Below are 144,179 nucleotides of genomic sequence, written 5' to 3'. Positions count from 1 at the left end.
CATCGGTGGGACAGTCTCCAGATGATATCCTGAAAGTTTAGTGCTGCTAGCTTTTACACTGTGCACCCCTGGGTAAGGGCCAAACGTGTAAAAAACAATCTCAAAAAAAATTCAAAAAAAAAAAATAATAAATGGGACCCGAATTTCTTTTCGGATTTCAATTCGAATTTTTTTGGCATATCCGAATCGGCTATGATTCGGATTCGGGCATACAAATCATTTTATGCCCCAAAATACCCAAATCCGAATTTTACCGAATTTTTTTAGTATTGACCAACCCTATTAATGTTCACAAAAATTTAATTTGTAATAATTTTATATGAACAATAACAGGGCATTGGAGAAAACCCATGCAATAAAAGGAAATTGGGGCTTGCTTACTTCTTTTAAAAGTTTGAAATGAATTTAAATAGAGAAATTATGGGGAAAAACATGAAATACAGGGGGGGAAAGTAAAGGACAAAAGAAGAAAAGATAAATACAGAAAAGGGGAAACATTTCATGAAGAAGAAGAAAGTTATTTTGATAACAATGGAAGGGAAATTAAACTGAATCAGAGTGACCACACTGGCTTGGAGTATTGCTACATATTTCTATTTCCTGAACAACCTCACTGGAGAGAAATGGAAGTGCCACGTGAGCTGCAGCCTTCCTTGAAATAAATGGATGGCTTTGCATTTCCCTGACACAAAGCTTAACTGGCGCGTCGCTTCCGCGATAGTTGTAGAAAACGGCGTGACCTTGGGAATTGGTAAAACCCTCTTGTCGCCCGTTAATACAGCGGCTGCTCTAAGCGAAACGCAGCAGCGCCCGAATTCGGTTGCCCTTCCCACTCAGGGCTGGGCGCAAGCCAGGGTTGCCTCCTAAAAAAAAAAAAACGTAAACCCCTTCTTTTAAAAGGAGTTGTTTTTATGGAAACAGCTGGCCTCTTCAGTAGGCGGCGCTGCAAAACAGCACCGCTGGGAACACGCTGTGCTCTTCCCTTTCCTCACCTTTTTGTCCCTATCGTCCGCCTGCTGGCCTCCGAAGCTTCCTCCTCATCAACTGTCCTCACCCCATGCGGAGCATCGCAATATTAGCCGCCCACGCCTCTCCTGAGTGCCACAATTTCGGCATGCTTGCGAGCGGTCGGGTTCCACGCCAGCAGAATTCTTGCCAGCGTGGGGGCACTTGGGGGGCCGTGCGGAAACGCCCTAAGTTTATTATAACATGCATGTTCACAAGCATATAAGCAAGCCAGTATGATGTGGTGGTTGGAGAGTCAAACTGGGGATCTCAGTCGCTTCCAAGACGCCCATGACCCATGGCCTGGGGAAGCGGTAAAACACCGCCCCCAGGTCGCCGAACTAGACAGGCGCCGCTGCTGCAACGCAGCAGCGGCGCGAGCTATCCGACTGGCTTCCCTCTCCCCAGAGGCTGCGTCAGGTCGCCTAAACAGCTAAACTAAAGGTTGTTGCCAGCCGTGCCGCCGTTGGCGCAATCGCGAACAGCCCCGCTCGGAAGGCGCTATCTCCGTCCACCCTCGCGGTGTCACCGTGCATTAAGCCTGCTGGAAACATTAGCCCATACACTGTCCTCCGACCTCAGGGTCGGAGGGCAGCGATGGGCGGGATGCGACGCTCCAGCAGGCTTACCTAATGGTGACAATGCGAGTGGGCGGATCGGGGAAGACGGCGTTCCATGCGCAGAGCCGCCTGCCGCCTGTCGGCCTCCGCCTTAACCGTTCATGCCGATACAACGGAAGCGAAAATTGTCCCCATGCGCGCCAGAACTCTTGGCGGCCTGGGGGCGCATCCTGGCCGTGTGGAAACGGCCTAGGAGACATAGGCTCTAATCACTACTCTACCACAAAGCTTATTGGGTGACTTTTAACCTGTCACTTTCTCTCATCCTAACCTACCTGACAGGTTTGTTATTGTAAGGATAAAATGGAGGAGGGGAAAATCATGCTGTAAGCCACTATGGGTCCCCACTGCAGAGGAAAGTGGGGTACAAATGTCTAAATAAATAGAGGCTCATTCCACACATGCAGAATAATGCACTTTCAAACTGCTTTCAATGCTCTTTGAAGCTGTGCGGAATGGCAAAATCCACTCGCAAACAGTTGTGAAAGTGGTTTGAAAACGCATTATTTTGCGTGTGTGGAAGGGGCCAGAGTTAAATGCTGACCATCCTAAGGAGATCTACTTAGAATCTTTCTCAGGCTTATTCAGTTGTGTGGGATGGTGGCAGAATGGGCCATCATGTCAACGCTGATAATCCTGTAGGGTTTTCTAAGCAAGAGAAGTTCAGATGTCGTTTTTGCCATTGGTTGCATCTGTGTGGCAACCGTGGACTTCCTTGGTAATCTCCTATTGAAGTACTAAGCAGGGATAACCCTACTTAGCTTCTCAGCTCTGAGGTGCGTACTCCCAGGAAAATGTTCTTAGGATTGCACTGCAAATCTTTAAGAATTAATTTATTGTATCATGTTCTCTGGACAGAATGGCTGTCAGTCCCACCAACCAGCATGTCTGAAAAGGGGTATGCTTTTAGAAAGGAACACTCTATCTTCTACTAACTGCATTTATCTCACTGGACGTATTATTTAAAAATGAAGGAATTTTAAAGTTTTTAAGATTAATAATAGGAAAAATGAAAAGTGACATCTGGGTCATGAATTTGTGGAATATGTAATTGCAATTTGAGGGAAAAGATAATTTTCCTTTTTAAATGTAAGTTTTTTCTTCTAATTAGCTAAACCCTAAAACTTCCCTTTTTTCTTTTTAATTTTCCTCTCTCATCCTACTATCGTTCGATAGTCCTGACACAATGTCTTACTATTAGGAATAACATTTGTACAACCCATTTATTGGATGAATTTAGCCTGTTGCCTGTTCAGAAATTATGTGAACAGCTTTAGACCTTTGGAAAAACTGTTTGGTATTTGAATTGTTTACTGAATGTTTTATGCAAACATATGCAGCTCCTAAATTGTTTGCAGACTATTCATGGAATTATTGTACAGAACATTCGCCAGGGCAATTTTTCAGCAATGTGCTTAACATTCCTATCATCAAGTTCACACGGCTGCAAAAGATCAAGCTTTTGGATTACAAAGTGTATTTCTTTAGAGCTGTGTAGAAAATAAAGCCGGAAAACCATAATGGAATGGACAGCAAGTAGTAATGTGTGCTGGAAACTAGAGAGGTGAGCATTCATATTTAACTAACTATTTAAGTAGGAATCCAGCCTTCAGAGTACATCTCTAGTCTACTCAACAGAGAAGTTCTACCAGACAATTGTTGAATGAGCTTCCAAAGCTCAGCATGATTAGTTGGAGAAAATTTTAGAGTGACATTGAAGAATTAAAAGGGGCAAGTTGAACATGAAAGGGCAAATCTAATATGGAAGGAAGTCAGCTCGGCTTGGCACCCTTCCTCAACAGAATTTAGTGAAGGAGGAGGGAGCTGCTTGTAACACCAAATCAGGCTACATAGCTCTTTTAAGGCAATTTTAAAAACCCAAGGATATGGCAGGACACTACTTGTCATACAGTAGACTGTTCCAAAGGTGCCCTAACTGCTATACAGTCCCACCTTTCACCGGACTTACTGCAGATGAATGGAAAGCATGATGTGGAATATTGGCATTTTGACCAATTGCCAGGCAACTAATAATGGCAATTAATTGTTGTCAAGTCACAACTGTGTTGTGGCGACCCCTCAAAAGGTAAGCTTAGGTATTTTGGTGTTTTGCCACTGTTTTCCTTTTCATAGCAGTTCAGGTATTCCCTAGTGGTGTCTCATCCAAGTACTAGCTATGGCCAACCCTGCTTAACTTCCAAACTGTCACAAGCTCCAGCTAGTCTGCGCTGTTGAGGCTGATGGGCAAGCTGCTACCTTCTAACACATTAGTTTGTTCTGATAGTCTAAAGGAGGCGCCCAGCCATTTTTCCCCACAAGGATGTAATGTGCCAGGAGGTTATGTGGGCTATGCTGTAATTAATAAGCTGTGACCTTAACATAAGTCATGTGTTATTAATCTCTTATTTGGTGCAGATGGAAAAAGGGGAAAACATGTTTCTCATTTTTAGCTGGTTTTCTTGCAGATTGTAGGAAAAGCTACAGCTTTTCACACAGGAAGCTACAGCTTTTCACACTTTTTCATGATAAAGAGGCAACACCAGCCAGTGTTCATGCTTTGTAGGAAACATAGAACAAATGTTGTATTTGTATTTGTTGGTAGGCAGTGAAGATGAAGAATCAAACCCAGAGTTGCTTTTAAGTGATATAGGACTCTACATTGAATTCAACTGGAAACATTTTTGCACACCCTCAGTGTCTGATCGTGTTTTCAGATGATTAGTGCAACTCCTCAAGTCAATTTCCAATAGTCACTTCATATCCGATAGCAGGTGATTTGCTTACAGTTTTCCTTGTAAAAGGAAAATATCAACAAGCTCTAACTAAACAGACTTCATTTCAGTTGAGATTTCAGGAAGGAATTTTTCCCCCCCCCCCCCCCCCATGTATTGGTTGCATCTGCTTTTCTTTTGAAATCAGTCTGTGTTTAGTAAGTAATTTATTGTGCTCAAAATGCTGGCTCACTGTTACTGGGCAGAGGGACAGATGAAATCCCCAGTTTGTTCTTCTGCTGAAATAAGAATCAGCTAGCCAGCTGATCTGGAGGCTGATAAACAATTTCACTGTCCTTTGGAGGGGTAGTCTCCGTGAGAATGCTTCCTACAGTCATAAATATTAGAAAGTGAGAAAATGCAACCTCGCTAAGCTGCAAATTCCCAGCTCATGCAGTGTCCAAAAGGAAAAACTGGAAGTGTTAAAGGTGACTGCCTGCCTTCTGTCTGGAAAGTCACATCATTCGCTGCTGATGAACTAGGCTTGCTAGACAAGCAGCACTAGCAAGAGCTATGAGAGGGAAAGGAAATGAGGCACAAGTCTTTGATTTGTTTTCCCATTCAATCAGACCAAAGTGGTGATTTTACCCAGTACACTAACAGCAGTCTACTACATGACATTTTAACAGGTAGCTGAATAAATTCAAGGAGAGTAGAAGAGATGGGTTTGGAAAGCCTTAATAATCTATAGACTAGGAATGTTGATGAGTGCGTACAAAGTATGTTAAACTCTTTTAAGAAACATGGATAGATCACTTTAGCAACAGCTGTGTAGATAAGGTAATGCTTCTGGTGATTCTGCAAGTTTTGCTTGAGGGGGAGGGAAGCCTTGTAAAACATATTTTATTTGATGCTGGAAAGCTCAGTGAATAATTCATCATGCATCACATATCAGAAGAATTTCCTCTTCTGATTACTGACTGTGTGAAATATCTCATACTTTTTTCCTATTTATTTGTTTAATAGATGTATTCATGTGCCTTTATCAAGAGCTTCTGGGAAATAGCATTTCCCTTCTTAATTTACAGTTGGTGAGATCTCATGTCTTCTTTGTGATAATGTATAAATAATAAGTAAAAAAACTGCTTCTATGAGGTGCTTGAAAAGTCCATAATCATAACAGTGGCTAGATGAGAAGGGGTCAACAACAAAATGTTGACAAATATTGTAGGTGTTGCGAATGAAGTAAAAAGTAGGCTTGGAGATTCAGATGAAACAAATACCAGGTTCGGCTTCAATCTGGGTGCATTCAGGCATACCGTATTTGGGCAACAATTGACCGGATATGTCCTGCCTGAATTTAAACAAATCCAAATGCAAGGTATTCGGGCTTTTAAAAAATATTTTGGTGTTTTTTCACGTTTCTGCCTGCAGGGGGTGCTTTTTTAAAGCTAGTGTCACCATAATTTCAGAGTATTATCTGGAAACTGTCCTGATGATACAACCCAAGTTTGGTGAAATTTGGTTTGGGCGGGGCAAAGGTATGGTGCCCCATCCCCCATTGTTTCCAATGGGAGCTAACAGGAGATGGGGATACCCCTTTGAGGGTCCATAACTTTGTCCCCCTGAAACTAACTTCACCCCACTCAGGTGGAATCATCAGAACAGTCTCTGGGTGATACTCAGAAATCTTGGTGTCACTAGCTTTAACAATGCACCCCTGACTTGCACCCCAAGAAATTTGCCCAAGATTCTCTGTCCTTCAGTGCCTTGACTCCATTGTAGCCAATGGGGAATTTCTGAGTGTGTAAGCAGGGTGCACATTTTTGAAGATAGAGGCACCAGACTTTCAGGGTGGCTCCAAGAGACCCTCCTGGTAATAGCCTCCAGGCTTGGTGAACTTTGCTTCTGGGGGGTTCAATTTTATGGGCCCCAAAAAGGCTTATTTTGTTTTCCTGCTCCTGCACACGAAGCCTGCTGGCTGAGTTCTCTCAGAACTCTCTCCACCCCCAGAAACAAAGTTTCTCAGGGCCTGCAAAACAGAGTTGTTCCACCGGGTCTTTGGAGGAGACAGCCACTGATGTGAGTGCCAATCCCTATGCTAATTATTATTATTATTTATTTATATATTTGATTTTATATACCACCCTATCCCTGGAGGGCTCAGGGTGGTGTACAGCATAAAAGGATCTTATATAAAATCATCATAATACTATTATCATAAATACAGTTAAAAACAGCAATTACTTCCTAACACAGCGTCCCAGGGTAATGTTTTCTGCCTACTCCTGGTTCATAGAGTTGTTTCACTGTCTGGAAATTGTTTTCAGGTTTATGTAATTTGTTCATGGTTTTAATGTCTTTTTACGATGTATTTTATCTGATGTATTAGGCTGTACACTTCCCAGAGCCCTTTGAGGGTGGGAGATATAGCAAGTAAGTAAGTAAGTAAGTAAATAAATAAATAAATAAATAAATGAGCTGATCAGTTGCAGTTGTTTAAATGAGCTGATCAGTTGCAGGGATGAAAAAATGAAAGCAACAAGTTGATCTCTCCAGTGAATGATTTAGAATATAAGCTTGCAATTATATTGCTCTGGTTTCTTATCTACAGCTTCACTAGGGAAAGCAAACAATAGACTCAAGGAGGAGGGGCACTGTTTCTTGGGAGCTGATGTGATTCCTATGGAGGAGCCTAGGAAAGGACAACTGTAGCTGGCACCCACTGCTAGTATAAATCACTGACCAGAATTGACCCTTGACAGTCAAAGACAGTCAGAGTTGCAGTCTAGCAAGTTTCACTGCACAATAGTGGTGTTAGGTAAGGTAAGGGACAGGTTAGTGAGACATGGAAGGAGCTCGTAACTGAAAGGAAATGTTTGTGAGTGGTGCGTTTAATTGCTATTCATTCAATTTAATGTCTCACATTAGTTTTCATGTGCCTCTTACCCTGAAAGTATGTGAAAATTTTGTGGCATATGTTTAGGACTGTTCACGAAAACTGTGGGGGGATATGTATGTATATTCCTTTTAAAACATTCCTCATTCAGGATCAACTGTACTACAGTTTAGTTCAGTGCCTTACTGCTCCAACCTCCTTCTGTATTCAAAATTTCACACAGATTAACTGTTCATCCCCTTGCCTGCACGTGTGCCCTATTTTCTAATGCTTTCTTGTTGCCTTATAATTTGATTGTGTACAGATTTTATACTTGTCATTTCCTCATTACCTTCAAACTCTATTTCAATTTGTGTTCTCCCTGACTAGATCTGCAGCAGAGTCAGTAGAGACTCCGGTTTTACAACCCATAACAAATAAAAGCCATCCTCTTCTTTTAAAGCCTAGCTGAGACTCTCTGTCAGTCTACAAGTTTAGCAGCATTCTGTTGATGGAAGGCTATAATATCAATGAGTAGATGAGACAATTAGATTGTAACAATTTCTTTAAAGAATTTAGTGTCTCTTTATGGTTCTGGAAGCCATTATTAGTACTTTATTGCTTTTCCAGACAGGAAATGACAGATAAGATAATATTTCATTTGGTGGCTTATCTTGCAAATGAGATCAGTAGTAACTAAGGTATGGTTGTGAATCCTGAGCTGGGAATTTCCTGGAGATTTGGGGACTAAGTCTGGCAACAACAAGATATGGGGAAGTGATGCTCAGCCTGGTGAGGTGGGGACAGGGGGGAGTGGTTGTCAGTGATAGTGTGGCATCACTTCTGGGACCTCCTCCCTGGAAAGTGATGTCTCACAGTTACTGACAATGATATTTTTCCTAAACAGTCTTTCTTCTGTCAGCCACTGGAGTGCTGTCAAGCAAAGCCCACCAGGCATGGACTTCTTCTGCCTCCATCAGCAACATGGGAACCCTAGAGTAGAGAGACCTCAGCAGGATATAATGACATAGAGGCTCATTCCGCACATGCAGAATAATGCACTTTCAAACTGCTTTCAGTGCTCTTTGAAGCTGTACGGAATGGCAAAATCCACTTGCAAACAGTTGTGAAAGTGGTTTGAAAACACATTATTTTGCCTGTGCGTAAGGGGCCAGAGTCAACCCTCCAAAGCACCTATTTTATCCACAGGAACTATTCTTTGTAGTCTGAGGATCAGTTGCAATTCTTGGAAATTCCCAGGTTCTATCTGGAGGTTATCAACCCTAAAATAATGTAACCAACTTCAAGGAGGGACCTGGAGATCTTCCAGTATTACAACTGATCTTCAGACTCCACAGAGCAGTTCCATGTGAGGAAATGACTTCTTCAGACAATTGTCCAAGGCATTACATACTTGCTGAGCTCCCTCCTCCCTTGCCTGACTTCACTCTTCCTTTGCTCTACTTCACAAGTCTCTAGGAATTTCCCAAGTCAAGGGTTGACAACCCTAGTAGGAACCTATCAACTGCTACATATATTGGATCTATCATCAATTTATTCAGACATCTTGTGAAGTGCAATCAGTCAGAAATATATAGAAGATCTTTATTGTTGTTAAATTTACTAGTGCTTAAATAAGCTTACATCTCAAGCAGAAATCACCCCCTTTTCCATAAGCGCTCCCAATTTTGTTTGCACCAAGCATTAGCACTAAAAAATTTTTTTACCATTTGCTCCTTAACAACATATATAAAATTGGATCTTTAAAGTTGCTACTGGTAAACATCACACTTTTCTCTTAGATCTTATTTTGACAATCCCCTTTCCTTCAAAGCCTCTAAAATCAATTTATTTATTGTTCTATTTAATGCAAAAATCCAGTTGTTCAAAAATTTAACTGAATTCTTTTCTTCAAGTATCAAAGTGAGTTTGGCCATCTTCACCAACTGTAAATATTTCACCCACCATTCTTCAACTGTAGATGTAGTTGGAGTTTTTCATCTCACAGAGTATTCTTGCTGCTGCTGTCAGATATAAAAAACAAAGTTCCATATTCTCTTTCCAGAGATCTATCTGTAAGTCCCAACAAATAAGCCTTAAGTTTATATTAGTCTTCAAAATGTTTTGAATTATGTAATGTATTAAGCTCCAAAATTGCTTCGCTTTTCCACAAGTCCACCTTAAATGATAAAACATCCCTTCTTGATCACAATTCCAGCATTTATTCACAACATTTTTATACATCTTTGCCAGTTTATCTGGTGTCATATACAAATGGAAAAGTTCTCTTTCAAATTAAATCTTAATGTACATTTAAGTCCCTTTGATCACGTATCCTTCCGTTGTTCAAACTGGATATTATATCCAAAATCAGTAGTCTATTTTATCATACATTCTTGCCCTTCTGTTTCCAATCTCAACCAAAGTTTACACATTTTAGCAATAACATGTTAATCATTTGTACATAATTTCATTTCAAATTCCATCTTGGTATTATTAAAACCACACAAACTTTCATCTAACTTAAATCTCTCATGTAGTTGTGCATAATTAAATCAATCACAAGCAATACTCTTTAGATTTTATTTTACATTCCCCTCTATTCATTTATCTTTATTTGGTGCATATACATGCAACACCACAGTTTTAACCCCTTAACAAATTGATTTCCATCCCCATACATCTACCTTGTTCATCAGATAATATCAGTTTAGGTTCAAAATATGATTTAATATATAACACCACCTACTTTTTTGTTTTTAACACTTGATCAAATAAATTATTTACCTAAAAATTTATGATTCAAATATTTTATATCTTTTTTTTGTGATGTATGCTTGTTTTAAAAAAATTATATCCTGTTTAGTTTTCTCAAGTAATGAAAAAATTCCCCCGCTTCTGTGGGACATTGACCCCACTTATATTCCAGGTCATACATTTATTGGCCCATTATACATGGAACACTTACCTCAGGACACTTCACTGAACAGTGGGATTGTAGTGGGATCTCCTTGTGTTTTTCTGTTTGCACAAGAGTAGGCAGCCCACATAGCAGTTTGCCTGATGGGCCTCTGCTTCTCCTTGTTGTTTTAACTCCACCCATCAACAGCCTTGAAGGCACAGATCTCACCACACTTAGTAGTCCCAAGAGCAGATATTCTCCCTTCCCTTCCCCTACACTCACACGCACGCACACACACACACACACTTGCTGTTGCTATTGCAAGAGAAGAGAAGAGCAGAAGAGAAGAGAAGAGAAGAGAAGAGAAGAGAAGAGAAGAGAAGAGAAGAGAGAGGCTTGTTGGGAATAAAGTTTTAAAAAGCTCTCCCAATCATCAAGGGAGGGTGAAGTAGAATGGGGCCAAAAAGAGCCCCTGCTTATACTGTTCTTTGCAAAAGTCAATTCTCGGTTATTAACATAATGATATACTGATATCAGATGCGTACCAGGTCCAAATGGCACTTGGAGACAAAAGTATCCTCCAGGAGCCCCCTCCCTGTTGGAGGGAGCTGGGAACACTTCAGCCTCAGTGCACAGAGCCCCCACCCCCAGGCCTGCCTGGAGATCCAGGCCATGGCCCAGCTCTTTTAACAGGCCTAGTCCTGCCTTGAACTATCGTTTCAAGTTATGGCGAACATTTCAAAAACAACTTGAAAAGATATTCCAAGGCAGAACTGGGCCTGCTAAAGGCAGGGAGACAGGGCCACATTCCCTCTCTCCAAGGTCAGTACCTGGGACTATGTTTTCAAGTTATAGGTATCATTTTAACAACATACCCATGAGCCTTTGCTAAATATGCAAATATTTTGCATATTTAGCAAAGGCTCATGGGTATGTTGTTAAAATGATACCTATAACTTGAAAACATAGTCCAAGCTGTGCTCAATGGCAAATCTGCCCACTCTGGAAATGAAACAAATCAAAAGTCACTTTAGAAGTGGTCTTGCTTGCCACAGAAAGAATAGAAATTGGAAGTGAGGCTCCAGAAAATAGGTCCATACAAGAAATCTTGCGACAACGGACATTAACCCCCATTATGCACCAGACATCTTGTGCATAATTGGCCACTGTAATTCAGATATTTACTATTCATCTGACCAATTGCAATTTATGATGCACAAATAAAAGTTTTTCTCATCACAAGCTTTATCTTTTTAGATGCAGAAACCCATTCCTCTTAGTTTCTTAGGTTGATTATCTTGTCTTAGTCAAGGAATGGGAGAGTAGATTTGCGTAAAAATCCAGTTGTTTGCATGTGATTACAACCAAGATATCCATCTAGCCGTCAACTGTCAACCCCCAGGAGAGCCATAAAAACTTTCATTTCTATATGCTATCCAAGAGAAGAACTATTTCAGGGTCCACGATTTATCTCTGGACCTACCACTCTCTAGGGTGGGAGTTTGGTGATTTATAGCCAACAGTCATAAATTCAGATCACACAGTTCCACTGAGAACCTCAGAGGCCACTGCACTCCATCTCCAGTCCACCAAAAGTCCCAGGAATATGTAAAGGATATTCTTAGGTCAGCACTTTATTAAGAATCAAAGTGTGAAACCAAGAAAAGAGATAGACGAGTCCTTCATTACTGCTTGCTTATATCCAGCCAATAAAGAGCCATAAGTGAAACATGGCCTGGAACTAAGGCCTAAATTTGGGTGGGGGGTTCCTGCCACAAATTTCCATTTGCTGATACCACATGAAATGTGGCAGGGAGGCATTAAAACTACAAAGTTTCTGGAAATTCCTAGAGTAATCACCATTACTTCCTGTCATTCCCTGACATCATCAGAGAAACCCTACACAATATATTTGCCCATAACCTTTTACCAGATGCCAGGTTGGTTGCCCTAAATTACTGCACATTTGGTCCCCTAATTTTAATAAGAGAGAATCAGTGTGGCATAGTTGTTAAGAGTGGCAGACTTTAATATGGAGAACCGGGTTTGATTCCTCACTCTTTCACATGAAACCTGTTGAATGATCTTGGGCCAGTCATAGTTCTCTTGGAGCTCTCTCAGCTCACACAGAGGTAGGCAATGGAAAACCACCTTAGAATGTTTCTTGTCTTGAAAACCCTATGTGATCACCATAATCCAGCTGCAATTTGATAGCACATCCACACACACACAATTCTAATTAAAAACACTTGACTATTACACTCAGTACACTTTCTTTCAACTTTGGTGTGTGCAACACGTAAACAAAAACTCTGGCAAAGTACTGCTAAAGGAAGGTATGGCTTCCTTAGAACAATGTATATTTCACAGTAATTGAAAGGCTGTGTTTCAGTAGTAAAAACATCCACCTCTTATCTCTATGAAACTCTGCTCAACATCTCCACTTAAAGGCTCTTTGCATATATATCTGGAAAAGTGCCTGCTTGAGAGCTACTGCTGCTTCTTCCTTTTTGTTTTCTCATGACATACAGGCACAAAATATATGTAGAGTGCACTAGCAACAAAGAAGGCATGTGCAAAGACATCACTACTATACTTACAAACTATGGCTCATTCCACACATGCAGAATAATGCACTTTCAAACTGCTTTCAGTGCTCTTTGAAGCTGTGCGGAATGGCAAAATCCACTTGCAAACAGTTGTGAAAGTGGTTAACGCATTATTTTGCATGTGCGAAGGGGCCTATATGTGAGCAGCATTGAGCATAAAGTAGCTAGGTCAAGTATGTATGTGTATGGCAAGATAAGGCAACTTCATGTGGTCATGTACAGGAGGACAAACACAGGAGATCCACATTTTTGAACTCTAGAGAGTTGTTGTCAGCTAGGACTAAACAAATGGGCTACCAATGCACCACTGGTTTGATTCAGTGTAAGCCAACTCCTTTTATCATAAATACCTTGAGATATATTTACAAAACTCATGCATATCTTCCATTCCAGTGAAAATGAGTTTTGCAGATAACCAAGACATTAATTTTTAATGACAATATTTTATCCATATTGTAGAAGCCTCCAATGTTATTAAATATTCAATAAAGAGTTCTCCAGCACTGAGGAGGGAAAAGAAAAAGGCACAGAACAGGATATCAAAAAAAGTAATATGCTTTTTCTAAAGATATAAAAGAAATAAGTAGTAAAAGTGGATAAATCTTGGCTCTAACTTTCAGCAGCTATCAGTGCTTAAAGACTCCAAGTGATAGCAACAGCCATGCAGGTCAAGAATAAAGGTTTTGGAATCAGCAATGGACTCTCTCCTCCTGCTGAACTATTTCAATTACTGCAGACAGAAAAATGCTCATGTAGACAGCTGTCTACCAATACATTGCAAGGAATTCAGTTATAGTTCTCCTCCTCAAACTAGGATATTTTGAAAGGAACAAACAAAACAGATGATACATGAATTGAGATGTTTTCAAAAATATTCCCCATTTTAATTTATCCTGATAGTTGATGGTATTTTATTACCTGCTCTTCTTTGCTGAGTGTGAAGAGTGGCATTGATACATTCCAAATCTGCTCACTTTTTATATATGATTTCCAGACTTTTTTCAGGCTGCTGTAAAATTGCAGTTTATTGCAACATTCAGCTGACATCTATCACTCCCCTTGCTGGTTAGTATGGTTCAGTGTTTATGTGGATTAAAACACCAGGAATGTTGATTTGATCATGTGTTCCATCAATGTGGTTTAATCAATGTGCAAGATAAACATAAGCAAGTAGGGGGAAAACCATGAAAATTTTATATGTTCCAATTACCAGATTAATTTAGAAATTCTGCAGGTTAAAAACTGGAAGCCAGTGAAGGTGAATTGTGTGGCACTGCCCACCTATCTTACAATATAATTGAGCAGAGTGATCCTGATGAGTAACCAGAAAAGGTGAGGGTTGCTGGGAAGTGTAGTCCTCAGTCATTGGGGAGGGCCCAGATTCTAGTTCTTCCTGGAGGGGCAAGGACTACACTTCTCAGCAGCCCTTGCTGTAGGAAGCAGAAGTCCTTTCCGCATGGCAGCGGTAGCGAACCTCCACCGGCATAATTTATGCTGGTGGAGGCTCGGGGACTGCTCGCACAGTAGTGTGCGAGCAGTCCCGGCTCCCTCTCCAGCTAGAGAGGCGGCTCTTCACGAAGCCGCCTCTCCTTCGGTCCCCTCCACTCACCTCTTTGGTGTTACAGAGCCCAGCAACCTTGCTGCGTACAGTGGAAATGATCCTGCTCCTCCCAGTACTAATGGCTTAATTGAGCTCTTAGCAAAACAGGCCTTTTTAACATCCAAAACCTTTGAGCTCCTGCTGACTAACTTTGCCTCCCTAAACACCAAAATTGAGGCTCTTCTGTCTTCCTTCACCTCAGAAGAAGCTAAGACCACATTCTACAAAAATTCCGATCTTCAGACTGCATCCTATCAAGCTCCTGCTTATTCATCTTCAGACTGCATGAACTCCTCTATGTCTCTGGTTCTCCAGAAACATCAGGTGGCAGTAGCAATAGGAGGACACTAAGCTTCAACCTATGGCAAAATGGTCTGAATCTCTCCATAGAATTAGGACTTCTTTTGAGTAAATCTGTTGAACTGTGACCCGAGGAAGGTTCAAATCCAGATCATTTGAACACCTACCGTATCACAAACAGTCATCACAGGATGATCCTAAGTTTTGCAACACCTTCCTCCCCAAACCAGCTGCTCAATTGGAAACAGTACTTTTGCCAATGCGTTATGATCTGCATATTCAACGCGGCGAGTCTTTAAGAATATTAAGTGCCCCAGTCTAGTGAAATATCTCATGAAGCAGCTTGCAAAACATGAGGGTTGGGTAAGGCCATGCCCCCCATGAGGCACGCAGATCTCCTATGCAGTGGTCCCTCAGTGTTAGAGCACCCAACATACTGCCACACCAGCTGAGTATGAGAATCCAGAACTCTACTCCTCGAACCATGCACGGGCCAAAGAAATTCTCTCCTAGTCTATCTCTACGGACCCTCCACTCCAGTGTTATATGGACACTAGCTCCCCGCCACATGAAGATCTACTAGTTCCGCTTGTCTCCTAATCCCTATTACTACTCATCCAGCTACTAAGTCTCCACCAACACTCCTCACGCTTCGGGAGAGTGCTCCCCACATGTGTATATGCGTTGACTCTCATCTGGAAATGGACATAGATTTCCGCTCAACAAGGGTGCTTAGTAGGAAGAACTGCACTCCACTACCCTCCAGAGCCAAAATCCTGGGCTAAGGAGAGCTTTGAGGGAAATAGAATCTTCCCAGCTCTCTTCTGCCATAGTCCTCCCATTCGACATATTATTTCACCCTAGATCCCTTGGGGTTCCGCTTTGTCCCTGTGGAGGAGAATCAGGATAAGCTTCCCCAAATACATGTCCATGTCCTTGGAAGAGGAGGTCCTTACAGGGTTTCCTAGGACCTCCCAAGCTCAGAACAAAAAGCTGTCAAGTTGCTAATCTGAGGGTTTCTACCACCTCCAAACTCATTCAGCTAATGCAGTCTTCGTCTCAGGCTCTAGAGGGTCAGGCCTCAGCATCCTGCTCTGTGCCTGAGTGTCCTGCTGCACCAACAAATCCTTCTAATTCGTGCCCTCCAGAGATCCTCTCAGTCGAGAACTCTATTCTGAAGTCGAGACCCTTGGCACTGCCCCCTATCACAAGAACAACCTTACCTCCCAGAAATGGCTGCATCCTTTCTGATATTCCTGGAATCACAGACCTAGAGCACACCGAATGACGCCAACCTCCAGCTGGCCTCTCCATCCTATCATGGAATATTTCAGGTTGGGGGGGGGGAACAAGCTCAGAAACCCCTCTCTCTTCTGTGACTACCTCAAGAGAAGGCTAGATGTGGGATTCTCCTTCAGGAAACGTGGAATAATAATCATATTTCTGCTTTTATGAGCTATAAGTCCTTCTGCCTTCCAGCAAACCAAATTCGTCTAGGGTCTTGGTCGCTTTATTCCGGTGGCCTTTTGCATCCTAATAGTTCCACAGTCAATCCAGGCGCCAGGGTCCCCTACTCCTCTCTTCAGCTCAGACAGCCTCAGGCTGTTCAAATTCTTTGGGAGGATCTCTCTCTCTAGTCCCTTGTTAATATTTATGTCCCTCCTGGTCTTCTGCAGAAAGTTACCTTGGGTGAAATTCTGGGATAACCTATCCATCTGGATATTGAGGAGCTTGAGATGTAGCCACCCCCTCCTCTGGAGAGGATTTGTTCTAATGGTGGGGACTTCTAATGCAAGAGTAAGGTGCAAACTTAGCTTCCCTTCTTGAGCAGGAAGGTTTTTGATGATGAACCACTACCACTCACTCTTACGTCCTGATCTTCGCAACTCCAAGGATACTCACTCCAACGCTGCTGGTAGGAAAACTGAATTCACTTTGGCCATCAAGCACAACAAACTTTGGCTTAATGGCTTAAAGTGCTACCACCCAATGCTCTCAAGATTATACCTTTTGTTTCTCCCTCATGGCTGCAGTGTCATTGGACTATCTCCCTCATTTCCCCAGAGTTGGAGATCATTTTGTTTTATCCTTCCAGATTGGAGATCTTCTGGCTGGGTGATCACTCTTCCCTCAGACTTGTTTTTTATCACATCAAGAGTGCCAGACATGCAGATTCCCTCACCACCAAATGAACCTTAGGCCCTCCCAGACTAGTTTGGACACCCAAACTGGCCTTAGCCACCTGAAAACTTACTCATCTCCCCTATAGCTTAACCAGCCTTAAATCCCTCTTGTTCTCACCTCTCGCAGATTCCCCCCCTTAGGAAGACTATTACCAGCTTCAAGAGCTTCTTAAACAAATTGTGGTTGGTCTTTCCACGCCCATCGTGGGGAATCCCAGCAAAACAGAAAGAGAACACCTTGGTTTGATAGAGAGTGCATGGAGCACAATAGTCAAATTCGGCCTCCTTATATCGAAACTTTAGGGCTTCAGGAGATCACGGGACCTCCTCTCAGTCCTCTACTAATAAAATTGCAGAAACAACTTTGCGTAGCCAGCTAATTAGGGAAGAACCATATGGAACATGTCAACACCCAATGGGAACGTCTCCACTCTGCAGTAACTTCCAAAAATTCTCTTGAAGCTACTCTTGGCTGTCCTTGAATAATTCTTCTTAAACTCGATGCAAAGCCTCCTAACCCCACCTGTATTAATACCCCTGATATTTTGAGGCATGACTATTTTAGCAAACTTTTTTAATGACGAGTATTTTTAAGCTTAAGCGGATCTCCTTCACCCATCCCTTTAGATTCCTCCACCAAAGTTGGCCTCTCCCCTGTCTCATCTCAAGAAGTAGTTGAGCTTGTTAAGGAGGACCTTTAAAGGAAGGAAAGCCCTGGCCCTGATTCTCTATAATTCCAGAGATTCTGGAAAATTTCACACACTCGATTGAGTGGAGGCCCCTCAATCCTGGGCCATAACTCTTTTTACCCAAGTAAACAGTTCAGGTATCCTACCCAAGACTTTGGCATGCAATGCTCTTAGGCGACCAGGTGCTTCCCATCCATAAAAAAGGAAGTCACTCAGAGCCTCGTGAAGCCACAGCTTCCGCCCCCATCAGCCTCCTCCTCAGTGATAGGGAAGATTTATGCCAAATTGCTACTGAAGAAACTGTCTCGAAGCTGTGGCTTTCCCCACTCTGGTGCAGTGGGGGCTGAACAAATAGGCTTTCTCAAGAAGGGGAAATCTCCTCTGGACCCACGCATGCTTGGTGCTATTACACCTAGCCAGTAAATATTCAATCAATGCAGATAATAACAAACTCTACGCTGCCTTTGTTGGATTTAGGAAGGCATGCCTTTTGACTCTGTGCCTAGAGAGAACTTCTCTGGACAAAACTGGCTGCCCTCAATATTGATGCCAGACTCTTGTTTCTTAATTAGGCAACTGCACACAAATACCAGTTGCCGGATCAAGTGTTCCCACGAAGGCTAGCTTTTGACAGTACAGTATTTCAATTTCCAAAGGGGTCAACAGGGCTGGCGCCGTCCTGGCCCCAACTCTTTTCAATCTTTCTTAAAGTGACCTCCCCTCTGCCCTCTCAGCAGATGAACAGCCATGCCCCCCAAAACTGGAGTATACATCCCATGTATCAATTACCCTGCTGCTTATGCAGATGATGCTGTCCTTCTCTCTCGAACCTAGAGTTGGCCTCAGTCGCTTAATGTGAAGCACTTTCAATGTGGATAACTGTATCAGAATCCAACAGACTGACAATTAATTGTAATGAAAAAACCAAGGTATTGGTCTTCTCTAGGCGCTTTTAAGAAGCTCACATGGAGCAATGAAAGCAACCCCAAATTGGAACAGGTTAAGTGCTTATAAATGCCTTTGGCCTCTCATTTTCCTTTTTAACCTTTCATGGGCAACCCAGAGGAAGGCCGCTCTCCTAGCTGCTACATCTAATAGTATGTCATCACTACTACGCATTCTTTTTACAGCAGTGGCCACTCCTTTAATCCCTCCTGCTCCCTCAAATTTTTCAATGCCAAAGTCAGCTTCGAGATTGTTTTTTTTACAGAGTCCCAATTTGGATTCAAGCTATCAACCACTCCTTTGAATTCTCTTCAATCCAAATTTTTCTCACAAGATACACTGGACTCCCCAAATTGTGTGTCCCTATGCAGCCCTTTGTCAACGGAAAGTTAGGTCAAAACTCCTTTGAACTCAACAGTCCACTATGGCTGAGGACTTTAGATTCTGGTCATGTATCGAATACACTTTCTCTCTCTCGGACTGTAAGGCCCTGGGCCACGGTCTGCTCTATGACACCCATTCCAACCCCCTCGGTTTTCACATAATTCGAAGAAAAAATTGCCTCCCATTGAGACTCCAGAGAAACAGTGGATTCACTTTGCCCCTTTGTCCTAATTCAAGAAGCTTATAGGAAATTAAAGGTCAACTATTGGATAGAGAGAGTTCTCTACTCCTACTCACCGCAGCCACGAGAACGTGCTCCCCCGTGGACTCTTCTATCCCAATTGAACGGGGCACCTTGGGACACTACCTGTATTGCTTAATAAACCCTGTTCAAAGGAGAGCCATAATGCTCACCAGGTTTAATGTACTACCTTCTGCCTTGTTGCACGCCAGATTTAATAATAAACAAGAAGAAAGGCAAAAAGGTTGTGCCCGGTGGTGTAACGATGAAGCTCAGCTTGGAGATCTCTGTACACCAATTACTTTCACTGTCTCAGATTCAAGGAAATCACCAGATCCAAAGTATGTGAATCTCCCCACTCCCTTACATTTACCCTTTTCTCCCCGATTTAATTAGGATTTGCCACTACTTGTTGAACAACCCTGATCCTTCTCTCTGTATGATAGTGGCAGATTTTCTTCTGGAAATTACTAAATGCCAGTAGATTTCCTTCGTCCTATCATGTATATCCTGTATTGTATATGCTTTTTAATTTGTTTTTATTATTGTTGTACTGCTTTATGCCAATAAAGGCTTGCAAAAGAATTCACTTCACTCACCTCTTTGTTCAGCGTCACTGTGGAGGTCTGGAGGGACACCCCCCCCCCCCACGTTGCCCTCTGACACCTGGAGGTTGGAGGGCAGTGTGAGCAGGTCTCTGCCACCCTCCACAGTGATGCTGAACAAAGAGGTGAGTGGAGGGGAGGGGGAAAGCAACACCTTCCTGCTGGTGATGTTCGCACAGCGCCGGCGGGAAGACATTGCTTTGGAAAAACCTCGCTCGGGGAGCGTGGTTTGAAAGCGGCGCCTTCGTGCCGCTCGGGGGTGGCAATTCAGCAGTGCTGGCCGTGCGAACCCCTCCCCAGGGATGCAGTTTTTAGCGTCCCTGGGGCGCTGTATTCCAACCATGCGGAAACAGCCAGAGAGTCTTGAAAAGGGCGGAAAGCTCCGGAGGAAGCCATACTCTCCCACAGTGTGCTTCTCCCCACCAGGACAACATCCCTGTGGTGAACTTTGAAGAATTTCCTGCCTGGGAACATGGGACAAATTCTGTGAAACTGCAGCTGAGCTAGAAGAGCCTATTTGCAAGTTAGGGGAGACTGACTGACTCATGTCTGTATTTGTGGAGGGGAATCTGTAAGGGGCGAATCTGTAAGTAAGCTTTTAAAAAATTGAATAATTAGGTTAGCTTTTCATTATCTGTGGTAAATGGCAGGGCCAAGAGGGGAGGAAAGGCAGGTAAGATTGGCTCCTTCAGTGGGTGCTGTTAACTCACTAACAGTTTTCTAGAGCCTGTTGTATTTGTTTGTACAATAGACTTTACTGCTAGTGGTACAATAATGCAATGGAATGGAGGTGATTTGCTCATGTGCACACAGATTCTTTGACTTACCAGTGTCTTCAGCGTAAACTATATTTTACAGGCCTCCAAAGTCTCAGGAAAGGTATTCTTACATGTCAACTGTATCATTTAATGTTATTTTTACTTAATTTTTAGATGTCACAAACTCCTCAGTTCAAAGCTTATTAAAGCCTTTCAGCTTGAAACATTAAGAGCTTTACAAAACAAACATATTTTCATCCTCAAAGAATGATGTTTGAAAGAACTGTCTTAAAGGCTAATGGCACATTTAGATGTTTGCTTATAATTTTTTCAACCAAACAGAATAACATTTTTCTTGTATTACAATGACATAGTACAACTTTCTATGGGTACAGTCCACTAGGGGGTTCTCCTGCAGAAAACCCATTGAAATAAATAGGAACTACAAAGGTGAATGATTGTTCAACCTAGCTTTTAAAAATATATATAATTATACATGCTGGGTACCAGCAAAAGTGAAGACTATATCCAAGGTTGTAAGTAATCTGACTCCTCTTCTCACTAAGGGTTACTATGCAGGCACAGGGGCAGAAGACTGGCATCAGAGCCAGGCACTGCTGTCCCCAAAATGGATCCCCCTCAGAAAGTTTTGGGATCCATCTTGTGTGTCAAACCTGGGCAGGAAGGTAATTGGCCACTCTAAGGTGTGCCTGGCTGGACAATGGGGCTAGCTAACCTTCACTGTGTCTCTCTGAGGTGATCTGACCAGTGCTCTGAGCAAGCAATTACTTGCCCTATCTGTACCCATCCCAGCAATCAATCAGTATTCAAGAGAATAGCCCAGGCATTCTCTTGAGTTGTGACAACTCATCAAGCTTCTATCTTTTTTGTTGGAATCCAGAAAAGCTATCAGTTCTTTGTCTCTGGCTTTCTTGCTAGTTCACCTCATATCACATAAAGACCCATTCTGGGATATAAATATTGGCCATTTGGCCATTCATTTTGTGTGTGTGTGTGTGTGTGTGTGTGTGTGTGTGTGTGTGTGTGTGTGTGTGTGTGTCATGTACATAGTTCTTTGCTTAAAATATATTTCTTGTTTTACTATTTTTATTTTTTAATAAAACCAATTTTAATTATACAACTGCCTGCTCACTTGAGAGTTTTCACTCAGGACTATCCTGGTATACATAAATTAGTAATTCCAGTTATCCCCTCTCACTCTTTGTCTTCCCCCCACTAAAGTGGAGACTGCCTGTTCAGGCTAACAAGGTGTCCACTGGCAAGCTTTCCAACAGGATCTTACAAATGCTGTATGCAACCTAGGCTAAACTAGCATGGACATTTTTACGATCAAGAAATTACTGTACTTCAATTCATTCAGAACAGTTTTGAAGGAGCATGGAAAACAATTGAAGGAGCCATGTCCTCTAGTTTAAATTGTCCATGCAGGAGAAACAAAGGAACCAAAGATAGAATCTAAGCCCTTCTGCATGTAAAGCACTACCAAGCAATAACCACTTCTTGGGAGAAACATCTTATTTTCTCATTTTTCAAGAACTCCTCTAGTTTTTTAAAAAACTGTTTTTGTCACGAATAAATCCAAAAAATGAAAACTAATCTTATACAAGAAATACTAAGCTACTAAAACCAATGGCAATTAAACACCAATGGCAATTAAAAACTAATGGCAATTTAAACAGATATAATGCCCAAATAGGGCTGATTCCAGGTTTTGGAAAGCCCTGGGCAAACAGTATATAGAGGCTCCCTCCCCTCCCCATCACCAGAAACCCCCACTCATATCTCTCTTCCTCCCTTCCCCCCACATGTACTGGCACTTGCCTGTGTCTGCTGCACCTTCCTTCTCATGACCCCTCCTACCATGCACAATCTAAGTCTCCTGTACACTCTTTCCTCAACAACTCTGGACGTTGTGTGTGGTGTGCTGAGTGTGCTGTTGCTGTGTTGATCTTTCCCATTGGTGCTTGCAGCCCAGGCAGCTCAAAAGGGGGAGTGTTTGCAAGCAAGCAGACAAGGAAGGGTACACAGATAGATGATGGGAAAGATCTGCAGGCAGGGGATGACAGTAGTGCCCTTGTAAGACGCTCTGGGTCCTGGCAGGTGTCCCACCTCAGATTATGCTGGCAATGGCTCTATACACAATGATGGAGAAACTAGAGGGGGTGAGCACAAATATGAAAAGGGAGGGAGAGGCAGTGCATTGTTATTATCCTATTTAAAGAACAAAAACATATTATAAAGAAAAAACTGTGGTTGCATACATGGGTGTAAGCCATTGACTACATGGAACTTACTTCTGAGTAAACATGCATAGACTTGGACTGTAAGTTAATCTGTAAAATAAAATCTGTTCACATGGGCATTTTTTCAGACTTCGTTGACTTTCTGTCTTGTAAAAACAGTGTTGAATGAACTTCAAAATGTCTGTGAGGGCAGCTCTGTGCACAGAAGTAGATCAAAATCTGCTTTCCTAAGAAAAGCTTATCTCAATGTTCCCAGGTTATTTCAGCATCCTATCTCTTGCAGGGGTTGTATCGGTGATGCCACACATGTCTGGTTGTCAGAAAGGCCAGAGTAAGATAACAAAAGCTTCTCTTTGGCATCAGCTCTAAAAAAAAATCCTGACCATGAGTCTGAAAACCAAGGCAAAGATGTGTAAAGCTTAGTTGTTTCTATCACAGGGTTCAAGAAAACATTTGCCTTTACTTCTATGCACACAGATTTGATCATTCTGAATTTCTTGTCAATAAACACCCCATATCCTGGCACTGCATTCTTGCAAAGGGCAATGGGTAGGAAGATTGTGTTTTCCTATTATTATCCACTTTTACTCCACAATCATGGAAAAAGATAAAATCTGAGGATACTCAGAAAAGCTGTACAAACCTGTGTCAGCCATCCATCCATTCATATCAAATGTGTGTGATTTTTCTAGGCACTGCAGAACGGTAAAAAACTAAATGCAAGCACATGGACATGAAGCTTACTTGTTATGGTATCTGCTGAAAACTACCCTGTAATGTTTTGAATTTACGACACTAGAATTTATTTAGATTCAGTCTTCAGATTAACACAGGTTGAGGCTTCTATAATGCTCTGTCATTCATACTTGTGCAATAAGAACACAGATTTTTTAAAGTATTTTAATGATGTTTTCAGATAGTTTTATTATTTTTATGATTGTACCCTGGCCAGGGACTTCAATGATGGGTGGGTGGGTGGGTGGGTGGGAGGGAAGGAAGGAAGGAAGGAAGGAAGGAAGGTTTGAATTTATATCCTGCCTTTCTCTCTTGTAAAGAGACTCCAGGCAGCTTACAAGCTTCTTTCCATTCCTCTCCCCACAACAGACACCTTGTGAGGTAGGTGAGGCTGAGAAAGTTCTGAATGAACTTTGAATAGCTCCAGGTCACCCACCAGGAATGTAGGAGTGAGGAATAAATCTGGTTCACCTGACTAGAATCACCGCTCATGTGAAGGAGTAGGGCTCAAACCCAGGTATCCAGATTAGAGTCTACTGGCTTTTAACCACCATACAATGCTGGCAAATAAAATAGTGCTCTGGTGGAAGCCAGATATGCCTTCCAAACATGCTTTGTAAGGGTTCCTATCTGATCAAGACCTGCTGCTACCATCATTCAGGCCTTCACACCTTCAGAATTGGAGTACCAAAATATATTTCACATGGACTGAATTTGATAACCATCTGAAAACCTCAACTGGTGCAAAATGAGTAAGCCAGAAAACATCATGTGTTCCAACATTTGCATGAGCTTTATATGACTTCCAAGATTTTATTCAAGATACTGTTTTTGACCTATATAGCTCTTGTTTTTACATCTCACTTCCTTTTATTTTAATGTTCATTGTGTAATACACAGATCTTCATCTCAAGAAGCTCACCAACCCCCAAATCTGCTTAGCTTCAACATGGTTGGTTCATATCCATTGTGACTAAAGAGAACTTGTATGTTCAGAAGCAGTAAACCTCTGAATAACAGTGCTGTTAGTATAAGGCAACATCAGGGGAAGGCTTGGCCTCTATGCCCTGTTGTTAGTCTTCAATAATAATTGGATGGCCACTTTATGAGGCAGGATTCTGGAATAGATGGACCACTGTACTAATTCAGCAGCAACTAATTCTTATGTTCTAATGGTTGCCATACTGGCTCTTAACCAGTCTAGGGTACATACCTTGGGAACCATAGTGTCATTATAGACCTTCAGAACAACTTGTTCTTCAGTCAACTGGCACACCAAGTACAAACATCAACAACACACAGTGAAGCTTTTCAGTGGCTGTCTTTGAATTATGGAATTCCCTACCTCTTAAAGACCATGAAAGTCATGAAAGTCTTCCATCCAGGAACATCATAAATCTCCTTGCTTTTATTACCTTTGTCTTAAACTGCCGGATAAAAAAAAAAATCAAAGCACGTAACAAGTCAGCCTTGAAATTACAAATTTCCTTCAGTTTTATCAAGGAACAGTCAGACACCTCAGCAGCAACAGCAGGAAGCCAAACAAAAATTGCTAGTGCAGGGGACTGCAGCACCCTGCAAACAATGCTAGGTGATGGCGTCACTGTAGTTTTTCCCCTTGACTTGGATTTTGCTGAGGTTTATACAACACTGGAAGCATTTGGAGCCTGCAGATCAGTGACACAAACCCAGCAGGGATGGGATTGTTTAAAAAGTAAAAGAAATGTGCTCCTCTGTCTAAACCTGAAGTGTCTGAAGTTTAGAAATTAGTGTACAATAGATTTTTCCCTCCGTTTGAAAGGAAAAACAAAATCACAAAATTTCTCCCTCAGAAATAACATTGAGAGATAATGAACAACAGGGAAAGGGAATAAAACATGATTTGAATATGGCTGCCTAAAGTTGCTCTGGATACAAGGGAAGGGCATTATTCATACATTGTCATTTATGGTGGATTCCTTTTATTTCTTGTTTTCCTGTAGTTGACACTTGGGCTAAAATCAGGACTAGCTGATAAAACTTCTCAGCTTTTACTGCACAGATAGACCTTCCATGGACAAGCTTGTGAGAGAGGACTGGTTCTATGACAATTTTGGAGGCTTCTTCTTAAAGTGATTTGCTCTTCTCTCTTTTAGTCTGAACTGCAACAAAAAGAAAACAAGAGAAAGGTCATGGGTTATTGCTCTGAGTCAGCAGCCTGGAAAGCAATACAAGAACAGTAATGGTAGGAAAGGCATGTAAGGGAGATTAGATCATGGCAGTGACTAAGGAAAAAAAATCAGCAAAAGAGTAGAACAAAAGGCAGGTAAGAAATATTAGGCGGGTAAAAATTACTTGGAAGGCAGGTAAGAACTACTTGGAAGTGAATTACAGTGGATAAAGTAGGACTTGCTTTAGAGTGAACAGGTATAGTACCAGGATACAAAATTCTATGCACCATTCCTAAAAAAAAATGCTGTCCATTAAAGACATTTTATTAGTCCATTTAAGTCCTTAAAAATTATACCAGTGAACAAGTTAGGATGCCAAGACAATGATGGTCATTTTAAAAAATCTAGGATATTGAATCATCTATCCATCCAAAAATGTGATCCAAACATGATAGCCGTAACCACCGATGACAGATTGATGACAGTAGTTTTAGAACTATCCCATATGTGTGTACAGGCAATGCATTTATAGTAGGAATGCTATTACATACCTTGGCTCCTCATCCTCTTGCATTTATCCCCTCATTAGCACACAGCTAATAAACTATGTAGCTAATCTTTATTCATATCATTGGGCCTAAACATTGCTAAAACAGAGATGAACCAGAACACATAGTGATAGCATATTCAGATATGAGTCCCCTTATAGAATTTTAAAACATATAAGAACCAAATGTGTTTCGTTAGTAAACTGATTGTCATAGACAATGGCAGATTCCACATGGGCCCAGGAAGTGGCAGTGCACCGGTGCACATGACACCGGTTCAGGCCTCAGGCTATTTGCACACTTGTGTGTGGGCAGTCCTGGAGCTGCCATGGCCTACGTCCATGCGTCTGCATGGTGGCATGCCACTGTTTTTTATAAAAAAACTTGCCTCACTTTCCCTGAGTAGCTCCATCAGGATGAGGGGACATGCCCCCATGGGCCTGGCAGTGCCCTGGGGGTTGGGGGCAGGAGGTGTGTCCCCTTGTCCCAAATCCAAATCCAAAACCTTTATTAGGCATAAAACCGGTGTGTGTCAAGAATTCCAAATACAATAAGGAGATCGTTATTGCGCAACTTGCAGTACACAGAGTAAAAATATAGCAATAGCTCCAGAGATTTCAACATTAGAGTTATTTAGAAGCTTAGCTATTTTTATTTTATCAGAAAGTAGCATAAATCCTATTGGTAATACAGTTCTCAAATCAGTTCTGATATTGTTGTATTTTGAACAGTGAAGCAGAATATGAGAAAGTGTATCAGTTGTATCAGGACAAAATCGACAGCAACGCTCATTTTGTGGAATACTAGAGAAGCGACCTTGAAGATGTACTGACGGAAAAGAGTTACACCTTGCTCTAGTAATGATCCATCTGCAATTGTAATTAACAAGTTGTAATCCCCTTGTCCCTATGAAGCCATGCAGGAAGAGGAGGTAATTTTTTTAAAAAAAAAAAACAGCGGTGTTCACTCGGCACTGGGTGGATGGGGCTGTTTTTCAAAACATCATTATGGCTTTTGCTCCAGTGGTGGCAGCTGTGCAAAGTCCTCCCCCACAACACTGTTTTTAGTAGCTGCACACCATTGTATTCAGCCCATGAGTAATCCACAAATGTCAAACAGATGACTTTAGGCCTGTTGGATGGGACTGTCAACCTCCAGGTGTGGCCTGGGGGTTTCTAGGAATTACAAGTGATCTCAAGGCTACAGTGATCAGTTCCCTGGAGAAACTGACACTTTCAGAGGGCAGACATTAAAGTGTATAATAGATTCTGGATGAAATCCTTTCCCAAATTTTTCCCTTCACAGCCAGTGTCCCAAATCTCCAGGCTGAAGTTGGCTGGGTCATGAAAATTGCCTTGAAGAAATGTTGTTACCAAAATCATTGTTCCTTCATTTGCCCTTTGCCTGCCATCATTTCTGACAATACAGTAAGCATTTCTTTTTCTGTAGCCACAACTGGTATCCAAAAAAAAGGGAAGAGACTTGTTGACTGCTTTTTAGACATTGTTACCTAGCTTAACAGTATGAATATATTTTTAAAGTAGCAATGGGGAAATAACTCATCTTGGCAGTGCAAGAAGCAGGCTAGGTGGGATCTTTTAGACAACTATACCAGAATTGACTTTTGAAACGTTCCACAGAGAATACAAAGAGACCAAATTATAATTAATTTTTTGGTGCAAACATTCATACAGTGAGACATGGAGAAGCATACACACAGTACCTATGAGATATAAGCAGGGAGGAAAAATAGGTTTGGATGATAGATTGGGGAAGGGAAGCAATGGGGACTATACGTTACCTAAGTTCAGCTGAGAAGTTCTGGAAGAAGGCAAGGATTCTTATGCCAGCAAGGAGAGTGGGGGCCAGCAGCAGCTGGAACCAGCCTGAAGAGCCAGTCTGGAGAGCCAGCTTGGAGAGCCTGGAGAGCTTATAGAGCCAGCCTGGCAAACTTGAGCCAGCAGCAGCTGGAGCCAGTATTGAGAATGTGGAACTTGGGGTGCGCTGTATTTTTATACCCCTTAGCACAAGTAGGGGTGGGGGTAAGTATGTTTCAGTTTCGTTTTCCTGTATTTTCTATTCCTGCAGCAAGTAAGTTTCTATTCGTGGATTTCCTGGGTTTCCATGCTGGGATTGCTGGTTTGAGCTAATCAAAGGCTCATCTACTGTTTCTAAGTGTTGGGATAGAGTCAATTGTGTCTTGATTATATCAAGGAAGCTCTGAATGGCTTTATGCAGAGTATCTTAAAAGACCCTGCCCAGGTATTCAAATTTGGCTGAGGCTTTGAGAGGATCAGGAAGGGATTAGTTGTTAAGAAGATTGTATCTAAAGGTAGAGGAAATGCAGGGAAGGAACAATTGTGGAGGAAATGGCTTCTAAAAGGCAGAGGAAATGTACAGCCTGGTATCAGGGAGTTCTCCAGGATCCATTGTGTTACAGCTTAGCGAGGTGTGGTAATCAAGATGCAAGTCCATTGTTCATGAGGCTTCCAGCTTCTATTGATTGGAGTAACTCATTCACTGATTTAATCTTGCAAACAGACCTTTTGCCTTTGGCCTGTTTTTAGTTGGACACTCTTCTACACACACACACACAAATATGAAAGTTGGCTTCTGACAATATAGTTGTACAGGAAAATAATATGAGATCCATTTTTCAATAGAGCGGGGTGTGAGGGGTAGGCTAACAACATCAAGCTTCAGTGACTGGATAAAATTAGAGCAACCAGATGAAAAGGACAGGATTCTTGCACCTTAAATAGAAGTGCAGAAGAAGGACTTTTGGCAGGTACAGTAGTCATGCAAGAGAGCATAGGCAGCACCTGATGAAATCCCCCTTTGCACCTAAGTAAATTTGCACCTAGCCCAATCCAAAGTGTATGTGTGGGAGTAGTGTGTTGGCCAGGGACAGCGCTACAGCATCGCCTCCAAATGGGAAATTGGTGGCATGGGCACCAAAGGAGAAAGAGAAAACACTTACCTCTCCTTGGGTAGCCTTTTCTTCTGAATGACTTACATCATGCTTTCTGCATGCATAAGTCTGCACTGCTGGGAGAGGATGTTTCCAGACTGAAAGTGAATTGCGAGCTAACGGAAGTCAACCTCCAGGAATGCCCCTGGAATGTCCACATCCTCCCCTCCCAGAAGGCCACCATAGGCATTTGTGATGGTGGCCAATATATGTAGAGTGCACTAACAACAAAGAAGGCATGTGCAAAGACATCACTACTAAACTTACAAACTATATGTGAGCAACATTGAGCATAAAGTAGCTAGGTCAAGAATACCAGTTCCAAAGCTTGTTTAGAAGTGGAATCATCCACATGGACATTGAAGTCTCCCAAGATCAGAAGCCTTGGAAACTCCGATGCCCAAATTGTCACAGCTTCCAACAGCCCCAACAGGGTCTCTGATGGTGTGTTAGGCAGATGGTACACTGACCAAATAGCCAAATCCTCCTCAGCATTCCACACCATACACATACTTTCAATACCTGATATTTCTGGGACAGGGAGAGCCCTGTAGGAGAAAGCCTTTCAGATCAACATAGCCACTCCCTCCCACCCTTTAGTAGGTGACTGATGAAAGACCAAGAACCCAGGGGAGGCAACTCTTTCAGTGTGACTGTTACACCCTCTCTCATCCAGGTCTCAGTCACACATGCCAGATTGACTGTGCTCTGCAGAAAAATCTTGCAAAGTTCTGGTCTTATTGTTCATCAATCTGGTATTGCACATCATCAATGTCAGAAAGGGATTAAATCCCCTAGTCTCTCCACCAACATGCTTTGGGATGGGACAGAGATTGGAAGAGCACCAAGCATATCCATATTTCCATGCTCTTCCTTTCAGCAGTCTCCTCCCACCATCATACCTCACCTGACTCCAAGTAACTGTGATCCTTGACCCCAAGTAGGCCTCTCCCATGATCTCCAACAACTCTCACTACCACACTCACCACCTTCTCCCAAATCTCAACCACCCTCATGCTTCTGTTATCACTCCAAAATAAATTAATCAAACAAATCCCAACAGCTAACTCCTACCACTGTTCTAAGAATTACAGTTCAAAAGACTAATGTTCCTACTTCTTATTTCCCTTACCCCACACCCCAATGCAACTTCAGCCCCTGCCCCTGGATTGCACAGTTAGAATTGATCCCTGTCAGTCAACTGTTCAAGGCATAGCAGCCTCTTGACTCTGCCAAGAAATTAGTTGGCAAAATTAGGCAGCAAATAAAGGAGAACAGTTAGTTGATACAATATGTAACCAGTTCATCAAGACCAAGGAATCCTGAATAATTTTTGGAGCTAGCCAACAGGAGCAGCTATAGAATTCTTCGAACGGTATTGTTCCTTTCCAAAAAGTTATAATGCCATTTTCTTATTTTTATTTTGCCAGCTGCCTCAGTGCTTCCCCATCTGGATTGCACTGTTAATTTTTTCTCTCTCTTTATCATATAGCATTATCAATGTAATGTTAGGTTTCAGACACAAGCCATGTCCATTGTATCAGCTTTGTCAATTTCATCTTGAATTATTGATGCAACCTTAAAGTGAAGATACATTGTGTCTGCAGTTAAGAGTGAGTAAAATTGCCAAAAGATTGCTGCAGCAACAAGTTTGGCTGGAAAATGTGATACTTTGTGGGGGAGGGATGGACTATGTGTTTCTGTTCCTTCAAGTAATGGTGCCTGCTCCAGGAGTTGTTTTTGCTTCCATTTTGAGTTGGTAGTTCTCAGTAGTAGAAATGCAGGCTGAGACATTTTTGAATTGCCACTTCGAAATGTAACTGCAGTAACGCTAGAGTGCCTGCACACACAAAAAAGTTTGGGGAGGGTTGTTTTTTACATCATGGAGGACCTCTCACCACCATCAGGAATAATAGGTTTTCAGCAGTAGTGTGTGGAATAAATACACCTGAAGAGACAAGGGGAAAATCCCCTGGAAACAATGGCCCTTTCCGCACTGCAGAAAGGGTGCCCCTGCACCGGCAGGAATTCTGCCGGTGGAGGGGTGGGGGCCGTTCGCCCGTCCCTCTCCCACTCACCTCGTCGCCTTCGTCGCCCTGCTGGACTCCTACGACCAACCCACGCTGCCCTCCGACCTCCAGGGGTAGGAGGACAGCGAGGGAGGGTCTCAGCAGTCCAGTAGAGTGATGAAGGCGACGAGGTGAGTAGGAGAGGGACGGGGAAAACAGCGTGTTCCCGGCGGTGCCATTCGCACCGCGCCGGAGGGAATGCGCTGTTTTCCCAAAAATCTCCCTCCAGGAGGGAGATTTTTAGAGGCGGCCTGACGCCGCCCTGAGGGTGGTGGAGGGGAGCCAGGTCGGCGCTGCTGCAGCACCGCCTGTGCAAACGGCTCCCTGGGGACGGCCAATGTGGCAACGGAGGTGCGTGGAATGATTTCACTGAAAACATTTCCGAGAGACAAAGTCTGACCACTGGGAAAATTTGTGGTTAGCTGTGAATGTGGAAAAGGTCTAATTTTAACTTTGGTGGATTTTTTTTCTCATGCCATTGAAGCCCTGTTAACTAACTTGTTGTGCACCCTTATAAACATATAATAGTTGGGATTCTTGAGTGATCGCAGGAATGTACCATAGGATTTGTAAATGTTACTAGCAAATAAGTCAATTCTTATGCAATGTTTTGAAACCTGTGAAAATTTGCGACTGTCCTAGTATATAATTTTGAATATGCAGCCCAGTGGAAACTAATTTGCATGTTATAATTACCTTACCAACTGCCTTTCAGAAGATAAAACAGAACCATTAACCAAACTTTAATGTTATCACAGTTTCTTTACTAAATAAATTTGCTTTATGGTATTGCTTAGCAATTCTTTTAAAAAATGACAAAAAGCCATGCTTCATTAAACACAATGTAGTGGACACTTTTAAAGGTTTTAAATTTTTGTTTTAAATAATACTGTATAGCAAAAGCTAACTTAATGATTCGTTGTTGTTTTAAAAATCTGAAGCACAGGTGTTAATGATGTTTTCCCACATTGCTAAATATGGATAACTAATAATTATAACATTTGGATACATATTACATTCTGTACCCCCTTCAAATGTTGGTGAGGTATTGTTATAATTCATGCAAATGAGATGGTATAAAAGAGAATTAAATGGATACAATGAATGCTGAAATTATCTGTGCAGTTCCTAATTCCAATCCACCATGAAATAAAGAAATATAGAATGCTTTTTGTCTCATGTTCCAGAATAAACACTTGATGTACTAAATATATGGGCTAAACTAAGATTTTATTATTAGCTGGTGGGCATCATTATTCAACCATTTTCTTCTTTTTAGTGCAAGTTACCATTAATGGACAGTCTCAATTGGCTGCTGCTAACATTTGGCTCTCTTATTTATCCTGAAGGTACTGGAAGGTGCCCAGCCTTATAACCTTTGCTCTTGATGATCAGCACCAAGGAAGTTTTCTCCCTAACCTTCTTGGGAACCCCCCCCCCCATTTGCAGATGCTTCAGGCTTTTGACCAGTCATCCATACCTAGGCTATAGGAATCTGTTATTGTTGCTCTAGTGAGGGCCTAACCAATTTTTGAGGATCAGGTCTAGTTACAATACCAACTTCCCTGTCAAAGGAAAGGCAAAAAAGGGTCCCCTTTCAACCAAATCTGAAGTAACCCCCCCCCTCAAATTATTGCTCCATGGTTACCAAAACAATCCTACACTGTGTGTTCTAGGATGGGAGAGAAAGGCAGCAATAGTGACAAAAAGCCAACAGCCAAATTGAAAGAATAATCTACCATCTTTGCCTCCCTTCTACTGGCTGGACTGCATGATCATATGTGCCAGCCTGTCTGTCCCACATAAATTCAAGCATCTTTTCTCATGGGGCAAAGGAAAAAATACTCTACACTTTTACAGGGTGTGCAACAGACTTCTTCCACAAAAATTGAAAGAGTGGAAACTCCATCTCATTCAGCTCAACATGCAAACTGCTTCTCTCTTCTCCTTCTGTAAAAAAAACCAACATTTTATAGTTTACCATGTGGGTCTCTCAAATACTATAGGTTTCTGTATTCTTCCCTTTCTGGTATAGAAAGTATCCCTATAACTTGGTGAATCCTTCTGCACAAGCAGGAAAGAGTGCCCCAGGGACGTTAAAAACAGCATCCCTGGGGAGGAGTTCACACAGCCAGCGCTGCTGCATCACAGCAGTGCCAGCCTTGCAACTCCCAAGCAGCGCGAAGACGCTGCTTCCAAACCTTGCTCCCTGAGCGAGGTTTTTGGGAAGCAGCGTCTTCCACTGGAAGGCGCCACCCCCTCCCCATCCCTGCATGCCTACCTTGTCTCCTGGCTTCTGGCTCATCGCAGAGGCCAGGGGACATGCCCCTCTGGCCTGCGACTCCAGAGCCATCGCTCCAGCCTGTGGCAGGGTGTCTCTGGCCTCTGCGATGCACCGGAGGCCAGGAGATGAGGTAGGTGTTCAGCGACAGTGCAGCCTGTGCGAAGGCTGCGCTGTCGCCTGCCACCCTCCCAGGACCTTCTGTGCTAATGATCCCGTGTGTGTGTGTGTGTGCGTTGGCATTGTTTATGCCGACGCACCCCCACACCGTTGCCGTGTGGAAAGGGCCCATGTGGCATATCAAGCTAATTGTTAACAGTAGGGCAGGAATAACTTATCACAGGATTCAGGTAAAGCAGGTAAAACTATGACATGTAAGCTTTCTGGCACACTAAAATGTGTTGCCATCATAATAACCCTGTGAGATAGGCTGAAGTGACTGGCCCAAGATCATCCAGTAAGCATCATACAGAGAGGGGATTTCTGCCTGGGTTTCCTAAGTCTGACTTTAAGCAGCAAACCAAACTGGCTTGTTTGAGTCAAAGCAGAATTCATCTTATCAAGAGGTCTATGCAGACATTATGTTCATACGAATTGAGAGTCTATCAGTGTTGCATATCTGGAAGGTTTCAGTTCATGTCTACAGCACATATATGAAAAACCCATGCATTGCCCAATTCACATAATATGGGGATAAGATATACCCAAGACTTTTCACTCAGATGCCTATGGTTGCCAGGCTCCCAGTGTGTTTGAATGTAGCAACTTCACAGGCCTAACTATTAGCATTGGGGCATGCATTTATTTGAACACACATCCTTCTTGTTTTAAAAAAGTCACCTCAGAAGCTGAATAGGGAAACAGCTTTTTACTTCCATGTGACAGGCAACCTTTTCATGATTTTCAGCATGGAGAGGCTACACTAATTGTGCTATTAAACACTCTTGATTTGCAGTTGGATAGGCCACAATGTGGACTTTCAGGAATGCTTGAAAGACCACTCAAAAGAATTCCTATTGCATATGCTGTGTAATCAATGTTGACTGATCTTGTGTAAATATAATTTGTGTAAAAGCTTGAAGTTCATGTCCAGATTTTTTGAAAGTTCAGAATTGTGTGTGGTGTTCTACTACCATGAAGTGGTTTGCAAAACTGAACATTAAGCTTTACTACAGAATAAATAGACTTGTCAGGAAGCACCTTCATTTTTATAGATTTTGTTTTCCAAATAAGCTTTCTAAATCCAAAGTGTTCTTGAAGGTATTAGGTCGCATCTCATTTGAATTCCGTATTTGATTTCAAGGTGTGCTGTTTTCCAGCTTTTGCCATTTTTTTATACTGAGCTGCTCCCACTTCTTTTTCTCATTTGCATCTCTTGGAATGCAGGAATTCCCCCCTCTGATGTTGGATCTTAGAGCTATAAAATGAGTCAATGGTTTGACATTGGTTGCGAAGGGCAATGCTTACAGATACACAAACACATCTGTTCTGCTAAATGGTGTTGGGGGGCTTGTTGCTATTTCCTCAACCCAGCACAGGCTGGCAAATTCCTGTTTAGTTTCTAAAGATGAGGAGGAAACAGCAATGACATTAGGAAAAATTATCCTGTCAGTTCACACTGCAAATATATAGATGATGTCTCCCAAGCAGAGGTCAGTGCTCAATTTCTTTAATTTCACACTTGTACTAATGTATTTTTAAATTTTTTTTATGTTTGCTTTTTGAAGATGGGCCTCAAAAGGTACAATGGAGACCTTATAACTGTTAAATCACTCTCTGCTATTCTTCCATAACTGGAGTTCTGCCCACTGTAGCCTCATGACCTGCAGAATTATTGCTTAATATGGACCTTTTGACACGAGGAGAAAACTTTCCTGGGATAAAAAAAAAATGCTGAGGTTGGGACAAGGTGGGGGGAATATGGAGAAAATCCACAGAATCAGGTTTCTTCTGATGGATTTCTGGATCCAGTTCTGAGACCTGATTTATAACAACACTCACATGATAGTATATCCAGAAGCCATGCTAGGATATTGTAGTATTTAGAATATTCAACTAGGTTCTGAGATAACCAGCTTTCAATCACGATTCTGTTACGGAATGTTAGTTACCTATGAGATTAAAATGGAAGAAAAGAAAATAATGTAAGCTGCTTTGAGTCCCCATTGGAGAGAAATATGAGTTTAAAGAAAAAAGTAAATAAGTAATAAATAATCATGTGCATCATATTTAACAATCATTGCATTGTAACCACACTTCTTTTTTCCTTAGGGCTTAATAGTGAGTCAGAGCTCACCACAGAAAGTAATTGCTACTCTACTGAAGGTTTTTTACGTTGTTCATGTTTCTTTATCAGTTCATTATTACTTGAGAAAAAGCACACAAATCTTCAGTATGTAACACAAAATACTTGTCATGGAACTGGAATTGGCCAGGGTTCCCTCTAGAGCAAATACTTGGTAGTAAAGCTGTTATAATTTTTAGAAATAACCTTGGTGCTGGCCATGGTCCTGAAATGAACAGTGGCCTCTAGTATCAAATGCTGTAATAACATACTGTGATTCTTGATAGAGTATCTTATGAGCTCCAATAGGTCTAGATTATGGATTGTGACCAGAGTCTCTAAGGCAGCAGACTATTCCTGTCCTTCCTTGATTATTACACATACTGTTCAAATTATTGTAGGAGGGAGTCACATTATCTTTAACTGAGCAATATAATGCATTTAAGATTTTCTCATAAGTCAAACTCTCGAGTCCTTAAATCATTTTTATTGCTCTTCTTTCAGAGCTCTGCCAGCATAGCAGTTCTTGGTGCAGTTTTTTTTAAAGCAGATTTTCATTTCTCTGATCCATGAAATTATGAAAGCTTGATTGTAATATTGTTCCTGGTCACCACATCAGACTGTCATTGTACTGTAATTTTTACACAGTCATGAAACTAAGCCATGCTTTGACATTTTGTGTTTCTATTTCATGAATTATTTGACATCATCACTGATACTTTCAGAATTTGCTTTTGCAAATTGCAAATTCATTTAATACATTTCTAAAATGTAAGGATATGATAGAAAATAATTTTACACTCTAGAATTAAATTCTGTGCAATGCCACTCCAGGTTTAACTTAATACAAGGATAACAGTTTGTCGGAAATGAGTGATTAAAGCATCTTTACTGTGGAAAGCCATACAGCATTGTGCAGATGTTTGGGAAGACAGCTGAAGAGTTATTATATATGCCGTCAATGAAATGCATAGTTGAAGTCAAGAAAGACACAGAATGCTGAGATAAATTACCAGAAGAAGAGATACTACAAATCAGCAAAGGCAGAACTGTAGCATATGGTAACTTTTGCCTCATCTCAGGGCAGAATGAGTAGAAGTAATGAGCTGAATCCAGAAGAAATGTCGAGCTGCTGTTTTTTTTATCTCTAGTTTGACTACAGGCACTGGTTTCTTTTAGACATGATGGTGAAAGGTTGTACAAGGTGACACATAGGTTTGTCACATTATAGTAGCAATGTGAAGTGCTAGATTCCCCTACCCCATATCTGACCAGACAAGATAGCTTAAGAAACTGACATCCAGAAATGGTCCCAGAACCCATTGACATTATAGTGTGTTTACACTGAAGTACTTGTCGCTGCACTATCTGCTGCTATATGTTCCACTTAGGCCAAATTATTTAACAATATTATGTGTTTTTTCTTCCCGCTGAAGATTTTTAGCAACGTCTGAGCAGTATGTACAAGTAAGGAACAGCTTAAGTAAAGGGTAGAAACATAGGTGCTAGCTTCCATGTGGAGGCTATTTGTTCTTGAGTAGCTTTAAAGGGTAGCTAGAGAGGTGGATTCCGCATGGGCCTCAGGAGCGGTGGTCTACTGGCATACTTGATGCCAGTGCATCCCCAGGACTGTTTGCATGCTTTCGTGCATGTGGCCTTTGGACGGGGTCCACCACTTCCCCCCTCTTACCTCCTGTTGCCTGCATCGCTCTGCAGAATCACGGGGCTACATGGCCATGGCGACAGCTTGGGGGTTGGAGGCCAGGAGGCATCACTCCTCAGCTCTCCAGAGTGATGCAAGCAACAGGAGGTAAGGGGGGGGGAAGCAGTGCTGGGGGAAATGGTTCCTTCTACCCGGTGCAGTTTGCTTGGCACTGGGTGGACACTGCCATTGTTTAAAATACTCGCTAAACTAGTGAGTTAGAAAAATGCCATTGTGGGGGGAATAGGCCACTACAGCTGTGCTCCAGCAGCTGTGCAAAGTCCTCACTCACAATGGCATTTTTACCAGCAGCACACTAGTCTTTATGACCTTTGCGGAATGATGACCTTCTGAAACAAACAAACTACATTAGGATGCTTATAAATGCATTTCCTCCATATAACTGCAGCTCTTCCCCTGTTCAAAGAAGTCACAAGACAAAAGTTTGGGTTTTTTTCCCCAATTTATTTTCATTTTGTTTTTGCAAGCGTAAACAGAAAATTAAGAGAAAAAGGAACCATATTGTAACCTTTACAGTTGCATTAAAAGAAAAAGAGAAGAATAAGTATATAAGTAATATTATTGACAATGATATAATGAAGAATAAACAATGCACGATGATCATGACCATTTTGAGTATTGAATAGTGATATAAGAAGCATTAAATGGTAATTATCTTAATAAATCTTAGCATTATTAGATATTATGTACAATATTTAGTAAGTAATAATGTTTATCAATATTGTAAGATATGTTGTGATAAAATAGAATAGGGAATCTCACAGTGATAACAGTTTGGGTTTAACTAGTCTGTTTAATTAAAGTAATCTGTATTATATGCTAATATATTTAAATGGGAAGGCTTGCTAAGGCAGCCTACTTGTGAGCCCAGCCCAGAGGACAGGAAGTAAATCCCACTCTGGAGCTGGCACACATCTGTGTCAGCGTGGGCGCACACCCTGCCAGTACAAAGGGCAAGGGCATCAGCATACGGTTTACTTACCTGGTCAGGTATTACATGGTTCTGCAATGTCCAATCCAGAAGCCAACTGTGCTGCCCCAGCCTGCCAGCACAAAAAACTGAGCTGACATGGACAGAGGCATTTTGGGGGCAGCCAGGGGGTGGAGTCAGCTTTAATTGGATTCAACTCACCCGGCCAGCCCTTGTGTGCCAGTTTGGAGATATGCCACATTTTCTGTGATATATCTCTGCTATCCCCTATGGAGGATTATTGGGCCCTGCTGACTTTTCCCACCCATTTTTGGGCTTCCTGCACTACAGAAAAGCTCTTTGAAAGGAGTAATGCTGGAGCAGTGCCAGCCTCACCCTCCAGCCCATTTAGGATCGGGATGTGTGTCTGCCTTTTCTGGCAAACCCACTCTTGACTACAAACACAGCTAACATCTTCTGCCAGCTTTGTTTATCATCACCTGAACACGACGTACTGAGAGGTGGCCAACAGTATCCCCCCTCACTTGATGCACCTCACAGTCACTACCAGGGTCAGAAAAATGTTACCCAGCACCAAGGAATTCTTCTTCCCAGCCACACCTTGCCACACAGCCAGTAATATGCAGTTCTGGACACACCTTCCACTACTTCAGATGTCTCAGGGCACTTGTTGATCATCCATACCTATTATGATTAGCCTGCCCAAACCCTGCCCAAACTAGTTGTGGCCTGCACAATCAATGACCAGAATGATTTTAACCAACCCTCATCTTGACATCATGAAGGAGATGAAAAAGGCACCCCCAATGCAAGTTAGGGGAGCCCCAAAAATTTCTGCTTGGTTCCATTGGCAACCTGCTAATATCATGATGAGAAAAGGGAGGCAAGGTGAGCATCAGGCAGAAGCTGAATATTCCCTTAAGGGGGCATATTAGCTGAAGAGTTGTACATCCTTACTAGCTGACAGTACTTTAGGTGGCTCAATGAGATTTTATGCCTCCTTTGAATTTCACTGGGAAGAGGTTAATTGCTCCCTGGCATTCATGCTAGAAATTCTACTTAGATTTGTGGCAGAAATGATCAACAAAAGTGATAAGTAGTGTTTTGTAAAAATCTCTGTTAGGAATTTTAAAATGACATTTTAATAATCAAAAAGTATTAATTTTTGTGATATTTTCTGGTTGGAATCATACATGTGACAAATATAGAATACACTGTGTTCAATCTGAATTAGTTCTATTTACCCATAGTGATCCCAACAAATAGGTGTTGCTATTAACTTTTACAGTCTGGGACTGTCATGCCTGCAGATCTGCTTCCCCCAATAGCACCTACAAAGGGCATTATGCCCAACTGGGAATAATGTGTTTATGGTCCCTAGCCATAGAGGCATTTGGCTATCCTCAACCAGAGTCAGAGCTTTTTTGGTTCTGGTCCCAGACTGGTAGAATGTTCTGGCAGCTGAGACCCAGGTCCTGTGGAGCCTTGTTCGATACCCCAGAGCCTATAAGAAAGAGATGTTCCATTAGGCTTTTGGGTGAGGCAGTGGTGGTAACATCTTGGCTGGTCCCCCTATGCCTATTTTAGTATGATGACATCACAAATTTACTCCTTTATAATTGATTGGTATGTTCTAAGTATTTAGTTGATTGGTTGATGTATTCCTTTTAGGTTTTCTCCTTTCACATGTAATGAATGTGATTAGGAAATCAGTGGATATTTTATTGCTATAGTTTTAAAGTGTATTTTTATTATTTTAATACTGTTGCTAGCCACAAGTCTGATCTTGTTTATGGAGGATGGGATAAAAATCTAATACATACATACATACATACATGCATACATACACATACACACATACACACCTACCTTATAGGCTGTGGTGGGATCCAAAAATTTTAATAACAGGTTCCGATGGTGGTGGGATTCCAACAGTGGCGCCGCCACACACACGCACCTCCAGTCCCTATTGGGCAGGGAGGTTGCTTTAGTAACCCCTTCTCGGCACTCAGAAAAAATTAGTAACCACTTCTAGAGAAGTGGTGAGAACTGGTTGGATCCCACCTCTGGTTATAGGCAATGTATGTCAACAGTTATTGTGATCTATCCCAAGTCTTATTAGGATAAAAAGGTCTAAAACAATGTATTTGAGGATGTGTGGATTTCCTTCATATAAACAGTAACAACAGCCAGAGAAAAGATACAGGAACCTTTTTCACTTGCATGACTTGCTCTTGATTTTCTTGGCAATGGATCCACAAATATTGGAATCAGTTTAAACACAGTTTGTCTGCCTGACTGCCTTCTCCCTATGGAGTCAGTTTATTTTCTTCCACATGTGCCTTCAATAATGAATATTTTCAAGTGATTGTGCTGTCATCATCAGTGGCATCACAGCAACTATCCCTTTATTTTTGGCATATTGATAATGGATGCATTTTTTAAAAAGAGCACTATAATAGATATATTGTTGTAGCATAGTAGTGATAGTTTAAACAGGTTCTTTGAATTCCCAGCTTTCATTTTTAAAAGTACATCTTTAGCCTCTCATAGAGCTATAAGGAAAGAAGTATATCATCTCCAGGGAAAGTGATGGAGACTTTTTAATGACAGCTGGGAAATCAGAAAACCTGCTTAAACTGTAATTACAACTATAACAATATATCAATATTGTAATGCCTTTTCAAACAGGTAATCTATTATCTTTGGGGTGGAGGAGAGGGAGTAATTTGATTATGAACAGTCCAATCATCAAAAATGGGATGGAAGTGAGTGGGAAAGGACAGAACAAAGAAAACCAGCAGTAAATTTTCAATGGAGAAAAAGCTGACTCAAAATCTGATTCCAGAAAAAAAGATTGGGGTAAAAGTGGCCTCGACAAAAATAAACCAGGCAAAAAAAAACCAGAGGAAAACCAAAAAAAGCAGAAGTGAAAACTAAAGACATAAAAACTCATGTGGGAAGCAGGGGGTAAACTGAAGCAGCATGTGGAAAAGCCTAGAATTAAGTTGCCTTTTTTTTCCTGGGGAGCACTGGCACCCTACAAATCATTATTTTGAGCTAATCATCATCATCCTGGAGAATTGACATCTCAGCTCTAATTTGAGGAGATACAGGAAAAGTATCCTAATCACCAAATGAGCTGATGTGTAAAATGGCTTGCTGCATAGAAACAACTTGAGGTAAGCTGCTCAAAGTAGAGTTCATGAATCAGCTGTTTTGACTGCACCATCCCACTTGTGCTGTTGACAATAGGTTATATTCATCGCACAAGATGCATCAAGGTGCTGCCATTAACAGTGCACAGAAACACTGTCTCAAGTTATTTCCAACAAATCTAGCAACTGGAAATGGCAAAAGCATCTGACGTGGCTACTACTTTAACATTTTGACTTGATATAGTGATCCTGTAAAGCAAGCTGTGCCCTATTTAGCCACAGTCTGCCTCTTAGCCTTATTTCATGCCATCTGTGTGACAAAATGTTGTTTTGCAGAATGTCCAGATGATGTTGGCAAACAAGGGCTATCAGTCTCACTGACACAATCCCTGGCAGTAGGGCCTGGCAATGGTTGTCCTCCAAAAACAACAATTTCTGAGATACTGGTTTCCACTGGCTTCGAAACAAACAGGGCAGGCAAACTCCAGTAAGCTGGTTTCTTATCTATACAGAGCAATCTTGAAATTAAACATGCAGCAGATGTTGATATTGTTAAGAAAATTCACCTAATTTTTTTCTGGAGATGGTTGTGATTAAATAAATATATTTTTGTAAGAGGCTGGAAGAGAAAGGAGAAGCAACAATAGCACAGTTCTTTGCTCATATAGTACAGCAATGAAACAAACACATTTTATCAAATGAAAGCCATTCCTATTGAATTCCCTGAAGGAGACTGCAGCCACACAACGCAGCCATTACTTGTACTCACAATTGCATCAATCTTTGATCTTTATTGTTATGGTGTTATTCCTCTTCTTGTGCTGTAAAAGTGTTCCTGGTGGAGTTTCATTTAATAATACATGTGACTCTCTTTAAATGGCTCACACAAAGTAAGATAGCAGCCTATCATTGCTGAAAATAAAAGCTAAGGAGACCCTTTATGCAATTTCACCTCAAGAATGACAACAATGACAGCCAAAACTTGAAAGAGCACTAAAATACACATTTGCACAATTTTCTTTAATTCACCAAGTCTTCCCAATAACACTGTAATCTTTTCTTTCTTCTTATAACATTAATCATGAAAATGAGGTATTTTATTTATCAATGTACATGAAATATCACATAATTTTTGATATTCTGGCCGTCTATTACAGTGTGTTGTATAGATTGTTATGTAATATTATGTGGCTTCTGTAAAATGAGAATAAATCAGATTTTTTAAAATTTAATTCAACCTATTCTAGCATTTGAAAGATGTTCATAAATCCAGTATATGTGGGAAGAAAAATCATAGTACTGCCACAGAAATAAAAATGTAAATGCAGGATATATGGGATACTAACAGTGCACACTTAGGAACCCTTTCCTGGGACTAAGCCCCAGTGAGTAGGCTTGAATAGGATCCAGAGTAGATCTGTGTTGGATTGCACTGCAAGTATTTTAGATTGCACTATAAATCCAGATTTACTTCTGAATGTGCCACAGTGTAATGAATAGAGGACATGAAGCAAAAATTCTTGGAATGGGTTTCTCTTCCTCTAAAACAATTCTATAAGCATCATTATCCAATTGTAGTTTTCTCAGGCCAACTACTGATGAACATTTCTGTTCTGATAATGATATTATTTAGTACTTGGTAAGTGCTTACACCAACTAGGTGTTTACATAGGAGCAACTGAGCAATATGTCTATGTCAATAAACTTGCAGATACTTTTATATGGCTTTAGTCAAGAGTAATTTACAATGAGCTCAGTGTGTCTTACTCTTAAATAAGTTTGCTTATCATCACCACTTTTTACCTAATGTAGGTACAGAATATTAGGAAATGAAGGCTGTTTTGCACAGCCAGAGCAGTGGGGCTGCATCGGCATAATTCATGCCGATGTAAGCCCTGGGGCCGTTTGCACAAATGGTCCCGCTGGCTGTGCAGCTGGTGGAGCAGGCTCTGCACGGCCACGCAGCCATCCAAACACCGTCACTCTGTGGAGGTCAGGGGACACACACCCATGGCCAGAGCGATGGCTGCAGGGATGAAGGCCAGGAGGCGTGTCCCTTGGCTTCCACAGAGGGATGAAAGCCAGGAGGAGGTAAGGAGGCATTTGGGGGCAGTGTGGGGTTCAAAAGCGGCAAACAGCACCCCAGGGCGGGTCCCTGTCCCTAGGGTGCTGTTTTCTGCCTGTGCGGAAACAGCCAAAGGGATGGAGGACAAGAAAAATAATATCTTGATTACAGTAACATATATAATTGAATTCCTAGATTTAAACCTAAAAGCAGAGCATTTTCGATAATATTACTGGCTTCATGTTAGTGTCGTGCATTTAAGAAACTACTGTATATTAGATTGATATGCTATGTAATTTAGTTGCTGTATTATTTTCCCACAGCATCATTTTCAATATCTGTTTCAATAAATAGGGTAAATGGCAGTTTCAGAACACTGAAGAACTTATTGCTGCAATAACCTGCTCACTTCTTGAAAACCAACCTTTAAGTGTTCTGGTGTTGGAATATTCATAAAATTTGTTGTAGAATATATATCAGTGTTATGAATGACTGACCTTCCCCCTCCCCCCAACAACTCAGTCCATATTAGACTATATGTTTTCTCAAAGATTTTAATGAAAGTGTTGGACTTCCTCGCATGTGTGATATCAGCCCTATCTCCAGCTTCTTTCTTCCACAAAACTTACATTTGCTCAACTACTTAGCTATCATGGACGCCTAGTCCACATTGAAGTCCAAACCATAGTCCATTTGGTTGAAATCCTAAGGACACTTTCCTGGGAATAAACCACACTGAATAACATGGGAATTACCTCTGACTGTCTTAGAACATCTCTTTTTGATTAAAGAGATGTCACTGATAACCAGGAAGGCTTACTTGTAGTAGAGTGACCAACATCTCGGGTGCGGGTGGGGGATGCCATGTCTCTTTAATAGAAACATAATGGGATAAATTTTCAGGTTATGTTGCCTGTCTCCATGCTATTAAATGCATTAAGTGCCCATTTGAACATGTTAAAGGAGCAGAACTTTGGTCCACTCCAGACTGTTGGCAACCCACAATGGTGTCCAGTTTCATTAAGATTGTGAATATAAGCATGTGATTCTATCTGCTTTAGAAAAGAGACAAAGCATTTCAATGAAAATGCCGAAGACTTGAAAGGAAACTGCTCTTCTTTCAGTGCTTTAGTTCAACAATTATTGGTGTTGTCCCTATACTAAATGGCTTAAATCCTTGTCCTCTTTCTTTCTTTCTTTCTTTCTTTCTTTCTTTCTTTCTTTCTTTCTTTCTTTCTTTCTTTCTTTCTTTCTTTCTTTCTTTCTTCTTTCTTTCTTTCTTTCTTTTTGCTTTATGAGTTTGCTTTGATCTATACAGCTCAGACTTATTATTCAGTCATGAAAGTAAATAAACCTCAGTCCCCCTTCCCATTTGAAAAGGGCAGGATGCTGTTTTATTATTAGGTATAAAGATGATGAATTATTGCTGTAATATTTTAGTAATGGGCTTCTGAACTGTTTGGAACTGTCAAGGTCAGGACAACCCACCTAAATGGAATGTTAAATGACACAGCATTAAGTGTCCTTTTAAAAAATCTGTTATATATGTAACAAGAAATATATTCATTTAAAGTGTTAAAGGCAATTATCTAAGACATTGCCAACAACCCCCTCCCCTCCCCACATACTTTTTAACATGTTTTAATAAAATGTTACCTATCCAAATAGACAACTTGTCTCAACGTTCTCTGTGGCAAAACACACTTCAGTAAAATGTCCATAGATTCTCATTTATTTTGTGGCCAGGTATATCTATTTTACATAATAGATAAAAGATGAATGTATATTGAGTTAGGTTAATACAATCAGTGTTCCTATTATCACGAACATTTTTAGTTGCAAAGCACCTAAAATGGATGGTGATGGATGTGTTTCCAGCCTGTTCTCACTTTCATCTATACACTCTTCATTCTCAGCATGAAAGTATGAATGAACGTACGTAACGTGCATTTAACACCATGAGTAAGTCCCTCCTGGCAATCACAGAGCATGGGCAGTAATCGCCATGTTTTATGTCCCAAGATGGATTTTGTAGCAGCAATCACAGCAAATGCTTTCAAGGAAGCTTGGGGGGGGGGGGGGAGTAATTAGGGCATGCCAGCAGGATGAAAGCAAATAAGTCCTGCCAAGCTAGAAAGATAACTCTTCCTGTATTTTTTTCACATTCTATTACTGACTATTAATATAATTTGGACTATAAATGCCCTGTGATGGCCTGGAACTTCAATTCAGATCTTCCCAATGTCTCCAAAGCTGCACTGAATACATGACTCAGCTTCATGTCTCCAGTTTTATAATCCTGAATTACAATTCAAAAAACCCCTTTACTGTCGCCCTTTCATAGTGCCATTAAGTCAGTTACATATTTTTCTCCCATTAATTGCTCAGCTCTCAAGTATTCCTTTACCCTGTGTTGTAATACTATGGGTCAAAAACAGTATAACTATGGGTTAAACAGTCTATTCTATGGGTCAAAAACAATCTGGCTTTAAAGCCAGTAATTCAAGTCTGACCTGGGCTATGGACAGCAGCACAGGCTCCCAACAGACTGAATTCCTCCATTCTTTCATGAGATTTCTTCACAGACTACAACAGGTATATCTTTGCTCTCTATCTTGATCTACTTTCATCTATTTTCTAACCCACACTGCACTAAACAGAGAGCTGGCACTTTGCTTCTCTCTCTCTCTGCTATCTAGGCCTCACATCTGGAAGACTGGATACCTCTGCCCCAACATTGGATAGCTAGCCTGATGCCTGAACAAACTATTTGTACTTTTTTATTTTGGGGTATTAAACTTTCTTCTACTGTATTTTGAATGCTCTAAGCCTGATCTCTGTTAACACATAATGACTATTTGGTCTTGCTATCCAAGGGCCATTAAAGGGGAGGAGCAGTGAATGAGCTCACTGTCCCTTAAGCATGATAGCTCAAAATTTTGAAGGTGAGGTGTCTTTTCCATGCTAGCTAACTAGTATGAGTGAAGTGGGTGATTTGGCAGCTAGGCTGAGCCTCTAAATGACAATGCAGATATGGAGTGCTAGTAGGGCATACTTTTTCAGATTTGTTGTTGGTACTAATGAGAGAGAAGTTCGGTACCCACCCAGGAGTAAGGACATGGGTTGTCTGTGGTGTTTTTTCAATGTCATTGGATCATGGCTTAATTCATTCCTTCACATTTGAGCAGGACTTTAGATTCATAATACTTGCTTCAAATTCAAGGAGAGCATTACTAGGTTCATAGCAGTGTCAGGCAAGTATATTTTAGATATAAGAAGTTTTAAAAAATATTTCTTACCAACCCGGAATCTTATTTTCATTGGACCTAAGAATTCTGGGTTTCCTAAACATTCAATAAAACTGGAATGTAGGCCTTTCATGTATGCACTCCATCTTAAACCACTCTTAAAAGAATGAGCAATTGTCACACAAACTGGTACTGTTCTTGGAATTCACTAACATAGTTTTGCCCGGTGACCTTTCAGATCTCTCTGGAACTCCACCTGTCTTCTGGATCATATATACCTCATTTACTTTCTGGAAAGGTGAAAATGGGCTACCAAAAGAAGTTGTATCTCTTCTTGGCAGAAAAACCATGTTGTACAAAAAATAAAACTTAACTGATAGCAGAGTTTGTATGAAAATTATGGTCAGTGGGGATGTTTTTCTCCTTGCAGATGGCAATCAGGCCAGCATGATATAGTAACTAAGGGTGGTGGACTACAATCTGAATAATTGGGTTTGATTCCCCACTCCTCTACATGAAACCTACTGGGTGACCTTGGGCCAGTCACAGTTCTCTCAGAATTCTCTCAGCCATACCTACCTGACAAGGTGCCAGTTGTGGAGACTGGGAGGGATTGTGATTGTAAACTGCTTTGAGATTCCTTAAGGTAGAGAAAAGTGGGGTACAAAAATCAACTCCTCTTTTTCTTTGCAGCTTAGTGTGGCATGACAGTGTTGCCATTTAGAATCACTTAAGGATAATTAGCAGGAGATTACTTGTTTCCACTAATGCTTCAGGTAACACATCTCTCTCCTACTGTCAGCCTTGACTCTTATCTGCTAGAAAACAGTAAAACATGCACTTATGGTAGAAGAAAACTCCTTATGAATGAAAGGCATAGGAGATAAATAGAGGAAAGAGTGGGTGAGTGGAGATCTAGAAACTTTGGTTGCCATGGTGATTCCTCCAAAGAGGAGAAATCATTGTTTTGAAACAGTCCTTTGTACTCTTACCACTGCCTAATAGCTAAAGCAGACACTACATCATAGGATCTTATATTAATAACTGATTGCAACCTCTAAGCCTGTAATGAGTATCAACTCTTTGTTCATTTTCTAAACTGGTTTCACTGTTGACTGTTTCCAGGCTTTTCTGCCTGTGCAGATATTTGGATTTGCTATTCAATAATATTAGACTTGCAGAATTAGCATACATAAGGAAGCTACTCTCTTTCATGATGGAAAAAACATCTAGGGAGAATGGCTCACACCCCAATGTTCCAGTCCCAATAGCTAACAGTATCCAATAGCTATGGTGGATGCACTAGCACAGTTTCTGGATACAATTTCCCCCTCTCCTCATTGTCTTGTTAAACCATCAGCTGGAAGATAATAATATTTCTCTGTTCTGCCTCTTTGGCCTTGGACTGCTTCAAACTATAACTGAAGTCTCTAACACAAATAACTCAGATGCCAAGTTGGTCCAGTGTTTGCCAGTTCTGCTACACTTGATCCCCAGCATTATTGTCCTTTCCAGTTACTCTGTCTATTGCACTAACTTTGAGTGCATTGGTTTGTCCCAAGGCCAAAAATTGATTTAGGTGGGGGTAACTGCCCTTGTTCCCTGTTTTGTGGATGAGTTCAACTTCTCTATGGCTGTTTCTGCACAGCTGAAAAACAGTGCCCTAGGGATGGTAAAAACACTGTTCCTGGGGGCTGTTTGCACAGCTGGTGCTGCTGCATCGCAGCAGCACCGTGCTCGCCTCCCCCCCAACGGCACGAAAATGCCACTTTTGACATTTGCACCCTGGGTGAGTTTTTTCAAAAGTGATGTTTTTGCACCAGTGGTGTGTGACGCGCACTGGCATGAGGGCGCTGCTTTTGGCCCCTCTCGTTTCCTGTTCACCTACCTCTCCTCCTTGCACAGCTCTGGGCAGCTGGAGGGACATGTCCGCGTTGCTTTCCGACCCCTGGAGGTTGGAGTGCAGCATGGGTGTGTTTCTCCAGCTGCCCAGAGCTGCGCAGGGAGGAGAGGTAGGTGAACAGGACAGCCCATGGGCAGCTCCATGCAGAGCCACCTCTGTGGGTCACAGCAGCCTCAGAGCTGCCCTCACAAGACCATGCAAATGGTCTTACGCATCCACCAGCATGAATTATGCCAGTGGAAAGTCATTTCCTGCTGATGTGCAAAAATGGCCTATGAATATTTCCTGTGCCTGTTAAAGTACCAAAATCTGGATTTGCCAGTTATAATGCCTGTGCATTTGCCACTCTTGGGCAGATTCCACATGGGCCAAAAACAGCTGTGTGAAAATGGTTTAAAATGGTTTGAAATGGTGTAATGGTTTGGGGACAGTCTCCTGTCCCCAGTCTCTTGTCCCCAGTCTCCCATGGATTCGGATCAGAAGTGATTCAAACAACTTGGATTCGGAACCAACTTGTCCGAATCTGTCTGAATCAGTGCAGATTCGGTCAAAATCAGATTCGGACCATCTGAATCTCCAACCCTAGCCATTTCTGCTGGGTAATTTAGCCTCTCCCACCACCTAGCAGTAACCTAATTGAGGGAACAGGCATGCATGCTGCAGAATAAGCCATCTGTTTCAAGGCAATTGAGCCTCCCACACCTCCTGCCTCATACCTTCTCTGACCACAGCCTCAGGCACCTTCTCCCCCCATGCTAGATCCAGCCCTGCAACTAGAAAAAAAATCTTAACTGTAAAGATGTGTTGCTGGTGACCAAGATCAGGATAACTCATATCATGATAGTCCCCATTGCTATGTATGTGTGTGAAAGCTGGATACTGAAGAAAGGTGATGGGAAGAAAGTAGATTCCTTTGAATTTTGGTATTTGAGGAGAGTGTTATGAATACCAGGGAGTGCTAAAAAAGGAAAATCAGTTAGTTCTAGATTAAACTAAGCACCAGCTATTACATTGCATTAAATTTGCCAAAATTAGATCTAAATATGTCAATTTACATCCTCTCTTCCAATCTGAGTCAACAGATCTAATTAGGTTATTCCTCCTGTTGAATAACTCTGATTCTGTTTTCTGTGAACAGGTTGCAAGCTTTGTTATGGAAATAATTCAGAGCCAGTAACAATATGTATTTATCTGAGTTATCCTTTTTGCCTTTAAAACTTTTATGTTTGCTGTCTTTTGCTGTTGTTTTTGTTGTTCTATTTATGCCAATAAAGGCTTGGCTTTGCTTTGATTAAACTAAGCCTGAACTCTGCCTAGAAGCAAAAATGACTAAACTGAGGCTACTGTGCATTGGTCACATTCATGAGAAGACAAGAGTTACTGAAAAAAACCCAATAATGCTAATAAAATTGATGGCACTTAACACACACAAAATATTAACAGATTTTCTGTTCATGATACTGGTTGACTGCATAGATTGCATATAGAAAGACAGATTGCATAGATGCATAGACAAGACAAGAATGACAGAAAAGACAAGAATGATTTATTTTTCATTGGAACTGAATTCAGTGTTTACATTGATCAAGAACAGGATGCAGTGTTTGTAGAGGGAAGATTATGAATTCTGGATCATCTTTAATTCTTAACAGTAAGATAATCTGCATTCTTACTTCCTCATAGCAATATTATTACCTCCATCCTCAGATAGCAGACAATTGCCTATTCATGATGTAGAACCCTCTGCAGTTCTTCTCATTGGTTGGGGATGGCAAGAGCATCTTTTTCAAGTCTGCTGAGTTGGCAGTATCCTATAACAGCTAGAGAGTGGCTTGGTTCCAGTACACACAGTTGTGTGTATTCTTTCACTATCTGATGGTGACTGCTCATTTCTATCAAGAAATAAAAATCTAAGCTCCATTATTCATAGAAAATGTGGCAGTAACACAGACAGTACAGTGCCTGGCAGATTTGAGTTGCCAGCCAGCTGTGCAGTTTCTGGTTCATTGTGTAAGTTTCAGACATAAATATATTCTTGATGAAAGAACTGATAGGCCCATCAAAGGCATACAACAAAGCTTTATGATTTGGAATTGGGAACCCACTATTGTTTTATTACATGGTACTATGTTTGAAAAGCCTTCAAGACATTTGCAGACTGGAAAAAATTGCTATCTGTGACATAAAAATAATACTTTAAAAAGAAACAGCCCAAAATAACACTGTGGGCCCTGAATGCTTAAACAATGTTGACTTGCAACCGAAGCACCATTGTTGTAAGCTATTGATAGATGTTGTATAAGTTGAGTTATTAATTTTGAGTTTAAATTAAGAAAAAATATGATTTAAAAAGCTCTTGTTTTAGAGGGATCTGTTATTTGATTACAGTTAATAGTATTGTGGTTGTTATAAAGGATAAGTACATTAACTGCTGAATGTACAAAATGCGTGCACAGAACTGCCCAGAGTGAGAACAAATGAACAAGAAAATGAACTAAGATCTGTTGGATCACATTACTTGTGCAATTTTTCAGGATCTGTGTAGTAAAAGAGCATCTATGCTTTCAGCATAAGGGGAAAAGAATTTGGTTGCAAATCGAGATGTGATACCAAAAATAAGATGTGGCAAGATAAACAGAATGAAATTTTGAAGATATGCATAATATGCGTGGACTGGATGAAAGAAGCTCGAGTCAATGGAGAAATATGGGAGAAGAGGCTACAGAGAATGAACTTACTGCTGTTTGTGTGACAAAACTATGAAGAAGATGAAACGGGGGGAGGGAGAAAAGGGGGAAAATGTATTGTTTGAAAATGTATGAAGAAGAAATTATTATAAACTGCAAAACTCAAATGATACAATAATTTTTAAAAAAGCAAATAGAGACGTGATACCAGTAGAGGTGAGCAAACATCCTCTATTTCATTTTCTTCTATATTTCCTTATGTTTTTATCACATTTAGATTTCAGATTTTTTTTCTTTTTACTCTTGCCTTGGCAGCTTTGTTTACATTGTGTGTACTTATTGTACAGATTTCAGATGTACACTATGGAGTAGTCATATGTAGAAGGTATACCCTTCGTACATAATTTATTGTCATATTTTTGCTTGGGCCAAAATTTCTGGGCTGCCCTTTTCTTTCTAGTGTGAAAGTTGTTGTTGTTATTGTTGTTGTTGATGATCTTCTTCTTCTTCTTCTTCTTCTTCTTCTTCTTCTTCTTCTTCTTCTTCTTCTTCTTCTTCTACTACTACTACTACTACTACTACTACTACTACTACTGCACATTTTGTGAACCATTGCTGAGCCAGTATCTTGGTATTATGTGGCAGCTGTCCATATAATGTGATTCCAGCTGTGTGGTACATGATTCTTCTCCTCTGCTTTTCAGCTATACATGATTGATGGGAAAGATCATTCATTAGTTTTGAGTGTGGTGTCATCAACATGCAACTGTATTTTACACTTTCATCAACTTTTAGTGGAAAAACAACTGAATTATTGTATGAATATAGCAATGGGTTAGGTAAACTAAAATTTAATTCAGACAAGACAGTAATGATGATAGTATGAATAGGCCACAATTTTACCAAGCATGGATGGAGGTACGTTTCTTCAAAGGACAAGGCTTGCCACCTGGATATACTACCAGACCATGCTTTGGCCCACTATGGTAAAATATTCGGCTAAGCTTCAGAAGTTTTAGGTTCAAATCCATGTTGCTTAGGAATGTTTGCCAGCTCTGTGACTGAAATCTCAAGAGATTATGAGAGACAGGATATGAGAGGAGTGTTAGAGATGCTTTGAGGTCACTTCCAGACAATAATTCAGAAGTGTTGTCATAGTTTTTACTATGCCCCAGGAATTCCCCCAGTCTTTTTAAAGACCATAGAGATTGGGGAAATTTCCTAAGGCATTGCACATCCTGTGACATCAGTACAAGGTGATCCTGGTTATGATGTCATCGTGTCCGCTATGCTGATAGAGCAGAGACAATTGAGGGCTGAGGCGGGGCTTTTTTCTCAAGGGGGGGGCAAATGAGTCATGCTCTCTCAATTTAGCCTACCTCACAAAGCTTCTGGGGAAATAAAAATGATGTTGGGGATAATCATGTATGCTGTACTGACCTCCTTAGAGACAATGTACAGTACAAACACGTTAAATAATTTTAAAAGATTGAATGCCAGGTGATCTTTTCTCAGCTTAGATTGTGTGATCACAGCCCTCAGACAAGTACTTGGTTTAAGTCATCTATATTTTAAAAATAGTTTGGATTATGGCAATGGACTTTATGTGGAACTGTCTTGGAAAACATTTCAGAAGCTGCAGCAGGTATGTCTCAGCTTTTGTTGGTAGTGTGGCATGGAGAATATATTACACATTTTCCATGTCAGCTGATGGAATTGATCTGAAATAGGACCACCTTTCACATTTAGATGACCTCTTTTCAACATGTCTACTTTGAGTCACAGAGAACTAGGACTTCTCTGTTGTAGTACCTACTTTGAGGGAAATGCTTCCACGCAGCTGACTACCCTTCACAAGCAAATGAAATGTAAAAATGAAAAAAAAATTGGGATTTTCTATGTTTGCTTTATTATTCAGTTATATTTATGCTGTATTTTTTCTGGAGAGTTTTGCTAATGGGTGTGGTTGTTTTTAATAATTATTTTATTTTGACTTCACTGCTATTTTTAGTTTTTACCAGTTGCAACAGAAAACTATGGCACAGGACTGCTAAATAAAGAAAATAAAAAATCACTTCTTTTGCCCTTGGCATTATGTGCTCATGCCTTCTGATTTTTTTTCCCACCTTACTTAGGCCGTTTCCGCACGGCCCATAAACGACGGCCTGGGGGCGGTAAAAATGCTGCCCCCAGGCCGCCGTTCGCACAGGCGCCGCTGCTGCAACGCAGCAGCTGCGACCTGAATGAGCTTCCCTCCCCCCAGGGTGGCGTCAGGCCACCCTAAACAACAACCCTTTAAAGGGTTGTTGTTGGGGAGGAAGCGTCTTCCCGGCGGCACGGTGCGAACCGCGCTGCCAGGAAGACGCCGTCGCCCTCCTCCGTTCTACTCACGATGTCCTCGTCGGAGCCTGCTGGCCGTCGGAGCCCCGCCCACACTGTCCTCCGACCTCCAGGGAGCCGCCTCCACTCTTAGCGGTGTGGGGGCGCAAGGAGGCCATGCGGAAACGGCCATAGCTAATGCTGCTATCAGTTATTGATTCTTTCTATCCTATTCCATTCCTGTGCTTAGGATGGGTTATATTCTATATAAGAAGATAGCTAAAACCATATAACACGCTGTAATTTTCAGTGGAGAGCTTATCCTGACCTCCTAAACCCAGCCCACAGAACTATGATTGCTTGATTCAACATTTTTCCTTTTTTTTGTAGGGAGGTGTCGTTGAAGATTTGATGACTCAAAATATGCACATATTGCAGATTCTCATATCATGTTGTTGTAGCTTCAAAGACACCCCAAAATTAAAAAGGGGGAAATTACAAGTTTGCCGAATCAGCTTTAGTCATATATTTTTCACATGGAAATCCATGCAGATGAGCTGCAAGCAGAGGAAACCTCCGAGGGAAACCTTCACAAAATCGTGTATGGCACAAATCGCAAGTGGGAGAAAATGGTGGGTGTGACGGCAGTGGTGGGATTCAAATAATTTAACAACTGGGTCCAATGGTGGGATTCAAATAATTTAACAACTGGTTGTTTACAAGCACCATTTTAACAACCAGTTCTGCCAAAGTGGTGCGAACCTGCTGAATCCCACCACTTTGTGAAGGGAGAGCTAGTGGGGGAGGGAAAAAATGAACCACCTTCTGGCAACCTTTTTTATCCATGCTAATGTGGACAAAAAAGTCAAAACGGTTCTTTTTGAAATGTCTGAGAGACATTTCATTTGTGCTGTGCAGAAATAGCCTCTCCCTTGCTACATCTGTAATTATAAATAACATCTGTTGTTGGGAAGAAGCATGATTGTAGCAGCAACTTCCACCTCTGACCTATACATGTTATCTGGAATGTCTATATAGTACAAATGCATGTATGAATAGCCCCCAGGGGATGGGGCGGTTTATAAATCGAAACAATAAATAAATAAAAAATAAATAAATCAGAACTTTGAAAAAACAGTGTTCCTACTTATGTGGAAGTAGCCACACGTACATTCTTGGATGTGTGCATTGGCTTGATTGACATGCCAACCAATAAGTTAATGTACAGCTCCCATTCTGCCTCCTCCCAGGGTGCTTACATGACCACCTCTTAAAATGTACAAAAGAGGCTAACAAGAGTCTGAGAAAGCACAGAAAGATAGTAGGGGGCAAGCATTTGCAAAGACAGCACAAGAAGTGCCACTTCATGTAACTGTCCCCCACCCCCACCCCAGAAAAGCTTATGAACATAAACAGGTACTTTTGTTGTTCATCCATCTCCCATATTTTTCATCTTATTTGGCTGATATAGCAATCAAGAAAGTACCCCCCAAAAAGTACTTTTTAATATTATACCTGATATTACTCCTCTATAGTAGATAGATTGTGGTATGTTTTGAGGAAATATGAAGCACTGGGATATAAAGTTGCTTTCATCAAAAGAAGAGTTGATCTCCCACAGTTGCTTTTGCAACAAACAATATAGATTCATATGATGCAATTAATTGGATTTCACAGTCTGCTGAGAATGGCAGGCAACCTGTGCTTCAGAGCATGGTAAATAAACCCACAGGGATGATTCTCCCAAACACTTTCAAAGCACAAAATAAAACACTTAAATTAGTGAGGAAACAGAAAAGATTCGCACACACAAAAAACCCTTACAGCTGACAGTTTTCTAGTAGAATTTAACTAATCATTGCTCTCACTACATCAATAAACAAATATTTATTTCTGCAAAATGTGGTAGCATACCCAAACAGTCAAATAAAACCATTATGTTTTTGTCATCCTGTCCCCAAAATGAAAAAGAAGGGAGAAATAGATAGGGGTTGGCAAAACAACATAAACTGAATGATGGCTTTTCAGCCCAAGCTCATTGATAAACTGGACATTTTTTTAATATGGACCAGCATGCTTTGATTTGTGAATCAAATGCATGGAAGATTCTGTCAAACAAATTTAGGTATTATGTGTGTTGTGTGTATCATGTGGTGATGATCAGAGAAAATTCATCATGCACTTGAAAGCTGTGATATGTTTGAGATATACAATGAGATAAAGTAATCAGATATTTAAAGATCATGGTATAGACAATCAATGCTAGAGTCAGCAGTTGGTAATGTGGGCTACCTCCTATAGTTCAAATACTATCAAGTGGGAGTTGCCAATAGCCAATTCTGGACCCAATGGACAGCTGTGGTAAACAGCAGTAGATTTTGCCACAGCTGCCACCCCAGTCTATGGGCAAGCAATAGGCTGCCATCTGTTTGTCATCTCCCATAATAACTGTTCTTCCTAATCCTCAGCCTGCTTGTTGGTGTATGCATGCCTAAAGGCATGAAAAACAAAACACAGATGCTAGGGTATCTTTTTAATGTAGTGTAAGCACAGGCCCCCAATTGGCTAAGTAAGTCTCCCAGGAATGGAAAGAGGAAAAAATATCAAATAATTAAGCAGAAAACAACTTTATTGACCTGACAGTGATACAAAATATAACACAGAAACAAAATAACTTTAGAAGTCTGTGTGACTGAACTATCCAGTGGCAACAATACAGTAGCTATTACGTCAATGAAACTATTCACTTTTGCACAGTTCTAATGTATTATTATTTTTAGCTAATACCCAATTTAAGTTACTTGTGACTTTCTTCCCATCCCACCTGGCTAGTTCAAAGAAATGAATCCAGACAGAAGATATAGGTGTGTAAGTGTGTCTTCAAAATAGACCAGAAGATGAAATGGGAAGGGATTTCGGGGTATGAAAGGAAGTTGCCCCTAGACTGGGGTGGATGCTTTGTGAGAAGGCCAGCTAGTTGCAGAATTAGGATACTTCATGCTGTTGGGCTGAAATTTAGGAACCAGTGACTCGCTGGGAAGATTGGTGTTGCATTGTGATTGGTTCTAAGATGACAACTGGTTGGAAGGTTAGATTCTGAGCAGACACAGGATAATTCAGACCTTCTATTCTAAGGCGTGCTAGACAGTGAGGGATACCCTTGGATGAGGTAATGGGGAGAGGAAATATGCAAAATGGGTTTGTTAACTTGAGTGGTAGATGGGACTTATATCTGCTGATAGTGGTGAGGAGATAGGTTGACGGCCCTTCCTTGGTAGTTGATTAGATTTCCAGAGAAGGCTTATGAGGGAGATTCTGAGATTAGATTATTGTCCTGCGAACATGGATTGTTATTTATTTATTATAAGTGTATGTGGAGTATTTGAAAATCACACAATGGGCTGTTTCAAATCCCCACTCTACCATCAAAGTTTGCTAGAGGACCTGGAGCCAGTCACACGCTCTCAGTCTAAGATGCCTCACAGGATTGTTGTAAATCTACAATGGAGGAAAGAAGAATGATGTGAGGTAGGGTGTAAATGAATAAATGAGTCTTAATTATTGTGCCCCTGAGTTTTTATGACAGCCAAATTACTTCGTCTCAATATCATCTGGGGAAATATGTGCCTTAATCAAGACCCTCTCACTTGAAATGAAGGATTCACCTACATCTCTGTCCTCACTAGGCCAGAGGATCTTGGGGTACAAAAATGCATGGCTCTCTAAAATACTGAGGGTCCCTCATTTAATCCCTGGTATCTCTTGTGAAAGGAATTTAGGAGCTGGCCAAGACTTTTGTCAGGAGATGCTGCCAGTCAGAATAAACAAGACTGAGTGAAGTGGGTCACTGTATCTACTGTTAAGAAAATCCTTATGTTCACTTTTCCTGCTTTAAAGACAAGCAAGTTAACAGAAGAGTGATAACACCAGCACTTATGGCTCTGCACAGCCTTTAGAAGATCTTCAGAGCCATCCTAAGGAGAGCTATACTTTTTTAAATTCATCGAAATCTATGGGATTAGGATAGGCTTCAGTCAAGATGACAATGTCCAGAGACTACAATTCCTGGGAGAGATTAGTCATTTGATCCCATCATTAATTTTTGGATTTGAATTTTGTCATCCTATATTATCTTCTCATGTGCTTTCAGAATATGAAACAGTTTTATGTTTGAAGGGCAAGGTCAACCATATAGGCAAAATATATTGGAAGATCTCAGTCTATCAACTGGCTGTAAACAATACCTGGGAGGCCAGGAAGGGTAGATGGACAGAAGACCTTGCTAGCCCTTCATTTTTTCTGTAGTTCAAAAAGGATATTTTAAAAACTGGTTTAATCAGGCAGCCATTGCAAGAGGAAAAAAAGTTGCATTTGCCAGTTAACCAACTGCTTTTTCAACAGACAAGAGCAGCCCTCTTGCCAACAGCTGGTTGACTCAGCAGGCAACCATTAGTTCAGTGAGGTATCAAAGGAGTTGATCATTCCTCTCTCCCGAAGCATGGGTACACCTTTCATCTGAATTTGCATTGCAAATTGGTGTCCTAGAAGGAAGGACTGTAGCTGAAAACCTATGCCACTTGTTCTAATTGAGAATAGTAGCATTTACTTTCAAATAAACATGTGTACAACTTGATTATGCTATAGAAAAACTCCATTATCACACACCTTATCAACAGTATAAAAGAAAAAAAATCCTGTAGGAAGGAAGCAAAGAAATACTTTTATGCCTCCTCTTTGCTATCTCCATAACTGAGCAATTAACTGTTCCAGCCAATCAGTGCTTTGTGCCTTATTTGCTTTTGAATAACAGTATCTCTGGCCCTAATGGCCATCTATCAACTTATTAGGACCCGTCATGGGAACCAATAAGCACAGTACTTCAGAGAAATATGATTTTGCTATCCTTGTGTATTTAAACAGAATGATCCAACACAGTTACTCTTCTTCAGTTTTGTCATATAGGAAGTGCAGAATCTCTTCTGACTGTAAGGAACACCAGTTGAGACTGAAGGGACATGAAATTAGCACTTCCTACTGCTTCTTTCTCAAAGATTTCATTTTGCTGTGTACTTCTCTCCTGAATTCCAGTAAAATGTGAAGAAGTTCTACAGATAATTCCAGAGCTGGAGATTGAGAGGGAATGTCTCTCTGTGTCCATTCTATAATTCACTTTGCCTTTCTTAGTATGCAAATGCAAGCTATTGTACTAGGGTTGTCTGTACTAGGGTTGTCTGTACAAGCTATTGTACAGGCTAGCAATCTGTGAGCAACTTGCTGGGGAGCAGGACTCGACAGCAACATGTTGATATCTCTCCCCATGCACCTGAAAGTGACATCCACATGTCATCAGGACTGATCTAGCATTTGAACAAAACTCTATTGTTTATTGAAAGAGTTTTGCCCAAATGCTAGAGCATCACTGATGCCATGTGGATGTCACTTTTGGTTTCACAGGGAGTGATGTCACCATGTTGGGGGCAATAGGCAGATTCCTTCACTATCAGTGGGAATCAGGTAAGCCTACATTACGGTAAATCTTTTTTGCAACACTACCTTTTGAGGACACAGAATGCTACTGTGCCTACCCTCCTTGGAATTTTTGTAAGGGGCTCAACTCATAAGAATTTCATTCTAATTATAACGTAAGAAACCAACCCAAATAGGTGTAACAGTGATAACAATTTGTGACTAAAAAAGGATGCATTCTGAGCACTTTCGCTTCAGTGGATAAGAAACAAGAGTTGGATCTGAAATGTTTTTCCCTATTTATTTGCTTTGAAAATGGTAGAGTTTTCTGCTATCTGTCTCAAATCCTCTAGGTCAGGAGTCTTCAACATGTAACCTACAAAGGCACACTTTTTTTGTATCCACTGACATTCACTCAGAATGTGGCAGATATGATGGTGTTTGTTTTGGCCCTTGGATTTTGACTGGGTGTTTGCTTTAGCATGTGGAAGAGAGCTTTCCTCTGTCCCACTGACCTGGCTCAAGTAACTTCTTTGATCTGCTACAGGCTTTATGGCTGTCTTTTTTGTGTGGCTTTGTCATTCTTGTAGTTATTGACATTTAACACTTTCACCTTCCTCCCAAATGCTATTTGATGTGGGATCCCTTGTTTTTCTTCTGACCTGGCTAGTTTGGGCATTCCTCCTGGTTAGCTATCTTGAAAGGTCTCCTACCCTCCCACCTTCTGAACTGAAATAAAAACTGGCCTTACAACAGTAGCTGTTTTTCAAGCCTGGTGCGCAAAGCAAAAAACAGCACCACTGCATCTTTAAAAGCTGAAAATGTTTTGTGAAAAGGAAGATATCTATTGGTGAGCGGCTTTTTGAAAGTTTTCACAATACAGGTGAAATCATGTCTGTAATCCAGAAGTTGCACCAGTATGGGAACAAAGTAACCAGAGGAACTTGAAACCAGTTCTAGTGGCCTTGAATATCAGTTGCTAACTGACTAGCAGAAATGTCCAAGGGGCTAATCCACAGTCATAGCAGACACTTCCCAGCTGGCAATCATTGTGAGAATAATGCCCAGTGATTTTTTTTGTCCAAAAAAACCTCCTCAAAGGACTACCCCTACAAGGACATACAAAAGGTGAGGATATATTTCAAATTTTCAAAAACTATGCTACAGAATTAAATTTACCTCTTCACAAATTATTATCTACCACCACTGATAAAGCATCAGTAATGGGGGAGGGGCTGCATTAGTGAATTCATTGTCTTCTGCAAAACAGGTGAATCTTTCTCAAAATTTGTTTCTTACCATTGCATCAATTCATCAGGAAGCTTTGTGTGCTGAAGTGCTTTTCTTTGAACATGCGGCATGCCATGAATGTGATTTCAAAAATAACCCACCACATGTTTTTAGCAAGGGGGAGAGGCCAGGATGGGCTTTTGCCAAGAAAGGCTTCTGAGATTTAATTGGCTTTACAGGTTTTCTAAAATGTTGGCTTGGCAGCAGTTGCCTCTGTAATCTCAACTTGTGGGTTCTGTGTAGCAGAACTTGGAATGAATCTTGCAAAAAGATTTAACAATGTTTATTTTCACTTATAGCAAATATTGACATAGAACTTAGTTCTACAACAAAATCATGATCTTATTCAAGTTTAATAATTTCCCCTTTTTACAGTTTGCTAACCCCAAGTCCGTTTCTTTTCTTCTGAAGGTGGCCCAAGAAGTCTCCAGGTGAATTCTTGGTGCACTGTCTTTGAAAGAGGAAGGTCCCAAGAGAATTTCCACCAGATAAATACAACCCTGAAACAATTACCAGTAATTCTAAAATTTACAATTCAGAACAAATGTCTTTCTGACTCGTTCCTAAGCAAATATCACAGTTATCTTAAACAAGCTTCCTGCCAGGCAGCCTTATTTCCTTCTTTTGCTTTCTATGCATTCTGCACCCTTCCTCCTCTAGAGACTCCACCTCTTTCTGGTTCATTCCATTCCTATGTTGAGGTTATCCCATCACAGCACAAAGATCTGCATAGTAAAGTTATGGCGATCATTTAGTGGCTGATGGCACCTTCTGCGGCAGCCATTTTGGGGCAGCCATTTTGTACCTCCTGTGGCAGCCATTATTATTATTGTTGTTATTGTTGTTGTTGTTGTTATTAGTAGTAGTATTAGTATTAGTATTATTTAATAGACCATCCTACCCCCCAGACACTGTGTTGTGTCAGAATCCTAAATATGTCTGCAGGCTCAAAAATTGGGTACCCCTGCTCTGGGTAATGGATGCATCCAAATGGTATAGAAAACAAAATTTAGAGCAAAAAATATGTTTCTGGTAGAAACCAAACTTTAAAAAGAGATGCTTGTGGGAAAAAACCCCACATTGTACACACCATACTATAGCTTTGATTTTTTCGTTATATATGATGGTGAAAAAGATTAAAGATTTCAAAGTCTAACCAGGGAAGCAGCAGAATTCATCATGAAATAAACAATTTCATCATCTAATCCATTCTAAGACATTACATTAGCATGCTAGAGACCTGCATTCTTTCACACAAACGTATCATAAAAGGTAGCTCAGGTCTGCAAGCACATAATAGGCAACTTTGCTGAAACCAAGCCATTCTAAATCTGGCAACTATCTGGATGAGAGATTGCACAGTACTCTGACCTCTCTGGAGAAACAGCAGGATATACCTGTAATGAAAACATTTTTGAACACTATGTACATTAGTACTGTGAAAAGGCTTTGTTGGTGTTTAATAAATGGGCATGTTTGCCAAATAAACATCTACTTCCCTAAAGAGAAAATTATCACTTTTGCTTAAGGGAAAGGCTGCACTTATAATGAATCACATTTCTAATCTTCCTCTTGAATTTAATAATTACACTGAAACATTAAACACATTAAAGGTGTCACTTTTATTATGCCAGACAAGGGAACTCCAGAATCTGGTGTGCTAGTGATGGGATGTTAGCACCAAATCATAAACAGAGATCATCCATACAATGCTGCCCAAATTCAATATAAATCTCTTGAAACCACATTGTATGAATCTAATGTTAGGGCTAGGGCCATTGCATGATCACTTATAAACATCAGCACTTCTATATTGGGATTGTCCTTCCAGTGACTGAGTTGCAGAGAACTCACAGAACCTTTTCCCATATTGCCCTTCTTTCAACTAAACCATGACTGTGAATTCAAATGCCCTGGAATAAGTCAAACAAATTTATTTGAATATTTACACTCTCTTTTTCTCCCCAATGGGGACTCAAAGCACCTTACAGCATTTCCTTCTGTCCAAATTTAGCTACCAGTACTGAAAAACACTAGAATCAAGACAGTAACTAATGAACACCACCCAGACAAAGGATGTTTCTAGGCAGTAAGCAATCAAAGGGATCAAAAGGTCAGGCTACTACAATGCAGATGCCCTCACTAATTGATTATGCTATCTTCATGGTTACTCTCATGCTAAATGGGTGGATCCCATCCAAAACATGCAAATCATACTTGCTAATTGCACCCTTGATGCTTGTTAACAGGTAAATGCTTCTTTCTCCCACCCTGGACATTCCACGGGTATATATATACTCCACTTGCTTTCCTACCATCAGATCCTCTGAAGATGTCAGAGACAAGCAGATGGCAGGCAAAATCGCTTAGGAGAAAAATAAACAAGCTACTGTGAGAACACGGCCATATTATACAGCCCGAATCCAGCACAACACTCCAGTGATTCCGCCACTTAAAGCCTTTCGGACAAATACATTTCAATTCACAATCAGTCCACAAGGCCATGTGGGATTGCACTAATGACAATAATAAGGGTTATGGAATAAAAGTATGCTTGAGTTGCAATGTTTCCCATTTTAAATTGTAAGCACTGCCTTCCTGTCTTCAGGCATCTTCAGTCCTTAGTGGCACATCAAATGAGTTCAAGGGAAATACTTTCAGGTATACATTTGTTCTTATTTCATCATGTATACACACACACACACACACACACACCTCTTCTCAAAACTTCTAGCTATTAGTGATTTAAGCAGAGCACAGCAGCCGTCTATGTTTTGGGCTTTCAGTCCCCAACTGTAAACTATTATAAGTCTGAATGGTCTGAAGTGAGTGTGTGTGTGTGTGTGTGTGTGTGGGTGGGTGGGTGGGTGGGTGCTGTTTCTATTTTAATTATAACAGGGTTGTGTGCAGTTAAACTGTAGTTTTTAAATACTAGGAGATTATCAGCTCACTTTCTCATCAGACTTTGTCTGAAATATAGACAAAGGACGGGTGATGGTCACAGTTATCAAAAATAATTATTCTTTTTTGCTCTTGGAATGTGTACATCAATGGTACAACACTGATTTGATTAAGTTACAAATATTATACAACCAAATCTTGATAGAAGATAATTGCTACAATAGCAGAACACCATTCACAGTTCATAGGACAGACATTCACAGTGATAAAGCTGTAAATTCAATCATTTCTGCCAAAGCAAATGTAAAAGAATGAAATATTATTTAAAGGGGCATTTCAGCTAAGCATATTCAAAATGATTAAGAGGAGAGTCAGGCTGTTTGTATTACTGATGAAAAGGATTTGCTGGAGAAAGGTAATAGGTGTTCGAACATATGGCTAGAATCAGGAAGGATGTATAATTTCTGAGTTGTGTAGAATATATATATTTAAAGGTGAATGCCAAACCTCAAACCACCCATATCCTTGGATCTATTATTCCATTAAAATCCCCCATACAGACCATATTCTCATAATGGTGATCTGATAATACTTTTATTAATTTTTGTAATAATCTTGTTTTTTTCATATATGCCCACCAATAATATCTTATTCCCTGTCACAGTTATCTCTACTCCAATATGCCTTGCATGGGGGTGCTCAAATTTCAACATTGGTTTTAAATGATTTTTGATATAAATAGTGACTCCCCCTTTTTTTTCTATGTGCAACGTGAAAGAGCTCTCCCAAAATTTTTCTTTTAATAAGGTCTTCATCTTTCTTTTTGATATATGTCTCTTGAATGCATGCAATGTCACATCTTTGTTTATACAAAAAATGAAAAACTGTACTACGTTTCTGTGGTATATTTAGTCCATTAATATTATTCACCAAAATGTTCAAATTCATAATGTTTAAGTCATATCATGATGAAGACAGAATTTTTCTATTGTATTATATATATACTTGCTTATAATATCATCTTCCCTATAATTTATAATTCTTTATAATTATACTATTAGTTACATTTATAAATTTACAATGATTACTCCTTATATTTAATCTTAAAATCAAAATAGTGGCCATACTTCTATTCACTTTACTTTTTACTTTTTTTTAAAGGAGTCAAAAAACAAAAGGGAAGAAGTAGCATACATACACACACACACACACACACACACACACACACACACATATATATATATATACATACACATACACACACACACACACACATACCCACTCACATACCCATATGCAAATACATACATGAACACATACCCATGTACACATATACATATGATACATATAAATGCAAGTTAGAAAAGTAAATTATTAAATTATCCTTCTGTTTCACTTGCAAGACTATGTAAGTCTGTATGCTATAGGCATGTTTCAACAAGAAGAATCCTATGCACATTTAGATTAGTATGTCATCAAATTTTTACTGGTTACATTTAAAAACAATTTCTTGTTGAACAAATAAGAATATTTGAATGTAGATAACACATATTGGAAAGAGATTGGCAATTTGTTTTACATATTTAACAGCTGACATATGTGCCACCTCAAGACATTCTGGATAGAGAGTAGCTTCACTGTTAAAGAAATAGTTTAAACTGTATATAATCCAGTAAGATAATATTCCGCCATATTGCTGATTCAGGAACTGTTGTATAACATGTCACACTGTGATGGACTACAAAGAAATATGATTGTGAAAAGAGAAGTTTTGTCTAAAACAATTTACTGTTTACAGTCAAAGTGAAGCAGAAAGTCCTCGGAACAGAGGGGCCACCTGATTGGCAGTGGCCTCCTGCACTCTGATTGACCAAGTAACTGTATGATGTAGAGTAGGGAGGAGGTGAACTCTCTGTCAGAAGAATCTGTGACTTTTTGGTTCTGAGCATTCCTGCTGTAAAGGGCTGGCTGCCTTAACTGTGTGTGAAAAACTAAACATCTCTGTGGGAAGTAGTCAAACTGTGGATCTGCTACTGTTATCAGCCTGGGTGAAAGCAAATATATACACAACAAAGTATACTGGTGGAAGGGTTCATCGGAGGACCAAGCTGTAGGGTCATAATAAACCAGGACAGGAAGATCTTTTACTGAGAGAAGAATTCCTGTATACCTGTGGATTTGGCATGTTGGGGTTTCCTTTGGTTTACCTCAATAGAGAGTTTATGTTTTATTTTGAGGGGTTTTCCTAGCTATGTGGGCTATGTGAGGGTACTGTGTTTAAATACCAAGTCAGTGTAAGGACCCTGTCTGTGAAGAAGCCACCAGCCAGTACCATTGCAGGTAGGTGTGTGGCCCTTTCCGCTCGGTTAATCTTTCCACAATAAAACACAAACACAATTTTAAGTGGATAAGAAAAACTGGCCATAGCCAAAGAATTTATTAACAGAAAGCATAGGAAAACTAGATGGTGCAGCATGGGGGGTGATCTAAACATCTGGGCAGTACGAGTGCTGTCCCCCAGATCACACCAATTCCTCAGCTCAGTGCTGGAGGAATAACCCAAAGCGAAAGATTGGAATGAGACAAATTCCAGTCCAGCCAAGTGCCCATGACTGGAGGCCCCTTCCAACCTATACTAGGGGTGCAAGCTTCTTAGCCCCCCGTGGGGCGTCCCTACCATGAGCTTGCTCCACCCCCAACTCTTAGGGAGGTGTACAAAACAGGGGAGCTCCCCCAGCTCCCCTTTCCAGCAGATCAACCCACATGCGCAACCTGCCAATGGCCATGACAAAACCTTTCAACCATACAAAACATAATAGGGATTGGGTGGGCGGGCAAATCCTCACTGTCCAGGTGGTGACTGGGGCCTAAGCCACGAGGTGGGGCCTTATATAGGCCCTGCCCTGTGGCAGCTTCACCCGCAAGACGCTCACTCCGAGTGAGCTAACCGTTGCCTGGCTTCTTGCACAGGCACCGACCTGGCGCACATGAGCAGAGCTGGGCTTGATGCTGCAGACCAGCCCATAGCAGGGCAAATGGCCCTCGCTGGGGCTTCCCCCTCCCACAATGGCAGCCGCAAGTCAGGTGTGGCCGCACTTCTGGAAAGTCAAAGGAACTGTACAATCTGTGAAACATCTAATCAACTATAACATCTTACCTAAACTGAAACTGAACAACCTTTTTAAGTGCTGTGCTGAGAAACAAAACCTCTGAACCTCTGTGCGAACTATAGTGTATATATATTTATTCCGCATCCTGCCAAATCTAAGTTATTATTTCTCCCTTTGCCATCTCCTCTATTTGTTAATAAAACCTTAATCTGATTAAGTTGAAATCTTCCTTCAGTATTTATTTTAGAGTGCATTAGTGAGGGGTATGCCTGGAAAGGTATAAAGTCAGTGGGGATCCTTCACCTCCTGGGTATATTACAGGACTGAGGGAAAGTATTTGCAACCAAATGCTACGGTTTTCTGAAGCACCTCAGTCCCTGAAGGGAAAAAGTGTGTGTTTGGGGGGTTGGGGACAGACTGACAAGGGAAGTCAGTGAGTGCATGGTTCTCTGCCTGAAAAAGATGATGTGTGAGGGGGTCCATTTCAAAGTGATAGCAGTGGTTGTATATGAATAACACTAATTTCAGTATTTTTATTAATAAGTATTTTTTAAGTTTTGCAAGGAAAAACAAATGAATCCTCTCAGAAATGGCACTACCACGTAAAGTGCAAAAAGCACAAGGAGATGGGCAGACTCAGGAGTCTGAGGTAAAACCTAACTAGAAATTGGAGATGATGAAATTTAAACTTGAGATATTTAGGACTGAGGCAGAAAAGACTGAAAGGAAAAAAGAGAAACAGATCTAGTTAGCCAAGATAGCAGCAGAGAGAGACTTAGCCAAAATCCAAGCTTCAGAAAGAGAAAAAGAGAAGAAATTTAAACTGACACTATTAGAAGCTGAGAGGGCAGAGACAGGAAAAGAGGCTGAAAGCATAGCAAGAAAGAGATAGAGAAGCCAGGATGGAAAATGAGAGAGATATGTATGGTTTAAGGATGCAGGAACTCCCATTATGGGCAGAGATATCACAGATGAGTAGATAATTTACTCCAGTGGAACAAAAGAGGTTCCCATGTTATCAGAAAGGCAATGATGTAGAAGCTTTCCTTTTTTGTTTTGAGAGGGCCTGCAGAGATTTACAGATACCTGAGGAGGCCAGAATGACCTACGTGGTGGCCTCAATGAAGTATGTTGAGATGAGGAATGAAGAACTCTCTGGTTATGCACTCTTTAAAGAAAGAGTGAGAGTATGTTTTGGGTTTATTGTTGAACAAAGCAGAGAGACTTTCTGAGGTCCATTCTGCATGGGCCAATAAATGCGGGTTAATGATGGTAGAAAACCCACGGGGGGGGGGGGGCTTTGCACAGATCCTACCCCTACAGCGAATCTGCCCTGTGTTACTTCCCCAAACCAGTTTATCCAAGAACTGTACTATCTGTGAGTCTTTTTAAAAAGCATGGATTGCAGCCATTTGTGAGCAAATGGCCATGCAGGGCTGTGCTTTCCTTTTAAAAAAATTCCCAGCTTCATCTGCAAAGCCACGCAGGCACAAAAGGTTGTATCATGAGACCATGCATGACCATGGGGGTTCACTTGTGCATGCCTGCGTAGCTACTCATCAGTGGGGGAGGGGGGCTTAATTTAAAAAGATGCACCTCCATGCGAAGGCGCATCAGAAACCCACATTGTTTCCATGGTCTCCGATTGCTGCTTGCACAGAGGCATGTGAACGTGAAAACAGGAGAATGGGTTACTTTATCCCACCTGCAACCTGCTGTACATGTGCTATGTGGAAAGGGCCAGAGAAATCAAACAACAGGCTGGTAAAACCTTCTCTAAGCTATGGTGCAGACTGGACGGAGCCTTAAATGGGTGGATAGGGAGAAGTAGAGATGTTTGAGAAACTGAAAAAACTAACAGGCCCAAAGCAGTTCTACAAAGAAATTCCCTCCCAATTCTGTTGGTTTCTGAGGGATAAAAAGTTTAAAACAGTGGAACAAGCATCCAACTTCATGAGATAGAAGGGAATTTAAGAGAATTTATATTTCCACCCCTTATAAAGAAAAATAGTTTGATGCCCCTCAGAGAAAGTTAAGCGAACTAACACCAACTCTGTGAGGCAGTACACTTCCAAACAATATAAGAGGGGAGGGATTACCTCTTATCACTGGCAGGAAGTGGGACATATGAAATCATCGTATCCAAACTTACAAAAGGCTAGGACTCAGACAAGTCATGAAAAGGTCACAGCCTGTCACAGAACAATCCACTAAAATGCCTAAGGAGAACCAGATTCAAAGGTCTTATGGGTCTGAAGAGTTAAAGAGGAAATCAGTGATGCGCCCATTTTATTGGGAAATGATTTGGCTTCACAAGTTACATCTGATAATGTGATTACCAGGAGAAATACTAGATATGATTATCCAGAAATTGCTATGAAGACAGATCAGAGACACCTTAAGGAAAGTATAGAAACTGAACTCAGTCTAATTGCTACCTAATTGCTGTTTCTGAGGAAACAGAAATGATGAATCCCTTAAAAATTTGTGCGAAGAACCTGACACTTCTCAAGAAGTTAATATAGAACAACCTATTTAGCACAAGCTCTTAGAACAGAGACTGTGCAGGGTTTCTATGAGACAGAAATGTGCTGCTGTCTGGGAGAAAACAGTTAGTGATTCCCAAGAAATACGGATGCAACTGTTGTAGTTAGCACATGAGACAACTACCGGCATGTCAACCCACTTGGGAATTAAAAAACAACAACACAGAGAGAGGCTGCAGGCTAAGGACATTCATGAGTTCTGCAATACCGGTCCTGCATGTCTACTAGTGAGCAAGGTAAAGGACAAAGTAAAAGGACCTTTGCAATCTATTCCTCTGGTAGCTGGACCATTTGCCAGAATGGTGGACATTATAGGTCCAGTATCTAGAAAAACCAGGTGGGGAAACTAGTATATGTTGACCATTGTGGATTATGCCACAAAGTTCCCAGATCTCATCACATTTCAGAAGCTAATCAAAGTCAGTACTTGGATGGGAGATCACCAAGGAAGACAGCAGAAGAAGGCTGGGAGCATCAAGTTTGCAAATTGATGGCATTTACATACATCTATCAGGGCAGAAGGGTGGAGTGCACAGATAAGGAAACAAGGTGTACCTATTCACCTGAATAAGTTTTTGCTGATGCATGAGAAATCTAATCCTGATAACAACAGTGCTTTACAAGAAAACTCTGTTTTTTTCTAAATTAATCTGTAGAGTGTGAATTAGAAGTTCACAGTCTGAAAAAAATTGCCGTTTTTGATTTGTGCTTTGTTTACACTATAGTTCCCAATAATTAAACTGAGCTACGTTCCTACAGAACCTGTTAAAACATTGTAGCAGGTGTGACAGTTATATAAAATGTATACCATTATAATTAAGGTCTGACATTCACTATGAGGTTGCATTCCCCAAGAAAGTTATTCTCTTTCATCATCAAGTTGTCATAACCTGCAGATAAATATCATTAACCACAGAAAAGAGAATGAGCAATGAAGAGGAAAATGAATCCTTTAAAGGGTCAAGCCTTGCAGTAAATAATTCAGAAAGTGAGGCATTTGTTTGGGAGTTGGAAAAAAATTGTATAAAAGCAACTTTATATACAGTTGGGTTATGAATTAGCATCAAAGCCAACCATTCAATCAAGTCAAACAATAAAATCATGCTATTCAGATATGTTCCACTATTGTTCATATACTTCCCTTTATTTGCTTTTCATTCTGCTAACAACATAAATATAAAAATAGAATATTTAGGGCTTTGTACATTCGCTCTTAAGCTACATTATAGACATTTTTCTCCCCTAATTGTACACATTTAAAACAGCATTTTTAACATTTAAAGCATACATTAAGTTCCAGTGCTGTTTGGAAGTAACCATTTCTTATTTATTTAATAAGACATGTTTATCTCAGCTGAAGCTTCCAAGGCACTTTATGCAACATAAAATGTGTTGGGAAGTATATACAAAAAAATTAAAATGGCTACATCCACTACAATACAATAATAACCATGAGCTTCAACCAAACAAAATAAAATTCATAGAAATCCTAAGCAAACAGGAATGTTTTCATCAGTTGGTTGCTTTAAAACTTGAACAAATAAGCAATTATATAAAGAAAATTTCAAAGGCAAGGTGCTACCACAAAGAAAGCTCTGCCACTAGTAAGCATCTAATACATCTCTGAGGATGAAGCACATACTGGAGGTCTTATGTGTGTCCTTATCTTCAGAGGTAAATAGACTGACATCACAATCACAAATCCTTTCAACATTCTAATTTGTATGACAGTAATTCCCAGAATGCTTCCTGTACTAAAAATATGACCTGAAAAAAAAAGACATTGATTATTTGAGATACAGCTGTTATTATCTCACAGAGGCTGAATATTCAATAGAACGAGTGTACGGTAATTGCTTCAAGTTCTTTTCCAGCAATCACCTCTTAAACCAGACCCAAATTGACAGAATCAAAGAGAGCTGGGGTGGGTTGGTTTCTAAATCCTCTAGGTTTTTATTTCCTCCCCTAAGGTAATTATTAAAATTAAAACCATGTGTAACAATTTCAGTCCACAAGAACATAAGAAAGAGCCTGCTGGATCAGGCCACAGTCCATCTAGTCCAGTACTCTGCTACTTGGAGTGGCCCACCAGATGCCTTTGGGAGCTCACATGCAGGATGTGAAAGCAATGGTCTTCCGCTGCTGCTGCTCCCGAAACATTTCCTTTTATTAGTCCATTTCTTTCCTCCAGCATTTTCAATCTATGCCCCCTGGTTCTGGTATGATGAGAAAGAGAGAAAAATTTATCTCTGTCAACATTTTCTACCCCATGCATAATTTTATAGACTTCAATCATATCCCCCCCAGACATCTCCTCTCCAAACTAAAGAGTCCCAAACGCTGCAGTCTCTCCTCATAGGGAAGGTGCTCGAGTCCCTCAATCATCGTCCTTCTCTGTACTTTTTCTATCTCTTCGATATCCTTTTTGAGATGTGTGTATGAGCAGAACTGGAACATTAGGTAAATCCAAGTGCAGTTGCAATTCACTGTTTTGCAATAAGTGTAAGCATGACAACCTTTTGCAGTTTTTTTATTATCAATTCCTTTCCTAATTCATCCCCAGCATAGAGTTTGCCTCTTTTTTCATAGCTGCTTTGCAGTAATTGAGCTTGACATTCACATGGAACTATCAACTAAGATGCCCAAATCTCTTTTCTGGTCTGTGACTGATAGCACTGACCCCTGTAGCGTGTATGTGAATTTGGATGTTTTGCACCTATGTGTAACACTTTACATTTTACTACATTGAACTGCATTTGCCATTTCTTAGCCCACTCACCTAATTTATAAAGATCCACTTGGAACTCTTTGCAATCCTTTGTGTTTCTGACCACCCTACATAATTTGGCATCATCCACAAACTTGGCCACCACGCTACCCACCCCTGCTCCAGGTCATTTATGAATAGGTTAGAGAGCAGTAGTCCCAAAACGGATCCTTGGGGGACACCACTCCCTACATTTCTCCATTGGGAGAACTTCCCATTTACACCCACCCTTTGCTTCCTGTTTCTCAACCAGTTTTGAATCCATAGGAGGATCTTGGCTTCAAGAGAATGCAAACGTTCACTAAATGCCAGGAGTCCAAAAGCACCATTTTTCTTTTTCCAGGGATTATTGTGATTGATTAATTATAGAGTCCACTAACTTTGTACTTTTATTTACAGAAGGATAAAAGCTGCTACAGGTTTTTAAACTAGGTGGATATGGAATAAGTATTTCTTATTTCTGGCATTTTGCAACTTTTTGTGTGCTCATTGTAACTGCTCAAGATTGAGACCATTCCTTTAAATATTTTTTAATCAATGACATTGTTCTGATTGAGGGTAAAGCTCCTCAGTGTGCACCATACTAGTTCTTGTTTTTGACATGCCAATCCTGAAACATGATTTACCAGGTCCATGATGACATTCCAGGTGTCATGACATTCCAGAGATAAACAATGCAGGATTTTAAGAGAGAATTCCCATGGTACTTCCCTGTTAATCCACCCTGGTACATTTTGGAGGAAAGAAAGGAAGCAGCAAAACATGAGTCAGACTGAACAGCATACCTGGGGATAGGGAAGTTATCTGAACACCATTAGTGTTCTCAGAAATGTAGTCGTGGGTATGGTGGGGCATAAATTTTTGATCAGGCTTAGATATATTTTACATTTAGTATCACAGAGCTGGAAGACACCATAAGGGCCATCAAGTCCAGTACCTGCCATACAGGAAAACACAATCAAAGCACCCTTGACAGATGGCCATCAAGCCTCCATTTAAAAACCTCCAAAGAAGGAGACTCTGCCACACTCCAAGGCAGTGTATTCCACTGTGAACAGCCCTGACTGTCAGGAAGTCCTTCCTAATGTTTAGGTTGAATCTCTTTTCTTGAACTTTGAATCCATTAGTCATTGTCCTAGTTTCTGGAGCAGCAGATAACAATCTTGCTCCATCATCAACATGACATCCCTTCAAATATTTAAATATGGCTATCATATCACCCCTTACTCTTCTCTACTCCAGACTAAACATACCTAGCTCCTTAAGCTTTTTTTCATAGGACATGGAATGCAGACTTTTTACCATTTTGGTAAAATTTTCTATTCCATCAACCAATTCATTGATAAAAGTATTGAATAGCACTGGACCCAGTAATTTCTCTTCAGGATGAAAAGAGCCATTAGTGACCACCCTTTGGATTTGATCAGTCAACCAATTACAAATCCATCTAACAGTACCCTTGTCTAGCCCATATTTTAGTATCTTACTTACAAGAATATCGTGGGGAACCTTAAAATCATAGGCTGTTTCTGCACAGCCATACTGAGGGGGTGCATCGGCATAAACAATGCTGACGCACCCCTCCAGGACCGTTCACACGGACGGTCCCGGTAGGGGTGGGGAAGAAGGTTCAGCCTGCACAGAGGCTGCACCATCCCCCGAACGCCTTACCGTTCCCTCCGACCTTCCAGCATGTTGCACAGGTCAGGGGACACGCCTCCCTGCCCTGCGCGACAGCTCTGGAGTTGCTGGGCAGGGGGTGTGTCCCCTGGCCTGTGCGATGCACTGGAAGGCCAGAGGGGACGGTAAGGCATTCGAGAAAGGGGGGGAAATGGCGCCTTCCAGCCGCTGCCATTTGCATGGCTGCAGTTGGAAGACGCTGCTTCCGAAAAACCTCGCGCCGGCTCCCATGCAAACAGCTCCCTAGGGATGGTGTTTTTGCCATCCCTAGGATGCTGTTTATGATCCATTGGGAAAGGGCCATAGAGTTGGAAGAGACCACAAGGGCTATCAAGTCCAACCCCCTGCCATTCAGGAACACACAGTCAAAACACTCCTGACCTATGATCATCCAGCCTCTGGTTAAAAAGTTCCAAAGAAGGAGACTCCACAATGCTCTGAGGGAGTGAATTCCATTGTTAAAGAGCCCTAACAGTCAGAAAGCTCTTCCTAAAGTTTAAGTGGAATCTCTTTTCCTGCACCTTGAATCCATTATTCCATGTCCTAGTCTCTGAGGCAGCAGAAAACAAGCTTGCTGCTTCTTCGACATGGCATCCCTTCAAATATTTAAACATAGTTATCCCGTCCCCCTTAACCTTCGCTTCTCCTGACTAAACATCCCCAGCTCCCTAAGTCTCTTTTTTAGGGCATGGGTTACTGACCTTTTACTATTTTGGTTTCCCTCCTCTGGACATGTTCCAGCTTGTCAATATCCTTCTTAAATTGCAGCGCCAAGAACTGAACACAGTATCTAGATGAGGTCTGACCAATGCAGTTGAGGTCCAAGAAGCCAAAACGTTTTTGTCAGCACCACCTGTGAAGCCTGCTATTCACCTCCACTATTCTTCTTTCCTGCCTGGGCTCTTCTCCTTCAACTGGAAGTAGAGATGAAATGTCAACCTGTGCATCCAGTTCCTTCAGCTTCCTTCCAAGAGCCTCAAAATCCTTTCTAATGTCTCGAGCGCTACGTCTAGCAGTGTCTTTTGTTCTGACGTGACTAAGATGTGCACTCACACAGAGAGAGACACACACAAATTTATGGGTATGCTGTATGGAATGATCAAAATTTGGTCCCTTCTAATTAAACTTGCAATCCATTCTTAAGCATGTTTAACTAGAAGTAATTCCCAATGTATGTGATTGCAACCTGATTTCTCTAACAGTAGTGTCCCTACACTCAAAAATCAAATGAACTAAATTTATGAAGCATTGTTCCTAAAGAGCACACATGTGGTGGTTATTATGTGATGGAGGGTAGGGTGGACAATTGAACTTTAATGTTAGTAAAGCAGAATAAAGCTATGATATCTTAGTTATCACTTGACCCTTTTGAAATGAAAGTTGTATGACTTGGGATGTGTATGTTCCTCTTGATGTTTCCCCCAATGGATTAAAACTAAGCTCAAGCATCACTGCATAAGAGTCTGTGTTATGGAGCCATTAACAGCAGATGTCAAGGCATTAGAGGAGCATTGTGGCCATTCAAACTGTAGCTTTTCGATAGATGTAAGCTGCAGTGATAACAGAATGTCTTAAGAATACCACATGAAATTTTAATGAGAACCTAGCACCACTGAGACAAGCAATTCTTTTATTTTCATGCACGGCAGGCTTCCTTGACTAATTAACTTCTCAGATCAGGTAAAGAAAGAGGAATGGAAGATCCCTGCTGAGAGTACTGAATTTGCAACTAAACCAGGGGCTAGAATGAAGAACCATCTGACAGCTGAAGTCACTGTACATCCTTGAACATTAGTGTAGCCACTACCAGCTGTGCCATGAGACATGCATGCAACCAGGATTAGGAACAGCAGATGTCAAAAAGTGGGCATTACAGGGTAGAAGTTAGCTGGCAACACATTTGGGAACTGGCAAAAACTTACCCAGTACTGAAAGAAAAGAAATGAAAATGCTTCTAAGAAAATACTCGTTCAAATAGAAATAACATTTTTTAGGAAAAGAAAATATTATCTATATAGATTGAAGAGTAAAACATTTTGCAGTTTCTCTGTGTGCTACTGAATACCAAAAGGCAAAGCCATACACATTTCCAGAGGCAGAGCCTCTTGGAAAATGTACAGATACAATACAGATATCAGACAAGGCACAGAAGGATTCTCATGCATAAGTATTTCCATTTTTGTTGGGTTTTTCTAGGAGGACTTGCTTAGGAAGAGAAGGTAGATGCTAGCAATCTGAGCCAGGATCTGCAACAGCCAGAACTGTGAGAGTGCTGAGTGAAATATGAAATATTTCTTGTGAAACAGGAGACACACACAAAAATAGTAGAGACCCACTATGCATCCAAATGCAAGGTAGTGGAGAAGTAGTGACATCCCACTAGTATCATGTTCCTAATGATAAACAGTTCCATCAAAATGTAATCTATAATGAAGGACCAATCAGAACAAGAGTTTACACTTGGTCATGTTTATAATTTGTGATTTGGAAGCCATCCTTGAGCACATACATTTTAAAAAGTTATATGGTACTGTGTTATTAGTCTGAATTTACTTTGGAGAATCCTATCATCAAGATCTTAGGTGGATTCCGCATGGGCCAAAAACAGTGGTGTGAAAACAGTGTGAAATGGTTTTAAATTGTATAAAAGGATTTACACCGTTTTCATACCATTTTCACTCAGCTGTTTTTGGCCCATTCGAAATCTGCCTTAGATTCTTGCCACTGGCTGCTTGAGGGAGGCTAAGGCCCAGGACCCTGTTTCCTTCCTACCACAATTTGTTTTCTCTCTGACCCCCTTCAAATTACTTATTGAGGAATGGCACAATAAAGAGAGTTTAATTTAGGGATGCCAGCCTTCAAGTGGACTCTGGGGAGCCCCTGGAATGACAGCTCACTTCCAGACTACAGATATCAGTTCCCCTAAAACAGGGGTCTGCAGCCTGCGGCTCTCCAGATGTTCATGGACTACAAATTCCATCAGCCCCTGCCAGCATGGCCAATTGCGGCTGATGGGATTTGTAGTCCATGAACATCTGGAGAACTGCAGGTTGCAGACCCCTGCCCTAGAGTAAAATGGATGCTTTGGAGGGTAGGCACTATGGCATTGAACCTCACTGAGTCCTCCTCAGACTCAGTCTCTAGACATTTCTCAACCTGGATTTGGCAAATCACCCCGCTTATCCCCTGCCAGTGGCCAGGGGAAGCCTGACAGCTATAGTTTGACTCATGTCAAGAGAGGTGCATACTTCCAGAAAGTGTTGGGTGCTCCCATGCCAGGATTATTCATATTTTAATTCTCATGATTCCCAACCATTCCAGTGTGCACATTCAGGACTGTCTAAGACAGACTTGTACAACTTGACCCACCACCTACAAGGTCCCAATAAACCATTTATTTTAAATACCAATCTGACTTGGTTTACAATAATAGAGGAGGACTACAATAACAAGGGGAACTGCCAACAACCCAGGAGTTTTACAGCTGGTAGGCAATGTTCATGTGGGCAGATCACAAATTGCAAGGGCTTGATCCTAAGGCCTTGCAGAATTCTCATCTTTCCAATGAGATTTTGGTCCTTGTGGAGCAATTTTGGTCCTTGTGGAGCACACCAGACACCCACTGCAGTACTCAAAGCAGTGACCCAGGTAGAGATCCAATGATAAGAAGAAACCATGAGGTTGGAAATTTTTGTAGCATCACCCAGGAGTTGTATCAGCAGAAACACACACTCTCGGGCCTGAACGGATAGAAAATCATCATATTTCCTTCAGGCTTGGAGAAAAGAAAGTGAAATCCAGGTATTTAACAGGAATGCGCTCATATTTGCCAAAAATGAAGCCAGATAACTGGTTGTGAGTTTTCCTGGCTGTGTGTCCAGGGTCTGGTAGATCTTGTTCCTAACGTTTTGCCTGCATCTGTGGCTGGCATCTTCAGAGGTGTATCACAGAGGGAAGTCTGGTACACTGTGTAACAGACTTTCCTCTGAGATACACCTCTGAAGATGCCAGCCACAAATGCAGGTGAAATGTTAGGAACAAGATTTACCGCTAGAACCCAATGGCTCAATACAGCCTCGAAAAAAACCCTTAGCAACTCAGTTGAATTTGGGCAACAATGAAAAGCCTTTCTCGCTATCAATACAAGCCTTTCTAACTAAGGAAAATATTGGGATGAGAATGTGTTGGAGTCAATCTTAATCACCTTGAGCTGCGATTTTTCATAGGAAATTCCAACAGGCCTGTATTTGAGAACCTTGTATTGAGAATATTAATGTGCACTTTAGTCTTTATTGGCAAGATTGCTAAAGCAGCAGGATCCTTTCTGCATATATGTATCTTGATAATAACTAAGAGGTCCTGAGCTATTCAAAAGGAGAAGCTTGTTTCTCTCTAAAGCTACCTTTACTTCCTGCGAGCCTGCTAAGTGTTATTAAAAAGTGGGTGGTGCCAAATTAGACTTTTTGAGTTCCAGACATTTTTGAGTTTCTGATGTTTATAGTATAATGCTGATAGTGGTTTTATGGAAAGCACTTTACCTGTGCAAATAGCAAAGTGACTGTCTAAGAACACAGTAAGACTTCCTTCTGACGAAACGTAATATGTCATTATGGTTTAAATGATTAATGTACTTAGGCAACTGCTATTGAAGTCATCAGATCTTTATGTACTTATCAAGATATGTCCAGAATATTTCCCTTACTGTACATGTATACTATGAGCTTTCATCAGCCCTTCACCACCTATTGCCATTTTTACAAGAAATAGTGCAGACTGTTTCCATTAAAGAAGGGTTGATCTAAAGCAAAGAAGCCAGGAGAAACATTTTTCCTTTTCCATTTGCATAAGTGTATTCTTTGCTAGCTCAAGATAAATACTAATTTTTGTGCATGCAAGAAAATAGTTTAAACAATACTTTAATTTTAAAAGTACTTTAATTTTTAAAAAGCACATTTTAAACAGCTTCTATCTGAAATACTGAAGAGCTACTAGCAGAATTATACATCATTTCACTCCTTGAGATTTTGTTTGGCAGGGCAAGGGGGGAAGGTGAGCAGCTGTGCACTTGGATCTCGGCTGTGCTTGGATCTCAGCCAGCCAGAGCGCAGCACAGTGCAACAAGCCCACCCTCACTCTTCTTTTTCTCCCACTGCAGCCAGAAGGCAAGAAAGCGATGCTCCGCCAGGCGCCCGCTGGCTTCCCTTGATGACTTGGTCTTTCTTTCGTGCCTGTCCCTGGCTCAGGTTCCTGCCCCCCCTACTGGAGGCTGTGCTCGTGGCCTCCAATGGAGGTGGGAGGTGGCAGCCTGAGCCGGCGCAGGGTTGGGAGCCTGCCGCTGGCAAGGCCTCGGTTTTGCACCCCCCCATCTCTATCGGAGGCCAGGTGGGGCGGCGCAAAAACAAGACCTTGCCCTCTGGGCACCGCCTTATGCCAGTATGCCTCTGATTCCCTTCTTTATGTATTAAAGTCACGTTAGCCTCTTTCCAAGATGTAGGAAAATTTCCCTTAATATGAAGTTTGTTCATCGTTTCTTGCAGAGGTACAATTAATTTCTCTTCCATAGTTTTATAGTATTCTGCTGTTAAACCATCAGGATCTGGAGCTTTTCCTTTTTAAAATTCTTTTATGACTTGTGATAGTTCAAAAATAGATATACTCTTATTCAGTATATCCCTGTGTTCTTTTGTGAATTGTTTCATGGGTGTTTGAGCAATATAGTCTCTTAATGCTATTTCATCCACATTTTGTTTTTTATATAGCTGAGAGAAATATGAGATAAACTGTTGCAGTGTTAGCTTTTCAGAATGTGCTAATATACCATTCCTTTTAATAGCCATTATCGTTCTTTTTTCAGATTCTTTCCTTAGCTGCCATGCTAAAAATTGGCCTGGTTTATTGACATGTTCAAATGTCTTCTGTTTAAAAACTTTAGTTTTTTTTCTGAATCTCTTCTATTTCCAGAAAGTCTACTTGTTGTCTCAATATCTTTATTTCTCTACATATTTTCTTAGTTTTTTTAAATGCTCATCTTCTAATTCCTTCATTCTGCTGCAAACATTCTGTTCCTTTTCTCCCTTGTCTTTCTTTTGCTTGGTGGCTACTGCGATTAGTTTTCCTCTTATATATGCTTTGCTTGTTTCCCAGATTATGTTGGACATTCCATCAGTTTTATTAAATTTAAAAAGTTCATCCAGATCTTCCTGACATTTTTAACGACATCCTTTTGCAATAAAATATTATCTTCCAATCTCCATCTTTGTCTTCATTTATTAAAGTTCATGTAATTTCTATTGGATTTTGATCAGCATATGTTTTTGGTTTGATTTCTACTTCTTGTAGATTTACTAGTAATGACTTAGAGATCCAACACATCAATTCTGGAGTAGGATTGATGACTTTCTGAATAAAAGGCGTAATCTGTCATCTTAGGGTGTGTCGTTTGCTATGAGTTCACCATATTAAAGAAATTCATATAAGTGAATACATTTTTAGGCATGTTACCTCCTGCCATTTTTTAAATTCTATCTTGATTTGGGTTTAGTATCACATTCATAGCTCCAATTATTATCATTTCTCCTTCTTGAAAGTCCAATATTGATTGAAACAACCTTTCAAAAATTTATCTCTGGCATTATTGGACACATAAAAATTTACAATAGTTAAAACCCTCCCTTGCATGCCACCCCTCCCTCCCCTCCCTCCCTCCCCTTCCCTTGCATGGCACCCCTCCCCCTCCCTCTCCCTCCGCTAGAATTGGTGGACCATGTTCAGATGCCAGGCCCCCTTCCCCTTGCATGCCACATCTCCCTCCCCTCCCTCTCCCTCATTCCCCTTCCCTTGCATGCTATCCCTCCCTCCCCTAAGATGGGTGGGCCATGTCCAGGTGCTGGGCCCCTTCCCTCTCCTTCCCTTGTATGCCACCCCTCCTTCCCTCCCCTCCCTCATCCCCCTTCCCTTTCATGCTTTTAAGTCCTTTTATTATAAAACCTGGGTAGAAATGTTTTGGCGTGATACCTAAAAACAATATTGTCATCTGGAAGCTTAATTTTCAACATAATATATCTTGCTGTGGTGTCTCTGCTTTCTTCTAAAACTGGTATACGATTGTTATTTCAATAGATGTTACTTCAATAGACTCACATTTTTGAGTCTATGTGAGCCGAATATACTATGTGAGCTTAACTTTTTATTAATATGTGTTGATGCTTTTGCTTAAGATGAATTTCTCAAAAGCTTTCTCTATCAGAACCTCCTTTAACCAGACTTTGATACTATAAAGCAATCAGGAAACCCTTCCCCCCACCCACCGTACAAATTCACAGCTGCACTACAGACCAAGGTATGTGACCTTCACTCCCTAGCGGAAAAGATAAGGAGCCAAGAAGCAGTAGAATAATACTTTCACATAGCAGATTCACACAGACCAGAGCTCCCTTCCCCCAACATTCAGGCCAATGCGACATTCTGCCTCCTTTAAGGCCCCCCACTCGCCTTGTCAGGAAAGGCCTTGTGAAATGCCTGTGGTTTGCCAGGAGTCGATTTAGTGGCAGAACGAACATCAGAAGCATACACCCATTCATCATGGCCTGGGGGATAGCCAACCCAGGAAATCAGATATTGAAGATGGTTGCGATGTAAGCGAGAGTCCAGAATCTCCTGGATTTCATAATGAAGATCACCATCAATCATCTGAGGAGCTGGATGTGTAGTTAGTAAGTGCCAACCATCGGAAACAGGAGCCCTTATTAGCAAGCTGGAATGAAACACAGGGTGAATTTTACTTAAGACTTTAGGCAGGTCAAGGTGGGCTGTCACATCATTAATCACGTTAGAAATACAAAAGGGTCCAATGAACTTATGGCCCAGCTTGGAATATTTGTGAATATCCCTAAAGTTCTTGGTGGATAAGTGAACCCAATCCCTCACACATAAAGTCCAATGTTTGTCTGTTTCTTTTGGGCATCCTTAGCTAATTGTACGGCACGTAGCATAGCATCCCAACCATCAGTGATATGTTTAATCTATTGTTGTAGGTCTGGGGGACCAGAGGGTGTCTGACCCAGAGAAGGAAGGGGTTGTATTGATTGTCCATTGACAACCTCAAAGGGGGATTTGCCTGTGCTGCTATGCACCACATTATTATAAGCATATTCAGCATAAGGCAGTAAATCGACCCAGTTGTCTTGGTGATAATTGGTGTAACATCTCAGATATTGTTCCAGTGTTTGGTTAGAGCATTCAAATTGGCCGTCTGATTGGGTGTGGTATGGTGACATCAGACCTTGCTCCACCCCCAAAAGTGCCAAGAAGGCTTTCCAAAATTTTGAGACAAATTGAGGATCCCTGTCAGAAATTATTTTGAGTGGGGCTGAGTGCAGCCTGTAAATATGTTGGATGAACATCTTAGATACAGGGCCCTCAGAACTAGGACAAAGAGGCTTAGAGACAGCTTCTACTCTAGAGCTATGGTTATGCTAAACTCCGCTGCTTCATATTGATGTATTTGGGGCTGTGTAGGGATGGGTGGAGGAAGGGGAAAGTGAGGATGATGTATGAGTCTGAAATTGTGTGCATCGAGGAATGCTGCTGTAAATTTCGTTGTGCGTGCACAATGACAATAAAAATGCTTATGCTTATGCTTAGCCAGCTGCGGAGCAGAAAGAATTGAGGTGCAAGGGAGAAAGTGAGCCTGTTTGGAAAACAAATCCACTACCATCCAGATCACAGCCTTTCCATGGCTTCCAGGTAAATCCGTAATAAAGTCCATGGAAATAACTCACCATGGTTCATCGGGGCAGGGATGGGTTTTAATAGTTTATGTGGTTTGCCAGGAGTCGATTTAGTGGCAGCACAGATTGGACAGCCTTGGACATAGGCTTCAATGTCTTCACGCATGGTACGCCACCAAAATTGCCGGCGGAGCAGGTGGAGGGTTTTTAAAAATCCAAAATGACCAGCTGATTTGGAATCATGGCCCTGTTGTATTATTGCTTTGCATTGAGGGGGGCACAAATAAAGAGTTGCCTTTACACCACAATCCATCCTTCAATTGCAGAGAAGCCCGTCCCTCCTCCGGCACAATTGCGAGCTTGCCAGCATCAAGAAAAGAACAGAGGAGGGAGGAGGGGGCGCGAGCAGTGACGAACTAGAGGGGCCATGCTGGAGGAGTGTTTGTGAACGAGTTATGGCCAAGCCCAGTTGGGACTGCGTAAGCACCATCCAAGGATCTTCCCGTAAATCCACGCTCCCATCAAATGCGGGAAGAAGTGAACAGTGAATTGGAATCAGGAGAAAAATCCACCCACTGAAGCTGTTTGGCTGACAAATGCCCTGGTGTAGTGAGAGCTGCAAGATTCTTAGGATCAGTGTTCGTTTTTCCACTGAATTTCCCGGGGGTGCTTTATATTATCAAAGTCTCTGCTGGACAGCAGAGACATCTTAATGTCAGAACCTCCTTTAACCAGACAATTGAAACGCTTGTTGATGAACAAAGATTTCTTTATTGCAGGTAAGATAAGTCCCGTACAGTGTCAAGACGTCTCTGCCAGTCCAGCAGAGACTTTGATGCTGATTCTTGGAGCATGTTTCTGTGATAAGTTGGATGCTTTTTCTGAGGATCTGGGCAGTTGAAGATTTTGACCGTTTTTGAAGTTGGTTGAAAATTTTTGATCTCTTGGTTGGGGAGTTTAATCCATTCAGGTTGACCGGAAAAAAATCTTCATTTTCCTTTAATTTTTTATGGCAACGCTGCCACCTGTTCCAATTTATCTTCTTCTTTATCCAAGATTCCTGGAGGTCTATTTACCAATGTGCTTATCTCTGCTTTATGTCTTTGCACGGGGGATGAGTTATCTCTGGAGTAAGGTTTCCCTAGTTCTTGTTTTCTGAAAAGTATTCTGCCAGTTGTTGTGCTGGTTGGATTGTTGAAATTATTTTCTTCCTGGAGGGCAGCAGTACTTCCAGAGCAAATGGAATCCTCTTGAAGTATTTCATCTGTTTGCCAATTAATATCTGTCATAGAAAATTACATTCACTCATTTTTTGGAGAAGTGTTCTTGGGAGATCTTGAAAGATTTGTATTTCTATACTTTCTATTATTAAAGGATTCTTTCTGTGTACTTTCAAAATCATATATCTTGTTCTTTGATGCATAAATTTCACTAGAATATCTCTTGGCACTTCATTTTTCTGCACGTATCTGGAGTTAATTTTATATATCCAGTCTACTTCTATAGGAGCCCCTTCATCTAAAAAGTCTTGTAATAATTTGCAAAACTCTCCTTCAAGGTCAGTTTTACCAACAGTTTCTGCTACTTTCTTAAATCTTAGATTTCCCCCTCTTATCTGGACTTTTAACACTTCTTTTCTTTCTTTGGCATGCTGTGTTTGTTTGTGTTGATCTTTTAAAAGATGCTCAGTTTGCTGTTGCAACTGATTGATTTTAGAGATGTCCTGGGTGTTATTTGGAATCTGTTTTCTGATGTCAGTAAGCTCTTTTACAAATTTTACTTATAAATTAATTAATTCCTCTATAGAGTCTTTCACAACTTTTGAATATTGTGCATACATTTCCTTATTGCCTTATAACATTTTTTCCTTAATCTTGGCATCAAGTTTATAATATTTATCATACATACACTCTATTCAGTATCATTAATCACTTTGTCATGCAATAACTGTTCAACTAGTTTTATCACTTAGAATTATAAAAAATCCAATTAAAGTACTAATATATCAGATTATTCACTATAAAGGTTAGTAAGTATAATTACTGAATCATTTCATTATCCCCTCCCCATAGCCTCTCTACTTTTCCTATTTCCTTTTCTCCTTCTATGGTTGGGACCTAGAGATCTTCTCTCACCTCCTTACAGTACCAGCTCCAGCTCCAGGTTGATTTCACATCAAAAATCACCATGAGTTTCCCTATCTGGAGCTGGCAACCCTAGCCTCAGACCTGGTCCCTATGAGTCTTTTCTCAAAAGCCAAAAAAAAAAATCCCCTGGTTCTAGTATTGTGACAAAGAGAGAAAAATTTCTCTCTGTCAACATTTTCTACCCCATGCATAATTGTATAGACTTCAATCATATCCCCCCTCAGATGTCTCCTCTCCAAACTAAAGAGTCCCAAACGCTGCAGTCTCTCCTCATAAGGAAGGTGCTCCAATCCTTCAATCATCCTCGTTGCCCTGCTCTGCACTTTTTCTATCTCTTCGATATCCTTTTTGAGATGTGGCGACCAGAACTGAACACAGTATTCCAAGTGCAGTCACACCACTGCTTTATATAAGGGCATGACAATCCTTGCAGTTTTATTATCAACTCCTTTCCTAATTATCCTCAGCATAGAGTTTGCCTTTTTTCACAGCTACCATGCATTGAGTTGACATTCACATGGAACTATCAACTAAGATGCCCAAATCTCTTTTCTGGTCTGTGACTGATAGCACTGACCTCCGGTAGGGTGTATGTGAATTTGGATGTTTTGCACCTATGTGCATCACTTTGCATTTTGCTACATTGAACTGCATTTTGCTACATTGAACTCTTGGCAACCCCCATATCCTCTCCCCTTTCTTTACCTTATTCTTACCTTCTCAGTCATTCACCAACCTATCTCATCACCAAACTGTATGCCTTGTTTTAATACCTTTTTTTAAAAAATCTCTAATAAAGTTCTTTTTAGCTTTTTATAGTGTGTCCTTGTTACCTTGCTATAGAATAGCTGGACTGCCACTACACGGTGGCTACTATTGAAGAGTAGCAAATGGATAGGCCTAGGTAATTCATGCAAGTCAGAAGGTATCAAGTCACTCAATGGTTGTTGCTTGGTGTGGTCCCATTGAATTCTTCCTAAAAACTAAAATAGGCCTGGAAAAAGCCCCGCTCTTGCCTCTGCTTTTTATTCTTAGAAATCAAGCCTTGGAATGGCATGATTGCCTACAATGATCATTGAAGGAATCCATTGCTCAAAGCTACAGGCATTGCATTTATTATTTTGAGGGGTTTTTTTAAACTACCCAATCTATTTTTCCCCTGATTTGACATTATGCTGCTACCCTGGGACTTTTTCAGATTTGTAGAAAGATCAGTCTTGCCCATTTACAGCTTCAGTCACTAGATCTAAGTATTCAAAGTCTGGCCAATTTTGCTAGTAGAATATAAGATAGGTACATAGTTCCATTGGGAAATTGCTAGTGAACAGACTTGGAAGTTTAAATTCTAATTGGTACTTGCAATCTGAGTCATATGGAATCGTAACAGTTTTCTTTATATTTAACCAGCATTCCTCCTTTTCCTGTAGTTCCTCTTTCAGGCATAGCCTTCACTCCTGCTTGCTGCTTGCTAAAAGAATCCACAGAATTCAAGGTTCTTCTGTGTCAATTAGACAGTGAATCTCTACAAGGTTTCCCTGTAGCTGATGTCAAGCAATGAAAGGTTACCAGCTGGCATTAGAGAAACTGAATAATTTGCAATAAGGAAGATGCTGCTAGTGTTTAGTTTTATTCTATATTTAATGAGAATATTGAAATGTGGTTGCTGTCACAGGATGCAGTTATGTTCAGCATTCTAAAGATGATTTTTTAAAGAAAATTTCACAGGGTGGAAGATACCAGAGATGTGCTTTTAGCACGAAGAAAATTGGTTGACCCTGAAATGACTTAGTATTTTACATAACCTTCCTGACTGCACTGAATAGCCTTGGGATTCAAGTGCATGAATTTAAATGATCTCTTAATATTTTTCTAACTTGTATTTTTATACATGAAAGGAGGAATGCATCTTCAACATGATGGTACAAATTCAGACGATAACTAGTTCAAATTTAAATTTAGCTATGTATAGCCATAACACTGAAAATTTCATCTGGTAAAATGTACTATTGGCGCCCACCGCCCCCCCAATTCTGTGTATGCTATGTCTTTCTTTTGTTATTTGATTTACCACATATACTTCATGACATTTGTCAGACTGTATGCAGGGTCATGGAAGATACTAGGTAAATTACCATAGCTGTTTCTCCCTAGAGTCTGACCATGTGATAGAGACACAAATAATTCAGGTGGAATAAGTACAGCACAGGATGCTAAGTCTTTCACAAGCTTTTTAAACCAAACATATAACTTGTGGCCAGACATTTATTTGAGTTGTTTCCTTTTGTCAATTGTCTTAAAAATCAATTCTGAAACAGTAGTCTTGTTAATCTTTGGCAACCTTAAAAAAAGAAGACACATCCAGAAGCTGAATATCTGCCTACAAAAAGTTTTCCCGCTACCTCTAGGATGCCAGTCCTGAATAACTAAATGAAAAAAAAAACTCTGCCTCTGTAAAATATCTTTTCAGGGTATGTGGATCAGCATAATCTTCTCTGCAACATGCATCTTTTTACATACATATAATACAGATTTTTTTTTCATCAGGGAGAAATGAAACAAGCAACTCATCCCTTACCTGCCTAGCCATACATACACAGTCTGAAGTGATACATTCCAGTAAATGTTTTACCACACAGTTCTGTTAAGTGTGTCCCACAGTAACAAATTTATTGACATTTGAACATTGGAAGTCAAGACATCTACCCTGCTTCTGTCAAATGGACTGGGAAGCCACATCTATATTTAAATAGGTATAGCAGTCAAATGTAGAGCAGTTTCCATGCAGTTTTAATAGGAGTTGTAGACTTTGTCATTTATCTGCTATCCTCCCATTCTTTCTATGTCATGTATTTTTTTTCACCTGGGAACTGATATGTTATGATTTTGTTGTTGTTAATAGGAATGCAGTCTCTGTGGTTTGTGAATGGTCTCTGTGCTACTATGTTATGCTACTATGATTATGATGCTATGATATGTGTTCTGACATATATGGTTTGGTGGCATGACAGTATAACAAAATCCCATTTCTCCATCTCTAAAACTACTTGGTGTGCTCACCTTTTTAATAATAAAAAAAGTTTTGAAATTTTAAGAATAAATTTTAATTTAAATAATAAAAGTTATTAAAATAAATTAAGTTAAATTGAAAGTGAAATTTTAAAAAATTAATAATAAAAAAGTTTTGAAACTGCCACAATTACTATTTAAAACTAAAAATGAATTACTATTCATTTACTCTCCCCAGCTATTTTCACTTTCCCTGTTCTGTTTCTCTGCTCCTGCCTCCTTCTCTCTTTCTGACCTACCAAGTAAATGAGTCCCCTCTGCAAGGACTGGAACATTGCTGACCCATGGGGTGGTGTCACATCACAAGGTAGACTTTGTAAATGGGGTTGTTTGCCATTGCTTCTCCCAATGGTCTACAGTTTACCCCTAGCAAACTGGGTATCTACGTTTCCCTGTCCCCTATCTTCAGAATTCCCTCTTTTATTCCCCCTGGAAGCCCCTATGTAGGACAATTATGGTCACTTTGCCCCATCGCACAGTGAGGAAACCATAAGAATGTTGGGACACCTCACTTTCCCTTGTATCACTTTTTCCAAACTATTTTCTGTTTTCCTTCTTCTAGCAGTCCTGATATCCTCACCCTTCCTTTCCTCCTTCGCTCCAACCAATCTACCTTTTATCTGTCCCCATCTTGTTACATTTTTAAATATTTTCTTCATTAGTAGCTCATCATTCTCCCCAGTGGGAACTCAAAATAGCTTACATCATTCTCCTCTCCTCCATTTTAGCCTCAACACATTTTGTGAGGTAGATTAGGCTGAGAATGTGTAAATGACCCATGGTAAACCAGTAAACTTCTGCAGCAGAGTAGGGATTTACACCTAGATCTCCCAGATTTTAGTGTGAGTCTAACCCTATAACAAACTGGCTTCATGGGGGTGGCTAGCTGCTTTTGAACACTATCAAGCAACCAATCCTGGGTATGTGATACAAGTCACATGATAACAAGTTACCTGCTGCTAGGCCTGGTCGCAAGCAACCTTGTTAAAGACCATGCTTCCTCTCTTTACTTTTTACTGATAGAAACCAAGGCTGGGAACTTATTCTGAAAAAGTCAGTGTCACTGTATCTAGGACAAGTGAATTCATCCCCTCTAGAGTATCAGCCTTCCAAATCAATATTACCTCTGTCTTGTATGGATTTAGCTACAGCTTGTTCTGCCTTATCCATATAACCACAGCTCAAGGCACCAGCTCAGAATGAAAAATAATTCATCTGGAGGCTTGGGCAATGAAATGTAGAGCTGAGTGCCATCTGTATATTGATGACATCCAACTGTAAATGTCCAGACAATTTCATTCAGATATATATTAGAGAACACAGATGAGAGAATAGGACCCTGTGGTACCCTATAAGATAAATTTCACCCAGTTGATTCTGCACTTCCAGTTGTGGCCAGAAGAGTATGAAACCATCAAAGGGCTACATTGGTAATACCAACTCAATATTCAATCTAATGGACAAGAATTAAATGGTAAACTGTAGCAAAGGCTACTGAGAGGTCAACTTTAAATGAAGATTTGATTTGATATTTAATTTGTGCAACTAAAGCCATCTCAATACTAAACCCAAGTCTGAAGACAGATTGAAATAGATCAAGGACAAATGTGTCATTCAGGAAATTCTGGAACTGCTCTATGAACACATAGAGCAAGTAAATTGCATACTGTTCTGCAATTGGCCACCTCATCCTTAGCCACTGAAGGTTTTTGAGCAGAGGTTTAACGATTGCCTCCTCAAAGGATGTGAGAAGATAGAGTTTCACTAATTATTCCAGTACCGTTTTCATTAATGGTTCCAATACCCTTTTCCAACAAGATTTTGAAAACATGATGAGCATGGTCCACAGCACACATGGTGACCCTCACACTCTCAAGGCCCTATTGTATCCATAGGTAAAATCAGTCATGACAAATGAACAAGCAAGCACCACTGATCCCACAGGTACAGGATTTGCACATTCAACTTGGTCTGCAAGTTGGAATGAGCAAGAAAGAATTTGATAGCAAAAAACCTTGCAAAAATATTACAGCTTGCCAATTTTTCATTACCAGCAGGGTCAGACCTAAGTGTTATCAGGTCACAAACTACTAACCTGAATGCAATTCTGCTGATGCAATGGTGGCAAAGAAGAAAATCTTCCATCACCACCAACTCATAGATTTGCAAATGGGCTGAATGAAAAGTATTGTTTGAGTCATCCTGTGTCTTCCACAAATGTTGCTCTAGTCATCATTTATACCACTTCATGTCAGACAGTTCCATGAAAAACCAAGGAACTGGGGCCCTCACAGAGGCTGTTTCTGCACAACCAGAGCAGTGGGGCTATATCGGCATGGTTCATGCCGATGCAAGTCCTGGGGCCATTCGCATGAACGAGAACTCCTGATGTCCAGGCTGGATTCTGCAAGGGCAGAGGAACCAGGGAAAAAGCAAGGGAGTACCAGAAGAAGCTCTACTTATGCTTCATTGACTACACCAAGGCTTTTGATTGTATTGAGCACAATAAGCTCTGGGTAGCATTGAGAGAGGTAGGAGTGCCTATACACCTAATCAAATTGATCAAATCGCTCTATGACAAGAAGCCACAGTGAGAACCAGGTATGGGGGTATTTGGACCAGTTATATCCAAATGCACATCCATAGCACCATCAGAAGAGATTTCACTTCTGACCTCTCCATGTGTACATCAGGATAGGTTGGTCAAGCTGCACTGCTGAAATTGTCCTTCCCCACAGCTTCAGTGTGGATCTTTCATTTTAATATCACATCTAGTTATTGCTGGATCTGCAGAGGCTTGCATGTAGGCAACAGTCCCAGGTTCAAACTACCCAGTGATAGTCAGACAGGAAGTTGGACATATAAAGATGGATGCACATCCACATCTGTTCTATATACACTCGCATTCCTCTCTTTAGAATATTATAGACTGATAGCACATTAAGTATGTTCTAGAAACATTTTTATGAGAGATGTGAAGGTAATTTCAGGGGAATGCTAAAGTATACTTGTTTTGCTCTCTGTGTTCTGTAAGCTCTGAGTAATGACAGCAAACCAAACACTTCAGTGAAAGTCCAGTGCTCCCTAATGTCATATTTACAAAATAAAAAGTCAGCGACTTGACCATATTGCCAACAGAGTATTAGCGTTTCAAAATTGGGCAACTGCTGAGCAGATACTTTTATAACCACTGGCTACTTTAAATGGCTGTACCATGAAATTACTGCATCATCATGAATATAAAGGACTAAAATGACTTGCAGCCATACACGCACGCGCACACACACCCTTGTGCAAAGTAGTAAAAGAAATACATCAGGAGGATATTTTCGCAGCTGGCATAAAAAGTATCTGAAGTGTTTCTGGTGATGTTACCTAGTTATATTTCAAACACCTGAGTCATAGGAAATCAATAATACAAAATATTATTGATAGACAAAACTACATTTCTCTAGCTATAAAATAACAGTTCTTTTTTTAAAAAAAATTTAAATATCTTGAGATATAAACATAAGATATGGTAAAATATTGAAAGCTGATTTTCTGAACCTTTTAAAATCAATTAAATATGTCAGCTCTTTAAAGCTTCTAGTGTTTCTGAAAGAAAGAAAAAAGCAACACAGAGATGACAAGGGAGTGTTAATATTGCACTGTGTTTATGTACTAAAGGGCAGTGTGTTTGGCCACTTGGCTGTTTTCATTGAACTTTGTTTGGTGTGCTGGGATGTTTATTTGCACTGGAGATCCATAAGTGGGAGCTAATATTTGTATGAACTGTAGGACATAGAAGTCTAGAAATTGGCATGAATGGATTTCCTCAAGTATGGTGCAGGGTTGGAGGGAGAGAGAAATGTGCCCCCAAAACTTATTTCCTTCTTTCTAACCTTGTGAACACTGCTTTTAAAATGCAGTTTTCTACTTATCTTATCCAGCTCTGGCAAGGACATCTTATGGCCTGACTTCCACTCTTTATGGCTGTTGCCATGTCTGTATGATCTGCAAGTGGTCTGGATCAGATCCAACGACCCTACTCCTGAACCTCAAAGTGTCCTGTTTGAAGATCTAAAAGAACCTATGGCTGTTTACCCACTGCTCCACAACCTGCTTGCACCCCCACACACCCATGTCCTGCCCTGATCCACCCATACCCTGGCCTAAATTTTCCCGTGCCCTGCCCATACCCCACCCCTGGGGAGGAGGGTCTGGGGAGCAATTTTCTGCCCCCATGTGACATCAATGGTGCATGCCCGGGGTGTGGTGCCCCCACCCCGTTGCAGCTTTGCCACTGGTGTGGTATAATCATTAAGAGTGGCAATCTCTAATCTGGAGAACCAGGATCAATTCTCCACAATTCCACATGAAACCTGTTGGGTGACCTGCAGATAGTCACAATTCTCTCAAAACTTTGCCTACCTGTTGTGGGTAAGGTGTCTAGGACTTTGGAAATTTAATTTTGAATCCCCACTCATGCCATGGAAATTTTCTGAGTGACCTGGGGCCAGTCACACACTCTCCTTGACTAGTATTTGGATGGGAGGCCTCCAAGGAATACAGAGGCAGGCAATGGCAAATCACCTCCAAACGTCTCTTGTCTTGAAAATCCTATGGGGCCACCATAAGTCAATTGTGACTTGACAACAAAAGAAATTTACCAGGAATAGACCCATGCATTGTCTTTCATCCATTTTCAATGCCAATAATATTTACATTGATTATCATTATTTCAACTGTTAAGATCCTTCACCTGGTTTCAAGAGGAAGCATATTTGTTCAGAAGTTTCAGTTTTCCTTGAAACAATTCCAGGCAATTTGAGACTGGTAGGGGAAATGTTGACCTCACTAATAGAGAGAGCACAGTGAATTTTTCTTCTTTTGCTCAAATTCTCAAAAGAGGCCTTGTAGAAACAATTCCAACATGATTTTTTTTAAAATCTAAACTGTTACTAATATGTCCTCCTTCCTTGAGTAATCCTGCTACATATTATTTATTTTAAATGAGCATGAGTAGATTGCCAACAAAGTGGGAAAAAGTATTTTGCTCTTCTAATAGAGGCTTAAACATGTAAAAATGGGCACTTAAATCTTTTCATAGCGATGGAAGTAAATAACATAACCTTGTAAGTAAAATTCAATTAAGCCTTTCCTAAAAGGGGCATGATTTTTTTACCAAGCTGTTGGCAACCCTAATTTAACATGAGCTTCCCTGTTATGTCACATTTTTAATCTTCCCTTAATCTTGCCTGAGGGAAGAAGTCATATCTCAGTACTATTTGATAGCAGAAAAGGATGTGATGGACTATTACTTACTTGAAGCATTGCCCTTTTGGGGATGGAAGATTTACAACTGAAAAAAAAGGAAGGAATGTTAAGTTAAGGATTGATAACTGAATTAAGGATTCCTCTATGTAAGGAACTAAAAGGGGAAAACTAGTAATGTTCTTAAAGTATTTTTATAGAATCTCCAAGCTCTCCAGCTAGCAGGGTGACAGTGATGACAAGGGTCATAAGTAGGAAATAATTCATATAGGACTTATTTGCTCAGAAGATTTCAAAACTATGGGACCTTTCTGCATTTCCTTTTATCTCCAAAGAATGATATTTGTGATCAGTAGGAATGGAATAGCATGCCAGAAAGCAAGGAGAGTCAGCAAAAACTACTTTGTCATTCCTCCATGAGCTATGGAAGAATTGATGTAAAATGAGTAAATGATTTCTACAAGTTTCACCTAATTGCAAGCTCACACGTGCTATTTTCTGTTCCTGTAAATATTCAGCATCTTTTAAACAGCTTTCGCGGAGATGCAAAGAAGTACAAACTGCAGAAGGAAGGAAGAAGGCAGTAAAATCTGTTCCATGAAAAAGAATGGCATATACTCCAACAGTAAGTTTTACTCATCATTGGTGGATTCTGCACAGCATATTAATGGGTTACATCCATTATTTTTGAATCCGCCCCCCCCCACCCCCCCCCCCCCCCACCCCCCCCCCCCCCCACCCCCCCCCCCCCCCACCCCCCCCCCCCCCCACCCCCCCCCCCCCCCACCCCCCCCCCCCCCCACCCCCCCCCCCCCCCACCCCCCCCCCCCCCCACCCCCCCCCCCCCCCACCCCCCCCCCCCCCCACCCCCCCCCCCCCCCACCCCCCCCCCCCCCCACCCCCCCCCCCCCCCACCCCCCCCCCCCCCCACCCCCCCCCCCCCCCACCCCCCCCCCCCCCCACCCCCCCCCCCCCCCACCCCCCCCCCCCCCCACCCCCCCCCCCCCCCACCCCCCCCCCCCCCCACCCCCCCCCCCCCCCACCCCCCCCCCCCCCCACCCCCCCCCCCCCCCACCCCCCCCCCCCCCCACCCCCCCCCCCCCCCACCCCCCCCCCCCCCCACCCCCCCCCCCCCCCACCCCCCCCCCCCCCCACCCCCCCCCCCCCCCACCCCCCCCCCCCCCCACCCCCCCCCCCCCCCACCCCCCCCCCCCCCCACCCCCCCCCCCCCCCACCCCCCCCCCCCCCCACCCCCCCCCCCCCCCACCCCCCCCCCCCCCCACCCCCCCCCCCCCCCACCCCCCCCCCCCCCCACCCCCCCCCCCCCCCACCCCCCCCCCCCCCCACCCCCCCCCCCCCCCACCCCCCCCCCCCCCCACCCCCCCCCCCCCCCACCCCCCCCCCCCCCCACCCCCCCCCCCCCCCACCCCCCCCCCCCCCCACCCCCCCCCCCCCCCACCCCCCCCCCCCCCCACCCCCCCCCCCCCCCACCCCCCCCCCCCCCCACCCCCCCCCCCCCCCACCCCCCCCCCCCCCCACCCCCCCCCCCCCCCACCCCCCCCCCCCCCCACCCCCCCCCCCCCCCACCCCCCCCCCCCCCCACCCCCCCCCCCCCCCACCCCCCCCCCCCCCCACCCCCCCCCCCCCCCACCCCCCCCCCCCCCCACCCCCCCCCCCCCCCACCCCCCCCCCCCCCCACCCCCCCCCCCCCCCACCCCCCCCCCCCCCCACCCCCCCCCCCCCCCACCCCCCCCCCCCCCCACCCCCCCCCCCCCCCACCCCCCCCCCCCCCCACCCCCCCCCCCCCCCACCCCCCCCCCCCCCCACCCCCCCCCCCCCCCACCCCCCCCCCCCCCCACCCCCCCCCCCCCCCACCCCCCCCCCCCCCCACCCCCCCCCCCCCCCACCCCCCCCCCCCCCCACCCCCCCCCCCCCCCACCCCCCCCCCCCCCCACCCCCCCCCCCCCCCACCCCCCCCCCCCCCCACCCCCCCCCCCCCCCACCCCCCCCCCCCCCCACCCCCCCCCCCCCCCACCCCCCCCCCCCCCCACCCCCCCCCCCCCCCACCCCCCCCCCCCCCCACCCCCCCCCCCCCCCACCCCCCCCCCCCCCCACCCCCCCCCCCCCCCACCCCCCCCCCCCCCCACCCCCCCCCCCCCCCACCCCCCCCCCCCCCCACCCCCCCCCCCCCCCACCCCCCCCCCCCCCCACCCCCCCCCCCCCCCACCCCCCCCCCCCCCCACCCCCCCCCCCCCCCACCCCCCCCCCCCCCCACCCCCCCCCCCCCCCACCCCCCCCCCCCCCCACCCCCCCCCCCCCCCACCCCCCCCCCCCCCCACCCCCCCCCCCCCCCACCCCCCCCCCCCCCCACCCCCCCCCCCCCCCACCCCCCCCCCCCCCCACCCCCCCCCCCCCCCACCCCCCCCCCCCCCCACCCCCCCCCCCCCCCACCCCCCCCCCCCCCCACCCCCCCCCCCCCCCACCCCCCCCCCCCCCCACCCCCCCCCCCCCCCACCCCCCCCCCCCCCCACCCCCCCCCCCCCCCACCCCCCCCCCCCCCCACCCCCCCCCCCCCCCACCCCCCCCCCCCCCCACCCCCCCCCCCCCCCACCCCCCCCCCCCCCCACCCCCCCCCCCCCCCACCCCCCCCCCCCCCCACCCCCCCCCCCCCCCACCCCCCCCCCCCCCCACCCCCCCCCCCCCCCACCCCCCCCCCCCCCCACCCCCCCCCCCCCCCACCCCCCCCCCCCCCCACCCCCCCCCCCCCCCACCCCCCCCCCCCCCCACCCCCCCCCCCCCCCACCCCCCCCCCCCCCCACCCCCCCCCCCCCCCACCCCCCCCCCCCCCCACCCCCCCCCCCCCCCACCCCCCCCCCCCCCCACCCCCCCCCCCCCCCACCCCCCCCCCCCCCCACCCCCCCCCCCCCCCACCCCCCCCCCCCCCCACCCCCCCCCCCCCCCACCCCCCCCCCCCCCCACCCCCCCCCCCCCCCACCCCCCCCCCCCCCCACCCCCCCCCCCCCCCACCCCCCCCCCCCCCCACCCCCCCCCCCCCCCACCCCCCCCCCCCCCCACCCCCCCCCCCCCCCACCCCCCCCCCCCCCCACCCCCCCCCCCCCCCACCCCCCCCCCCCCCCACCCCCCCCCCCCCCCACCCCCCCCCCCCCCCACCCCCCCCCCCCCCCACCCCCCCCCCCCCCCACCCCCCCCCCCCCCCACCCCCCCCCCCCCCCACCCCCCCCCCCCCCCACCCCCCCCCCCCCCCACCCCCCCCCCCCCCCACCCCCCCCCCCCCCCACCCCCCCCCCCCCCCACCCCCCCCCCCCCCCACCCCCCCCCCCCCCCACCCCCCCCCCCCCCCACCCCCCCCCCCCCCCACCCCCCCCCCCCCCCACCCCCCCCCCCCCCCACCCCCCCCCCCCCCCACCCCCCCCCCCCCCCACCCCCCCCCCCCCCCACCCCCCCCCCCCCCCACCCCCCCCCCCCCCCACCCCCCCCCCCCCCCACCCCCCCCCCCCCCCACCCCCCCCCCCCCCCACCCCCCCCCCCCCCCACCCCCCCCCCCCCCCACCCCCCCCCCCCCCCACCCCCCCCCCCCCCCACCCCCCCCCCCCCCCACCCCCCCCCCCCCCCACCCCCCCCCCCCCCCACCCCCCCCCCCCCCCACCCCCCCCCCCCCCCACCCCCCCCCCCCCCCACCCCCCCCCCCCCCCACCCCCCCCCCCCCCCACCCCCCCCCCCCCCCACCCCCCCCCCCCCCCACCCCCCCCCCCCCCCACCCCCCCCCCCCCCCACCCCCCCCCCCCCCCACCCCCCCCCCCCCCCACCCCCCCCCCCCCCCACCCCCCCCCCCCCCCACCCCCCCCCCCCCCCACCCCCCCCCCCCCCCACCCCCCCCCCCCCCCACCCCCCCCCCCCCCCACCCCCCCCCCCCCCCACCCCCCCCCCCCCCCACCCCCCCCCCCCCCCACCCCCCCCCCCCCCCACCCCCCCCCCCCCCCACCCCCCCCCCCCCCCACCCCCCCCCCCCCCCACCCCCCCCCCCCCCCACCCCCCCCCCCCCCCACCCCCCCCCCCCCCCACCCCCCCCCCCCCCCACCCCCCCCCCCCCCCACCCCCCCCCCCCCCCACCCCCCCCCCCCCCCACCCCCCCCCCCCCCCACCCCCCCCCCCCCCCACCCCCCCCCCCCCCCACCCCCCCCCCCCCCCACCCCCCCCCCCCCCCACCCCCCCCCCCCCCCACCCCCCCCCCCCCCCACCCCCCCCCCCCCCCACCCCCCCCCCCCCCCACCCCCCCCCCCCCCCACCCCCCCCCCCCCCCACCCCCCCCCCCCCCCACCCCCCCCCCCCCCCACCCCCCCCCCCCCCCACCCCCCCCCCCCCCCACCCCCCCCCCCCCCCACCCCCCCCCCCCCCCACCCCCCCCCCCCCCCACCCCCCCCCCCCCCCACCCCCCCCCCCCCCCACCCCCCCCCCCCCCCACCCCCCCCCCCCCCCACCCCCCCCCCCCCCCACCCCCCCCCCCCCCCACCCCCCCCCCCCCCCACCCCCCCCCCCCCCCACCCCCCCCCCCCCCCACCCCCCCCCCCCCCCACCCCCCCCCCCCCCCACCCCCCCCCCCCCCCACCCCCCCCCCCCCCCACCCCCCCCCCCCCCCACCCCCCCCCCCCCCCACCCCCCCCCCCCCCCACCCCCCCCCCCCCCCACCCCCCCCCCCCCCCACCCCCCCCCCCCCCCACCCCCCCCCCCCCCCACCCCCCCCCCCCCCCACCCCCCCCCCCCCCCACCCCCCCCCCCCCCCACCCCCCCCCCCCCCCACCCCCCCCCCCCCCCACCCCCCCCCCCCCCCACCCCCCCCCCCCCCCACCCCCCCCCCCCCCCACCCCCCCCCCCCCCCACCCCCCCCCCCCCCCACCCCCCCCCCCCCCCACCCCCCCCCCCCCCCACCCCCCCCCCCCCCCACCCCCCCCCCCCCCCACCCCCCCCCCCCCCCACCCCCCCCCCCCCCCACCCCCCCCCCCCCCCACCCCCCCCCCCCCCCACCCCCCCCCCCCCCCACCCCCCCCCCCCCCCACCCCCCCCCCCCCCCACCCCCCCCCCCCCCCACCCCCCCCCCCCCCCACCCCCCCCCCCCCCCACCCCCCCCCCCCCCCACCCCCCCCCCCCCCCACCCCCCCCCCCCCCCACCCCCCCCCCCCCCCACCCCCCCCCCCCCCCACCCCCCCCCCCCCCCACCCCCCCCCCCCCCCACCCCCCCCCCCCCCCACCCCCCCCCCCCCCCACCCCCCCCCCCCCCCACCCCCCCCCCCCCCCACCCCCCCCCCCCCCCACCCCCCCCCCCCCCCACCCCCCCCCCCCCCCACCCCCCCCCCCCCCCACCCCCCCCCCCCCCCACCCCCCCCCCCCCCCACCCCCCCCCCCCCCCACCCCCCCCCCCCCCCACCCCCCCCCCCCCCCACCCCCCCCCCCCCCCACCCCCCCCCCCCCCCACCCCCCCCCCCCCCCACCCCCCCCCCCCCCCACCCCCCCCCCCCCCCACCCCCCCCCCCCCCCACCCCCCCCCCCCCCCACCCCCCCCCCCCCCCACCCCCCCCCCCCCCCACCCCCCCCCCCCCCCACCCCCCCCCCCCCCCACCCCCCCCCCCCCCCACCCCCCCCCCCCCCCACCCCCCCCCCCCCCCACCCCCCCCCCCCCCCACCCCCCCCCCCCCCCACCCCCCCCCCCCCCCACCCCCCCCCCCCCCCACCCCCCCCCCCCCCCACCCCCCCCCCCCCCCACCCCCCCCCCCCCCCACCCCCCCCCCCCCCCACCCCCCCCCCCCCCCACCCCCCCCCCCCCCCACCCCCCCCCCCCCCCACCCCCCCCCCCCCCCACCCCCCCCCCCCCCCACCCCCCCCCCCCCCCACCCCCCCCCCCCCCCACCCCCCCCCCCCCCCACCCCCCCCCCCCCCCACCCCCCCCCCCCCCCACCCCCCCCCCCCCCCACCCCCCCCCCCCCCCACCCCCCCCCCCCCCCACCCCCCCCCCCCCCCACCCCCCCCCCCCCCCACCCCCCCCCCCCCCCACCCCCCCCCCCCCCCACCCCCCCCCCCCCCCACCCCCCCCCCCCCCCACCCCCCCCCCCCCCCACCCCCCCCCCCCCCCACCCCCCCCCCCCCCCACCCCCCCCCCCCCCCACCCCCCCCCCCCCCCACCCCCCCCCCCCCCCACCCCCCCCCCCCCCCACCCCCCCCCCCCCCCACCCCCCCCCCCCCCCACCCCCCCCCCCCCCCACCCCCCCCCCCCCCCACCCCCCCCCCCCCCCACCCCCCCCCCCCCCCACCCCCCCCCCCCCCCACCCCCCCCCCCCCCCACCCCCCCCCCCCCCCACCCCCCCCCCCCCCCACCCCCCCCCCCCCCCACCCCCCCCCCCCCCCACCCCCCCCCCCCCCCACCCCCCCCCCCCCCCACCCCCCCCCCCCCCCACCCCCCCCCCCCCCCACCCCCCCCCCCCCCCACCCCCCCCCCCCCCCACCCCCCCCCCCCCCCACCCCCCCCCCCCCCCACCCCCCCCCCCCCCCACCCCCCCCCCCCCCCACCCCCCCCCCCCCCCACCCCCCCCCCCCCCCACCCCCCCCCCCCCCCACCCCCCCCCCCCCCCACCCCCCCCCCCCCCCACCCCCCCCCCCCCCCACCCCCCCCCCCCCCCACCCCCCCCCCCCCCCACCCCCCCCCCCCCCCACCCCCCCCCCCCCCCACCCCCCCCCCCCCCCACCCCCCCCCCCCCCCACCCCCCCCCCCCCCCACCCCCCCCCCCCCCCACCCCCCCCCCCCCCCACCCCCCCCCCCCCCCACCCCCCCCCCCCCCCACCCCCCCCCCCCCCCACCCCCCCCCCCCCCCACCCCCCCCCCCCCCCACCCCCCCCCCCCCCCACCCCCCCCCCCCCCCACCCCCCCCCCCCCCCACCCCCCCCCCCCCCCACCCCCCCCCCCCCCCACCCCCCCCCCCCCCCACCCCCCCCCCCCCCCACCCCCCCCCCCCCCCACCCCCCCCCCCCCCCACCCCCCCCCCCCCCCACCCCCCCCCCCCCCCACCCCCCCCCCCCCCCACCCCCCCCCCCCCCCACCCCCCCCCCCCCCCACCCCCCCCCCCCCCCACCCCCCCCCCCCCCCACCCCCCCCCCCCCCCACCCCCCCCCCCCCCCACCCCCCCCCCCCCCCACCCCCCCCCCCCCCCACCCCCCCCCCCCCCCACCCCCCCCCCCCCCCACCCCCCCCCCCCCCCACCCCCCCCCCCCCCCACCCCCCCCCCCCCCCACCCCCCCCCCCCCCCACCCCCCCCCCCCCCCACCCCCCCCCCCCCCCACCCCCCCCCCCCCCCACCCCCCCCCCCCCCCACCCCCCCCCCCCCCCACCCCCCCCCCCCCCCACCCCCCCCCCCCCCCACCCCCCCCCCCCCCCACCCCCCCCCCCCCCCACCCCCCCCCCCCCCCACCCCCCCCCCCCCCCACCCCCCCCCCCCCCCACCCCCCCCCCCCCCCACCCCCCCCCCCCCCCACCCCCCCCCCCCCCCACCCCCCCCCCCCCCCACCCCCCCCCCCCCCCACCCCCCCCCCCCCCCACCCCCCCCCCCCCCCACCCCCCCCCCCCCCCACCCCCCCCCCCCCCCACCCCCCCCCCCCCCCACCCCCCCCCCCCCCCACCCCCCCCCCCCCCCACCCCCCCCCCCCCCCACCCCCCCCCCCCCCCACCCCCCCCCCCCCCCACCCCCCCCCCCCCCCACCCCCCCCCCCCCCCACCCCCCCCCCCCCCCACCCCCCCCCCCCCCCACCCCCCCCCCCCCCCACCCCCCCCCCCCCCCACCCCCCCCCCCCCCCACCCCCCCCCCCCCCCACCCCCCCCCCCCCCCACCCCCCCCCCCCCCCACCCCCCCCCCCCCCCACCCCCCCCCCCCCCCACCCCCCCCCCCCCCCACCCCCCCCCCCCCCCACCCCCCCCCCCCCCCACCCCCCCCCCCCCCCACCCCCCCCCCCCCCCACCCCCCCCCCCCCCCACCCCCCCCCCCCCCCACCCCCCCCCCCCCCCACCCCCCCCCCCCCCCACCCCCCCCCCCCCCCACCCCCCCCCCCCCCCACCCCCCCCCCCCCCCACCCCCCCCCCCCCCCACCCCCCCCCCCCCCCACCCCCCCCCCCCCCCACCCCCCCCCCCCCCCACCCCCCCCCCCCCCCACCCCCCCCCCCCCCCACCCCCCCCCCCCCCCACCCCCCCCCCCCCCCACCCCCCCCCCCCCCCACCCCCCCCCCCCCCCACCCCCCCCCCCCCCCACCCCCCCCCCCCCCCACCCCCCCCCCCCCCCACCCCCCCCCCCCCCCACCCCCCCCCCCCCCCACCCCCCCCCCCCCCCACCCCCCCCCCCCCCCACCCCCCCCCCCCCCCACCCCCCCCCCCCCCCACCCCCCCCCCCCCCCACCCCCCCCCCCCCCCACCCCCCCCCCCCCCCACCCCCCCCCCCCCCCACCCCCCCCCCCCCCCACCCCCCCCCCCCCCCACCCCCCCCCCCCCCCACCCCCCCCCCCCCCCACCCCCCCCCCCCCCCACCCCCCCCCCCCCCCACCCCCCCCCCCCCCCACCCCCCCCCCCCCCCACCCCCCCCCCCCCCCACCCCCCCCCCCCCCCACCCCCCCCCCCCCCCACCCCCCCCCCCCCCCACCCCCCCCCCCCCCCACCCCCCCCCCCCCCCACCCCCCCCCCCCCCCACCCCCCCCCCCCCCCACCCCCCCCCCCCCCCACCCCCCCCCCCCCCCACCCCCCCCCCCCCCCACCCCCCCCCCCCCCCACCCCCCCCCCCCCCCACCCCCCCCCCCCCCCACCCCCCCCCCCCCCCACCCCCCCCCCCCCCCACCCCCCCCCCCCCCCACCCCCCCCCCCCCCCACCCCCCCCCCCCCCCACCCCCCCCCCCCCCCACCCCCCCCCCCCCCCACCCCCCCCCCCCCCCACCCCCCCCCCCCCCCACCCCCCCCCCCCCCCACCCCCCCCCCCCCCCACCCCCCCCCCCCCCCACCCCCCCCCCCCCCCACCCCCCCCCCCCCCCACCCCCCCCCCCCCCCACCCCCCCCCCCCCCCACCCCCCCCCCCCCCCACCCCCCCCCCCCCCCACCCCCCCCCCCCCCCACCCCCCCCCCCCCCCACCCCCCCCCCCCCCCACCCCCCCCCCCCCCCACCCCCCCCCCCCCCCACCCCCCCCCCCCCCCACCCCCCCCCCCCCCCACCCCCCCCCCCCCCCACCCCCCCCCCCCCCCACCCCCCCCCCCCCCCACCCCCCCCCCCCCCCACCCCCCCCCCCCCCCACCCCCCCCCCCCCCCACCCCCCCCCCCCCCCACCCCCCCCCCCCCCCACCCCCCCCCCCCCCCACCCCCCCCCCCCCCCACCCCCCCCCCCCCCCACCCCCCCCCCCCCCCACCCCCCCCCCCCCCCACCCCCCCCCCCCCCCACCCCCCCCCCCCCCCACCCCCCCCCCCCCCCACCCCCCCCCCCCCCCACCCCCCCCCCCCCCCACCCCCCCCCCCCCCCACCCCCCCCCCCCCCCACCCCCCCCCCCCCCCACCCCCCCCCCCCCCCACCCCCCCCCCCCCCCACCCCCCCCCCCCCCCACCCCCCCCCCCCCCCACCCCCCCCCCCCCCCACCCCCCCCCCCCCCCACCCCCCCCCCCCCCCACCCCCCCCCCCCCCCACCCCCCCCCCCCCCCACCCCCCCCCCCCCCCACCCCCCCCCCCCCCCACCCCCCCCCCCCCCCACCCCCCCCCCCCCCCACCCCCCCCCCCCCCCACCCCCCCCCCCCCCCACCCCCCCCCCCCCCCACCCCCCCCCCCCCCCACCCCCCCCCCCCCCCACCCCCCCCCCCCCCCACCCCCCCCCCCCCCCACCCCCCCCCCCCCCCACCCCCCCCCCCCCCCACCCCCCCCCCCCCCCACCCCCCCCCCCCCCCACCCCCCCCCCCCCCCACCCCCCCCCCCCCCCACCCCCCCCCCCCCCCACCCCCCCCCCCCCCCACCCCCCCCCCCCCCCACCCCCCCCCCCCCCCACCCCCCCCCCCCCCCACCCCCCCCCCCCCCCACCCCCCCCCCCCCCCACCCCCCCCCCCCCCCACCCCCCCCCCCCCCCACCCCCCCCCCCCCCCACCCCCCCCCCCCCCCACCCCCCCCCCCCCCCACCCCCCCCCCCCCCCACCCCCCCCCCCCCCCACCCCCCCCCCCCCCCACCCCCCCCCCCCCCCACCCCCCCCCCCCCCCACCCCCCCCCCCCCCCACCCCCCCCCCCCCCCACCCCCCCCCCCCCCCACCCCCCCCCCCCCCCACCCCCCCCCCCCCCCACCCCCCCCCCCCCCCACCCCCCCCCCCCCCCACCCCCCCCCCCCCCCACCCCCCCCCCCCCCCACCCCCCCCCCCCCCCACCCCCCCCCCCCCCCACCCCCCCCCCCCCCCACCCCCCCCCCCCCCCACCCCCCCCCCCCCCCACCCCCCCCCCCCCCCACCCCCCCCCCCCCCCACCCCCCCCCCCCCCCACCCCCCCCCCCCCCCACCCCCCCCCCCCCCCACCCCCCCCCCCCCCCACCCCCCCCCCCCCCCACCCCCCCCCCCCCCCACCCCCCCCCCCCCCCACCCCCCCCCCCCCCCACCCCCCCCCCCCCCCACCCCCCCCCCCCCCCACCCCCCCCCCCCCCCACCCCCCCCCCCCCCCACCCCCCCCCCCCCCCACCCCCCCCCCCCCCCACCCCCCCCCCCCCCCACCCCCCCCCCCCCCCACCCCCCCCCCCCCCCACCCCCCCCCCCCCCCACCCCCCCCCCCCCCCACCCCCCCCCCCCCCCACCCCCCCCCCCCCCCACCCCCCCCCCCCCCCACCCCCCCCCCCCCCCACCCCCCCCCCCCCCCACCCCCCCCCCCCCCCACCCCCCCCCCCCCCCACCCCCCCCCCCCCCCACCCCCCCCCCCCCCCACCCCCCCCCCCCCCCACCCCCCCCCCCCCCCACCCCCCCCCCCCCCCACCCCCCCCCCCCCCCACCCCCCCCCCCCCCCACCCCCCCCCCCCCCCACCCCCCCCCCCCCCCACCCCCCCCCCCCCCCACCCCCCCCCCCCCCCACCCCCCCCCCCCCCCACCCCCCCCCCCCCCCACCCCCCCCCCCCCCCACCCCCCCCCCCCCCCACCCCCCCCCCCCCCCACCCCCCCCCCCCCCCACCCCCCCCCCCCCCCACCCCCCCCCCCCCCCACCCCCCCCCCCCCCCACCCCCCCCCCCCCCCACCCCCCCCCCCCCCCACCCCCCCCCCCCCCCACCCCCCCCCCCCCCCACCCCCCCCCCCCCCCACCCCCCCCCCCCCCCACCCCCCCCCCCCCCCACCCCCCCCCCCCCCCACCCCCCCCCCCCCCCACCCCCCCCCCCCCCCACCCCCCCCCCCCCCCACCCCCCCCCCCCCCCACCCCCCCCCCCCCCCACCCCCCCCCCCCCCCACCCCCCCCCCCCCCCACCCCCCCCCCCCCCCACCCCCCCCCCCCCCCACCCCCCCCCCCCCCCACCCCCCCCCCCCCCCACCCCCCCCCCCCCCCACCCCCCCCCCCCCCCACCCCCCCCCCCCCCCACCCCCCCCCCCCCCCACCCCCCCCCCCCCCCACCCCCCCCCCCCCCCACCCCCCCCCCCCCCCACCCCCCCCCCCCCCCACCCCCCCCCCCCCCCACCCCCCCCCCCCCCCACCCCCCCCCCCCCCCACCCCCCCCCCCCCCCACCCCCCCCCCCCCCCACCCCCCCCCCCCCCCACCCCCCCCCCCCCCCACCCCCCCCCCCCCCCACCCCCCCCCCCCCCCACCCCCCCCCCCCCCCACCCCCCCCCCCCCCCACCCCCCCCCCCCCCCACCCCCCCCCCCCCCCACCCCCCCCCCCCCCCACCCCCCCCCCCCCCCACCCCCCCCCCCCCCCACCCCCCCCCCCCCCCACCCCCCCCCCCCCCCACCCCCCCCCCCCCCCACCCCCCCCCCCCCCCACCCCCCCCCCCCCCCACCCCCCCCCCCCCCCACCCCCCCCCCCCCCCACCCCCCCCCCCCCCCACCCCCCCCCCCCCCCACCCCCCCCCCCCCCCACCCCCCCCCCCCCCCACCCCCCCCCCCCCCCACCCCCCCCCCCCCCCACCCCCCCCCCCCCCCACCCCCCCCCCCCCCCACCCCCCCCCCCCCCCACCCCCCCCCCCCCCCACCCCCCCCCCCCCCCACCCCCCCCCCCCCCCACCCCCCCCCCCCCCCACCCCCCCCCCCCCCCACCCCCCCCCCCCCCCACCCCCCCCCCCCCCCACCCCCCCCCCCCCCCACCCCCCCCCCCCCCCACCCCCCCCCCCCCCCACCCCCCCCCCCCCCCACCCCCCCCCCCCCCCACCCCCCCCCCCCCCCACCCCCCCCCCCCCCCACCCCCCCCCCCCCCCACCCCCCCCCCCCCCCACCCCCCCCCCCCCCCACCCCCCCCCCCCCCCACCCCCCCCCCCCCCCACCCCCCCCCCCCCCCACCCCCCCCCCCCCCCACCCCCCCCCCCCCCCACCCCCCCCCCCCCCCACCCCCCCCCCCCCCCACCCCCCCCCCCCCCCACCCCCCCCCCCCCCCACCCCCCCCCCCCCCCACCCCCCCCCCCCCCCACCCCCCCCCCCCCCCACCCCCCCCCCCCCCCACCCCCCCCCCCCCCCACCCCCCCCCCCCCCCACCCCCCCCCCCCCCCACCCCCCCCCCCCCCCACCCCCCCCCCCCCCCACCCCCCCCCCCCCCCACCCCCCCCCCCCCCCACCCCCCCCCCCCCCCACCCCCCCCCCCCCCCACCCCCCCCCCCCCCCACCCCCCCCCCCCCCCACCCCCCCCCCCCCCCACCCCCCCCCCCCCCCACCCCCCCCCCCCCCCACCCCCCCCCCCCCCCACCCCCCCCCCCCCCCACCCCCCCCCCCCCCCACCCCCCCCCCCCCCCACCCCCCCCCCCCCCCACCCCCCCCCCCCCCCACCCCCCCCCCCCCCCACCCCCCCCCCCCCCCACCCCCCCCCCCCCCCACCCCCCCCCCCCCCCACCCCCCCCCCCCCCCACCCCCCCCCCCCCCCACCCCCCCCCCCCCCCACCCCCCCCCCCCCCCACCCCCCCCCCCCCCCACCCCCCCCCCCCCCCACCCCCCCCCCCCCCCACCCCCCCCCCCCCCCACCCCCCCCCCCCCCCACCCCCCCCCCCCCCCACCCCCCCCCCCCCCCACCCCCCCCCCCCCCCACCCCCCCCCCCCCCCACCCCCCCCCCCCCCCACCCCCCCCCCCCCCCACCCCCCCCCCCCCCCACCCCCCCCCCCCCCCACCCCCCCCCCCCCCCACCCCCCCCCCCCCCCACCCCCCCCCCCCCCCACCCCCCCCCCCCCCCACCCCCCCCCCCCCCCACCCCCCCCCCCCCCCACCCCCCCCCCCCCCCACCCCCCCCCCCCCCCACCCCCCCCCCCCCCCACCCCCCCCCCCCCCCACCCCCCCCCCCCCCCACCCCCCCCCCCCCCCACCCCCCCCCCCCCCCACCCCCCCCCCCCCCCACCCCCCCCCCCCCCCACCCCCCCCCCCCCCCACCCCCCCCCCCCCCCACCCCCCCCCCCCCCCACCCCCCCCCCCCCCCACCCCCCCCCCCCCCCACCCCCCCCCCCCCCCACCCCCCCCCCCCCCCACCCCCCCCCCCCCCCACCCCCCCCCCCCCCCACCCCCCCCCCCCCCCACCCCCCCCCCCCCCCACCCCCCCCCCCCCCCACCCCCCCCCCCCCCCACCCCCCCCCCCCCCCACCCCCCCCCCCCCCCACCCCCCCCCCCCCCCACCCCCCCCCCCCCCCACCCCCCCCCCCCCCCACCCCCCCCCCCCCCCACCCCCCCCCCCCCCCACCCCCCCCCCCCCCCACCCCCCCCCCCCCCCACCCCCCCCCCCCCCCACCCCCCCCCCCCCCCACCCCCCCCCCCCCCCACCCCCCCCCCCCCCCACCCCCCCCCCCCCCCACCCCCCCCCCCCCCCACCCCCCCCCCCCCCCACCCCCCCCCCCCCCCACCCCCCCCCCCCCCCACCCCCCCCCCCCCCCACCCCCCCCCCCCCCCACCCCCCCCCCCCCCCACCCCCCCCCCCCCCCACCCCCCCCCCCCCCCACCCCCCCCCCCCCCCACCCCCCCCCCCCCCCACCCCCCCCCCCCCCCACCCCCCCCCCCCCCCACCCCCCCCCCCCCCCACCCCCCCCCCCCCCCACCCCCCCCCCCCCCCACCCCCCCCCCCCCCCACCCCCCCCCCCCCCCACCCCCCCCCCCCCCCACCCCCCCCCCCCCCCACCCCCCCCCCCCCCCACCCCCCCCCCCCCCCACCCCCCCCCCCCCCCACCCCCCCCCCCCCCCACCCCCCCCCCCCCCCACCCCCCCCCCCCCCCACCCCCCCCCCCCCCCACCCCCCCCCCCCCCCACCCCCCCCCCCCCCCACCCCCCCCCCCCCCCACCCCCCCCCCCCCCCACCCCCCCCCCCCCCCACCCCCCCCCCCCCCCACCCCCCCCCCCCCCCACCCCCCCCCCCCCCCACCCCCCCCCCCCCCCACCCCCCCCCCCCCCCACCCCCCCCCCCCCCCACCCCCCCCCCCCCCCACCCCCCCCCCCCCCCACCCCCCCCCCCCCCCACCCCCCCCCCCCCCCACCCCCCCCCCCCCCCACCCCCCCCCCCCCCCACCCCCCCCCCCCCCCACCCCCCCCCCCCCCCACCCCCCCCCCCCCCCACCCCCCCCCCCCCCCACCCCCCCCCCCCCCCACCCCCCCCCCCCCCCACCCCCCCCCCCCCCCACCCCCCCCCCCCCCCACCCCCCCCCCCCCCCACCCCCCCCCCCCCCCACCCCCCCCCCCCCCCACCCCCCCCCCCCCCCACCCCCCCCCCCCCCCACCCCCCCCCCCCCCCACCCCCCCCCCCCCCCACCCCCCCCCCCCCCCACCCCCCCCCCCCCCCACCCCCCCCCCCCCCCACCCCCCCCCCCCCCCACCCCCCCCCCCCCCCACCCCCCCCCCCCCCCACCCCCCCCCCCCCCCACCCCCCCCCCCCCCCACCCCCCCCCCCCCCCACCCCCCCCCCCCCCCACCCCCCCCCCCCCCCACCCCCCCCCCCCCCCACCCCCCCCCCCCCCCACCCCCCCCCCCCCCCACCCCCCCCCCCCCCCACCCCCCCCCCCCCCCACCCCCCCCCCCCCCCACCCCCCCCCCCCCCCACCCCCCCCCCCCCCCACCCCCCCCCCCCCCCACCCCCCCCCCCCCCCACCCCCCCCCCCCCCCACCCCCCCCCCCCCCCACCCCCCCCCCCCCCCACCCCCCCCCCCCCCCACCCCCCCCCCCCCCCACCCCCCCCCCCCCCCACCCCCCCCCCCCCCCACCCCCCCCCCCCCCCACCCCCCCCCCCCCCCACCCCCCCCCCCCCCCACCCCCCCCCCCCCCCACCCCCCCCCCCCCCCACCCCCCCCCCCCCCCACCCCCCCCCCCCCCCACCCCCCCCCCCCCCCACCCCCCCCCCCCCCCACCCCCCCCCCCCCCCACCCCCCCCCCCCCCCACCCCCCCCCCCCCCCACCCCCCCCCCCCCCCACCCCCCCCCCCCCCCACCCCCCCCCCCCCCCACCCCCCCCCCCCCCCACCCCCCCCCCCCCCCACCCCCCCCCCCAGTGAAAGCCTTCGACATTCAGTGTTTGTTTGTTTATTTTTAGACAGAATCATGCACCAGAGCAAAAAGTAACAACTTGGTAGCCCAAATGAAAATCACAGAACCTGGAAGAACTGACTGAATGAGTTGATCGTCTACTTTCAAGGGCATGTGGTTGAGCTCAGCTTTTCCTTATTTAAATTCAGTTCTCTAATTAGAAAGAGAGAGCATTAGAAGGCATGGTTTCTATGAAATTTTTAATGACGTTAAAGGCAGATATGTGTGTACAGGAAGGATTAAACTCTTTTAACCCACTTCCCCCAGAAAAATGCATTATTTGCCCATCCAACCAAAGCCACAGTCTCTTCTGGAATGCTTCCAGCTTCACTAACCAGGTTTGGTTTCCCTTTGTCTCAGATATCAGCAGGAAACAGGTGAGTTAGCCTAGAGATGCCTTCAACCCTTCTCTGTTACAAGATTAAAGAGAGGAACCAGAAATTACATTAGTACTCTGCATTTAGCAGCTTGTCACAAATGAAAGCTACTGGCATTTTGCACTCAGGAGAAAAAACAATGGCCTTAGATCTAAGTGGGTGTCTCAACTGCTTAGCTTTCTATGAATAAAAAAAATGTTCCAGCTAAAAGAAGGAACAACAGTGATTTATTTTCAAGGTCATTTAAAGAAAACATAGTAAGAGATTTTAACTACATACAGTTTCTAGAGTGTAATCCCCACTGAATACACTTGAGTCTTCATAGACCTACTTTGGATTGCACTGTAAGCAACTGATTAGTCATACTATATTTTTGTATTTCTAAGTTATGGAAATGAAATGCATGTTTCCATGTTTAGCTACTTGGCTGCCAATTAATTCTCCATTCTTCATGATAGAATATAAAGTACTCACAGCCAATGAACCAGGATAATTTTTGATAACAGACAATAATCATGTGGACAACCCTGCGCAAGAATTTGCCCACAGAACAGTTGGTAAGGTTCTTAACTGTTTATGGTGTCAATAAACATGCAGAGAAGATATAATGTTGAAGTACCACAGCCAGCTTTGTTGAACAATCTCCTTTGCTGCCTTTCTCTTTCTGTATTGGGATCAAGTTCTGCAATTGCATTCTGCACTCAGTGCAATTAATCAATGACAGAGCATGCATGACTGGTTAAGTGACCATAATCACAGTGCAATCATTTAATCATCTATTGAGATCTAGGAAATGTCAAGGAAAACTATACTATCTGTGATCTCCAGAGAGCCTAGGAATTTTTTCTTGTGAATGAATGAATCCTAACTTGATCCAACTTTTTCATTTAAATACAACTCTCTTCATCTAATTACCTGTTTGTTTCTCTTCATTGTATTACCTCAAGCATAATACTGAGCAACTTTGCACTTGCACTTTTGCTCAGTAGTGCCTTTAATTACAGGTTGCACAATCAGTGAATGTAGTCTTATCAGGGATGGAGAGGCACACCCACGCTGCTCTCTAACCCCCAGGGGTTGAAGGGCAACACAGGTGTGCCCCCTCCGCAGGGACAGAAGGTAAGAGAGAGAAAAACTGGAGGTTCCTAAAAGCGGCGCCTCCACCCCAGTGCCGATTGTACAGCGCCGGCTGGGAAACACTGTTTTCCAAAAAAACCCACTGTTTTAAAACATTTTGCCCATCGATTGTGGTGGGCAGCCGTGCAAACAGCGTGCCCAGGGACAGTGTTTTTACCATCCCTGGGGTGCTGTTGTTGGCCCGTGCAGAACTGGCCTTGAAGAGTCAGAACTTGTAAATTATTTTATCAGGCAGAGCAAACCCCCAAAGATCTCAAAAGATATTCCCATGAAAAACAAACAGGAAAGGATGAGATTGTGCTGATTAGGTTGTAGTATTAGGTATGTTAATTAATAAAACTGGAAAACCGGAAGTGGGATCTTGTGTCAAAAGTGGAACAGGAAAAACTCTGAATAGTTTTAAGGAACTTGATGTGGTTTCATAACTGTACGTGGAAGAAATTAATACAAAGTTTGTTGTCTACTGAGACCATTTTAACGGTTTGGAGAAAACCTGTCTGGGATTTTCACCTCTGTTAGCAATTACCTATATGTAGAGTTGAATTCCCATGAACTATTTGAAGGTGCAGGCTGCTGATATCAATGCAGTTTGCTAGGAGTTATTGCTTCATTGGAGGAAGGACAGTATGGTCTATATTGTTAAAATAAATCTGAATTTGAAATATTGTTAAATGGAATAATGTACAAAAGCCAAATTGATCATATATATCAGATGAACACTAAGCAGAACATTAGGTAAATTAGAGAAAGAAATGGGATAAGGATATTGGAAGCCTTATCCCATTAAAGGACTGCAAATGGATGTGGGAGAACACAACCAAGTATACAAGTTGCACAATTAATATGCATATGAGAGAGAAATGCTATAAGCTGGATCTGTAGTAGTATCTAATACCATTATAATTGAAACATGATTTAAACAAATCTGACTATTGGTGCTGTCTATGGAAACTTCTATGAAGCAGCATACCTAACTTAGGCCCCTTCCACACGGGCCAATAAACCCGGGCTGGGGAAAGAAAAACATTTTTGGGGTACTTCGCATGGATCCCACCCCTAAAGCAAGGCTGACCCATGTTAAGTTCCCTGAAATGTTTTTTTTTAGAACTGCGCTATTCATGATTCTTTTGTTTAAACCTGGGTTGCAGCCACTTGCGAGCGAATGGCTGGCTGGGAAGCACTTTAATCAGCCGAGCTTCCCTTTTTCTTAAAGTCCCTGTGTGAAGAATGTGTATTTTGCTGAATTTCACATGTTAACTTAGCTTAAGGACAGCCATTTTACCAAGGATTTTTGTAAGAGTAAAATGGATCTTTTTGTCTATCCCTTATTAGGTTCAGCTGGCAGTTCCTGATGCCTAGCTGTTCAAGGCCACAATGACCAATTGGCGCTTGAATTCCAATGTTAACCCCTTAGCTTATGCTTCATTGCACCTCCTTTAGATAATGTAACCTAAAATTCTTTCACCTGCACTAATTAGTAGAGGCCTTTTGATTGGAGGCTTTAGGCCATGTGATACCTAGCCTTCCCTATAATGTTTAGATTATCCTAACCTAGAAATCATCCATATTTACTCTGAATATTGGCTTGATTTGCTGTTTGATGTCTCATGCCTTTTTTCAGGATTGACTTCTTTGTTCCTGGCTAAATATTATTTTTCAGGATTGACAATATAGACAATATTGGCTTTTTCTGTATTATTATTAGTAGTAGCAACTTTTTAAATTCTTTTCTGCACTATCTGTGAATGCAAATATAGATGTCATTAACCTGCATTCTTCTTTTGAATAAATATAAAATAATTCTTATTCAAGTGAACTGTGTCTTTTTTGGTTCAGAAAAGAACTCACACATTATGGGACTAAAGGGAGGTACCCCTTTAAGTCTTTACACCCTGTCTTGCAGCTGAGTGGCCACAAAGGGTCACAGGGACATCTTGTGCCATTGCAAGATGTCAGCATGGCTGTGGGGGTCCATTCCTGCCTGCCAGTATAGCTACGCAGCAGAGGGAGCTAAGTAAAAAAAAAAGATGCACCTCCATGTGAAGGCACAACAGCAACCCACAGGCTCCATTCGCTGCCTGCATGAAGGCATGTGAATATGAAAAGAGGAGAGTAGGTTACTTTTGATAGAAGAACTGAAACTACCCAATTATTTAGCAGAATAAAAAACAAAACGCAGCAGAGTTATAAAAAGTAGTTTTCCTTTAATAAAGTTCTAAGTATAAAAAAGTCAGGCTTCAAAAATATATTTACAAAAAGAGGACAAAATAGTAATGTGCTAAAAAGCATTGGCAAGCAAACAATATTACACAAATAAACAAACAAGGAGAAAACAACAGCACAGCAGCATAAGAACAAGAAGCAAAAGGTAGAGGAAAAAGAGAAGAGAGGATGGGGTTAAGGAGCATGGAAGCTGCACCATAATATACAGCATTAAAGGTCACCCTCAATCAACCAATTAAGAAGAAGAGAAGAAGAGTTTGGATTTATATCCCCCTTTTCTCTCCTTGTGGAGATTCAAAGAGGCTTACAAACTCCGTTCCCTTCCCCCCTCACAGCAGACACCCTGTGAGGTGGGTGGGGCTGACTGCCCAGCTGCCCTGCATTAACATACAGTAACCAAATGGTGAAATTATCTTGCTCCTGCAATAAGAGATGTAATATATCCCAGGGGGCATACATTGAAAATGCTGAGGGGAAGAATTAGGACAAATAAAAAGAAACATTTCTTCATGCAACACGTGATTGGTGTTTGGAATATGCTGCCACAGGAGGTGGTGATGGCCACTAAGCTGGATAGCTTTAAAAGGGGCTTGGACAGATTTATGGAGGAGAAGTCAATCTCTGGCTACCAATCTTGATCCTCCTTGATCTGAGATTGCAAATGCCTTAGCAGACCAGGTGCCAAATAAAGGTTGTTGTTGTTGACCAGGTGCTCCGGAGCAGCAGCAGCAGCAGGCCATTGCTTTCACATCCTGCATGTGAGCTCCCAAAGTCATCTGGTGGGCCATTGTGAGTAGCAGAGTGCTGGACTAAATGGACTTTGGTCTGATTCAGCAGACTCTTTCTTATGTTCTTAGATGTCAAATATTCTAACAATCCTGACTGCAACCCACGTTGCCTGTGATGTGCAGAGGGGCCATGGGGTTCTCACCTGTTTTGTGGTTTCTATTATTTAAAAATGTTTTTGTTTTCAACTTATTTGTCTAAGTCCTGGACCAAAGCTTTTTTCCCTGTGATTTTCTTCCAAAAGTCTCCAAAGACAGTTTGTTTAAATCTTGAGGGGACTCAGGACTAAGTAAAACATAGTTGCTTTAAAAAACCCTTAAAGAAATAGCCCTTTGGACTTTTTCTTCCTCTCTTATTGAGTAATTGTCTAGCTCCAGAACATAGTTGAGAACTGTTATTTTAATATTTGCATTAGTTGGATAAATTTTTGATCATTATCTGTAAACTGTAAATTTTGCCAGAAATATCAAAATTTATAAAGTCTCAACACTATATTACATTACTAACCATACAGTGTTCCTTTAACATTTATCTCCTGATAGATTTTATTCCAGTTAATGGAGACACAGAGAAATGAGTTCAATATGTATTTGAATTTGAAGTCAGATCAGTTCATTCACTTCTTGTCTGTAATGCAATGGCAGTATAGTTTACTGTTCTGGCTGTAAAACTATGGGTAAAAACAAATCTGGGTATCATTTTGAATCTACAAATCTAATCAGTACACTCCGGTGTCCACTTCCTGACAAGTCTTGTTATGTATTTTTCTCTATTAATACTCATAACCTTCTATGAGTTAACCATAACCAAATTGTTATGGACACAAGGGAGAAATTCACCACATCTACATTATTGTGTTTTTGAGGTTCAGAATTTAAATTTTAGAAACATCACACTCTCTTTGCCCTCAGGAAAAATTGATCACCAACTGACTCTTAACCTGTCCTCAGGCAGGAAAAGCTTTCATAAGGCAGTTCAACTCTTCAAAAAACCACAGCAGCCACTTGATAAAATGCAATCTTGAAGGACATTGCAGCCAGGGCTGCGAAGAATCAGCATGAGGCCAGGACAAAGGTTCTTTCTGTCCCTCAATCCCATCTAGACACATCCCAGTCATATGACAGTAACTCACACACTGGATGTTTTTAATTTGAAAAATACAATCTTTATCATTTCAGATATGGCAAAGCTAACCTTGAATAACATAATACATATGTGCGCTGAGTCTTTCAAATCTATGTTCAGAATTTTTAAAATAAAATAATGCCTTTTGAAGGTAATTTTTAAGAAGCATTTTAATAAATAGTAGTACCATGGATAAATGAGGAGAGGCTGATTAAAGGTGTAAGGGGGCAAGAAACACAAAAGAGAGATATCAAAAAGGGAAGAAAGTCAGTTGGATTGCTCTTTGTTCATTAGGCCCTAATGAGGCCTCTTTGAAACTATGCCCTTTTTGCCAGAAAATGAGATAATACAATTTGACACTAACTCTTGATAGCTTTCAGCAAATATTACAGAGTATCACTGGCACACAAAATTGCAATCAGAATTACAGTACACACTGCAAAGGTTGGATCTATGTTGGAAGGGAAGACACAGCAACAATAGGGACATGTTGGGAAACAAGTTTTCTCATTCCTCATGATTGTTCATCAAGATACACATTCAGTACTGCAGTATGTACAGTTTTGGTCATCCATCTTAAAAAGAAGATTATAAAGAGCAAAGAAAAGCTAACCAAAAATTATCAAATTATTAGAATACCTTCCTTGGGAGAAAAGGGTACATGTTTGGGGTGTTTGGGTTCTTTAACCAGGTGAATAGGGATTAGGAGTGTGGGGCCAGGATCGCGTTTCTGGTCCTATACAGCTGAATTAGTTTAAGAAAAACTTAAAATTTGAAATAAAGCAAAAGACATCTGACATTAGAAACAAACGGACAGTTTTTACTTAGCAGAATTTAGATAAGATTACAGAAGGTGACCTCTCCTGAGGGAGAGACACGCCCTGGTGCTCTCAAGCGAGAGACACGGATTTTAGAACGTTACAGAATACAGATAAGTTACAGAAGTTGACCTCTCCCGAGGGAGAGGTACGCCCTGGTGCTCTCAAGCGAGAGACACGCCCAGTAGAAGGAAGAAGAGCCTTAATTTTTATAGATGCAAATGGCGTCACATAGTCCATCCCCTTACTCATGTATTAACCCATACTCCTTTCACGTGCTACAAGAATGTACCTTTCAAAATCTTATTGGTCAGAATCTGTCTCCTGGTCACAGTAAGATTCTGTTACACAAACACTACATGGTGTGAGCTCGTGGCCCTCTAGGCATATGCAAAGGGCTGCCATAAAACTAGCTTGCTGTCTTCAAGAATAACCCGTTTTGCTAAGTTTCTCCCAGAGAGAGCTATACCTCCAGGGCATGCAGGATTCCTTTGGCTCATAAAACTTACTTTTCCCAGCATGAAATGTTAAAACATGATTCTAACACTTATTGATTCTAACCACAATAGAATTATAGTAAAATACTAATACAAGTAAATGTGAATCACTCATTTATCATTTCTGTGTTCATTCCTTATTTAATTAATCACATTAATTTCTAACCCAAAAACCCAAAGTTATAAATTGCATTTGTCTTTTGTCACGTAGTAACCTGCAGTTACAAGATGCTAAAGATGTTATCTTGCTTGTTTGCATAGTCACTGACAAGCTTTGACCTACTGCAAAAATGCAGGCTTTGGGTCACTTACACAGAAGCTCCCATTTTGATTCTTTGCAAATCCTTGGTTCTATAACTTAATCAAATACAAATTTTTATACACATTCTGATCCGTTCCCACAGGAGGATGAGGGAGGATTATAAAATTATACATGGGCTGTGAAAGTCAATATAGAGAGAACATTTCTCCTTCCAAAGTATTAGAATATGTAGACATCTGATGAAGGTGGTGTACACTGGATTCAGGACTAGCAAAATCAAGGGTTTCTTCTTACAACACGTACCTAGTTTATGCAACTCATTACTGAAAGTACGATGACAGCCAGGAATACAGGTAGTTTTAAAGTGGGATTAGACAAATTCATGTAGTATAGATCTAATAGTAATATCATGCTGCTTAACATAAAGTTTATAACAGTTTGTGTCAGGGAAATATTATTCTGGGGGATGTGTGGCAAAAGGGACTACACCACATAAGCTGCTTGCAATGAGGAGGACACAAGAACAAATTTATAAGAGAATTAACAAAATGACTAAGTGGCAGTACTGGGGCCAGGAAGGGCTGTTACTTGCCTCCAGTAAGTTTCTTTTGATGCACTTGGCACTCTCCGCCCTCTAGCATCCCAGGCAATCACCTAGGTCTGCCTAGTGGGTGGTCATCTCTGTCTAGGACTTCAAGAAAGAATGTGGCAATTTTGAACACTCCATCTTCTCCTTTCAACAGCCAGACTTTTAGGCCCCTGGTTATTAATTTCCAGAATTCTCTGATGTTCAATATTTTTGAAAGGACAACTTTGCATTATATAATAGTACCGATATGATTTAAATTGTAAAATGTGACAATGTTACAATGGAAAGAACATTGGCTCCTTGGAAGAGGTGATTTAAACATGGCTGTAGCTGAAGAGACAAAGTTTTTGGAGTGAACCAAAGAGCAAGAGCTTGGGTTTGTAGCCTGGAGTCCAGTGGATCACTTATAAATCACACTGCTTCTTCTTCAGTGTTTCCCAGAGGTGCCATCTCCAATCTGTATCTCATGCTAAAATGTCCTTCAGCCATGTACATATCACTTCTCACTTTGGCTATCACTATAAAAATATGATGCATGGCCAAACACATATTTTTAAAATGTATATAATGATAAAAAGGTTCTTTTCTGGTGAATGCTTCTTCCAGGGAAACAGCATCCTTCCTCATGGATATTATTTTAAAAGGCTGTGTATGGAGTCATAAGTATAGCAGAAAGCACTCCTATCTTGGAATAAAAGAATGAAAAATTTAAAAAGTTCTCAGAATTTCAAAAAATAGTATAGTCCTTGTGATAGTGGCAGTGGAGTCCCTGTCCAGCAAATGCTGGCAACAGGAATACTGTCATCTTAATCACAGCAATGGAGACTGGGTGAGTGCATTAAAATAGATTGGATGAGTAACGCACTGAATGTCTGTTTTCAGTTATCAGCTAGAATACCTTTGATAATTTGCTATTCCTTTTATGATCAGAAGATGAAGCAGGGAGTTAAAGTGGTGCATATCTTTTTCTAGTATAGTATGGGCTTGATTTCTAAGAACTTCTGTACATATTTTGTGCCATTTTATCGGTGGCGAAGCAACCAGGGGACTGGGGGTGCGCAACGCACCGGGCGCGCCAATTCTGGTCATGTGGGGGGTGTAAAAATCCCACTGCCCCCTCACTCCCCCCACAGTGCCCCCGCCCCATTTCCATAGTGCCCCTCCCCCCTCCCCACGGCGCACCCCCAACTTACTTTTAGGAATGGAACCTCCCAGAGAAGAAGCCTGCCTGCGTTACCTGGGCCTGGTGGGAACTACTTTTCCCAGGGGCTCCGCAGGGTACTGCGGGGTACCACGGGGGGCTGCCGTGGGGGGCAGGGAAGCCATGGGGGGCAGGGGCACCGTGGGGGTGGGGGGCTGAAAAGCCAGTGTGCACCAGGCGCACTCTGGCCTAGCTACGCCTCTGCATTTTATTGACAATTATGTCACAGATAGAAAATATTGGGTTGGCTCAAGGATGTAGGTGAGGGGGTTCTTGGGTTCAAACCCCCCATTCATGTCCGAAGCTCCGCCCCCCTGTTTGTGGGTTTTAAAAACATTTTAGTGTTTCTTTGGTTTTTGGCCTGCAGGGGGCGCATTGTTTAGGCTAGCAGCACCAAACTTTCAGGAATTGTTTGGGGGACTCTTCTGATGATACTACCCAGGTTTGGTGAGGTTTGGTTCAGGGGGTCCAAAGTTATGGACTCCCAAAAGGGGTGCCCCCATTCTCAATTGTTTCCAATAGGAGCTAATAGAAGATGGGGGCTACACTTTTGAGGCTCCATAACTTTAAACACCCTGAACCAAACTTCACCAAACATGGGAGGTATCATCAGGAGAGTCTCTTACTGATACCCCCCAGGTTTGGTGAAGTTTGGTCCAGGGGGTCCAAAGCTATGGACTCCCAAAAGGGGTGCCCCCATCCCCCATTGTTTCCAATAGGAGCTAATAAGAGATGTGGCTACACCTTTGAGGGTCCATAACTTTAACCTCAACACCTTTGAGGGTCCATAACCCCCTGAACCAAACTTTACCAAACCTGGGTGGTATCATCAAGAGAGTCTCCTAAAGATACCCTGCAATTTTGGTGCTTCTAGCTTAACAATTGCATCCCTGACAGCAGGCACCCCCCCCCAAATTTCCCCCAGATTTCCCTTTTAAAACTACCCCCTTCGGCATGGATTTAAAGGGAGAATCTGAGGTCCTCAGTTTAGAAGAAGAAGAAGAGTTTGGATTGATATCCCCCCTTTCTCTCCTGTTAGAGATTCAAAGGAGCTTACAATTTCCTTGCCCTTCCCCCCTCACAACAAACACCCTGTGAGGTGGGTGCAGGGAGCTGAAGAGCTTTCAAAAGCTGTGTGTAGCTGCCAGCTAGCCTAAGGTCACCCAGCTGGCATGTGTGGGAGTGCACAGGCTAATCTGAATTCCCCAGATAAGCCTCCACAGCTCAAGCGGCAGAGCAGGGAATCAAACCCGGTTCCTCCAGATTAGAATGCACCTGCTCTTAAGCACTATGCCACATTGAAAGTGATGCTGTTTCAGGGTGGGGGAGAATCCACCCCAAAACAGCATCACGTTCAATGTTGTTTAACTGGGGACCCCAGATTCTCCCTTTAAGGTTGATTTAAAAGGAGAATTTGGGCTCTCTAGTTTAAACTCCATTGAAAGTAATGCTGTTTGGGGGTGAATTCCAGCATCACAGCGGATGCCAGGGGATGGCACAAAACTCAGGTTTTGCACTGGGCTCCATTTTCCCTCTATGCCTCTGCCCAGAGGGGAGGGCAGAAGGAACTACCAGCTGCTGGCTGGGAGCCCAGCTGGTGGGGGGCAAGGGAGGGCAGGGCAGGGGAGTCGGCAGTCCCTGGCCTTGGAGAGCTGCTTTTATAAGCACTAGGCTGGAGGAGGGGCTTGGGGAGGTGTGGCCATGCCCTAGGGGTGGGTGGGAGTGTGGCCCCACCCCGAACCCCCCCATAAAAAATTTATACCTACGTCCCTGGGTTGGCTTCAGTCTACTTTCTCATTTAATCTCATCTAATATTCTTCCTGACTAGAGGCCCCATCTAATGAAGTGCTTCATACAGTTTTATTGGGTTTTTTTCTTACATTCATATCCCATTTGACTTATAAAAAATTTATAATACATATTATGGAGTTCTTAGGTATCTTTTAAAAAGACAATGATTGAACTCCCCAGGTAGCTTAGCTATCAGCCATGCTAGAATGATGTAACTTTGGGAATTATGAGAATGGAACTCTTAGAATTTTATTTCTTTCAATAGCAGGTACATGAGGCTCCAGGTTGGTTGTGGTGTGAGTGGAGAGATTTAAGTCTCATCTCCTCCAATGCCTGAAATGGCCTCATTTTTTTCATTTGCTCCATTGAAACAAAAATAAGGTATCAGTATCTGTAGCTCCATAGGACCCTTCAGATTAAAAAAAAATTGTACACAGTGGAGGGTTAAATCTTCCTTGCTCTCATTCCATGATTTCATGACTAGCAAATTAGGCCCATGCTCAAACAATCCAACAATGAGAAGCAGTTTCAGGTAGCAATGACTTAATTGTAGAATGCATACTATTTTTTTCAACCTAAATTTCAAGATCAAAGCTTTAAACCTACTGATCTACAGAATTGTTAGCTGCATTATTTTCTTCATAAAAACTTTACAAATGAGTTACTAAAAAGATCCCCTTTTATCAGTGCACATTCAGCCTATTAATTCATTTATACTTTATTCAGAACATGCTGGTTTTTTTGGTGGAAAGTTTACTTTATAATGCATTATTTACAGATCTTATTTTTCAATAATCCAGAATATTATTCATTATTTAGTATTATTTTTGACAGCTGAAAATTCCCACTTATCAAACATTAATATCTTCTTTCTTTCTTGAAGTACAATGATTAGTAAAGGTGGGAGGGAAGAGTTTATTCTAATATTTTCCTCAGTGTACACAGATCATTCTATATGAGAACAACTTTGTATGATGGATGTTTCAGAGAAAATCAGTGATAAATCTAAAACTTTCCTTATCTCTATTTAGCTGTTTTTTTTTAAAAAAAATGATTCTCTTCTTTTGCGGCCAGATGTGCAGAGGCTACTTGGAATAGGGCCACAGCCCTTTTTATTTAAATAGTTAAACAAAGCTGGGCGATCAAGAGGAGCCACCCTTCCGGACAGCCACCCTGGCTGCTCCCAGCTCCTCCCCATTCTATTGGGGAGGATAGAGGTCGTGGGCCACTGGGCATCTGCCCCCATTCTTCATGGCCCACCCAGCTGGGGTGTCGGGCTCACCTGCAGAGGCCCTCAAAGGCATGCTCCCCGAGCCCGCCCCATTTGATGCCTATTAAGGAGGCCCCAATAGGTGGGGGGTCCGGCATGCAAGCTCGGTCCCCCCAAAATTGATGCGCTCCTCTGCCCAAACCGCCCCCCAAAGGACTGCGACGGAAACTAAAAAGTCCCATCCCTAGCAGGAGGGAGGGTGGATCAATTTGCTTCAAGGCATCAAGAGAGGCCTAAGCCACCGCATGCTCCCTTATATAGGGAGCCTGCTCCACCCTAATGCCTGTGTGCATCAGCATGCCTATTGCCGGGTGGGAAGGTGCTGCCGTTCGGCTACCCAGAAACACGCATGCTCCTCCTCTGGAACTCTTAACATGTGCCCTGCCCCCTGTCGTAATTACGGGTCTAGTTGATTCTAGTGCCGTTATTTCATACCATATTGCTTGACATATCATGGTGAGATTTATCTCTCATCCAGCTTCATATGTGATGCCTAAACCATAGAAATAGAGAAAAGTACAATGTTAAAAGATGCATTTTAAAACTTTGGTAAGTAAGGAAATAACAACATCAAAACACCCAATAGCAACCAGAAGTTGTAAACCATAGTTAAAATATAGGCTAAATGTATGAAATGTTGCTAGAATCTCTTTTCAGTCTTTTCTTAATTAAAATTGTCGTTGCAGCTCCCCAGAGCATTGTTACTAATAAAATCACACAGTGTTTGTTCCACAAAATAATTTGTTTTGTTACTGTCTCTCATAGAGATGAGAACTGTTTTGTTATTGTCTCTCATAGGTGGATTCCACATGGGTCCCTTCAGCGGCTTCCCACTGACATATATGATGCTGGTAGAACCCTGGGGCCATTCACACGCTGAGGTGCAAGTGGCCCAGAGTGGCTGTGGCCCATGAAGGGACCTCTGCACCTCCATTTTCTTTCTCCACACTTGCCTTCTCTCCCTGCAGAGCTTCGCAGGGACAGGGAGGCATGCCCACACTGCCCACCGACCCCTGACTCTGAAGATGCCAGCCACAGATGCAGGTGAAACATCAGGATAAAATGCTACTGGAACACGGCCATAAAACCCGGAAAACCCACAACACTCTAGTAAATAAATCATTATTTTATTCACATTTTTCAGTACAAAGTCTCATATCCAAGAATGGTATATCCAAATTATCTCCTGATGTAGCCACAGGGAGAATATGGTGTCTGGCTAGGCAGTTAATGACTGAGCTGCTGTCATAGACGGATGATTCCAAAGAGAACGATAGGTCAAAAATGTTTTTGCACTATCCTGAAAGTCACCGGCAGAACCTCTCCCAACCCCAACTTTGTGATCATATTTTTGCCATCTCAGACTTAATTCACCTTGCTAGAAATATTGTCTCAAACAGTGAGAGACTACTGGTAGATACTATTGAATTATTCCATAATCAGAGTTTTCTTCTTCATGTTGGCTTTCCCTACATAAACTTCATGTTGGCTTTCCCTACATAAACTGAATACAAGTGTTTTCAAATGCATGTTTTGTTAATGAATAGTTATAACTATGGAATAATTATTCTTAATTAGCCCTAAAACAGGAAATAATATTGTTTTGGAATTATAAGGAGCAAAGATCAGGTTGATGATCAGCTTCAGAAACATGGTGGGTGTTCTGCACACACATTGTCTGATGAAAGGCACAGTGAAGCATAGTTTGAAGTGGTGACATCTGAACATTTCTCTGCTCAAAATTGTAACTTGATTACAAATGGGGAACAGCATGCTCAAACAATCCAACTGATGTTTGATTTTATCAAACACTTGAGATTGTTCTGAACTGCATTGCAAATGTTTCTGCATGCATACTCTTGCTCTACTTTTCTGCTGTAGTTCCTGTCTTTGTTCCTTGTCAACTGTCTGCTAAACCAAAACATAAAAACATAAAAAATGCAAAGGAAGTTTCTGTGCTTGACTCAATCCAAGTGGGAAGCTACAAGATAGGAAGCTATGAGGCTTGCCCCTCTACTATTTCAGTCTAACTCATTCGACATCTCTGCCAAAATCCTCAAATCAGTCACGTTCCTCATGTATTTTAAATTGGATTAGTAACACCTTGCATATTTTGCACTACTGTGTGGAAAACAGAGCTCAATCTAGTAAATCTCTGAGCAAGTGAGACAACATAACAAATGCCTGCATGTAATGAATATTGTTGACTGCAGGTGTGAAGGCATCACATTTGAATGCAGCTGATTTAAAGTGACTCAGGACCTGCCCACAATGTTCCTGAGGCTTCTATAATTCCAGTGAGCCAGTAAATTGTGAGCACTACCAACACCAGCTGCCCAGCTAGCCACCATGCTGAATCCTACCGACTGTGCAGATGCATATCTGGCGTGTTTCAAATTGCAAAGAAATTGTAAGTGTAATCATGTTGGTTTCTTGACATGAGAGAAAATGGTCATTCTGAGCTAGGAAAATTTGATTTTTAAGCATGTTCTTTGCTGACTCACTGTTGAATCACCTCTAGTTTGACATTGCCCAGAAACATTGGAAATGAAGGTACGCGATATATACTTGTGAGTTAAAATAGGTTTCTCAACTTACCTTGCAGCAACCTTTTAAACTTTAACACTTACTGTCAAATTATGTGGTCCATTCCCAAGAAGAACAAGAAGAATGGGCTGTTGAGTCACAACAAACCCAAAATCCAGGCAATAGACTAACAGAGGTTGTTTGCCATTGGCTTCTTCCACACAGCAACCTTTGTCTTCTTTGTCAGTATCCCACTCAAGCACTGACCATGACTGATCCTGCTTAGCTCTCAAGCTCTGACAAGCACAAGCTAAGCTTGTCTATTTGGACTGCAGGCCAGCTCTAAATTTAAAGGCTGCTTGCTCAAGGGTAACTCATCCTGGCTCAAAGTTCAGCACAACTATTACTTTCATGCCTTCTTTTTCATCACCTACTCATAGTTCCATTTTGAGAGTTGATGAGTTTTCCCCTCTCTCATCCATGCAAGACAATAATTAGGATTCAGATCACTGTTGCCCAGAACAAAAAGCCTCCTCCCCAACACCTTCTTTGCTGAACGGCTGTTAAATGGACGACTTGGGTGACTGCCCAACTGTGACAGACCCCACCATCCTCTTAACTTTCTTAGGCAGGCTAAACACACTCTGACTGAACGGGTCAAATTTCCCACCTTTTCTTAGTAACTGAGCTGTTTTGAATGGCAGCATGAGATGGTTTATAATATTGCCTTGCCCTATAACTCCACAGAAGGTGAAAGAAGCTTGTTATTTAACTTATGGCAAATACTCTTATCAAGGATCAAATTAACAGAAGTAACATTTAGTTAACAGATAAGATCAGATAGGAGAAAACTTAAATGGATAGAAAGAAAGCAGGAGATAAATATATATAACTTCAGCTTATATTTCAAATTTCAGTTTTCAGGCACTGGCACAGATCTTAATTAGATTTTATAAGTTTCACTTGCTTAGATGACAAAGAGGTTTTTACTTTAGATGGTACAGTTTGATGTTATTGATGTTACTGGCTAATGGATAATCATTGACCTTGGGTCCTAACAGGCTGGTACCATTTAACAGTACACACACAGCTTTGCCTTAATTAGCTACCCAACTCAAACATAAATATCACACTTGAAGTTAAATGTAAAGCAAAACCCAAATACACCAGACTGTAGTCACCTAATGTGTATCATCCCACACTAACTAGTTCAGGAATTCTTCTTTCCCACAACATCTATTCCTATCTCTGTATGACCCCTTGTGGAAAATCACTTCTCGTTTATGTCAACCTTGTCCACTACATAAAACAACCAGTTTTCCTTTTCTGGGTATTATTTGCTTCCTTAGCTTGCACTGGTATATACTCTCAGAGCAGATATCTTTTGACTCAATTTAAGGCAATAGACATTCACTCTCAGGAATCCAAATCCAAAAGCTTAATAAAATTCTTTCTGTCAGAGAGATAACTCCTCCCTCTCTGAGTTATCTGGTTGCTACATTGATCAGAGTGTAGTTTAGTGTGTCCAATCAGAGTTCTTCCCTGCTCCTAGGGAGTTTATTCCCTATTCTGATATGTAAACATCCTGTTTTCAGACAGCTTTGTACTTCCAAGCTCTCTTTTACTGTGCATGTCACATCTACATCCTTGGATGCTTCAGGGCACACACCAAATTTCCCTATCTTCCCAATGCAAATGTCCCAATGCAAATTCTTCCAAGGACAGAGAGAAAGCAGGAAGGTCTGTGGTCTATTTTCTTCAGTTTTCCCCTAAAGAAGAGAACAGACCTGTCTAAAGACAGCAGTTGGTAAGACATGGCATCCAGGTTGCCAGTTTACATGGGCAGAGGGTTTTTTGAGAGGGACCATTGTAATGAATGAGTATAAATCCCCTGGGCCAGATGGTTCTGCCCCCAAAATGTTGAAAGAACTTTTTAGAGAGTTGGCTAAGCATTTGTTCATCAGTTTTAAGACCTTTTGGAGAATGGGGGTTATGCCACAAGAGTGGAAGAAGATGTATTTTCACAAAAGGTCAGAGAGATGACCTAGGAAACTACTCAGTCTGACCTCTTTCTCAGGGAACATACAGGAAGAGATTTTAAAGGGATCAATCTGCAAGCATTAGAAGACAACTTAGTGATCCAAAAAGTCAGCATGGATTTTTTTCCCAACACGTCTTGCCCGGCTAATCTTGTTCCCTTCTTTGATCTAATAAGGAACTTAGTGGACTGTGGGAACACCATTAGTGTTGTTTAACTGGATTTCAATAAAGCTTTTGACAAGATTTCTCATGATGTTCTAGTGGGTAAATTAGAACACTGTAGAACAGACTCTAAGATGGTTAGGTGGACAGAGAACTAGCTGAAGAGCTGTTTCTGTTAGCAGCAGGGGGAGCTGCTCCTGTTGGCAGCAGAGGATATAATTCACAATAATGGGGTTAAATTACAGGCAGAAAGGTATAGGCTGGGTATTAGTTCAGCAGTGGAACTGGCTACCTAGAGGAGTCGTGACCTTCCCCTCACTGGAAATCTTCATTTAGTGTCTGGACAAACATTAATCAAGGATGCTTACAGCTGATCCTACTTTGAGCAGGGGTTGGACTAGATGGCCTGTGTGACCTTTGCCAACTTTATGGTTGTATGATTCTGAGCCCTCAAAGTCCTCCTGTCATTGTATAGGGTGCCCAACAACCAGGGCTCTTAGTGTGCATGGTCCCCTTCATTTCCTTGAAAGGGTATTTCCAAATAATGCCATATTTCCTGAATCAAAGATGGAAAATGGGTTTCTGACATCAATGCAAATGCACCAAATGTTGTTGTACTAATACAAAATGATACTCACTTAATTGCCAGCAAAAATGAGCTGAAATATATCTTATCTATGCTAATCACACTAGATTGGGGTTACTATTGATGCCCATATATATATTAAATTGAGCTTGATTTGAGAACTAGTACAATGTGTGTAGCTGAAAGTTTGGTTGTCATTTCATAATACAACTATGAAGCTAATACATCAGTACTATGACCAAAAAATCTGAGCTAACCATTAGGCACCATTTAGCACATGGACATTACTCAAGAGAGAACAATTATTATAATATTTAGTTTAAACTGCCCAAGATGGCTCTGAGAAAGTGAGACATCCATCTTTATCAGTTTACATATCTTTAATTCCCCATGCTGTTAAATGAAAATGTAAACTGTACGGCCAGTCACACTCTGAATTTTGTTTAAGCAATAATTTTTAATTTTGTCTCGACATATTTCAATTTATCTTCATTGCTCTTCTCCTGGAATTCAATACAGGTGTTTTTTTTTAAAAAAAGAAATCTAGTGAGTAACTCCTTGCTGGATAAATTGTAATAACGGCAAGCTGTTAAGTGAAAGGTGGTGATGCTCATTCACCAGCGGACAAAAAAAAGCACCCTTATTAAAAGCATTGAGTGTTTTATAGGGTTTTAAAGAACAAAAACCCAGCAGAGCTCTCTAACCTTCTACACATCTTTCTGGGTAAACTATAACAGCATGCTGAAGGAACAACAAAAGAACATTCCGAAAGCTGCCTATAGTTTGAAGTCATTTTTTCCCTCTAATCAATTAATTTCCTTTCATCTCCTTCATGATTTCTCCTCCCCTACTATTCCTCCCACTCGCTGGCTTTTTTCCACCTCTCTGTAAGCTTCATATGCAATGTCAGCAGGCTGGCTGCTTTTAATAATTTACACAAATTGACAACAGATATAATCACTTTTTAAGTGTTATCAAGAATAACTGCTGTGAGAAATTTCAATACGTGAGATGTGGAAAAGAAAGAGGGAGGCTCCTTATTACACATGCACAACTTCCACAGCACTTCTGTGGGATTAAGTGAAATATTTTCTCTGGCTTTTCTATATTAAAAGATAGCAAGGCAGGAATGAAAGCATATATCACCATGCTAAGGAGAAGACCGATAACACATGCAGTTCAACATTAAATCTCTCCGCTGTCACATGGAAAAGAACAGAAAACTGTAGCAGTCCCACCAAAATTAGAAGCTCATCAACAATAAGAAAAAGACAACACACACAGTAAAGACTAATCCAAATGTGGAATGCTTCACTGACTTACATAAACCTGAAAATCAATGCAGTTCAAATTATAAAATAAATAAAATATCTTAGGAGTTAAAGTGAGCAGCTAACTTTCACTGTATTTCACTGAGTACTTAATAGTATGGCTGATATTCCACCTGGAAGAGGAGCTTGTCATACACCAGTAAACTGCATATCGAATATCTGAAGAATCTCTGAAGAATGCATTTGACTTCAGTTTGGGGGTAGGGTGAAATACAAAATTAACACAGAATTAAAATATCTGTCTTTGTGAAGTAGTTCTGATCATGGAGAGAGTAGTATGGAAGTGGATGGGTGAGTTTCAGTGAAATAGCTGTCTGGATTCATCCCAATGTTCAGGAAAATACAGCGTTACTGGCTTGGATTTTCAGACTTTATACAGTCTTTGTGCATCTATGAGATCCATCCAAAAGGGAGGCAAATCCTCTTCAGGGAGCCATGTGCCAGCCATGCCAGCAGATTTGCCCTCCCTAAGACGATTCTGCCAGTGTGCAGCTGCCCCTGCCACAGTCTGGAACACCATGCTGAACACCATGCCAGCACCCTGCCACTCCTAATGTTTGCTCCCTCCTGGCCTTTGCAAATGGTATGTTGGAGGTCTGCAGTCCACACAAGCCAGCCTTTGGGCTGGTCTAAGTGTGCTGTAGCCTATTGGGGCTTCTCAGTGGCAGGGAAGCATTTCGACTTCCACTTGCTGCCAGGAAACCTCTTTAGGGGCAGCAATTGGGTGCAGCCACACACTCCAGTTGAGCACCCAGCTCATCATGGATCAGGCTGTATGACAGTACAGGAAGAATTAGCCTATATCAGTGGTGGTGAACCTGTGGCACTCCAGATGTTCATGGACTGCACTTCCCATCAGCCCCTGCCAGCATGGCAGTGCCATCTGGAGTGCCACAGGTTCGCCACCACTGGCCTATATTGACCTTAAGTCCTGCCTACCATGAATTCCATTGCTGGTCGTTGAAGTGTCATGTAGGAATAATGGAAAGGGGAAATGCTCTCCATCATCTTCTGCCCAGTGCTTCAAGCTGTCTTCCTCATTGTAAACTAATTATTATAGTCAACAAATCTATGTTCTAGTCTGTGATTTAGTAGATTATTATTATAATCATTATGCCTGATTCTTGGTCTCACATGCCACATGAAAAGTGGTTTAGATTCAGGATTCAGTTGAAGGCTGCTTTGAATACATTCTCCATTATATTTGGATGGATCGAATCAAACAATGTATAACTGTGATCAAAATTATTCCACTTCCATATATTCATCATGTACCACTGCAGCCAAATGATATTTGTGTATTCTCAACTCTTCTTTCAGCCCAATATGGAGGGGGGGGGGGATCAGCTCTTGGAGCTGGCACAGGAATGAACTGGCACATTTGCCCACCCCACCAGTGCAAGTGGCCCATATGTTGGTGGAGAGGGCAAATAGGGAGGTGGGCAGGCACTGTTGAACTCCACAACACCCAACCCAGAAGAATCTGCATCCCACAGAGCTGCACCAACCCAAAGCTGGACACCAGTGCATCTAGGGAAGGGCTAGGGGTATTTCCAGGTGGAGCTGACTTTAGACAGCTATCACTGGGCATTCAAGATGGAAATGCCCCCAGCGCAGACCTCAGAGTTGTTTGGTTCATTTTGCCCTATGGAGGGTTTTTAGGTTGCCAGGGATTTTCTAGTGTTTGCTGCCTCCCTGTGCTGCCTGGAAGTCATCTGAATGTGGTGCAGTGGTGTGCAGTGGCTATGGCACCATCCCTGGTCATTGGAGTCCTCTGGGTTGGACTGTTTGTCACTCTGTCTTTGGGATATTCTGTTATTTTGGTTTTTTTAAAGCTGGTCTTATGTTCTCACAGATTGCCTTGATCGCCTGCCTGTGTGCTTTCCTGTCTGTCTCACCCTCACATTTAGACAAGGAGTGAACATTTCTTTTTCCTTTTTTTAAGCTTCCAGGTTGTCATATTTGGATCCAATGGTTGTTTATTTGATTTATCCTATGCAACACTTACAACAGTGCAGGCTCTGATCCTCAAAGATGCTTCTCATAGAAGGTTCTGAAAAAGAGTTGAAATGACAGCAGTGGCCCAAGAAGGACACAACGGCATTTTGCCCCTTACAGTTTGACAAAACACACACATATAGAAATAAATATTTTTCAAAATGTTATGAAAAGAGTTGAGAGCTCATTTATTACATAAAAGAATCTGGCCTTTTCGTTATAAAGCCTGAATACTGCTCAGAATCTGAGCTTCTTGAATACCTTAAATTCAAGGATATGGTCCAAAGTATGGTGCAACACTGTATATCACACAGTAATTTAGAAAGTTGCCTTTGACATTTAAAGCTTACTTTTCAATAAGAAAGTTCAGGGTGGATTTTTTTCCTCTGGAGCTTTTCACATGAAATGATGAGCAACTTTAATACTGCCAGAAGCTTTGTATCTCTGTCTTGGACTTTAATACTCATGAAATGATTGCCTGCCAGCCAAAAGCTTTCTAACAACAGACATTCCACAGTTAAGGTAGCACTCACCTGGAAACTGGGGCAACTTTCAAATTTCCAGAGCAATGGATGAAAATAGATCAAGTGGTCTGTAATTATTAAATAGAATAAAAGACTATTAACTGGAATTCAGAAAATCTTTTATAAACCAACAGGCATGCTGAACTATTATTAAACTCTGAAAGATTTGTTGGCATATCCTCTTCCTCTGAAACATTCCAGACGCAACACAGGAAATTCCATGTGCCTGTAACTTATAGCAGACCCAGCCACGACCAGTAAAACAACAATCCATTTCTATCCGTGAACAAGAATAATCTCATCAAATTGCTGTACCAATGTAACATTCCTGTTTTTGTGACAGGTTGCTCCATCTACTGAGAATGGGCTATTGGCCACATCATCATTGTTGTAGAGGCCTGCTGCTTGTTTTGCCCTCTGTCAACCTGGCATGTTACAGGGACAGACAGACTGAAAGAGCAGTTTTAAGACAGAGGTTCGTTCCACATAGCACAAAAAAGATGTCTATGGGATGTCTTAAAAAGAGGCGACTACCTCTTTTTGCTTCGCACACTCAAAATAAGACATCCTGGGAATGTTTTTAAAAGATATGGTTTCTGGTGTGCTTTCCAGATCTCAAAGGTATCAGAGGGGAAAGGAGTCTATTTTCCATCTGATCATTTTGCTCTCAGGTCAGTTTCACCCTTTGCTTGCTCCAAACATTTTATGTGCAGCTAAATAGATTCTCCCTGTTGCTGTTTGCTGAAGGTTACCTCAGGACATCTGCTCTGCAGGCTCTGATTCTGGGTGCTTTTTCGGCCCAAAAAGTACATAGTTGTACTCAGCTGGTCCTGCCAATTCTGGCAATATATAGTTTTCCTTTTTTTATTTTGAAGGGGCAATATATACACATTCATTAGAGAATCTTAGGCTGTTTCCGCATGGGTGGATAACAGCGCCCCAGGGATGCTAAAAACTGTGTCCCTGGGGAGGAGTTTGCACGGCCGGTGCTGCTGCATCACAGCAGCGCCATCCTTGCACACACACAGCCCCGCCACACGAAGGCACGGCTTTCAAACCTCACTCAGGGAGAGAGGTTTTTGCAAAGCAGCGTCTTCCCGCCAGCGTGGTGCAAAGAGCACCGGCAGGAAGACGCTGTTTTCCCTGTCCCCTCCATTCACCTCTTCTGGCAGTGTCTCTCTGGAGGTCACATTCTCTCTGGTGTGGGCACGTTCCCCCAGCCCTCCAGAGTGATGCTGCCAGAAGAGGTGAGTGGAGGGGACCAAATGAGAGACGGCTCCGTGCGGAGCCGCCTCTCCTGCTGGGAGGAAATTGGGGCTGCTCACATGCTACGGTGCGAACAGCCCCCAAGCCTCCACTGGCATAATTTATGCCGGTGGAGGTTTGTTTCCATACGTGTGCGGAAAGGGCCTTAGCCACTCGGAGGACTCCCATGGAAAAGAATTAGGTCCACAGAGGACAGGTCTACCGGCCCTTGAGCACACTTCTGCATATCTTTGAAGATAGTTCCTCCAAAATAAAAATAAATAGGAAAACTATATATTGTCGGAATCAGCAAAAATAGCTGAATACAACTATGTACCTTTGGGACATAGTTGAAAAGACACCCAGGGTTGGAGCTCGCAGAGCAAATGTCCTGAAGAAACCTTCAGCAAATGGCAGCATGGAGAACCCTTTCAGCTGTACACAAAATGTCGGGTGCAATCTGAGGGTCCAGGAGTGCTATCAATGTCACCCATTCCAAGCTGTGGTACTAGTTTTTCCTCCAACCAACAACAGATAGGATTGGTCAGAATCCTACTCCTACTCTTACCCTGGGGTGCCAGGCCAGCAAGGGCAGCATGGCAGTGTGGTGGCAATGTGGGTGGCATGTAGGCTGCTGCGGGAGGCAGCTGCTGGCTCAGAGAGCAGCTTCTATCAAGTTAGGTGGCTATGGCGGGGTGACTTGACAAAGGCGAGGTAGTGCTTGTAGTGCTGCTGGAGGGGTAGGAGCTTCCGTGGCCCTGCTGTGCTTGAAGGGGCCCTGGAGGCCAGGCCAGGCTAGGATCCATCATCCACCTAATGTTGCTTCCCCTCCTTTCTCTGCCCACCTACCACCAGGAGAGTACCACTGGCAAGTGCAGGCCATGGGGAGGGCACATGGGCCAAACCTGGCAGGGGGCTTCAGGCACCCATCCAGCCCAGCCCCCAAGTCTCTGCCCCTTGCAGCTATTGGTGGTAGGCTGGAGGAGAAGCTGCTGTGCCATACCAAATCCACTAGCTCTTCTTTTTTGTTGGGGTTTTTCACCTGTTTTTTCCAGGTGCCACAAGCCAATGGGAGTTGGGGGAGCAGGGTTAGGAATGGTGATGGTGGAGACACTCCTTTCTTGGTGAAACCCTTTGAAGCTTATATGTGCAGTTTACATTGATCAACTCTATCTGGGAAATTCCTGGAGACTTGGAGCCTGAGGAGGGCAGAGCTCGGGGAAGGAAGAGGAATAACCTCAGCAATGCATAAGCATGACTCTTGAACATAGCCTGAGGCGTTTAGATTTTAATCAGTTCTGACCCTCTTCTGAGGAACTTTATTTCATTTATGACCATCCCATTTTCCCAAATTAAGCACTGCATCCTGATTTTATTGCATAAGAGCAGTAATTTAAGTGATCATTTCATCAGATATAACCTCTTTGGGGGATTACATATTCTGGGGAAAATTATTTTCCCCCATTATTGTTTTTTTTAAGATTACTCCTCATGTTTTACAGAATAAGCAGTGAAAAATAAGAACCACTGCTAGCCAGAATTTATCTGTTTTAAACTGATGAATTCCAATCCAGAGGAAAATAGCAACATGTCCAGCATAACTTTTTTAGATTATTTTTCTCTGCTGCTGAAGGAGTGATCCTACTTCAGTTGTGTTTGTGTGGAATAACTTGTTTTGTTCTGTTTTGTTTTCAGTATCACAAGGCCCTGTGGAAATAACCACCCACTAGGAGCTGGTTGTCTTATCTGAATGTTGGCAATCCTTGTGATAAGACCAGTTGTACAGATGGCAAGAAAAGGTTCAGCAGTGATGGAGTGCCCACAGGTTGGTGGCACAGTGCCCTGGGCAGAGCAGCGGTGGAGCCATGGCTGGGTCGTCGAGGGGGCAAGGCGTGGCATTCCAAGGGCGTTCTCTTCCCCAGTATCCACCAGGACCCCTGTGGATGGATCTGCTCCTGTGGAAATAGCCTTTGCAACACTTGCAGAAATCTGTGTTCTACTACAGAAGGATCAGGATGTCTCTTTTCATTCCCATGCCTTGGTCATGAACCACATTTATGACCCTACAATAATATAACTCTGCCTTTCCAGATGTCTGAGATGGCCAGTCCTTTTGCAGGCAGTACCCCTGGTCTTCCTCTGAATCTGCAACAAAGCACAGGGAGTCTTTATTATCTTATTCTTGCTGGCTTCATACATGTGCTCTTTTTATTTCTGCTTGATCCGAGCACTGGTTTTACAGTTAAATGGGCAGCCTCCCATCTTTCTGCACTTGCCTCTAGAAATCTCCACTGAGATTCCAGACTGCTGCCTCAACTGATTGTATCACAAGTAGCAAGTAGGCTACACTCCTCTTTTCACCTCCTCCTATATTGTCCAGCCCACCATTTAAAATCTGTCTTACAAGCCCTGCTCTCAGCATCTCTGCCTATAGAGGTCAATCAAGTAGCTACTGGAGACAGGGCTATTTCGGTGGTGGCACATCACTTGCAGACTGGCCTTTCCATTAAGGCTTGCCTAGGACCTATGTTGCTCTCTTCTAGGCACCAAGCCAAAGCATTTTTGCTCACTGCCATTTTTAATGCCATTTTGTGTAATTTTAAACAGGAAATTGGTATTTAAACTGCTCAATGGCCTATATTTCTGGAATTTTCTATGTTGTGGCTGGGTTTAATGCTGACTTTTAATTATTAACTTTTAACATTTTGTTTTTATTGTTTGTTATTTTGTATGCCACCTCGGGTAGACTCCTTAGAGAGATTTAATTAATATTTTTAAAACATTAAATTTCTATTATAGTGTCTTGCTCTGCCCATAGCTTAGACTATGGGTAATTAAGCTAAATCCAGGCAAGAAAGAGAAAATGGATAGATCAATTCCATTAAGGGCAAGAAGTGATTAGTTTAATGTACAGGAATGTAGAGTTAAGTGAAATATTTAGTGGAAAAATCACTTCTCAAATAGACAGTAGCAGATTGCCAAGAGCAGTTACAGCATCTCTTTGAGTTTTTCAAGAAAAAAAAATCATACAGACATTATCTGGATATTTCAATTTTAAAATGTTTTCTATTATTCTATATTTCCATTCTAATTGACATAACATTAATGTAATTGTGTCTGTTTTAATCTTTTATTAGATCCCCTGATAAAGCTTACAATGAAACACAATGCGATCAAAAATGCAAGCATTCAGACCCCTCCTCCCACTAAGGAGTGCTACAAAGGCTTGGTGGCCAAAGACTGCCATTAGAGCAGAACATTGCTTCCCATAAAATGGATGCCTCTCAAGAGAGTTTTGGAATTTGTCTTGTGTGTTAAGCCTGACCAGGAAGGTGATTGACACTGAAGTTTCCTCCTGGCCCAAGGTGTGCTTGGTTAGACAATGGGGCTAGTGCTCCAAGAATCCCATTACTTATCCTATCGGTGCCAATTCCAGCGATCAGTCAGTATTCAAGAGAATAGCCTTAGGTCCTGACAACCCACCAAGCATCTTCTATCCTATTGTGAGAACTTCAGAAAAGCAATCAATTCTCTGGGTCTGGCTTTCCTGGCAACTTATCTCATACTGCCTGAACCAATTTTGGGTCCTTTGGCCATTCATACTGTATGTTCTGGATCCATGTACGTGCCCCCACTTGTGTATGGACTCTTTTTTTTTTGCTCCGGGAAATGCGGGTCTTTTACCTCTTCAGTGTGGTTTTCCCTGGACATCCCTTCAAGATTGGTAACTATCATCCAGCCCTGAAACCCTATCCAACTCCCTCCCTTTGGGGATGCAGCTTAGGGAGGACAGGGACCTCAGTGGGATACAATTCCATACAGTCCACCGTTAAAATCCTCTGTTTTCTCCAGGGAAACTGATCTGTATAGACTGGAGATATGCTCTAATACTGGGGGATCCCCAGGTCCCACCTGGAAGCTGGCATTTACTAGTTTCTGGACACCAATTCTATTTGCTTTACTGCTGTGAGCTTAGGGTATCTACAATTGCTGACTTCTCACATGAGGCCTGAAAACTGTTTTGGCTTGTGGCTTAGATATTCATAATTGAAAATTATCACTTTTTTGCATTGTGATTACAAATATAGTCATGCTGAATTGTTATCAAATCGCAAGCATCTCAGTTTATCAGATTCATGGGATGAGACTTGAGAGTGGGTGAGAGTGGGTGAGACATGATTATATTATTTTATTTCACAACACAGCCTGCTTGATTCCCATCAAGTTTGATTTTGACCCATATGTCTGTGGCATGTCCATTCTTTCAAGCAGTGGAGAACAGACTGTATATTTCTGGGAGCTATTTGATCCCCCCCCCACACACACACACAAACCTTGTCAAAATGGCACTTTGTCCAAAGTACAGTATTTCACAGCAGGTCTGCAGTCCTTAGGTGGGAAAACCTTTCTTTTGCTGTTTTCCCAAAGCAAGCCAGCAACTAAAATGCCATTCAGTTATAGAACAGCCAGAACAGTACACATTGTGAAGATGGTTCTTGAAGCTCATATTTTACATAATTGTGTTCAGCTCCCAAAATAGTAATGCTGATTAGACAAATCCCTTGGGGTTTTTTCCTTCCTAAAGTATAATTTTTCCCTTATGTCTAGTTTCTCCCCAATAGCACATAATGACAATAACTCATAATCTTAATAAAAATAATAGCCTCCGGCATTAATGATGGAAAATGGAACAACTTTTCTCAGGCCTTATGTTTATGCAGACTATATAGGTCAGAGGTGATAATGATATTAAATGCCCCCATCTCAAAGACCCCCTTCCTTCCTTTTCTCTACTAGTAGTTGATGAAAAAAGGTATTTCTGTTTTAACTAAAAAGAAACCATGTCATGGAGGATTTGCTCCATTTCTGTAGATTTTAATGCTTCTTTAAGGATTTTCTTCCTCATATGCTCTAGTAATGATTTTTATGTAGCTGCAGGAGTCCTGTGGAAATGTGACCCATAAACAGACTTCAAAGGAAGTTCACTTGTCTCCTGATGACTGTGAGCTGAAGTTGAATTCTAAGATGACAGAGGTGGTACAGGTACTTCCCATTTTTGATAAGGTTGAGCTAGCCATTTCTGAATCAAGAAAGAGTTTAGTAATTATATTGGGTAAGTGTCACAGGGTAGCCCGGTTAGTCTGCAATAGAAGAGCTAGAGTGGAGTTCAGTAGCACCTTAGAAACCAAAAAGATGTACAGGGTATGATGCCTTCAAGTCAAAACTCCCTTCATCAGATAATGGATATGGGGTTGCTGCTTGGGAATGTGAATGCAGCTGCAACAGCACTTACTTCCACCTTCATTTAGCACAGATGTTGTCTCCTTACTTTGATTAAGTCAATCTGGCTACCAGGATTCATGCCACAGTAACTTGAAGCTAGACTACTTAACATGCTCTGCATGGGACTACTCTTGAATACAATTCAGAAAGTTCTGTTGTTTAAAAATGCAGCAACTCCTTTGCTGTTCAGAGCTAGCATAAAAGACAGTTATAACACAATTGTTACCATAATTCCATCAGCATCTATTAGTTTTAAAGGGACAATTGACAGTGCTATTTATTACCTGTGAAGCCAGTTATGGCCACGTGTCTGAAGGCCCACCTTTTCTAGTGTGCACACCTTATATACCTGTGCTAACTTTTTTGAAAATAGTTTCTTAAACTTGGAAAGTACATAGGGGGTATCCTCATTTTCTTCTCCCCCACATTTTCCTTTCTCTTTCCTGAAAGTACCCATAGACTCTCCACTTCTCCTGTTTCCTTCTTTTCTTCCCACCCACCCACCAACCAACCAACCTAATCTTACCTGCTTCCCTTTCTTCAGCTTCCCTTTCTTCTCTCCCTTGAGGAAGAGCCGAAAGCACAATGACAGCTGCCAAACCAGACTCATTTGCAGTTGTGGGGCTTCCTCTCTTTTTCATTTCTTCCTCACACTAGTGTGTCTTTCCCTTCTCCTGACAAAACCGATAACTTCCTTTTCTCCTTCTAGCTCAGCAGCCAACTCATTTATTTGCCCTCTCATCTTCAGCTATATTTATTATTTATTTACTTCCTTTATTCTTCACAGTAGTAACCCAAAGCATCATTTGTTACCCAACGTAGGGTGGTATGTCTCATTTTAGGTTGGATAATTAGCAGGGACAGACCTTCCAATGTGAGAGGACAGGCAATGGGATCTTTCCTATCAATATATATAATTCTTATTCCTTTAGAAAGCTTCAGGAAACTAGACTTCTAATAAATAAAAAAGTTTGGACAAAAATACACACATACACACACCTTCAAGAAGAGTAGGATTTAGATAGAGGTTAATATAGGTTTGGAAAAGCAGAGGTTGTTGTGGGGAGGGTGATATTTACATGATCCAGTGCCTGCACTGGATGCAGAGAAAGAAGCGATGCTGGACACATAGTGCAACCAAACCAAAAGAAGTTCAGAAAACACTGGGAAAGGAGCCTTTGTTTGGACAGACTAAATAAAGGAAAATTTGACCCTCAGTCAATGCTAAAGAGAGACAATCTTTTTGGAGAGAGGAGTTCCTGTTCTCAGGAAAGAACAATACAGTGGACAATGGCTCAGATGAGTCACAGCCAGGGATAGACATGTTTTTGATTAAATTTTAGGTAGATTCGATTAATTTACAACTCAGGATGTTCCAACACAGAGTAAGGTTTGATGTTCCTCCAGCAGTAGGACAGGAAGAATTGTGATTAAATCAACTGGAGAAGAAAAGAGTCAGGAAAGCTGTTGTTGCTGACTGGTTTTATGGGGTATGGATTACAATGTGTTAATAACAATTTTTAGTCTTTCTGTCATTGTTACTATTCTGTGATTTTATTATGTTTTATTAGATTGTTAATTAACATTGTGATCTACCTTGATACTTATGAACAAAACCAGGATAAAAGTGCCACAAATAACAAACAATTCTCTTATTGTGCCTCTGCTCAATCATGTACACATAGTTCACTGTGAAGTGTTGTTTGGTTCTGCAACAACATGAATTCCCTCAGTGACTTTCAAAACAATCACCAAACTGGCAGCTTGCCATGTGGAAAACTGACACTTGGCTCCCTTGGGACCACTAAACAGTGCTGCTGTGAGATAGCATTAGTAACAAATGGAAATAGAAAAGGGAGCAGCATGCTTGCTGAGAAGAGGGAAACCAAGGTTCTTATTCTCAGCAACAACATGGATTGGTTCAATATGTTTTAATATGGGAGCATCTGACAACAATGTCCATTTGTAGTCCACAAGCCAAGACAAGGCCCCACAGAGCTTTGAAGTAGTCTTAGCCAGATTATTTAAAGGACACTGAAATGACTAGAATCTGTAAAATAGGCTGATTCCACATGGGCCAAAAACAGCAGTGTGAAAACGGTGTGAAAACAGTATAAACCCTTTTACACCGTTTTAAACCCTTTCACACCATTTCCACACCATTTTCACACTGCTGTTTTGGGCCCATGCAGAATCAGCCATAGATTTTGAAAGAAGATAAAAATGTCATTGGGAAAGTTTATTCAAGTTCTAAGACAAGTTCTAAGACAAAATAAGCCTTTGGGGAGAAGCTGGCTTGGTAACTGATCTAAAAACATTGCAGCAAAAGTGCTCAGGAAAACAATGGAGGAAAAATTAAGGGAAAATGTTTCTGAAACCAAACAGAAAAAAACCATGCAGAATTAAAAGAAAAAAAAACACCATGCCATTTGGGGGTAAGATATGTTGTAAATAAATCATGTAGAAAACACTTTTATCAGAAGCTAAATACAAATGTGTAGTTTGATCCTAGTTTAGCACATTTAAAGTTTACTGCTTCATGTCCTTGGTTCACACACACACAAAAGAATTCACTTATTCGATTTTGAATACCTTTAATGGCATATAAATAGTTTAACATTAACACTGCAAGATAATAACAGCCTTTACAACTTCTGACGAGTTAAAATAACACCATTTAAAAATTTAGCCACCGCTTCCAACAGCTCGTAGTTGTGGCTGTTTAAAAGATATATAACCTTCTGTTTATCTGCAATGCCTTCACTTCCATGCAGGAAGGGGATAATTCACTTATTCAACAGCATAATAATGACTGTTTCTCAAACCTATGTTTCTCCATTCACCAAAGTTCAAAAATGTATCCTGGAAAGCTGTAGTCACTTTAGTCAAACATTTCACTTTTATGAATCCATTTCCTTCTAACACTTTTTAAACATGTGCTGAAACTCATTATTATGTTTTGTTTCATAGGCTTTCACCAACGGCACAGCAAAGAGGCAACCCCACCAGAGCAGAACGCTGCTACCATGCATGGGTCAGTCAGGATGAGGCATCCTAATGAACTGTGCTTCTTCCACAACCCATTAGTCATCCTGAGTGTCAGCTTCTGCTAACTCCATTTCTGTTTTCAGAGACACAGCTGACACATATGTGCTAATCAGATTCCAAATTCACTGGCCTTAGCTTCAATAAACACAACCTCAACCACAAGCAAAGTGACAAGGTGAAATTATTGTTACCATAGAAATGGAGCACACTGAAGGATTCATAAAAGGCACTACCAGGATGAGTCTAATTATATTAGGCTTTGTGGCCAGTGACTATATTGTTATAGCCAAGACGATATTGAAAGCAAACTCTTTATAAAAGAAAAGAGTGATTGGCAGACCGGAAAATCTAAGAAACAACACCAGAACATTTTCCATCTTTCATAAAAGGATTACACCTGAGTTTGAGCGAATAAGTATCAGGTCTCCTCCCATAATGATTAAGGATTTGGGTGGGGGGAATTCTGCATTTAGAGAGAGCTCATAAGCTCATTATACAGGGGCTTTAGGCATGAAAAAATTGACAAGAAGCTTCAAAGAAACAAAAATAAAAAGCAAGCCTAGTGGTACCTTCAAACCCATGTTATGTATTTATTTAGTTTTTAAAAAATAAATTATGCCTTTCCATCTCTTACTTTCCAAGGCAACTTACATTTCAAAAGGCAACAACAAAGAACAGCATAGCAGTACACAAGGGCAAAAACTAAACAGAAAGGAACCTACAACACTTAAGTATAAAACAAAAACCAACCAACTGTGGGGTACAATGTGGTGTGCAAATATGAAGGTGATAAAGTGAACATTGAATCAAACATAGCAACAAACAAGATATACAAACAAACAAAATGTCCACAAGAACCAGGTAAAATCTGCTGCATAGAGGTTTTGACAGCTGCAGTCAAGGAGTGACCTTAGCTGTATAGCATTAAGGGATATTGACAAGTCTTCGATCTGAAAACATCCATTCCCATCTTAAGTAAGTTTACTTATATTAAAAATCTCTGAAGATTCTACTGCTGAAGAAGCTGCTCGGTGCAGCAAAACAGGTACCATATCCAGAATTCCCATCTGGCTTTTGAGTGGCCTTTGAGGAATGTGGCCTTTGAGAAGTCCATTAAGTCATGTTTAACACCAGGACTTTTCCAATCATGTTGATGATACACACAGGTCTTGGCTGCTACTTACAAACCTCTACGCAGCAGGTTTTTCCTGCTTCTTGTGGACACTGTATTTGTTTGTACATCTTGTTTGTTGCTGCATTTGGTTAGGTATGATTCTATATTCACTTTATTACCTTAATATATGCACATCATATTGCGCCCCACAATTGCTTGGTTTTTGTTTTATGCCTAAGTGGTAGTGGGTTCATTCTGTTTAGTTTTTGCCCAACTTACACTAAATGCAATAACAGTCTTATTAAAACACTAAAATACAATCAAAACTCAAAATAATAAAACAGATTGTGAGTAAAAGATGAGAAAATTAGAAACAAGAACCTGCAAGACAGCAATGTATTCAACCAGTGAAAATCTGACCAAAGAAGAAGAAGAAGAAGAAGAAGAGTTTGGATTTATATCCCCCCTTTCTCTCCTGTAGGAGACTCAAAGGGGCTTACAATCTCCTTGCCCTTCCCCCCTCACAACAAACACCCTGTGAGGTAGGTGGGGCTGAGAGAGCCCCAAGAAGCTGTGACTAGCCCAAGGTCACCCAGCTGGCGTGTGTGGGAGTGTACAGGCTTATCTGAATTCCCCAGATAAGCCTCCACAGCTCAGGCGGCAGAGCTGCGAATCAAACCCGGTTCCTCCAGATTAGATACATGAGCTCTTAACCTCCTACGCCACAGCTGCTCCTAAAATAGCCTTTAGTTGTCAGTTAAGAGTACTCAGGGCTGGTAGGATGTGCTTGGGATGATGTTGTATACATTGTTTTCCATCGAATGTATGCATTCTTTTTGATCACCATCCTAACTTCTGGAGTGAGCCAAATAATGGTTCCTGATGCACATGCCAGTGAGGATATCTGAAGCATGGCTCAAGAGTGATTGTGGCTGTTGAACACAGTATATTTGCCTGCCAGATATGTTCACAATTAAGTCTGCAGCATCACTAATTCTTGTATGATAAGAAAAAGACAAAAATAGCTGGTTTTCCTTTTGAAGGTGGATCTGTGGAAGAGTTATGTAATTTTCACAGTCACTACACAGTGGGAGACTTCTAACTCCTTTAGAATGGTTGGGATGCTACTGTTGAAGATGTGACAGCATGTGAGTAGTTTTCTGGACACTTACCTTTTTTTCCTCCACTGCTGCCTCATTCTACTCTGAAGCCAGATGGGAATGGAAGCTTCAGCCAGTGTTTAAAAGAAAGAGTGTGAGCAACGCTGAAGAACTGGAAATTATGCTTTAAAGAAATACAATATAAAGATAGCAATATAGTAGTATTGCTTAGATAGATCTCTCCCACTGCTCTTAGGTTAGGCTAATTACATTCCTTAGCAAATTACCCAGACAGGGAGCCCCCCATCCCATAGGGCTAATTTACTGTTAGATATTGGAAGATAGCCCTTTCAGCTATGCAGAGATTAGCCATAAACAAGCTGGGGTATGTACAAACACCCCGTCCTCGCTTTCCTGGCCTCTCAGAGACATGATGACCTTACTGTTGTTACAAGTACCATAAACACGGTGCTTGAGAAGCCAGGGATACGTGGGCTAAGCTGTTCTCACATTCACTTGGGTTAGAGATGCACTGCTTGGGAACTTGCACCAAATGTTTGGCGATGGGATAATTTGTTGCAACCCTAAATCTTTTGCAATGTATGTGACTCTGCTTTGATGTACCCTAAAGAGACCCTTTAAAACCCTGGACCTTTCACCAGTTCGGGGCAGCTCTCATTTTAGGTGGGATCTGTGCTGGCTTAGAAATAAACTCTGCTTTTATTCTGAGTAAGACTTTTTGTCTGTGATTGGGAACCTTTGCCTCTCTTTCTTCCCTCTGGCTTGAGGGGAGAAGAGTTCCCTTGCCCTTGGCCTAGGTGGCTGTAACGGAAACTCTAGATAGAGAGGCAGCTCTATTATATTCATAATAACAATAATTCTAATCTGAACCTTGCCAACAAGAGGAGGGGGGGAAAAGGAATACACTACAAAAGTCTCAGCCTGCAGAGGCCAAGCAGCCACTTCGCCCAGTGGATTTGTTTCTAGGAGATGAAGTGGACAAAGCAAGGTCAGATGTTTAGAGGGGATGCCATGCAAAAGAACAGACTGTGCTGTCAGCCAATATTACATCTCAGGTGGTTTGGAGGAAAAAAAAATAGAACCCAGAAGGAAAATGGATTAGGCAGTTTATGTGAGAAAGGTATTGTAGCCAGAGGGACAAATAATAATATTGTTATTTTGTTTTAATATAGTTTTGATAGGCATATAATGTTAGTAGAATTTAGGTTTTATTCAGGTTTTCTATATAAAAAAATTCTTCCTGCTGTAAAATGCATTATTCCCTGAAACCATTATCTAAGTTGCAAGCTTGCTGAAACAAAAGATTAGTTTATTCTAAAGGTGGACCCAGAGAAACAGGATGCAGACAGTTAATGAATTGGGCAAACCCCTTTTGCATTTTACGTAGCCCCAAGTGATTGTCACACACACCTAGGAAAAGCCAGTAGCCGATGGCAGAATTTATGTTAAACAATTTCCTCTTAGTTTGGGGAAAGTCAAAGGAATAGTTAAACCACCTAGCCCTACTAAAAGTTTCTTCCAAAAATCAGCAGTTTTGGAATAAACCATTAACAGCCAAATACAGGGTGGAATGTCAAGGTGAATATGCATAAGAGCCAGCAAGCAAACATCCGTGTTATCATGAGGACAACTATCTGGAGATGCTTCCTGACCAAAGATAAGACCCAGATGCCTCAGAGGAAGAACCTTAATGGACCTTGATGGCCTTTGATGGCTCTGTATTATTATTGTATAATTCAGTCTATGATGTAACCTCTAAAATTACTATAAAAAGTCTGTATTTTTCTGTGTTCAGTGCGCTTTGCCAGGCTTGGCCTTGCACCTTGCCTGGTGCTCAGTGTGCATTGCACCTGCATGCCAGTGTATGACCGAGCTGCTGCTGACTTAACTTTCTACTGAACTAAACTCTGTTCGACCGCATTAAAACTTTATTTTATTTTCAATTTGAATGTGGCTTCAATTTTATTGCTGCCCTTGCTGCGGTAACAGAATAAACACACACACACACATACTGATGTGCTTTGGCAATGAAAAGGAGAGCTAGATCTTGGTAACTAAAGACCTCTCAGCACTGGACCCCTCTTCCTTGCTGATGAGGTGGGAGGAGGTTTGCTACAAAACTGAAAATGACATTGAATCAGGGCTACGCTCTAGGGTTCACCCAAAACTCTATTGATTAACCATGCAGTTTGCAGCAAATGGTAGAGTTACATCACTTCCAGATTACACAAGCAGAGACATCATTGTTCAGGGGACACCAAACACCCCTGCTCCACAATATGGAAATCCCCACCTCCCCAGTCTCCTGCCAGTTACCAGGCCATGTCTGGCAACCTTTTTTACAAGACTGGAATCTTCCAAATGCTTCTGGAAATAAAAATATAAGAATTTTTTCTCTCTCCATAAGAGCTATTATCCTTTCTAACAAAGGCCGTTTCCGCACGGCCATGGTAGGGGTTGGGTCGGCGTACATGACGCCAACCCAACCCCTCTGGGACCGTTTGCATGACCGGTCCCAGAACCTACCAGGACGACAGTGCTGCGCTGTCGTCTGGTCGACCTACCTGCTCTGCGGCCCTCCGACACATCGCTGAGGCCAGGGGACACGCCCCCCTGCCCTGCGCATCTGCTCCAGAGTTGCAGGGCAGAGGGGGCGTGTCCCCAGGCCTCTG

The sequence above is a fragment of the Sphaerodactylus townsendi genome, linkage group LG09 (assembly GCF_021028975.2).
Source record: "Sphaerodactylus townsendi isolate TG3544 linkage group LG09, MPM_Stown_v2.3, whole genome shotgun sequence".
In the NCBI taxonomy this organism is placed as follows: Eukaryota; Metazoa; Chordata; class Lepidosauria; order Squamata; family Sphaerodactylidae; genus Sphaerodactylus; species Sphaerodactylus townsendi.
The sequence above is the reverse complement of the archived record's forward strand: the minus strand, read 5'-3'. Positions refer to the sequence as shown.